The sequence below is a fragment of the Brassica napus genome, chromosome C3 (genome assembly GCF_020379485.1).
Source record: "Brassica napus cultivar Da-Ae chromosome C3, Da-Ae, whole genome shotgun sequence".
NCBI classification, from domain to species: Eukaryota; Viridiplantae; Streptophyta; class Magnoliopsida; order Brassicales; family Brassicaceae; genus Brassica; species Brassica napus.
In genome coordinates, this window is record NC_063446.1 from 40810554 (window position 1) to 40912509 (window position 101956).

Here is a 101956-nt window from a genome sequence, read left to right on the forward strand (position 1 = left end):
GAGACACGACGGCGGCTCCGCTTGCGCGAGGATGACCCAGAAGAGAGGTCAAGTGGGTTCATCGGAGTAGTCTCGACATTCTTCAGTTTCATGAGCCGCGAGCTTCTCCTTGTTGGTTGCATGTTGCTAGTGAGAGAGATCGAGTGCGTCGGCGAGAGTGATAGATAGAGAGAGATGTGACACTTGAAGACAGCTGCATCATACAATCCTCAAAAATAACCCTAATCACACTCACCAAGCCCGTTAGAAACAATAGCACTAGGCCCAAGACATTAGACCCAATATCAACAGCACCTCAGTTTGTGAGAAAGAGAATTTGTGAGATTGATAATCATGTCCTTGCACGCAATGCAGCACACAAAAGAAACAGCAACTAAAGCACCTCGCCAGAAGACATACTCCAGAATGTCTTTTAGCGTCCAGAGGAGAGAGACACAGATTGCTTCCCACTCGTACTCATCCACCAAGAAGTTTTTGATAAAGAATCAGTGAGACCAACCCACATCTGTAGCTGTTTCTCAGCCGAGTAGCTGTCACAGACATGATCCTATCATGCAGCTCACTCACACCTGAACTTCTGCAGCATAGCCATTTGTATGGTCTGGAAACACAGTGTAGACCTCTTGTGTATCTGTCTCTCCAACTCGACAGTTATTGTAACCTTGATCTGTAGCTATTTCTCAGCCGAGTAGCTGTCACAGAAAACATTTTTTTTTTATTTTACCAATCGGAGTTGACATCAACCCTGCCCCATCCAGACAGTGATCGAAATTAGAGTCTGAAAGTTGTGTCCTCCAGCTCCATTACGAGTGTCCATCATTCAGGGCCTTTTGTTTTTCTTTTCTGTTTAGTAATCCAGGGCACTCTTCTTACCCAAATTTCACTCAGTCTCTGCTGTGTTTCCTCATTCAATCCAGACAGTGATCAATGCTCAGATCGAAAATGTTGTAGCATCTTGATCCAAGATGAGTGTCTTTCACCAGTGAATCAAATGACTTTACTGTAAAGGAGACATGTGAAATAAGCTGCACAATCGAACTTGTTGACTCAGAGTTTTGTGATTGTGGTGGCATATCGACAAGCAGTAACACATATACACAACTGTCATGCTCTCCTCTTCTGACATGACTTATTCAGAGATTCACAATTCCCAAAGCCTTTCGAAGGCCGAGGAACGTGTTGTAGTCCAGAGGTTTGGTGAATAGATCAGCCAGTTGTCTTTCAGTAGATACATGCTCCAAAATCACGATTTTCATCTCAACTAACTCTCTCACAAAGTGATGTCGAATGTCGACATGTTTGGTGCGTGAATGTTGAACCGGATTTTTAGACAAGTTTATGGCACTCATATTATCACAGTGAACAAGCATAGGGTTAGAGATGATACCATAATCAACGAGCATTTGGCGCATCCAAAGTAATTGAGTGCAACAGCTTCCTAGAGCAATATACTCAGCTTCAGCAGTTGAGAGAGAGACGCAATTTTGTTTCTTGCTGTGCCATGCCACCAAGTTGTTCCCAAGAAAAAAACATCCGCCAGAAGTACTATGGCGATCATCCAGACAACCTGCCCAGTCAGCATCACAAAATCCTGCAAGATTCACGTTAGTTTCAAAGGTGTAATGAAGACCAAAATCCAATGTACCTTTCACATATTTGATAACCCGTTTTACTGCATTCATATGTGACTCTTTTGGATTAGCCTGGTATCGAGCACAGATGCCGACACTTAGACACAAGTCAGGTCGACTCGCGGTAAGATACAGCAAGCTCCCTATCATGGCTCTATACAGTTTCTCATCAACAGGTTTCCCATCCTCATCTCGCGACAGCTTTGTAGTTGTGCTCATCGGAGTATTGGTTGTCTTGCTCGTATGCATACCGAATCTTTTGATGAGATTCTTTGCATATGTGCTTTGTGAGACTGTGATTCCATCGTCTAACTGCTTGACTTGTAGTCCAAGAAAGTAACTCAGTTCTCCCACCATGCTCATTTCGAATTCAGAAGTCATCGTCTTAACGAACTCATCAACCATTGACTGAGATGTTCCTCCAAATATTATATCATCGACATATACTTGAATGATGAGGATATCTCTCCCATTCTCTCCAATGAACAGGGTTTTATCAACTCCTCCTCTTTGAAATCCAGTCTGAGTAAGGAACACTGTCAGACGATCATACCATGCTCGAGGGGCCTGTTTCAGTCCATACAATGCCTTCTTGAGTTTGTATACATGATCTGGAAAGTGAGGATCCTCGAAACCTTTAGGCTGTGTGACGTAGACTTCTTCTTGTAGTACACCATTCAGAAATGCACTTTTCACATCCATCTGATAAAGTTTGATCTTCAGATTGCAAGCCATTCCAAACAGCAGTCTGATTGACTCAAGTCGAGCAACTGGCGCGAAAGTCTCGTCAAAATCCACAGCATCGATTTGTGTGTAACCTTGTCCCACAAGTCTGGATTTGTTTCTGATCACGTTTCCTTTCTCATCGGTCTTATTCTTGTGAATCCACTTAGTGCCAATGATATTCACACCATCAGGTCGTGGTACCAGTTCCCAGACTTGTAATCGATCAAACTGTTCAAGCTCCAAGTGCATAGATTCTGTCCAAAACTCATCGTTCAGAGCTTCTTGAAGCGTCTTTGGTTCAATCAATGAGACAAAACACTCCAGTTCGTTCATCTCAGTTGTGAAACACGCAAGCTTGACCATTTGCTGAAAATCAATATGTTTCTTGCGTGTGACTCTTTCACCAAACACTTCACCAATCACATCAGCTGAAGAATGATTCTTATGCACTTTAGTTTGATTCAGATCCACTTTCTGATCCTCAGACTGTTCATCCTCTTCTTCTGATTCTTCTTTGACCCTTACGTCAGAGGAAGCTTCAGCTGGTGGTGTAACTCTCTCAATTTTATGAGTGACTCGGGCTTGATAGAAACCAATACTGTCGTCGAACACGACATTTACTTTGTCTCCAATGAATTTGGTACGCTGATTGAACACTCTATATGCTGAACTGTTAGTTGAATATCCGAGGAACATACCTACATCACTTTTTGCATCAAACTTACCAAGATGGTCTTTATCATTGAGTATGTAGACCAGGCAACCGAAAACATGCATATGACTAAGGTTCGGAGTCTTCCCTCTGAAAACTTCATACGGAGTAGTCTTTGTGTTAGGTTTGACATACACTCGGTTTATGACATAGCATGCAGTGGCTATAGCTTCTGCCCAAAACCCGGATGGCACACTGTTTCCACATAGCATAGCTCTTGCCATCTCCTGTAGAGTTCTGTTCTTCCTTTCAACTACTCCATTTTGCTGTGGGGTTCTAGGAGCTGCATATAGATGCTTGATTCCTTGACTGTGACAGAATTTATCAAACTCCTCATTCTGAAATTCACCTCCGTGATCACTCTTGATCTGCACGATGCCACCCTTTTCTTGTTTAAGTTGCAAGGCCAAGATACGGAAGCTCTCCAACGCGTCAGACTTATTTCTCAGGAAGTCCACCCATGTATATCTGGAAAAATCATCTACTAGGACAAAGATGTATTTTTTTCCCTGCAATGCTGTATGGAGTAATAGGTCCCATAAGATCCATGTGTACTAGCTCGAGTATTCCCTTGGATCTAATCTCTGAAATCTGTTTGTGCTGGACCTTCACTTGTTTACCTTGACAGCACCCTCCACACACTGTATCGGTTTGTTTTTCAAGTTCTGGAATTCCCCTAACAACTTCAGCGTTAATTAGTCGGGTCAGTCTATTAGTATTCATATGTCCGAGCTTCATGTGCCACAGATCCAATTTAGACTCCTTAGCTGAGTAGCATAAATGTGACGGCTTCCACATGTAACAGTTGTTTCCTGACCTTACTCCACATAGAACAACGTTCCCTTTAGCATCAACAGCTCGACATTCTTTGCTGTTGAAGATTACTTCTAACCCCTCATCACACAATTGACTGACGCTGATGAGATTTTCTTTAAGACCATCCACATAGAAGACATTAACAAGCTTAGGTAAGACAGACCTGTCCAGTTCCCCAACTCCTCGTATCTTTCCTTGTCCTCCATCACCAAAGGTCACTTTGCCTCCTTTGATAAACTCAAGTTTCTCAAAGAAATCCTGATTTCCAATCATATGTTTTGAGCAGCCACTGTCGAAGTACCAGGGGGTATCAAACTGTGAGTTAGAGTCAGAACTTGTGTAAGCAACGTTGCTTACCAGCTTAGTTTCAGTGGATAGTGTTGCGAAGTTGCAGATGATGGGTTGCTTTGCATCGGTGCGTGTTTCTGACTTCTCACTGTGTGCAACAGTCAAGGCTCTCTGCTTGTAGTTTGGGTACAGATCCTTCTTAGCTATCCACACATGACCATACAGTGATGGTTCCATAAAACAAAGATTCATCCTCCATGCACGTTGATACTGACTTTTTCGAAAGAAACAAAATCTGACATTATGACCACGCTTTCCACAGAAGTGGCATCCGTTTCCTCGTCGTGTAGTAGCAGTCTTCTTTAGGTTCTCTCCTTTCTGATTATTAATCTGCACCTTCGTCGTGGTTTGAATTTCTTTTTCATTCGAACTCCCTTTCACAAACACTGTTTCTTCCGCAGATTTGGAAGTGCCTCCTTGAAAACCTAATCCCCAGTTACTGCTAGGACACTGACCAAAGGTGAGAAGTTGATCTAGAGTTGTTGTACCAGTCGTGAGCATTCTTACTTTCTTGAGATTGTCAGCGAGTTGATTCTCAAGTAATTTGCTCTTGTCCATCTCCTTGGTTAGTAGCTCATTCAGACAATTCATCTTCAGCTCAATCTGCTTTTGAACCCTCTCTTGTTCAGTCATCGCTCGTTTCAACGATAGCAGTTCTTGGTCTGAGTTCTTGAGGATAGACAACTCAGTAGCTTGTTCAGAAGGTTTCTCCAATTCCAGAATATTCATCTGAGCTTTCAGCATTGCCTTATCTTTGAGTAGTTGTAGATTCTCATGACTGAGTTCAGCAAACTTGTCGAACAGAGACTTGTATTCTGATTCAAGATCGTTGTTGAGATCATCTTCATCCTCTTCCACGCCTGAATCTAGTTTTGGTTCTTCTTCTTTGCTGACAAGTGCCATAAAGTTTAGATGAAGCTCATCTCTGTCGCTGTCACTCTCCGACTCTGTATCACTGAAACACATAAGTGAATTGTCCTTTTTCAGATTATTGGGACATTCACTTCGAGTGTGTCCAAATCCCTTGCAGTCAATACACTTGAGCTCTTTGCGTTTAGCTAGTGGACACTCATTGCGAAAGTGTCCATACCCTTCACACTCATGACATTGCAACTCCTTCTTCTTAGAGTTCTTCGAGTCTTGCCTGGTGTTTTGAGAGTTGCTTCGATCTGAGTCGTTCCTCTGAAATCGTGAGTTTGATCTGTTCCCTCCTTTATCCATTCGCTTAATGAATTTGTTGAAGTTTCGAGCCATAAGTCCCAAGTTTTCTTCTATCTTTGTGACTCGGTCCTGTTCGTTTGAGTCAGATACAAAGGCGATGCTCTTTTGAGAATTTGAAGTTCGATTGGATTTCTCCAGGTCATGAACCTTCAAGATACCAGATAATTGATCAAATTTCATTTCATCTGTATTGACAGCTATATCCAGTACTGCCTTGTAAGCTTCAAACCGTGGAGGCAGACATCTTAACAGTTTTTTCACCAAATCCTTCTCATCATATTTCTTTCCAAGAACCGACGCTTCACTGGCAAGTTCACTGATCTTGGATATGAATCCATCAATTGGTTCATCATCAGTCATGCGGAGATTTTCAAACTTTGAAGCTAAGTGATCGATCCTTGTTCTTCGCACGCTAGTATTTCCTTCAAAGTGGTTGGTCAAAATATCCCAAGCTTCCTTAGCAGACTCACATCCCTGGATTATTTTGAACTGATCCAGATCTACTGAAGAGAAGATTGTAGTAAGAGCTTTGGAGTTGAATTTGGATGCTGCCTTTTCAGGATCAGTCCACTGATTCTTTGGTTTTGGAGCAAGAGTTTTGTCATCAGTCATCATCGTAGGCACATACCACCCTTCTTCTACTGCAGTCCACGCATCCTCGTCAATTCCTCTGATCAACTGTCGCATCCTTGCCTTCCAATGACCAAAGTTGCAGCTGTCCAGCATAATGGGTTTATGAATTCCGAATAGTTCCTTCATGGTGTCCATGAAATCCGCAGGATCTCAACCTGTTAGTAGTGTATGATACCACAGAGGTTTCCCGCTCTGATACCAAATGAAAGTTCAGGGACTACCAGATATAAGAACTAAAACACAAGATACCAAGAACACTTTCTTGTATATTAGAAATCTGTTAAACAATCTTCCTAGATCTGTTTAATCCGAATTACTCTCAGTCACACACGACTAGAGACGGACCAATTCCTAATCTATCAAAACAGAAAGCACGAGCTACACCTTCAAGTACTCGTATTTCTTAAGCTCTCAAGAACAAACCTCTTGCTCTAGCTTTTCAATCAATAAACGGCTGACAACGATATCCACAAAGTAATCAGGTTATATACCCTTAACACAATACCCTAGTTGCCTAAATATTGTGATAAGCCCAAATCTTCCAAATCTTCTTTGCTTCACGCCAAAGTAACATCTTGGAACCAATGAGATATTGACACGTCATCATCTCATAACCGACTTGTAACAACAAGTCACACTTCCTATATTGTGCATAACACATCCTCTGTTTCTCAATCCGACAAGCTGCTTTTCTTGAGCTTACACCATGAACATACATATAAGGGCATGATTAACCTCGGTATTTTAATCGGGGTTCTTAACTCATGATTTGACATTTTTTTAATTTTTTTTAATTTTTTTTTTACACTTTTCGGCTAAGAGATGAACTCTTATATCTCTTATTTAAGAGACGGTTCTTAGTTTTTCTTAGTTAAAATCAAATAAAATCTAAGAAACGTCTCTTATCCGAAGCTAAGAAGCACAGTTAAGAGAGTGAGGTTAATCATAGTCTATAATACTGTATATGAAGAAAAATGTCAAAAATGAAACCTATTACTAATAGGGTTTAATGCGTTAAGAAAAAGAAAAAGAAAAACTAAGAGCATCAGCAATAGTGTCATCTCTCACAAAAGTTTTTTCTCTGTATCCCCTAGACTATATTTGAGAAGTGATTTGTATATGTGTCATCACTACATTAACTTTCACAAAAAAAATGATGACATTGATTAAAAGAAATATGACATGACATAAATCTAATTGTGACATGTAAAATTTACTATATTTAGATTTATGTTTTTGGTAAGATTTCTTAAATATGATAATGATGATTTTCTATATACGGATTTATATTTTTGGAAAAGTTTCATAATATAATAATAACTAATAAATTTTATATCAAAAATATTTTTTCTCAGTAAATATTCATTTTGATAAGATTTTATGATACCTAATAACTTTTCTATATCAATTAAAATAATATGTTTTTATATATAAATAATAATAACGAATATTAAAATTTTACATCAATATATGAATCATATTTTTATTATTAAAATAAGTGTAGTTTAAAATATATTTTATCAACGTATATAAGTTAAATTATATATTATTAGAAATAATTTATATATTTACAAATAGACATATTTAAAAATGATAATTAAATCCCCTAGACTATATTTGAGAAGTGATTTGTATATGTGTCATCACTACATTAATTTTCACAAAAAAATGATGACATTGATTAAAAGAAATATGACATAGCATAAATCTAATTGTAACATGTAAAATTTACTATATTTAGATTTATGTTTTTGGTAAGATTTCTTAAATATAATAATGATGATTTTCAATATACGGATTTATATTTTTGGAAAAGTTTCATAATATAATAATAACTAATAAATTTTATATCAAAAATATTTTTTCTCAGTAAATATTTATTTTGGTAAGATTTTATGATACCTAATAACTTTTCTATATCAATTAAAATAATATGTTTTTATATATAAATAATAATTACGAATATTAAAATTTTACATCAATATATGCATCATAATTTTATTATTAAAATAAGTGTAGTTTAAAATATATTTTATCAACCTATATAAGTTATTTTTATTTAATGTATATATTATTAGAAATAATTTATATATTTACAAATAGACATATTTAAAAATGATAATTAAATAAATAATAATATAATAAAGTAACTTTATAAATTTCAATTATTTTTATCAAAAGTTAAATAATGCAAAATTAAAAGGTCAAAGTACACTTGAATAAATCAATGTAAAAACAATTACGTTATGGTTTTATTTTTTAAACTAATAAAACTAAAATATAAAAATAGAAAATTTTATTTATATATAGCCTTTTTAAATATTTTATATCTGCGCATGGCGCAGGAAAACTCCTAGTTATATTTATATAATTTACATTTTTAATTAACATTTACATATAAAAGCTCAAGACCAATTATAAATGGAGAAAATTGGAAAAATGAGTCGTGGCTGAGTTATCAAATTGGGCTTTGGGTCGCTAGAAGTTTTTATTTGCGGAGTGGCTCGCGACACATTTTAACCCTATGTAAAAGTGCCGTTAAAGTCTATGAACACCCTACTCCAATTGCATATTCACAGAATTGCCACTGAGTTGTTTACACGCTTGAGAGACTCTCTCTCTTACAAAGAAAAATGACCCTTTAGAGCATGCCCATTAGAGGATCAAAAGGGGTTCATGGGCTCGGTTTTTGAGGCCCGTAATAATTTTAAAAATTAGAAAAAGCCATAATTTTGGTGAACCGGTTCGTCTGAGTGAACCCGTATGAGATGGGTTCAAGCCACATGTCAACACTTCATTGGAAGGTTGTTTTCGGGTTGACAAAGGCGAAACACGGGTTGCGCGATAGATCTTTCATTTTCTCTTCTGTCTAGGGTTTTTTTCTCTCCGAGGCGATTTTCATGCGACGCTGACGCCAGAGCTTTTCTCCATCAAATCGCCGACGGACTGTCTCCTCCACGAGCTCAGGTGAGTATCGAGTACATTGACGGTTTAATAGGGTCGATTCTGGGCTCGAAAGCGATCTCGGGAAATCGAAATCGATTTGGGGGTTTGGAGTTAGGGTTCTAAATCGAAAAGGGGGTTTCGATTTATGGTTTTAAATTGTCTTGCGGGTTCGATTAAGGGTTCCTTTATCGGGGATTCGAAATCGGTTTGGGAGTTTCGAGTTAGGGTTCTTAATCGATTTGGGGGTTTCGAGCTAGGGTTCTAAATCGATCTGGGGGTTTCGGTTTAGGGTTGTAAATCGTCTTGAGGGTTCTATATAGAGTTCATTTCATAATATTGTTTCGTCATTGTATGTTCTAATAATTTTGAATTTTGGTTCAGATGGATCCCGCAGAAGAGAGAAGAGAGATGAAGAGGCAAAAGGAGTACTACAAGATGGTAGGATACGTTTGTGATTCAGAATACGGGATTCCGAGAAGGTGTCCGTGTGGTTCGACGATCATTGACGAGGTTCGAGGGAAGGAGGACTACGACACCCTTCCTGGGAAGCGTTTCTTCACCTGTAAAAACTACGAGGTAAACGAAATTCTGATTTCTGTTAATCTCTATTAATTATGTTGCACAAACGCAATTATGAATTGTGTTTATTATGTTGTAAACAAGGATGATGGGTTGCATTATCGTCATCCTTGGGTGTTTGGTGTCCAGGAGGAGATCGAAAGGCTTACTACGCGGGTGGAGGAAGCTGAGCAAGTGATCAAGTTGGTGGCGAATCTCAATAAACAGATTGAGACACCGGAGGTTAGTATTTGTGTCCTTTAACGTAGCTAATATTTGTGTCCTTTAACGTAGCCAATTATTATGTCACTAACACAGTTTAATTGATGTTTCCATGTCCAGGAACATGTTCAAATCCTCACTGTCAAGGTTGCTGACCTGGAGAAGGTGTGCTTCGAATGAAAACCAAAGGTCAGATTCAATCTCAATAACTGTTTGAGTGATTGTTATCTGAACTAGAACTAAAAGTTAAACTGAACTAGAACTTAAATTGAACTAGAACTTAGACTGAACTAGAACTTAAACTGAAATAGAAGTACACTGAACTAGATCATAATTTATGATGTGATGAATGTTCGAGTTTGTCCTCTAATGTGTAATGAATGCTATCTGTGTTGGTTGGTTGTTGTGATGATTTGCTGTGATGAACTAGAACTAGTTTTTCTTTTAAAAATTATCCGGTTTGAAGTAGAACTTAAACTGAACTAGAAGTACACTGATTTGATGTGTAATGAATGCTATCTGTGTTGGTTGGTTGCTGTGATGATTTGTTGTGATGAAGTAGATTCATTAATTCTTTCATTAACTATAATGAATGTTTGGTAGTTAGAGTTACTTTAATTGTTCTCTACTATCGAAGCTAAAACTAGTTTATAAACATAGGAAATCCACTAAAGAAAACGCAGACCAACTTAAAAGAACAAAGAAAAACAAATCTGAAAACACAAAATGAATCATTTTTCCCTAAACTCTCCCGGGTTCGTTAACCTGTTAGCTTCCCAGAGCAGTAAAACAATAGACTTAGAGTCTTCTGAGGTTCTTAGGTTTAGTAGCCAGAGCTCTGAAGATCCTAAACCAGTGGAAAGGAGAAAGTGGACACCAAAAGAAGACTTGGTGCTCATCAGTGCTTGGTTGAACACCAACAAGGATCCCATAGTCAGTAATGAGCAGAAGGCAGGGGCGTTTTGGAAGAGAATAGAGGAGTATTTCAACTCAAGCCCTCAGCTAAGTGGCTTTGCTCCTAGAGAGGCAAGTCAATGTAAGCAGAGGTGGGGAAGAGTGAACGAGCAGGTGTGCAAGTTTGTGGGAAGCTATGAGGCCGCTTTGAAGGAGCAAGCTAGTGGCCAAAACGAGAATGATGTCATGAAGGCAGCCCTTGACATCTTCTTAAATGACTACCAGGTCAAGTTCAGCCTTGAACATGCCTGGAGGGAACTTAGGTTTGATCAGAAATGGAGATCAAACTCTGTGTCCAGAGATGGTGGAAAGGAGAAAAGGAAGGAAGCTGCGGAGGTGGTGCCTGACTTGGAAGAGGTTAGGCCTCCTGGTGTTAAGGCTTGCAAAGCAGCCAAACGAAAGAAGCACGGGAGTGAAGCAGCTTTTGATCAAATACAGAGCATGCTTGTTGTGAAACAGAACATATCCAAACAGAAACTCCTTGATCGTCTCCTTGCCAAAAATGAAAATGATCTATCTGATACCGAAGTGTCTCTGAAGAACAAACTGATATCTGAAATGCTTTGATCTGGTCTGTTTAACTCGTTAGAGACAATGTTTGCTTGATAGATAGATTTGTTTGTTAAGAACCGTTAGGGTTAATTGAAAACTTGTTTTTGAAGCAAGCATATTTAATTTACTTCCTTGTTCTGTTTTGTTTTGCAGGTCACGGGTTGTACTTCTCTACTGGCTACGTTTTGTATTTGCAGGACACGGGAATCTACTGGTTTGTTTCACGGGAAAGTGTAGAATTTTGTTCTTTCTACACTTATTTTTTTCATTCACGGATGTAATGTACTGTCTAATGCACTCACGGGTGTATGTATTGTCTTGGTTTATCTGATCTACTCTACTTGTTTCTCTAATGCACTCACGGGTGTAATGCACTCTCTATATATAAACTATGTGTCTCTTTATTTCCCAATTATGCAACATCTTCTCTCTTTTTATGCCTCTCTTTATATGTATCTCTTTATTTGTCTCTCTACTTCTTCTATAATCTGATGTTCTACCTCTACCTTTCTTTCCAAAACACTTAACCAAATTTACAAAAAATAAAAAAAACAATGTCTGCCTCATCAAGTGATGAAGTAGATGAAATGTTAAATGAAGCTTTTGAAGAAATGTTCGACCAACAAGTTGATAATTTCATCGACTCAATTGTTGATATTCAAGCCAACAAGCCGAAGAGACGAGCTTATATCGAAAGAGATCGGGAACAAGGACACAATCAACTATGGAACGACTATTTCAGTGAACATCCTACATATCCACCAGATATGTTTAGGCGGAGTTTTTGAATGAACAAGCCATTGTTCCTTCGCATTGTCGATCGCTTAAGTAATGAAGTTCCATACTTTGAGCAAAGAAGAAATGCTCACGGAAGGTACGGGCTATCTGCACTTCAAAAGTGTACAGCAGCTATACGTATGCTGGCATATGGTCAATCGGGAGATGCGTATGACGAATATCTCTGACTTGGTGAAAGTACTGCACTTTTATGTTTGGAAAATTTCACTAATGGGATAATACAATTGTTTGGAGATGAGTATCTAAGAAGACCTACACCGGAAGATCTTCAACGATTACTCGATTTTGGAGAGGTACGCGGGTTTCCAGAGATGATAGGCAGCATCGACTGTATGCATTGGGAGTGGAAAAACTGCCCAACGGCTTGGAGAGGGCAGTACACACGTGGTTCAGCAAAGCCGACAATTGTCTTAGAGGCTGTGGCATCACATGATCTTTGGATATGGCACGCATGTTTTGGATTACCAGGTACTCTCAACGATATTAATGTTCTTGATCGGTCACCAGTTTTTGATGATATTTTACAAGGTCGAGCTCCTAAAGTTAAATTCAAGGTCAACGGCCACAATTATCGTATCCCGTACTACCTTACCGACGGAATCTATCCGAAATGGTCAACATTTATCCAATCCATCCCACTTTCTCAAGGTCCTAAAGCAAAGCTATTTGCTGAACGTCAAGAATCCGTCAGAAAAGATGTCGAACGTGCTTTTGGAGTATTGCAATCGAGGTTTGCAATAGTTAAAAACCCAGCTCGACTATGGGACAAGGAAAAGATAGTTAGGATTATGAGAACTTGTGTCATACTGCACAATATGATAGTAGAGAACGAACGAGACGGATACACTCTGTTTGATACATCTGACTTCGTAGCAGGAGACTCAAGCAGAAGTTCCCAGGTTGATTTCTCGTACTCTACGGACACCCCATCCTATATCAGTAATATGCTTCCCATTCGCAATCAAATTCGGGATCAACAGATACATGATCGTTTGAAAGCTGATTTAGCTGAAAATATATGGCAAAAGTTTGGTAATCTAGATGAATAATATTTGTATGTTCATGAATTTTCATTGTGTTGAATAAAAAATTTTAAAAAATATTAAAAATATTTTTTATAATTCTTAAGAACCTCATCTTCAGGTTCACCAATGGAAGAGCAAAATAAATACAGGTTCATCACTATTCATGACCCCACCAGAAATATATTTAAAAATTTCTATGAACCCCAAGAGGGGTTCACTAATGGGGATGCTATTAGTATCCCACGATCCAAAGATGGTATGTCACTCTCTGCTCACCCTCTTCACTCCTCTTCATCTCACAAGCTCAGACTCGTTGTGCCCTTGTCTCAATTCATCTCTTCGTAGTGTGCGAGCTTGAACCAAAGGCTGTAGCCGCTGTGCTATGTCGTCGCCTCAGTTCCTCCTCCGTTGCGGATGCAGTCGGGGAGCTCGTCCCACGGTGGTCATCAAGTTGTCACGCCTCCTTCTCTATCAAGTTGTCAGACAATTCTTCTCTCCGCTGCATTTCTTCCATCTCTCGAAGACTCTTAACTCTTTTTCGAGCTCTCAGATCTCCTCCACAACCTCCGGTGAGCCTCGTCAACAGCTCGTCCCATGGTGTTCATCAAGTCGTCGCCTCTCCTGATCAGTGCCTCTGAGACGCAAGCTTCTCTCCGCCGCATAACCGTGAACCCACGCCATCGTCGACTCCAAACTCAGATCTGTGTCGAGTCTCTCATTATTTATGTCTAGGTCCCTTCACTTTTATCATTTTTAATGTGTCCCTCAAATTTCTTATTTTGCAAAATTGCTTTTCAAGTTAGCTCCAAATTTTTAATTGTGCAACCAACCCCTGTTACTAGGCCTGGGATTTTTGTCCGAACCGAATGGGCCGAACCGGACCGAACCAGTTTTTTCGGTTTTCGGTTCGGTTCAATTCGGTATGGTTTTGAAAATTGATTCGGTTTTCGGTTCAGTTCGGTTTTTGATTTTCAAAAAAAAAACAAAAATTTTAAAAACCGAAAATAACCCAAAATACCCGAAAATAACCGAAAACCCGAACCGAAAATAACCAAATAACTCAAAAATAACCGAATTTAACCGAAAATATCCGAATATTTTGGAAAAATTATACCAAAATAACCGAAAATTTAAAACTTCGGTTATTTTTGAAAATAAAATTGAAAACCGAAATAAACCGATAACTGAACCGAACCGAACCGAAATTTCATTCGGTTTATTTCGGAATTGTTTTTAAAAACTTTGGTTAACCGAAAACCGACGGTTCGGTTCGGTTCGGTTTCGGAAAACCGAAGTCGTAGGCCTACCTGTTACATACAAATATCTATGTAAATGCGATACAAATACATAACTAATATCATTTATTTTTTATTTATTTAACCAAGTTTGACCATTTCAGAATTTGTTGACATTTTGTATTGTATGTTCATATAAACAATATAATTGATATTATATTATAAAAATTACATAAACAAAATAGTTTTTGTATTTTCATATAAACAATATAACCGATGAATATTAATAAGGTGTTAAACTATGATATTATAACATTTACACATAAACAAAATATTTTTTGTTATTTATAAAAATATAAAAAAATTATTTCCAATATCTAACTATAAAAAATGTTATCTTAACGTTATTAATTTATAGAGTATATTGTTGATATTTGAATGAAATATGCAATTTTCAACAAAAAAGCTTACACCAAACACTAAGTAAAATTGGTAAGTTTTAACTCAACATTAAGTAATATATGCAAGTCTTAACTAAAAGCTTTAAATAAAATCTTAATCGAAAATAGCTAATTATAAATCCCAAACCTTGCATAACAGAACCATTAAACCCTAAACATTAAGTATAACCCTAAATGAAATATAGTCAAAACACTACACCAAACGTTAAGTCAAATATGCAAGTCTTAACTAGAAATAGTTAAATATAAACCTTCAACCTTGATAATGGAAACATTAAACCCGAAACCTGATAACGGAACCTTAAATCATAAACTCAAAACTTAGATGAAAAAATATAATCTTTTTTTTATAAAGTTAACTGATAAAATGTTTATTTTATGTAATTTTTAACTAGCAAATTCTATAGTGTACAATAAAATATATTTTATTGTACAGCTAGTTGTATGTACATTAGGGTGTACACCGTAGTGTAGCGTGCAGCGGGGTATACATAGTTAAGGGTATATCATTTAGGTATAAGGTGTATGTTCGATGTGTATATTACAGTGTATGTTTGATGCGTATATTACTGTGTACTGCTTATACTACGGTGTAAACTCGATGCATATGGTGTACGCTCGATCGTAGTATACACTCTTTGTATATACTAGAGTGTAAACTCGATGATTCATTACATATGTGGGTGTACGCTCGATGCGTATACTTTGGTGTGCAACTACTCAAACGTCAAACACTGAACCTGGTGTCAACATAATTATTATCAGATAATGAACCTACACCAGAACATGTACACAATAACGTACACCGGAGAATGTACACTGAGAAGTGTACACCAAGAAATGTACACCGCAAATGTACTCCGCAAATGTACATATGAGTGTGTACACTGTAGCGTATAATCAAGTGAAGTCCGTAACTTTAATTTTGTTTGATTTATCTCAATTAATTTAATCTAATTTTATTTAAGCTTAAATGAAACACTAAACCCTACTTACGTAATTCTGTTTAATTTTTCTCATATAGTTTAGATATCAATAAAATATAGCAAATTAACTAATTTTCTTGATACAGTTTATATGGGTTTTTTGTATTGGTTTAATTTTAAATAACATAAAGCAAAATAATGAATGTTATCTATTTAGACACATTGTATATTTTATTTTAAAACTTAAGATTTCTATAAGAATTTTTATATTTCAATTGAAAGGAAATTTGTATTCATATATACTATTAAAGCTGAATCCTTACTAGGATTTTATTTCATTTTAATCATTTTGGATGCATTTAAATATCATTATTGTATATATATGTTCATTCATATGGGTTAGATGACACATTTAAGAGCTTGAATCAAAAATCTAAAGAAATATGAAAGTTATAAGACTCTGGGGCCAAAACGAAAAGAAGCAAAACAAATAAAGACCAAATATGCAATTATGAGAAATTTGGCCATTGTTGTTGTTGAGCCTTCGATATGAGGCACGGCGATGAGAGCTGAGGACAGCGACGTTGTCGCCCTCCTATGTACACCAATGTACGCTCTGATATGCACTAGTGTACACTTCTGGTGTACGCTTCCGGTGTACGATGTACGCTTCTAGGTATATGCTTCCGGTGTACGCTTTTAGGTGTACTTTTTCGGTGTATGCTTCTAGGTGTACGCTTCTGGTATACATTTCTAGGTGTACACTTCTTCTAGGTGTACACTTTTGGTTAATTAATGATATTCACAATCCTTATAAAAAACAAAATTTTTGGCATAAGAGTAAAATAATGTGATTGCACATACTATATGATTAAAGCATAAATGTTTAATATTAAAGAAAAAACATCGGCTTCTCAGCTCTCAAACAACAAAACCTTTCTCAAAAAACAAAAACCTCGGTATAAATGTTTATTTTGTTTAATTTTTTCATTCATCTAGTGGTCACCAATCCGAGCATTATTTCTATTTCAGTTGAAAGGAAATTTATATTAATATATACTATTAAAACTGAATCTTTACTAGGATTTTGTCTTTCATTTTCTTAGGTAATTACAATACCATACCATTAGCTTTTCCTTTACTTTAATATAATAAATAAGTAAGGAAATATTCCTAAATAAAATTCAAACTAAATAATCCTAGGCGCATATAAAATTCAAACTACATTGGAGTTATGTGATAGCCTCAAAGTATCACTTTGATTTTAGAATATAGAGTCTATTGTTTAGGGGTCTGGATATAAAATGTTTAATTTAGGGTTTTGGAGAGTAATAAAACAATAAAGGTGACTGAATAACATTAATAGTGTGGTTTTGGTTTCCAATGTGTATACTTAATAACAATAAGAGTGTGACAGTATAATAAATTAATACTAACTCTGAAAAATATCGTATCACAAGGTGTATATTGATCGTAGACATAATATCTTACGATAAATCGATAAGAGTCATATGCATTATGTAAAGAGTCGTAGCTATTATTGTTTTATTTTTTTTCTCATATTTTTTAATTATTCTTTTGATTTAAAGTTTACGGTTTTGGGTTTTAGTGTTTAGGATTTACTTTGATTTACTTTGAATTACATTAGGTTTTGAGTTTAGGGTCTTAAATATATGAGTTAGGGCTAAAGGTTTCGAGTTTTTTTCAGGATCATGGTTTAGGGTTTAGGGTTAGGCGTCTTATATACAATATAAGATATATAAATAATATGTATAAAGTGATATTCATTTTTATTAATAGAAAATACCAACAATATACTTTGTAAATTAATAATATAAAAATATAAAATGTAACTTAAAGAAACATTTTAGATTTCTTTAAACAATAACAATAAATCATTCCTTTTATGTAAATTTATAAAATTTATATATAATAAAACTGTAAAATAATGTTTAAGATAATCATTCTTAAATAATATATCAACATCCAAGATGTTCAAAAAAAAATTATAAATCAACATTCAAGGAACTTAAATTGCAATAAGGATTTATAAAATTCATTATTCATAATACATTTATGAAAAAAATTATAAAATTTATAAGTTTATCATGAGTTCTGCACATTCTAATAAAATTTATGAAATCAAATCAAATTCATAATATTCGATTGGGATAAATTGTAAGATTAAAAATGTTTGGGGCTGAATCAAGGGGACGTTTCTGCACATTGTAAAGGTTTAGGGCAAAAACAAATATTTACAAAGGATGAAGGACAAGACTTGCAAAAAAGCCAAGAATGGCCATTGGAGCTCACGAGCTTTCTCTTCGCCGGATTCCGGAGCTTTCACGACGGATCATGTCAATTTGTTTCAATTTAATTAGGAAAAACCCAAATTCAGAGCTATATAAGGTAATAGGTAAAATTGAATTCATATTAATGTCGTTCTTCAGTTAATTCACAACATTTAACAAGACGAGGTTGGGAAGAATAATACTTCGACGGTAAAGTGAGATCTCGTGGTGGATTTGAGTTTGGGAAGTACAAGACAGATTTCACAAAAACTAAAATTATATGGGAAATAACAAGACATATTCCATCACAGATTTCAAATCCCATGGTGGATTTGAGCTTTGATTTCACGGGAAAGAGGTATCAAGCGTCTGATTTCACGGGAAGAAGGCATGGAACGAGCAGAGGACCAGTATTGAGGTAAGGTCACGGGAAGAAGTTTTTGAGTTGTTTATAGAATAAAAAACTAAAGTTATATGGGTTAAAAACTTAAAGTTTATGGGTCAAAAGGATAAAAATGTCATCGATTATTTATCTCTCCACTAGGCATGCAATTTTCCAATAAAATCTTGGAGTGACCTACTTCAAAAATTAAAAACTATTCGAGACTCATTCCTAAAACGGACTCATTATAAATGAACACCTTTCAGTTGAGTACCTCCGCTTTTCTTTTACGTTTCTCTGCGAACATTCGACTCTCTATCTCTCCTCTTACTTTTCATTCTCTTACCTACTTTTACCTTTGTTTTATTAATTAACTTAAGAGAGACCTACGAAGAAATGTGACCGATGCGGATGCTCTAAGGCCAGCATTATCCCTGAAACCACATTGTGGTTTTTTATTTTTATTTTTATTTTTTTCTAATTAAAAAAAAAAATTTTAAATGCACCAATCGTGGACCATCACGTGTCGGTGGGATCCGCGGACAGTGAAAAAACCAACAACAAACTATCCTTATCTCAAGCCTTTTATTACCGGCTTTTGTGTTTTCTGTGGGGCCCAAGAGTTGAAAACCCCTTTTGTAACCTGCGTTGTTGATGCTACGAGAGTCTACTAGTATGTCAGTTTTGTGGACCAAATTTACAGTAAAAGGAAGATAACCAAACAATAATGGGATTTTCGAGTAGTAAATAGTCTGAATATTATATGTTCAATCAACAGAAATGCCTTGTGTTTTTTTTTTTTTGAACAAATTTCTTTTTTTTTTTCATTTTTTTTGGATCAAATTTTTGAACAAATTTCTAAAATGCGAAAATGCCTTGTGTTTATGATATGGCGCTACGTTTGAGAAAAGAGAAAGAAGGTGTGTGAATGCGAATGAGGAGCCGGATGTTTCTCATGCATGGGGTGGGGTACGAGCGGAGTCGACAACTTCATGGTTCTTACCTTAACCACGTCTCACGCATGTGTTACACTACCCAGATTCTACTGACTCACAGACTCGTTCGTTATTAAACTCGTAACTTTTTTATTTTGTTGGTAAAACAAACACCAAAATAAACCAAATACTACTAAAAAACAAAAAGAAACTGAACCCAGAGCTGTTTCACTTTCATCAAACAAAAAACAAGATACTAAAGAAAATATATATAAAGAAGATCAAATTATTGTCGAAAGAAGAATCGAATTAATCTTAAGTAGTTTTTTTTGTTCGTCCTCTAAAAAAAATTATTTAGATCTTTGTGAACATCTGTAGATAACAAGAATTCTACTAGATACATACCAAAATGACGGACGCCCACACTCAGGGCCGGGCTTGTACGCAATCTCGCGAAACATCCGTATGGGGCCCCCACCTCATGGGGCCCCCACTTCCAATTTTTTCCTTTGTATATAATGTTAATATATGAATCTTAGGTGCAAAGTCAAATTAAAAAGTAAAATTTTGGTTTCTAGTGACAGAATAAAATACATGTCACGAACATTATTAGTACGTAAGTCTGAAGATATCTCTATTTTTTTTATTTAAAGAATTGTAAATATTATAATAAATTTAAATAAGTAAAAAGCATCATATTTTAACTCAGCAAAGGAAACTTACGAGCTACGAGACCGTCTTTTCAGCTTCTTCCCTTCTCTGTAAAAGCAAGTTCATAAGAAAACCAGAGATTTTGTCTTTTGATTCTTAGGTAAAATCAAATTTTATTTTCGTTTAACAAATCTTATATTGTTTATTCATCTCTAATTCAATTGATTTACTCGTTTTGGTTTGAAAGTTTTTAATAGTCAAATTTTATAATGTCAAAACTGAATTACAATCTTTAAATTTTATATCTTCATCCTGCAGAAAAAAATGAGTGCATCAAGAATATACCTTTCTGGAGCTAAAAAAAGAGCAAAAAAAAGAAGAGTAGAAGAACTAGTGAAGTCTCAGTCAGGTTCTCTGTTAAAGTATTTAAAGAAACCAGCATTGCTTGGAACTGATGAGGACCATGAGGTTGATGGAACTAGTGAGGATAGTAGTGAAACTGGTGAGGTTGATGGATCTGAACCAGATGATGAGGTTGATGGGGTTAGAACTGGATATGGAAACCATGATCAAGAAGAGAATAGGGATAGAGCTGAGATAGATGATGAAGATGTCAACTCAAATGCAGCGGACGAGCATTTTAAAGAAGATGATTCAGCCTTTGATCTTATGGATCCTGGAAATTGGAGAAAAATTGACCAGAAGTTAAGAGATTATTTGGTTGAGAAAGGTCCTCTCCCACCACCATCTGAAGATTATATTTTCCCCAAAAATGAAAGTGGTAGACACTTTTCACATAGAAATTACAAAAGGATCATGAAGAATGGAGATATGCAGCACCGGCGTTGGTTAGTTTATTCAACAACATTCGACAAGATCTATTGTTTTTGTTGCAAGTTGTTCACCCGTTACAAGGAAACTACTCAACTAGCAGGCATTGGATTTCTGGATTGGAATAATACTGGAATAAGGCTGAGCCAACATGAAACCAGTCATGATCACATTATGTGTATGAGCCAGTGGATGGAACTAGAGATGAGGCTGCAAAAGAATCAGACAATTGATAAGTGTGTCCAAGAGGAAATCGAAAAAGAGAAGAATCATTGGAGGGAGCTTTTACTGAGATTATTTTCAGTGGTGGAGTATTTGGCTAAGAGTAATATAGCATTTCGGGGATCTAATGACAAAATTGGCCAAGAGAACAATGGAAATTTTCTGGGGAATATTGAGATGATTGGTAAATTTGATCCTGTAATGAGGGAGCACATCAGGCAAATCACCAAAGGAGAAACCCGATACCATTATCTCAGCTACAAAATTCAGAATGAGTTGATTGGAATGTTGAGTTCTGAAATCAAGTTAATAATCATTAAGAAGATTAAAGAGGCAAAATTCTTCTCGGTTATTCTTGATTGTACTCCAGATATCAGCCACAAAGAGCAAATGTCTCTCATTATTCGATGTGTGGATATATCAGTGAGTCCAGTTCAGATTGAAGAATTTTTTCTTACCTTTCTCGAAGTTGAAGATAAATCAGGAAAAGGGCTTTTTGAGCTATTATGTGATACACTGGTTGGTTTGAAGCTGGATATTAATGATGCCAGGGGACAAGGTTATGACAATGGATCCAACATGAAAGGAAAAAACAAAGGAGTGCAGAAGAGGTTGTTGGATATCAATCCGAGAGCATTTTATACACCATGTGGTTGTCATAATCTGAACTTGGCTATTTGTGATATTGCTAAATCTTCTGATAAAGCGATGTCTTTCTTTGGGATTATCCAGCGTTTATATAACTTTTTCCACCCTTCTACGACTAGGTGGGAGATGTACAGAAAAATGGTGGCAGGTTTCACGCTTAAACCGCTATCAGATACGCGATGGGAAAGTCACCTCGAAAGCGTTAAGGCTATACGTTTTAAAGCTCCAGAAATCAGAGATGTCTTACTTTACTTTGCAGAAAACAGTGAGGATCCAGGAGCACGGAGTGATGCTGAATGTCTTGCGATAAGTGAAACACATGGAATTGGAGGGTTTGAGTTCTTGTTTGGTCTGGTTATATGGTATGATGTTCTGTTTGCTGTTAATACTGTGAGCAAGACGCTACAGTCTGAAGATATTGATATCGATGATGCCATTGCTCAGCTAAAGGGGTTAGTTTCTTTTTTCCAAAAGTATAGAGAAATGGGATTTCAAGAAGCAAAAGCTGAAGCTTCAAAAATTGCCATTGCTATGGATATTGAACCCATGTTTAACAAGAGGAACAAGCGCCTTATTAAAAGGAAAACTCATTTTGATGAAGAGCGAGACAAAGGTGATGATGTTTGTCAGGTTCTAAGTGTGGAGGATGATTTCAGAATCAATTATTTTTTCAAAATGATGGACCAAGCTATTGTTTCTTTCCAAACAAGGTTAGAACAATTTAAAGAGTATGAAAATATTTTTGGGTTTTTGTTCAGTCTACGAAAGCTCAACTCAACAAGCGATGATATTTTGAAGAGTAAATGTTCTAACCTTGAAGCTTTTCTTAAGCATGGAGCAGATTCTGATATTGATGGGAATGATTTGTTCATGGAAATCAAAATTTTCAGAGAAGTTTTGCCAAAGACTTTCAAGAAGAATGTAGAAGTGCTGGATTATTTGAAGAGAATGAAGGATAGCTATCCGAGTATATGGATTGCTTACAGGATAATGCTCACCATTCCTGTTTCAGTTGCTTCAGCTGAAAGAAGTTTTTCTAAGTTGAAGTTGATAAAGTCTTATCTACGATCTACTATGTCACAGGAAAGGTTAAACGGATTGGCTATGTTATCGATTGAGAAAGCTTTAATTCAAAATCTCAATTATGAAAGTTTGATGAATGATTTTGCTGAAAAAACTGCAAGAAGAGTTATTTTTCAAAATCGGTAGAACTGTTGTTGTGTGTTTTTAGAACTATTGTACTGTATTTTGAAGATTAATTATGTTTAGACTGTTCTTTTTTTCTTTTTGTTCTATAATTTTTTCGATGCTGTTTTTTATTATCAAAACTACGATAAGTTCATCTATATTTTGAATAGGGCCCCGAAAAACTCAGGGAGGATCTAAGACTCGGAAGCTGAAGAAGCTTAAACCGAGATATATGGGACCATATCCCATTTTGGAGCGAATTGGAGCAATTGCTTACCGATTGGATTTATCCGAAGAGTTATCAGATTTCCATGACGTGTTTCATGTTTCAGTTTTGAGGAAAGTCGTGAGAGAACCAGAGCTCATTTTGCAGCAGCCGCCCAGTGACCTTGGTAGGAATTTGCGTGCGCCGTGTCATCCAGTAGAGCTACTGGATCGCCAAGTGAGAGCAGATGATGGTATGATGACTATGTTGGTCAAAGTTCGATGGGAGAGAGATGGTATTCAGGAAGAGACTTGGGAGTCCGAGCCCCAAATGAGGATTGATTATCCAGAGCTGTTTCGGGGTGTCATTGGAGAGCTTGGTGATGTGAATTCGGGGTCGAATTCCTTGTTAGTGGGGGAGAATTGCAATGACCCACCATCTCTATTATCTCCACCATCTCCACTATCTCCACCATCTCCACCATCTCCACCATCCCCAACTTCTTTAAAGAGAGAGAGAGAGAGAGAGAGAGAGAGAGAGAGAGAAGAGGAAGGGAGAAAGCTTACCTGAGTTGCCACCGGAGCCACCGCGCCTCGAGACCACGTTGAGCTCGTCACCACCGTTCGCTGCAGCTTAGAATCGCCGGAAACCGCCATGCAGTTAAGCTTAGTTTCGTCCGTTTAGTAATTCGCCGATAACTCTCTAACCGTTGCGAATCTAGTGCGTTCAAGACCATCATCGTGTTCCTCTCGACGCGACGAATCCGTAGCCGCCGACCGCGCCTCAATCGGAGTCCGGACGAAGCCGTACGCGCCCCCGCAAGTTTCGTCGACTTCGCGCATGAGTTCCACGCGCCGCCGCCGGACCACCGTCCTCCGCCGCAGCGCCGCCGCCGGACCACCGTTCTCCGCCGCAGCTCCGCCGTCGCCGCCGGCCAACTTACCGGTAAGCCACCGCCGCAGCTCCGCCGGTGACCGACACCGGTGACCGACACCGGTGACTCGCCGGCGACTCGCCAACTCGGCCGAGTCGACCCGGTGAGTCAACTCGGTTGACTCGGTTAACCGGTTGGTTAGCCGGTTTAAATTGATTTCAATTCGGTTAGGCTAAACCGGTCGGCTTAAATCAATTAGAAATCGGTTAGGATAAACCGGATTAATTAATTAATTAATTAATTAAATAATTAATTTTTGTCCAGCAGGTTGACTTTTCCGTAAATATCCGTTTTAAACCGTTCGAAAGGCGTTCTGACTCGAAATTTCGATCTGATTTCAGATATGGAGTCCATTTGAGCAGCTGAAGTTCATATATACCACTTCTCTTCATTGCTAAGGTGAGGACTACTCCGTTAAATCTCGAGCTAGTTTAGTACTACCGTTATGGAAAGTTTAGTTTCGAAACATGATCTGTCTCTGTGAATTGAGTGTGTTTGAGAGTCTTGTTTGTTTATTATTATTATTGATTGTTAAACCGGAAATAGGATAATAGAGGATTCAACGGTTGATTGAAATGATTGATGTTAAGAATTGTTATATATATGTATATATATACGAGTCCATGTTTTGGAGATTTGCGGGGTGCAGAGACGTTTGCACTGGCTGCCTATGTTTGAGGAGTTTTGCGGGGTGCAGAGACGTTTGCACTGGCTGCCATGTTTGTGGAGATTTGCGGGGGTACAGAGACGTTTGTACTTACGACGCCTTAGAGATTTGCGGGGTGCAGTGTGGACTACTGTGCTAGTGACGCCTGTAAAGTATATATATTTATATCCTTATGAGGAAATGTGATATGCTATTATCGCATTGGTTGTATCATGTCTAGTCCACTAGACATATGTGATTGTTCTGTGTGGTGTAATAGGCACCGTGATTGTCTCATGCTAGAGCTAGGCCTACATAGTAGTAGTGCTATGAACTGAGTCAGTGGTTTGCGGTTTAGCATCCCATACCTCACTGGGCAATTTGTAGCGACCGTGTTCCAAAGATCGATGTTAGGATGATCTGAGGACTGACTGGTCGAACTGTCAGAACGTTCTGAATGGATTGGATGATGCTAGAAAGAGCTGATCAGAGTTCGAAGGACTTTCCGTGGGTGGATGGGAGAACTTGGATCGGCGCCTGATTAGTAGAGACTAGAGCGGAACCATGAACCCGATTAAAGCTAGGAACGGATCTGTTTTTGAGCCGGACAAAGCTCCATCAGTCGGTCTTACGCTCGGGTTATTGGACCAGCCGTTCGGTTTGTTGAAACTCAGGATGTTCGGACAACTCGATGAAAATCCAGGCAAAGCGGAATTTTCGGGCAGCGATGGTCGGATCCGGACAAGTGTTGTTGGATTCGGACAAGACGGTTGAACTGGTCGGCTAGACAGCGATCGTCTGAAATCAGGCAAGGCGGTTAAGACTGTCGGCTAAGCTGAGATGAGCTGATTCAGTAGAATCAGTCTGATTCGGACAAGCCGGTTAGAGTTGTTGACTGGATCAGTCGGCTCTAGCTCGATTTTTGCCTAAGTGAAACTGGCGGGAACAGTTAAAGTCCGAATAGTGGAAAAACTCGCGCTGGAACGGCTTATAGCGCGGGGTGTCGGTAACGGTTTAAGAGCCGCGCGTGGAATCTGCGCGTGGAATACACGGAGTGTCGGTGACGGTTTAAGAACCGCAGTTTCTCGGGCCTAAACCGCCCAACTGCCTTTTTAATCGTCTCCTTCGTCTTATTTCGACATTCTGTACGAAAACTAGAAGAAAGAACCAGAGAGAAAACACACAGAGAGAAAGGTCTGATTAAGAGAGAACTTTCGATATTTGGCTGGATCGAACAGATCCGAGTCAAGAACGATCGTCTGTTGGGTAAATCCGACTGTCTGGAAGTTTAAAGATCCGACGTAAACCGCTCAAGAGGTGTCAGAAGAGACCGAATCAAACAGAACATACAGACTCTAAGACAAAAGTGAGTGCGTGACCATAGCCTATCGTACTGAATCGTAGTCTGACTGACCGGAATGTTCTATGTACTGATTGCTTGTCTAATTCGAATTATCTGCTAAGATCTGGCTTAGTCCGAACAGTTGATTCCTTCCATCGACGCATCTGGACCAGATCATGCGCCTAGAGCCGTATTGGCCTGCTAGGGCTTGACTGGATCAGATAGCGCCTTGGCTTGGAATGATTGGGTCGGCTAAGTAACTGACTGATGATAAGCATGTCCGTTTATTGACTGATTGACTCGATTGCTTTACTTGGCTGAGTGAGACGGAATGACCGCTCTCACTAAGCATATTGTTGCTTATGCCTCCTTATTTGGATGCAGATCAGGACCAGACCCGAAAGGGTAAAGACACAGTCTGAACGCGAGACGAAGGCAGGAAGGAAGGATGGTGGGTTTGGGTAGATATAGGACGAGTTTAACATGTAATAGCTTATAGCGAACTGACTTGTTAACTCGAACCTCGGACTATCTATTCAAATCGTATTATGCTTTACTTGACTGTCTGAAAAAGAACTAACACTCTGAAATAATACTAAGTAAGAAAAAAATGAAAACGGCCCAAGTCTGATCGAGGAAGTCGAGTCAGACTCGTACTGATGTTACGAAAAAAATTGGTCGGGGCGTTTCACGATTCCCCTGTCGCTCACCCCTCCTTCTTTCCCCCTTTCAGGTGAGACCGACGAGCAGGAGTGATTATACCGGACCAGTGCTTTTGGGCTTTTACTACTATTGGGCTTTTGGGCTTCTATCGTTTTATGGCTTTTATCGTTATCGGGCCTCTAGGCCTTTGGACTTTTATCGTTTATGGTATTTTGGATTCTCGGTTTATGTCGCACCTTATGTTCGGATTTTATTTTATATTATGGAATTCATGCGTGGATGTGGACTTTCAAATATTTATATATGGATATTTCAGATATTTGTATTTATCGAAGTATTTTTACTATTTCGAAAGTGACGGGTGTCACATTAAAGTATTTTTACTATTTCGAAAGTGCGGGTGTCACATTTTGGTATCAGAGCGGGTTCCGTCTCGGCTCCGACCCAGGATGGCGATTTTTGGAGACCTGGTTTTATTCGGTTTTGACGGTTTTAAACGATTTCAAAATATTTTCAGGGATTTGGGAATTTTGAAAATAAAAATAAATAGCACTTTTCCGTTCGGTATCACTCCTTCTTAAATGTTGGTATCCACAGATCGGCATAAGTTAACTTTTTTGCTTTTCTTTCAGATGGCGCCCAGGAAGAGAGTTGTTCGTACTCAGACTGCCAGAGTTGCTAGAGAGGTTGAGGATGAGCATGTCCAGCCCGCAGTTCAGCAGCAGGCGGCTCCACCTATTGATCAGGATGCTTTGAGACAGATGGTTCAGGATGCCGCTAGGCAGGCTGCACAGGAGGCAGTCCAGCAAGCTGCCCAGGAGGCTGCCCGAGTAGCTACTCAGGAGATTGCCAGACAGATGGCTGCAGTGCAGCAGGGTCCGCAGATTCGCATGCAGCAGGCTCCACCAGTTCAGGTTCAGCATTATCATCAGGTTCCACATCAGCCGGCTCCAGTCCAGCAGTACCCTCAGGTTCCTGTTCAGCCGGTTCCAGGAGTTTTTCAGGTTCCACCGCCGCCACCTGCTTTCCCAGTTCAGGTGCCCGAGGTTGATGAGACATTTATCAGGGTGTTGGGACAGATGAAGTATGTGAGTTTGGAGCATTTCACTGGAATGACGGAACCTACAGTTGCTCACGATTGGAAGCACAGTTTGGATAAGTGTTTGAAGATGATCTCGTGCCCACCAAGGCTCAAGCTAAACATCACTGAGTTGTATTTGCGCGGAGATGCATCAATCTGGTGGGATGGAGTGAGATTGATGCACCGTGGCGAGCTGACATATGATGATTTTCTTTATGCGTTCAACAAGAAGTATTTTCCGAGGGAAGCTTTGCATGAGAAGAAGAATGATTTCGAGCATTTGAGGCAGGGTGCAAAGTCTGTCAGGGAGTATGAGCGGGAGTTTAACCAACTCCGCAGATTTGTGGGTAACAACATAGATGAGGAGGATCTGATCAGGAGGTTCTTAGATGGGATGCGAGTAGAGCTTCGTGGTAGGTGCAGTGTGGTTACCTACACCAGTTTGGAGGATCTGGTAGAGAAGGCGGCTGTGCAGGAGAAATGTATGGGTGAGGAGCAGAAGTTCTCCAAAGCAGTTCAGCCTAAGGCAGGAGGGGCTTCGGGGTCGCAGAAGAGGCCTTGGGAGCAGACTGGAGCACCCCGTTGTGGGCGTTGTCGTCGCCACCATTTTGGGGAATGTTTCCAGTGCTATAATTGCGATCAGTTTGGGCATCTTGCGAAGAACTGTAGGAAGCCACCACGAACTCAGGTTGCAACACCAGCAGCCGCAGTAGCACCAGCAGTGGCAGCGAGGAACTGTTACGGCTGCAACCAGCCGGGTCACATCTACAGAGATTGTCCGAGGAGAGGCCTTGCAGCGCTTCCACCACCACCGAAGCGTCCAGCCATCGCTCCACGGGTCTTTGCAGTTGGAGATCCCCAGGGAGCTGAGCCGATAGCGAGTATGTGACTTTTTCATACTTGTTGTGTTTGAGTAATTTGGTTTGTGGATGCCATGTGTAGTTAGCAAAATCTTGTGTAGGATCGGTTTCGGTTGGAGGAAAGTCAGCTCACACCTTATTCGACACGGGAGCCTCTCATAGTTTTGTGAGTCCACGCTTAGCCCAGTCTTGGTCTTTTCGGGGAGTCTTTGAACCGAAGGCTAAGCAGATCCAGACTGCCGGCACGGAGAAGTTGGGTGCAGTTGGCATTCATCACGATGTACCAGTTCTACTTGGAGGAGTCGAGTTGCTCGGAGATTTGACGGAGATGGAGATGAGCTCCTACGATGTTATACTTGGGATGGATTGGCTGTCGCGACATCGAGTAGTCTTGGATTGTCCGAAGGCAAGAGTTAATATCCCTAGAGAAGAAGGAAAGATCATTTGCGAGGGAATTCAGACACACCGGGAAATTCCTATCGTCTCCATGTTGCGTGCAGAAGAATTATTGGAAAGTGGAGCAGAGGGATTTTTGGCAACCATTTCGATGGTTAAGGAGGACGGTCAGCAGAAGCTGCACGATATACCAGTGGTCGCCAAGTACGAGGATGTTTTTGAGCCTTTAAAAGGGCCACCACCAGCTAGAGCGGACGTTCTTACAATAGAAGTAGAGCCAGGAGCAGCACCAATTTCACGAGCTCCATACCATCTCGCACCAACTGAGATGGCAGAGTTAAAGAAACAATTGGAGGAGCTATCTGATAAGGGGTTTATCAGGCCGAGTACGTCACCGTGGGGAGCACCAGTGTTGTTTGTGAAGAAGAAAGATGGGAGTTTCAGACTTTGTATAGATTATAGAGGTTTGAACAAAGTGACCATCAAGAATAAGTACCCGCTTCCGCGTATCGACGAGTTGTTGGACCAGTTGCAGGGAGCTTCATGGTTCTCTAAGATTGACTTGGCATCGGGATACCACCAGATTGCGATAGCTGAGGGAGATGTGCGGAAGACGGCATTCCGTACCCGTTATGGACATTACGAGTTTGTCGTGATGCCATTTGGGTTGACGAACGCACCAGCCGCGTTCATGAAGCTTATGAATGATGTATTTCGTGAACACTTGAATAAGTGTGTGATCGTTTTCATAGATGACATCTTGGTTTATTCTCGGAGTAGAGAAGAGCATGCTGAACATTTGCAGATTGTGTTGGGTAAGCTTCGGGAACATCAGTTATTTGCCAAGCTGAGTAAGTGTAGCTTTTGGCAGAAGAAGATTGGATTTTTGGGTCACGTGTTTCAGAAACAGGAGTTGCCGTAGATCAGGAGAAGATTAGCGCCATTTCAGAGTGGCCGACACCTAAGAATGCGACGGAGATCCACAGTTTTCTCGGTTTGGCAGGATACTATAGAAAGTATGTCAAAAATTTTGCTAGCATTGCAAAGCCAATGACACGGCTAACAGGAAAAGACACCGAGTTTGATTGGACAGAGGATTGTTCGGGTAGTTTCACTGAGTTGAAGCGACAGCTGACCCATGCGCCAGTTTTAGTACTCCCGAGGCCAGGGATACCATATGATGTTTACACTGATGCGTCAGGCACCGGATTGGGATGTGTACTAATGCAGGAAGGTCAGGTCATTGCCTATGCATCACGACAGTTGAGGCCTCACGAGGCCAATTATCCTACTCATGATTTGGAATTGGCAGCAGTTGTATTTGCATTAAAGATCTGGAGGTCATACTTGTATGGAGAGAAGGTGAAGATTTTCACGGACCACCAGAGTCTGAAGTACATATTTACGCAAACGGACTTGAATTTGAGGCAGCGTAGATGGATGGAGTTGTTAGCAGACTACAATTTGGAGATCACATATCACCCGGGAAAAGCCAATCATGTGGCGGATGCCTTGAGTAGGCGCAGAAGCGATATATCGGGAACCAAAGAGGTCCAGGAGCTTACTGGGACACTTGCTAGTCTAAGATTATGTGCAGTTACTGTAGAGGGAGAGTCAGTTGGCGCTGAGGCTGTAGAGCGGGCATAATTACTATGGAGGATACGCAAAGCTCAGGATAGTGATGAAGCTTTGCGTAAGCAGATCGAGATGGAGAGTATTGGTTTTCATACAGCCACCAACGGGATGTTCATGTATCGAAACAGGATTTGTGTGCCCAATGATGAGTTGTTAAGAAAGGAGATATTACGGCAAGCACACCACTCGAGTTTCTCTATTCATCCAGGAAATACCAAGATGTATAGGGATCTGAAGCGATATTACCATTGGCCTGGCATGAAGAGGGATGTTGCTTCATTATATCGCAGTGTCAGACGTGTCAGATGGTCAAGGCCGAGCATCAGGTACCTAGCGGGTTATTGCAGAACCTGCCATTGACAGAGTGGAAATGAGACATGGTAACTATGGATTTTGTGACGGGGTTGCCAACCACCTTAGGAGGAAAGAATGCCATCTGGGTAATCGTGGATAGACTTACCAAGTCAGCCCATTTTCTAGCTATTAAGAAGACGGACAGAGCTGATCAGTTAGCACAGACTTACATCAACGAGATTGTGAGATTGCATGGAGTTCCTGTCAGCATTGTATCAGATCGAGATACAAAGTTTACGTCCGACTTTTGGAAAGCCTTCCAGAAGGCGCTTGGGACGAAAGTGCATATGAGTACGGCTTATCATCCACAGACAGACGGTCAGTCAGAGAGGACGATTCAGACTTTGGAGGATATGCTTAGAGCTTGTGTTTTGGATTGGGAAGGGAGTTGGGCAAAGTACCTACCCCTAGCGGAGTTTGCCTACAATAATAGTTATCACTCGAGCATTAAGATGGCGCCATATGAGGCCTTTTATGGTAGGCCTTGTCGCACACCGCTTTGTTGGACCGAAGTGGGGGAGCGACATGAGATAGAACCTGCAATGGTTCAAGAGACAGTTGAACAGGTTGAGATGCTTAAGATACGGCTTAGGGAAGCCCATGACCGTCAGAAGAGTTATGCAGATAAGCGGCGTAAAGATTTGGAGTTCCAGGTTGGCGACCTGGTATACCTGAAAATGAGGACATTTCAGGGAGGATCTAAGACTCGGAAGCTGAAGAAGCTTAAACCGAGATATATGGGACCATATCCCATTTTGGAGCGAATTGGAGCAATTGCTTACCGATTGGATTTATCCGAAGAGTTATCAGATTTCCATGACGTGTTTCATGTTTCGGTTTTGAGGAAAGTCGTGAGAGAACCAGAGCTCATTTTGCAGCAGCCGCCCAGTGACCTTGGTAGGAATTTGCGTGCGCCGTGTCATCCAGTAGAGCTACTGGATCGCCAAGTGAGAGCAGATGATGGTATGATGACTATGTTGGTCAAAGTTCGATGGGAGAGAGATGGTATTCAGGAAGAGACTTGGGAGTCCGAGCCCCAAATGAGGATTGATTATCCAGAGCTGTTTCGGGGTGTCATTGGAGAGCTTGGTGATGTGAATTCGGGATCGAATTCCTTGTTAGTGGGGGAGAATTGCAATGACCCACCATCTCTATTATCTCCACCATCTCCACTATCTCCACCATCTCCACCATCTCCACCATCCCCAACTTCTTTAAAGAGAGAGAGAGAGAGAGAGAGAGAGAGAGAGAGAGAGAGAGAGAGAGAGAGAGAGAGAGAGAAGAGGAAGGGAGAAAGCTTACCTGAGTTGCCACCGGAGCCACCGCGCCTCGAGACCACGTTGAGCTCGTCACCACCGTTCGCTGCAGCTTAGAATCGCCGGAAACCGCCATGCAGTTAAGCTTAGTTTCGTCCGTTTAGTAATTCGCCGATAACTCTCTAACCGTTGCGAATCTAGTGCATCCAAGACCATCATCGTGTTCCTCTCAACGAGACGAAGCTGTAGCCGCCGACCGCGCCTCAATCGGAGTCCGGACGAAGCCGTACGCGCCCCCGCAAGTTTCGTCGACTTCGCGCGTGAGTTCCACGCGCCGCCGCTGGACCACCGTCCTCCGCCGCAGCGCCGCCGCCGGACCACCGTTCTCCGCCGCAGCTCCGCCGTCGCCGCCGGCCAACTTACCGGTAAGCCACCGCCGCAGCTCCGCCGTCGCCGCCGGTGACCGACACCGGTGACTCGCCGGCGACTCGCCAACTCGGCCGAGTCGACCCGGTGACTCGCCGGCGACTCGCCAACTCGGCCGAGTCGACCCGGTGAGTCAACTCGGTTGACTCGGTTAACCGGTTGGTTAACCGGTTTAAATTGATTTCAATTCGGTTAGGCTAAACCGGTCGGTTTAAATCAATTAGAAATCGGTTAGGATAAACCGGATTAATTAATTAAATAATTAAATAATTAATTTTTGACAAGCAGGTTGACTTTTCCGTAAATATTCATTTTAAACCGTTCGAAAGGCGTTCTGACTCGAAATTTCGATCTGATTTCAGATATGGAGTCCATTTGAGCAGCTGAAGTTCATATATACCACTTCTCTTCATTGCTAAGGTGAGGGCTACTCCGTTAAATCCCGAGCTAGTTTAGTACTACCGTTATGGAAAGTTTAGTTTCGAAACATGATCTGTCTCTGTGAATTGAGTGTGTTTGAGAGTCTTGCTTGTTTATTATTATTATTGATTGTTAAACCGGAAATAGGATAATAGAGGATTCAACGGTTGATTGAAATGATTGATGTTAAGAATTGTTATATATATGTATATATATACGAGTCCATGTTTTGGAGATTTGCGGGGTGCAGAGACGTTTGCACTGGCTGCCTATGTTTGAGGAGTTTTTCGGGGTGCAGAGACGTTTGCACTGGCTGCCATGTTTGTGGAGATTTGCGGGGGTACAGAGACGTTTGTACTTACGACGCCTTAGAGATTTGCGGGGTGCAGTGTGGACTACTGTGCTAGCGACGCCTGTAAAGTATATATATTTATATCCTTATGAGGAAATGTGATATGCTATTATCGCATTGGTTGTATCATGTCTAGTCCACTAGACATATGTGATTGTTCTGTGTGGTGTAATAGGCACCGTGATTGTCTCATGCTAGAGCTAGGCCTACATAGTTGTAGTGCTATGAACTGAGTCAGTGGTTTGCGGTTTAGCATCCCATACCTCACTGGGCGTTTCCCCTGTCGCTCACCCCTCCTTCTTTCCCCCTTTCAGGTGAGACCGACGAGCAGGAGTGATTATACCGGACCGGTGCTTTTGGGCTTTTACTACTATTGGGCTTTTGGGCTTCTATCGTTTTATGGCTTTTATCGTTATCGGGCCTCTAGGCCTTTGGACTTTTATCGTTTATGGTATTTCGTATTTTGGATTCTCGGTTTATGTCGCACCTTATGTTTCGGATTTTATTTTATATTATGGAATTCATGCGTGGATGTGGACTTTCAAATATTTATATATGGATATTTCAGATATTTGTATTTATCGAAGTATTTTTACTATTTCGAAAGTGACGGGTGTCACATTAAAATATTTTTACTATTTCGAAAGTGACGGGTGTCACACCGACAGTCTCCTCGTCATTACCATTAATGGAACTGGTCTTTTCATGGAACTCGTTTATGTCACCATCTTCTTCATCTTCGCTACCTCGCCTATCCGCGTAAGTTTCTAATCCCTCAAACGTGAACACTCGCCCATGAGCGCATGCACGATTAGGCGTTCGTTTTTAATAACCATGAAGATCTCTAGAAAGATCTGGGAGGGTGTCTTATATACCTATTAGATGAAGTTTTGATTTGTATACAGAGAAAGATCACAATAGCGATGATGATTGAGGTGATATTCATGGCGGTGGTGATCTTCTGCACATTGTACTTTTTGCCTACAACAAAACAGAGATCTATGCTTATTGGGATCTTGTGCATTGTTTTCAATGTTATCATGTATGCTTCTCCTTTAACCGTCATGGTATGCCATTCTACTTTCTCGTTTCTCTATGATACTAATTTAACTTGGGGTAGTGATTCAAATCATCTTTGAAACTATATAATGAGATGATATAAAAGGTTTAAACCAACATATTGCTAAAACTAGCATACATGATGGAAAGTTAATTTAGCTAAGATAATCATGGTTTATGAGAGTTGAATTTATCTCAAAGAATTTGTAACCGGTTTCACGAACAAGACTACAAGAGTCTAGACTAAATCACGGATACAAGAGTTCTTATTTCTTGTTGTCTTGTTAACTAACATTTAATGGGTTTAATTAATGTGGGAACAGAAACTTGTGATAAAGACAAAGAGCGTGAGGTACATGCCGCTCTTCCTGTCATTAGCCAGCTTAATGAACGGAATCGTTTGGGTCATTTATGCTTGTCTTAAATTCGACCCCTATATTTTGGTAAGCTTCAGTTTTCACCCCTGTAACCTTCAACTCAATCGATATCATTCCTTTAGAATAAAAAGACGCTAACATATTGATTTTTTATCATGAAAACAGATTCCAAATGGTCTTGGATCAATATCAGGAATAGTACAACTTATACTATACGCAACTTACTATAAAACAACGAACTGGAACGGGGAAGATGATGATAAAGAAAAGGGCTACTCAAATGCTGAAATAGAGCTTGGCCGAGCTTGACAATTGCACTGATGTGTCGCACATTTACAATTGTTCTCTGACAACATCTAGTTGATAATGACCAGCTTCATCGTTAGGTTAAGGTAGAATCAGAAGAGATGCCAAAGAATGAAGAAGAGCAACCACAGAAGCTACAAACTTTACTTGAGTTGGAAGAAAGAAAGGGGTTTTACTTCATTGGCTGAAAAGTGAAATGGTTATAACTTTGGCAAGTTGAATCTATGTGATTTGTTACATTTATATTCTTTTATGGGATTATTTTGTAATATTTTTTTTGCAAGCTGTAAAAGAAGAAAAAAAACAAATTCCCCATTACGAATTTACGACTGATGTTTAAGAACAGAGTGATAAAACATGGGTTACAAATTCCCCATTTGCTCACCAAGTCTAATATGATTGGCGTAGGGGTTAAAAGCGTAATTCACTCTCAGTGGTCTATCCGGTTCGTTATGAATTCGATTTTAGAAACGAACCAATCATCTAAACCGGAATGTGCGATAACGATTGTGGGTTTTGTGTGGCTTTAAAACACGGAGGACCAGATATTCCCGACAACGATTTAATTATGTTGTCATCATCATCACCGGCCTCCACCACCGCACATCCTCCTCCGTCGCCGGAAACATACCAAACTCCTCTGAGTTTACTTTCCTTGCCGCAGATTACCCGTAGATACGTTTTCAAGACTCTCTCCTTATGTCTCGCCGCACCATCACTCTCCATCGCACCAGTCCACGCACGTGGCCTCTTTCAAATGCCCCCTCTCCGTCTCTCTAATCGGTACGAATGCTCTTGCTATAAAACTGTCATGTTATTGGTGAGATTTCAGTTCACACTGAACAGTGAAGAGTTGGTTTCATTACCGTACACCTGACTCCCAAGCCTCTGGTTCTTGTTCTTGATTCTTGATGTGTTTTGGTTTCTGCTTGAAACAAGTTACTACCTGGTGAGAGCTGGTGAATCTGATTACGAAAGCTTGGGGGTCATCAACACAAACCCGGTGGCCAAAACATCGGTAGATAGCGGATTGTCGGAGAAAGGTAAGAAGCAGACGGTGAGAGCTGCGTTACAGTTAAAGGAAATGGGGGCATGTGACAGAAACTGTTGGCTCTGGCCTTCCATTACACAGAGAGCTTATCAGGCTGCTGAAATCATCGCTTCCATCAATGGGATTAGTCGCAGGTAGTTGTTACATAATACAACTCTAGAATCTAATCTTTGTGGTGGTTAAGCGTGTTTAATTGTTATTTTATTGCAGCTATATAGTTCCGGAATATAGCTTCCTTGATGCTCGCGGTTTAGGAGCTTACGAAGGCAAGAAGCTTGATTCCATATCAGAAGTAAGATTTTGACATTTGCACATGTTGAAGTAGGCTACGACACATTTATCCGAAAACTGAAGAATCAAACTGAACCAAAGAAGAGTGCCCAAATTTCTATATCTCTAGAATCAAGAAAAACCTAAAGAGTATCCAAATTTCTATAATACAATTTACATACTTATAAATATTAACTATATTTAGTTTTCAAATAATCGAGTATTTCTAAAACTATTATTTATAAACCGAAAATCTTATAAATTATCCGAATTATCCAACTTTTTATCTGAAACCCCAAAATTCTAATATTTAATCCAAAAATCTATATTTCTAACTTTAGCCCGACTTAACCAAAAATTCAGAATCGAACCAGAACCGGATTGGATCCAAAATTATTTCGGATATTAACCAGTTTCCAACTTTGTTGCCTAAACTGAACTGAAAACCAAAATGACTGAATCGTGACTGAATCAGTTTTCCTAAATACCTGAATGAGTACTATATTCTAGAACCGAAAAACTGGAAACTGGAAACTGAAACAAACCAAACCGGTACGAATTTCTATGCCTAGGTTGAAGTATTGTACTATTGTGTTTTTGGCCAGGTGTATGCATTAGACTCAATATCGATGAAGACAAAACCTCCTCCTATAACCGATGGTACGCCTAATGAGAGTGTGTCAGATGTATTCGTGCGTGTGACGCAGCTCATGTCCATTCTCGAGACTCAATACTCAGAGGATACGGTCGTCATTGTATCGCCTGATTCAGACAACTTATCTATCTTACAAGCTGGTGTTCAAGGCCTCGACCTGCGAAGGCATTCAGAGTTGTATTTTGGACCAGGAGAAGTAAGATTGTTAGATGCAGACAGCATCCCTGTCTATAAGCAACCTGCATCTGCTGTATATAAATGCACAAACCCACCAAACTGTGACTAATCTCAGTTCTGTTAGTTTATTAAGTTCAGATACAGTTATGATTAAAGACACATAATGTTGAAGTTCAAGTTTAGATTGCAATGCAGGTGTTAGTAAATTCTACAAAAAAATGGAGTCGTAATTTTGTTATATAATCTTTAAATCATCATAGTTTTGTAATCGTAAGTTAGATATATGGATGTGAAATCAATGATGAAGTAAGAAACGATCTTGGGTTTTACTTTTCTGTTATAAACAAGGATTGTCCGATGTCATGATCATCAACATGAGTCTTGAATTATAAGAAAATGCCTTTTAGAAATTAATATATCGGAACTAATTCTCATCTTATGATTTTTTTTTTTAGTGTTAGTACTACACATTTGAGGTTTTTTTTTTAACACTGGGTTTGTATATCAAAATAAAAGAGTTACATAATGGTCGAGATGTTCTCCACATACGGAAAAGTCCAATGAGGAACCGATTCTGTAAAAAAAAACTGAAAACACACATAAAAAGTAAAGTCTAGAAAGTAACATCAATAGATGCCATATAATAATTTCACAATACAGAACAAGAATACAAAGACTACTCCTAACCAAGAACCAGCTGAGCGTAGAAACGCAGCACTGCCAGGCCATAGTTTGAGACTGCTTCCTTCCTGAGACCAAACACCAACATAGAATCCTGAGAAGACTTGCGTTTACGGTCATAACCGAAGTTGAAATCATCTCTATACTAAGAAACAACACTAAGAACCATTCGCTTCCATTTTGATATTAGTACCAAGCTATCGAAGTCCACTTGCGACTTCCCAAGATATAAGTAAACATGAACACTCCAAACTGTTGGGCTAGAGCCGGAGAAACTCAGCCAATAATTTGCCATTAGCGACGATTAACACCATGACTGAACCGTTGCCACCAAGACCAAAATAATACACTTCATAAGCACAATTTATTCACCAGCTTACCACTGTCCACCATGCTACCACACTGAGGAAACATGAGTGCAACGGAGAAACGAACATAATGAACCATAACACTAATAAACACCGAGTTCTCCCGTAAGCAGAGACATATGCCGGAGAAACCAGCCCACACCACCCGCGTTCAAGAGAGAACCACCACAACACGAGATAACGACCAGAGAACCAAGACGACCAGGAAGTGAACATGAGAGAAGGAGGACACCTTCTTCATGCCCGCCAAACCACCGAAAACCCACGAGATCTAACACAAAGACTCATAGATCTGAGCATAGCAAAATCTCTCTTCTGCCGAGAAAGAAACAAGGATCACCAGATGGAGAACAGAGACGGTAAGGAGTAGGAAAGAGGACCTCCGATGACCGCAAGAGGACGATGCGGCCGCCAGAGCAAAACGAAGTTAACAGCTGCGGACGAAATGAAGTTAGTGAAAGAATGACACATTTGAGGTTTGCATGAATAAGTATTGGTTTGTAGTATAGTAAATCTTATATGATATGGTTGTTTATGTTTTGTTTTCAAGAAGATGTTTGTTAATTTTTGTTAGTGTTTTCCACATTTTAATAGTCAATTTCATCTTTTTAATTATGTTTTTTTTTTGTTTCTTCTTTCTTGTAGGTATAACTAAAAAAACTTCTCACTAGTGTTTGGTGAGACTATGAAAATGCTGAAATTCCTATAAGTTGAAGCACAAGTTAGTGAGTCATAGGATCATGAACAAGCTGAGAGATTATGGATTTTGGTAGACCATTAGAATTTCGGGTAATAGTAGCTATTTAGACTCTTGTAAGCCAAACATGAACAACATTAAAATCATCCATGCCAACGAATGTGCCTAAATTTTTCACTTTTTTGTGAATTATTAATTGAAATACAATTGTGATTAAAAAGACACATGATATTGAGGTTTAAGTTTAGATATTAATAAGCTAAAGTGAAGTCGTAGATTTGTTATATGATCTTCAAAATCATAGTTTTGTCAGAGTAATAATAGTGATGTTTGATATATTGATGTGAACTCAATGAGGTAAGAAACTAGCTTGTGTTTTACCTTTCTGTCAGCAACAAGAATTGTTCATGTCAATATCATCAACATAAGTCTTAAGTTATAACTTATAAGAAATTACCTTTTAGAGATTAAATATACCAGAACCAATCCTTATAATCACTTTTGATAATGTTATATTCTTACACGCTTTCGTATCATTTGATTGAAACTAACTGTTCAAGAACAGCCTCTGTGGTTGATTATTCCAAACAAAAAAAAGAAGTAATTATTATAAGAAGAAAAAAGAAAGTGTAATATAAATTTTGAAAGATTCATATGGAAAGACAAACAAATAAATAAATAGGAGTGGGTGGGTTGCTTTGTGCTTTAAACAAAGAACAAAAGGCAAAACAATGCTTTTGATATTTTTTTTACTTTTTATTATTATCTATTGATTTTGATTCAAAAGGGAAAGCTCAAAAAACTACAAAAGATTTGACAAGAAACAAAAAATAATTGATAGAGATCAATGATGCTTTACTTTAGCTTAGCCTTGGTCTTGGTGTATGTATATTCTTTATGTATTTTTCTTATACTACCTTAACCTTTATGCTGATTTTTTATTCGAAAATTGGCTTATGTCTTTGGTTTGTAATATACAGGAGAAAACGATACATAAATTTTAAAGAATAATTAAATATATGATGTGTATATTTAGTGACGTTTTATATATCTTGAACAGAACACCAAAAACTACAACTGAACTGGAAGTGAATCGAAAACCAAACGCCCATACCTAAACATGTTAGTAAATTTATCAACAAAATATAATTCCGTGTTTTTAAACGTGGGCAGTATCCTAGTTATTTTTAAGATCGGATCTAAAATTTTGAAGGCTATAAATATTTTTTTGTAATTTAAAGGCCTATTTCTGTCGAAATAAAAAGAGGCCAATTTCTAACTAAAATCTTTTACATTTTTGAGGATGATTACTTTAGCAGTATGGAATGGAATCTTCATGATGGTAAAAAGGGAAAAGAAAATCAGAGCGTAACACATGCACGAAAACTTGTACATCTTATGGATTGCGTCATAAGTAACGGGTGCACGCGGCACGCTAGATTATCGAGTTGTAACACGTGGGGAAACGTTATTGGCTAAATTATCCGAGGTGCAGGTGCACACTGATACTGCATCACACTGGATCATCAAAAACGAGTTTAATTCTCCACGAAGAAATATATAAGAGAGTTAAAGTTTATTTTTTCTCCACCACTTTCTCACTGCACATTAACACACAAAAAGCTCCTCAAATCAATCTTCGCCGGAGATACTCTAACCAGTGACGATGAAGCGGACTACCTCATCGAACTCGGAAGGACAGAGCTACATCGAATCACCACACTCTCCTCTTCGATTTCATTCCCCTCTCTCAGATGCCGGAGATCCACCGGAGAGCCGTTACGTTTCCCCCGAGGGATCTCCTTTCAAACTCGACAACCCCAAGGCGATTGTAACCGACGGTAAGTTCCCGCCTCTTCCGCCGCCTCCTCCTCAGTTTCCGCCGCGGCATCAGAGGAGCGCGAGAGGAGCCCCGACGAACTCTTCGTCCGAGAAGTCTCCGTCGTCTATGGTGGTGTTCAATCGCTGGGTGAGGGAGGAAGGTCCACAGACCACGACGAGGAAGGTTGGAGGCGGAGAGACGACGACGACGACGGTGAACAGAGGGAGACGAGATGAATTGGTGAGTATAGCGGCGCTAGGGTTTAGAGTGAGCGAAGTGATTTTGTGCGTGATTTCGTTTTCGATCATGGCGGCTGATAAAACTAAAGGATGGAGCGGCGATTCTTATGATCGTTACAAAGAGTACAGGTCACGTCACCCTCTTCTTCTTCACACGTTTTTAGGGTTTATATATAATTGAAACCCTTCCTTAATCTTTTTTGCAGGTATTGTTTGGCTGTAAACGTTATAGCATTCGTATACTCTGCGTTTGAAGCTTGCGACGCTGCTTGCTACATCGCTAAAGAGACTTATATGTTAAACTGTGGATTTCATGATATCTTCGTCTTCTCCATGGATCAAGTGAGTGCCTTTAGGCTTTAACATTGTTTTGCAATTAAAAAAAAAAAAAAAAAAAAAAAAAAAACATTGTTTTGCATTGGTGATCAAACGTATTGATTCTGATGAGCTTTTTTCTCTCTAGATTATTGCATATCTTCTGATCTCGGCTTCTTCATGCGCTGCTACTCGAGTTGATGATTGGGTATCTAATTGGGGAAAAGATGACTTTACTCAAATGGCAACCGCTTCTATCGCTGTTTCTTTTATAGCGTTTGTGGCGTTTGCGGTCAGCGCTTTGATTTCTTCTTACAGGCTCTTCACTCATGCTTCCTCTTGATTATATCCCCTTTTGTGTTGCCTGAGAACAGATATGACTCTTTTGTCTTTGTATAGTTGCTCTTACAGCTTAGGAACCACCATGGTAATGATCTTTGCTACTCAATATTACAATATATTTTAAAATAAGGCAAGCAATCAAATGACTGAGGTTACTTGTGAATCAAGGCTTTGACTTGTTTCCTTCTAATAACTATTATTAAATTGAGGTAGGTGGCAAATCCCAACACCTAAGTACATGTTCTCTTACAAGCAAACCCCACATAACGTACCATAGGAAATGTATTTTTTTGTATCAAGAAACACAAATATCATTTTAGTTCCCTTCTTGGCTGAATTGTTGCTGCTCTCTTTCTTCTTGGATCTCTGTGATCTGCAAGTTTCCTGATCCATCACCACCAGTTTCAGAGAACTTAGTGATCTTCTGTAACTCGTCGCTCACACCTGACTGATCATCACTGGCAGCTGCTTCTTGGTCTATCTTAGCTTGTGGCTTAGGACGCCGAATGGCCTCGGCTGCTTCTGCCATAACAACTGGAGGTGGTTGTGGAGGAACCCATGATCGCTGCCTCGGGAGAGCTGCTGGTTCCATTGTGTTTGTTTCATTTTGGATCCCAATGGACCTGGAAGCTGTTGTCTCATAGCCGAAATCCATGGATCTAGGATTTTTCGGTTGCCACCATGGACCGTTCGCATTCTCTTCTTGCGGCGCTTGGCCATAGTCCCATGGCTGATAATAGAGATCATAAGTAATCAAATCAGCCAAGATATAAAATTGACGAAGCTACAATACAAAGACTATTGTTTATTATCATTCAGAAACATTGTAGTTTGTACCTTAGTTTTAGGAGCGATGCGAGGATTTGAAAGCTGCTGGTTTGGATTTGGTGGCATGTCGTTAATCTCCTGTATTAGAGTCAAAGTGCGATAATTTTGTCACAATGAACTATAAGGTTGGTCTAAAAATGGTGCAAACAAAAGAAATGGTAGTCAAATTACTCGAATGTTAGAAGGCTTCTCTCCTCTCTGGATCATAGACATTATCTGCAACATCAACAGTTTTCAACTAAATGTTATGAAGCTTAACTGGAATTCAAAGGGTATCTGCATCAAATTTTAGAGATTTCAGTACATCCATGTATGACTTCGGATGAGGGGGCATAGAAGAATCAGCTGGTGGCGCAGGAGGAGGAGAAGCAGACCGTGCTGTATTATTCATTATTTCATTAGTTGGAGAGAACAACCTAATAAATTACAAGAAAACATAATGCACACTGAGCCAGAGAGAGAGAGAGAGAAGTAACCTGAGCGCGTGTCATAATCAATGTTGCTGCCATTTGCATAGGATCTCTGCATCACATATCAACGTTCCTAATGTTACCAAAAGGACTATACTATATCAAGTTCAAGCGTACTTAGTTTTTTAGCTGAGAGCAAGATCATTGTTCATTTTAGGATGTTTTGGTTTCAGATTCTGTTTCTTTCATCCATGTTCAATAATTGGTCCAACCTAAACACACAATGCCTTAAGGAATGACAAAAGACAAGAACAATGATACCGTTATTCCATCATTGGATTTGGTCTTAGAATTTATTCACAATTTTTATTTTATTTATAACAGAGTTTATTTCATCACTGGATTTGGTGTTAGGTTTCTTCTACGATGGATATAATCTTGGTCGTGAGAAACATCCCAGAGACCTTATAGGCTTATTGGAGTAAAACTGTGCTCTCTGAGGTGTTTTGGTTTCAAATTCTATTTCTTTACAGTCAACAAAGTGTTAAGGCTAGTCTCCTGTAACGAAAAGTGCTTGTGGGTTTTTATTTCTGTTTGTGGATCATTTACTCTCTATGCATCAAAGACTATTCCAAAACCCTTGGACCTTAAACTCACCCTTTCTGCAGAAGTTTTGACCAAACCACCACCATAAACCTCTTGGTCAGCTGAATAAACCTTGGGGAGGTTGTTGTAATTCCCTGAAAGTAAGAAGTAGAAATAGAAGATTACTCTTTCGACCGCGGCTCTTAATATCAAGCAAACATTAGACACCTAGAGCCTCTATGGCTCCTGATAAAGAATAAGCTTGTAACTGTTCAAAATAAGATGCAAGTATGAATACTAGATCTTCTGTTTTCGATAAAGCCTGTACACTTACCTTCGAGATTACGGATATTATTGCTCAAAGACTTCATTTCTTGTACTTGGACGCCTAACAGGCGCGTTAAGTCCTCAAAATATTTCCTCTCTGACAAGAAACATTGGCACAAATTTGGTTTCGTTGGAAAAAGATAAAACCACAGAAAAGAAAAGAACAAACATATCTACCTTCACTCTTCGTTATCATCATTTCCTGACTAACCCTGGCTACATCAGAAGCAGCCGCCGAAGCAGCTTTGGCTGCAGCTACAGCTTCTTCAGCTAAGCTAGGTTTTGCATCAGCTTTCTTCAGAGGATCAGTTTCTTCTTCCAACATGATTCTGCGGACCCACGATTTTATTCTGGGGATGAGAGATTTCTGAAACAAGAACAAATCTCACTTCAGTATGATGTTGATTTTGGTAGAAATAAATTTAAACTAGAAACTTGCAATCCACACGGAGGCATTGAAACACATCTAGCAATCCAGATATGAATGTGCTGGTGGTCAAGTCAAAATGGCAGAATGAAACAATGAGTTCCAAAAGTGTTAATCTTCCATATATCAGTTATGGCCTAACCATATTATTTCTTTACATAACGTGCTAAGTATAATCATAATACAATCACGTTAATACTCTGCATAGAAATGAAGATAACAAAGGAGTTTGAGGTCAGTCGGTACCTTGACAAAAACAGCAGTTCCGGCACCAGAAGCAGCTAAAACTCCGACAGCAAGAGCAGCATGGTACCAGCGAAAGCGGGAGAGCAAACTCGGAGGTGGAACCATAACAACGGGAGCAGGCTGCATGGCTTGTACCTGCCCTTGTGGCTGAACATTAGACACTGCTTTCTGTCCATCTGTTTGTAACAAAAATATAAAAAAAAATCATAAAAAGGGCTCCACTGAAACGCCGTGTCATAAAAAAAGAACATAAGTCTCGTTTATTTACCTTGAGTGCTAACCGTTGGCTGCGAACTTGGTGATGGGTCCTATGATTAAGATGTTTACATTACTAAGCCATTGAAGATGGACGAGGAAAAGGAATGGAGAAAAGGTTAAGAAGCTTACAGGGACACGGCGGAAAGCTTCGTCAATCTCTTCCTTGGTGAGGCCTTTCCTCTCGAGAAAGGACCTTCTGTGTATGACAGGGGATCCTCTAACTCTGGGGTGAGAAAGGAACTTGATGGCGTTCTGAATCTGATCCTCCCGTAATGGTTCAGAGTTCTTAAAGACGGAGGGGGGAGAGTCCTGCTGCTTAGGAGTTTCTTGAGCGATGCTGGCTTGCTGAGCCTCAGTTGTAGGAGGAGTAGGCGAAGGCGTTGTAACAACCTCTGTAAACAACCAACACATCAGGTTAACGAACGATACATAAAAGAATTAACAAACGATTGAACATGGTTGAATCAGTAACTAAGTGATCGTAATAGTTTAATCAGGGTAACAGCAAGCATCGAGACAAATAGTGTGAGAATCAATCGGAAAAGATTAGTAGAGAGGCTGTGATCGAAACCTGGAATCGGGGATTTATCATCGGGCGGAGAAAGAGGAAAATCGGAAGGAGTTGCCATCGCACCAGCTCACCCGAGCGGCGAAAGAGAAAGCCGAATCGAAGTCCGAAAACGAGTGATATATAAAAAAAAAAAAAGCGAAGATGAAGACGATGATGATCAGATATTGCCCATATCGAGGCAGAGATTAATAAGCTTCTGAAACCATCCTTTGTTTTTATTCTGCGCTCCCAATTCTTATGATTGTGTGTGTGGTGGTCACAGTCACACCAAGAGAAGAAGATGGGATAATGGCTTGTCGTGTGGTTTTTAGTTCTATTATCTGGCCCATCCACCATAATGGGCCTGGCATTTGGCATTGGTTAAAAGTTTAAACTAAATAGGCTGAGTAATAACACAAATCATGACTAGCAAAAATGCTAACTATCCTAATAATCAAAGATCAAGACACATAACTAAGTTGCTGTTGCTGACTGAAGAAGACGACAGGTATCACGAAACGTAAACCGTTACTTTTGTCATTTTCTTTATATTAAGTATAATAATAATGATGCTTTTAAAACTATATAATTAACACGTTCATAACACAGTATTTTAAAGATATTCTTCCATATTTAATAACCAAAGAAAAATGGGGACAGCATACTTTACCCTTTACAACTTGTTGTCGTTACCTTAATAGAAATTGCTTTGACTAAAAAGTAAAAACCCCAAAAAGTCGGATCTTAGCAATAACAATGTTAAAAACACGATATTAAATAAATTGAGAAAATGTCGTGAACCATTCAAATTGCGATCCTACCACTAATCCATTAATATTCTTCTTATCATCTCTCTCTCTCACTGTTGAATGCTTGTTCTTCTCTCTATCATCGAACTGAATCAAAACACTGAGTAGTGGGTTCTCTCTGGAAAAAGATTCGATTTGTTTGAAAAGACAGACGGATGATGACACTTAACTCACTCTCTCCATCGGCTGAATCCATATCTCTTTGCTTCTTGGATACCTCCAGGTTCACCCAAACCCCCAAACTTCCAGGTTTCTCTCCAAAATCTCTTTTAGATTAGAAAAGCTTTAATCTTTCAATAGTTTTTCGTATGCTCTTATGAATTTCGACATCTGGGTATCTTCAAACTGTGACATATGATCTGATTCTTTGTAAATTCTTCGAATTGAGACACTAATCGGGTGGTTCAACTCTCAAAGTAGGATGGATACTTTTGGGTTAATTGAGAGTTTAAAGTTTACATCTTTGGAGTTGTCACAGGTGGGTGTAGTTTGAGGAAGAGGAATCAAGGGAGAAGTTTTGGAAAAGGAGTCGTCAAGTGTTCCGTGAAAGTGCAGCAGCAGCAACCTCCTCCGGCATGGCCTGGGAGAGCTATTCCCGAGCCGCCTCGTCAATCTTGGGATGGACCTAAACCCATCTCCATCGTTGGATCTACTGGTTCTATTGGCACTCAGGTTCTCTATCACTACTCTAGCTCCATAGCTTGGATTATACGGACATTGTTTTGCTTCTTTGCTTACTCGTACCTGACTGTAAATTATGTTTAAGATGACTAGGCAGGCACAAAGAAAGAGAGAGTTTTTTTCTTTTTTACCATATCATTATTAATGCCTAGTGATTTCCTAGTAGAAGTGTTTGGATGAGACTAATCATTCTTATTGATTACAGAGTCTTGTGTTTTTTTTTTTTTTTGGGCAGACATTGGATATTGTGGCTGAGAATCCTGACAAATTTAGAGTCGTGGCTCTAGCTGCTGGTTCGAATGTTGCTCTCCTTGCTGATCAGGTAAAATTAGGCATTATGTGTTAGTTTACAGTAATTACTGTCTCCAATTCATTGTTTAAGACCTCCCGGAATTAGTTGTATCTCCCTCTTAAGTGGTAGTGTCATTAGCAAGATACTCTAAACTAGTTGTGCAGCCAGGTCAAACCGTGAAATCAGCTTCTTGTTTAGATTTTTTTTTCAACCATCCTTTAGACTATCCTGGCATCAATTTTACTCGCCAGTTTCAGTGGCACAACCATTAAAAAGATATTGTAAACTAGTTACTTAGTTTCTACACCTTCAGTGATCTCGAGAAACCTCTATATTATGGTTGCAGGTAAAGAGATTTAAACCTGCATTGGTTGCTGTTAGAAAAGAGTCATTGGTCGATGAGCTTAAAGATGCTTTAGCCGGTTTGGACTATAAACCTGAGATCATTCCTGGGGAGCAAGGAGTCATTGAGGTTGCCCGTCACCCTGACGCTGTAACTGTTGTTACAGGTATAGTAGGTTGCGCAGGTCTAAAGGTATAATAAACTCTAATGTATTTTGTTACCAAGTAAAAAACCTTATTTAGAGAATATGAACTTGAAAGTTGCTTTTTTTTGCATGCAGCCTACGGTTGCTGCAATTGAAGCGGGGAAGGACATTGCCCTTGCAAACAAAGAGACACTAATAGCAGGTGGTCCCTTCGTGCTTCCACTTGCCAACAAACATAATGTTAAGATCCTTCCAGCTGATTCAGAACATTCAGCTATATTTCAGGTATTAGACTTATACATCTTCGCCTTAAACAACTTTTCTATCTCTGGCTAATTGAGTGATTCCTGTTTTCTTCTTTTATAGTGTATTCAAGGTTTGCCTGAAGGCGCTTTGCGCAAGATAATCTTGACTGCATCTGGTGGAGCTTTTAGGTTTGCTTCAACATCTGTGTGCTATTCTTCTCGCTCTCTATAACTCTTTTGGTTAAATAAGAAAACTGGATGTTGGTTATAGAGATTGGCCAGTTGAAAAGCTCAAGGAAGTTAAAGTAGCAGATGCGTTGAAGCATCCTAACTGGAGCATGGGAAAGAAAATCACAGTCGACTCAGCTACGCTTTTCAACAAGGTTCTTTTTTCTCGAACTAAACTTTTGATTTAAAAAAGTAACATTTGATCAAGGTGGTAAGATGTGAGTTCTTGACTTTCTTGAAACCAGGGTCTTGAGGTCATTGAAGCTCATTATTTGTTTGGAGCTGAGTATGACGATATAGAGATTGTCATTCATCCTCAGAGTATCATACACTCCATGATTGAAACTCAGGTCTTGCTTCTGAAAACAAAACTTCATTTCCATCTTATGGTTTTCAGAAACAGGGTTTTAACGTTTTTTGTTCGATAGGATTCATCTGTGCTTGCTCAACTGGGATGGCCTGATATGCGTTTGCCGATTCTCTACACCATGTCATGGCCCGATAGGGTTCCTTGTTCTGAAGTAACTTGGCCAAGACTTGACCTTTGCAAGTAAGCTAACCACAGCTATATATTTTGGTTCGGTTTATATATATAAAAACCAAACGGTGGTTTAAGATTGTGTGATTGTGGGCAGACTGGGTTCGTTGACATTCAAGAAACCAGATAATGTGAAATATCCATCAATGGATCTTGCTTATGCTGCGGGACGAGCTGGAGGTACTATGACTGGAGTTCTCAGTGCAGCTAACGAGAAAGCTGTTGAAATGTTCATTGATGAAAAGTAAGTTTTTTTAAAAGTGGGTTCATCTCGGGTGTTCTTGAAACCGTATAACGTTGTTTTTGTTTACAGGATAAGTTATTTGGATATCTTCAAGGTGGTGGAATTAACATGTGATAAGCATCGAAGTGAGTTGGTAACATCGCCGTCTCTTGAAGAGATTGTTCACTATGACTTGTGGGCGCGTGAATACGCTGCGAATGTACAGCTTTCTTCTGGTGCGAGGCCAGTTCCTGCATGATGATTAAATACTTGTTGGAGCCAAGTGAATAATAAGAAATGATGGAAAGAAGATTAGTGCAGCGACTGTGTTACTTTAAACACCGTTTTTGGCAAGGATTACTGATTCTAAGTTGTACCTAATTTGTCTGTGATCCGAACAAAGTCAAACCGGTATTTTAAACCCATAAACCAATAAAACTGATAATTTTTCCCCTTGAAATTGATATTTAAAGGCTTTTGCACACAAATTAAAAAAATATATAATTTTAAAAAAATTATACAATTAAAAATCATTTTATCACTTATGGGAACATAATTTAACCAATAATAATACAATTGATCAAACAAAAAAACTATGAAATCGACGTCGACTCATGTATTTTTTTTACTAAAGCATCATTTAGTATGATATGGAGAAAGTAGTTGTCGAGTGCCACCTGTTACAAAAATAACCATAGTTTTCTTCACTGTAGAGGGTGCGGTCTAAGCGACAGCGGCTAAGCGTTATATAGTAATCACAAATTGAAAAATATTAGTTAAAAAAAATAAAATCCTTTTAATTACTTACGTATTTATGTAATTTTATTTAGTTAAATAAAAAATCCTTTTATTACTTACGTAAACATAATTTAACCAATAATAACACAATTGGTCAAACAAAAATAATGAAAACGACATCGACTCATGTAATTTTTTCACTAAAGCATCATTTAATGTGATATGTAGAAAGTGGTTGTTGTTTGCCATCTTTTACAAAAATAACCATAGTTTCTCTCAGAATATCAATGTTAAGACTACTGCAAGATATAAGAGCTTATAAGTTTGTCCTCTACAGTATTCTAAAATACGGTATAAGCTGTCGCTTAGGCGGTGTATAAGCTGTGCCGTTTTTATGTAATACAATATTTTGTGTGAATTTAGTTAGTTCAAATGCTAGCGTTAGTGGATATTATGCGATTTATGCGGACACCTAAGTGGATTTTAAACATCCTTTATATATTAAAGCGTAAGTCACTATACCAATAATATTTTGACATGTGGCATGTTTAAAAATTATTAAAAAATAAAAATAACTAAAGCAAAACTGTTAAGATTTGAGAGAAGATTTGTGAGAATGTGTTGTATATTTATTATTGCTTACACCACTATATATAGTGGTTCATACAAGGTGGAGTCAAAGGGAGAATTGATTACAAAGATACTCTATATAATGACATGGTCAAACTCATAAAGACTAAGGTTGAATGGATCTTCCATGTGGCTGGATGTAAACCCCCAATGGACTCCAGTCTTGAACTTGTATGGTCTAGGTTATGGACCATCCACTTCATGATTCATAACACTCCCCCTTGGATACCATAACCATATAGGGTTTGTAACATGCTAATGTTGCCTCATTAAAACCTCTCCCAGAAAATCCAAAACCCAATGTGGTAAAAAGGAAAACCAGAGAAAGGAAAAAGAGTACAACACACATTACTCCCCTGATTTGGACATCACTGAAGGTCCTTGAGTCTACGCGTGCCAATCTTGTTGCGTGAACTTCCTGAATGTGCAAGAGGGAAATGAATTGGTGAAGAGGTCGGCTGAGTTTTCACTAGACCGGATCTGAAGGACGTTGACCTCTCCAGCTTTCTGCAACTCATGGGTAAAGAAGAACTTGGGTAGAATATGTTTGGTTCAGTCACCTTTGATATACCCGTCTTTGAGTTGAGCAATGCAAGCTGCATTATCTTCATATATGATGGTCAGACCCGTTGGGTCGCATATGGACGCATAATGTGGTCCTATACCTTTTGTTCAAAGATGAACTTTGATCTTATAGCTTATCTTTATGATAGCTTATTCATTCATACCACAGCTTGGTTGGTTCATGCTGAGAATTCGACCAACCATAAGTATTACCAAAATTTGGCTAATTTGTGGTGATGGTCTATAACCTTTTCTAAGGTTTAATGAATAACCATTTAACCTATCTTAGGCTGGTTAGTATAAAACACAAGGAATTTAAAATTCCTCTATGGACTGATTTGAATTGTTCTTATAGAACTCTTCACTTGCTTACATGTAGTAATTTAATTCAGTCCATGAACAACTTTAGGAAAATGCTGTTCAAGAGAACTTCTTTTCTCATCTTTTGATTCTGAGCTCAATATCATTTGGTAAACCTTTTGGTACCAATAATATTATCATCATCATCCAGTGAGTCATATATAGTATACTACATCTTTTGAATTTCTTCCAGACATCATATGTAGTGAATTATGTAGTAGTATCCACCACATTGGATTATATAGACTTTTCCCGGTCTGTCTCACGATTTATCCTTCTTTCAGGATTTATATATTCACTGGACAATACGCCTTTTATATATCACTTTAAACCCCACGTTTCTTTCATTATTCATTATGAGTACTCTTGTGTGGGTTTATGATCCTCGATACATATCTTTGTATTCATGTGCTACATACTTGCGCATTTTCTATGAATGTATGTGTCGACACACTTATATATATATATATATATATAGTTCCAGACATGGTATAAATCAATTTGAGATTTCATTATCTAGGACCTTAATAACCTTATAACTTGGCGTCCCAAGCTATATGGTATGATACCTAGTTGTTCAGCTGGCCAGCCTTATATCTCAATGTCTGGAATGGTTCCCTTTAATAAAACTCGGATTTTATCTCATGCACCTTTCTTTCTTTCCGAGGTTCCTTAGAATTTATGGAACTTTATTTGGAACATTTATTTGGTCTATCTTATATAGACTTTGTAGCAACTTGGTTGTGTCTTTAAAACATCAAAACCGTGTGGTGCTAAGCTGGGATGACATAGTCATTCTTTCTCTCGGGTCAATGTGTCTGGCATTTTATTTTGCTATCATTGTAGCATATGGACGTCTATAAATTATTTTCTAGTCCGAGGATCTTTGCCAAGACATTGATGGTTGATACCAGATGGTAGATACCATTCTTTATCATTCTTTATACCAGCTTATTACTTTTCTCCTTTCATTGTTGGATATTCGGATTCATAAACCTTATGTAATCCTTGTTCCTTGGCCTATAATTAGATCACCCATTTTGGCTCAAGGTTTCTTTTAAACTTATGGAGAAAGTATATTCATAATATATATCCAACATATATTCCCAATCCTCTTTATGAGATTCTAAGATCACATGATCTTAGATGGCACATATATTTGTGGTGGATTCTTTCATAATATCTTAAGATGATATATGTCTGGACTCATGACCCGTATCAGTCTGAGGTGGGAATATCTATGATCACTTATATGGCCTGATATAATTACTATGGCCTGATGCAGGTTCATTCTTTTATAACTCATGGTGTCCCCAAGCATATGGACTTTTAGAATTTGAACCTTATAGGTAATGGTCTTTATATCAAATTCAACCAATATGTAATATGGTTGTGGACCATGTTTCACGGATTTTAGTATGGTCATGTATCATGGGATTTGTCCTCACTCCCCCTCATGAACATACTCAAATTCGTGGTGCTTGGGACAATAAATTCCCTTGTGCATAGATATATTGCACACACGTGAGATCTTATGGGATAACATTTGTGCCCTTTTAAATATTTGCATCATAATCCGAATGGCTAAGTATGGTAATGCCATCTAAGTGATAAATTTCGTGGGTTAATCAAACATGATTGCCCTGGCTATTTGCCTAATATCATATTGATCACTAGATCAATAGAGAATGTAGTCTCGACCACTTAGGCGATTTTAATTTAGGTACTCTTATTCCCTTTTGTCCATTGTTGGAAACCATTTTCTCTACTTAATTCAATGGACCTTATAGGATGAATATAATGCCATTTAGGCAAAGCCTTGGTCGAGCTTCTTTTCTTTCTTTCAAGGAATGTCCAGTTGAGTTCAAGAGTATTTTATAACTGAGCCTGGATGGCAGAGCATGTCGTGCCATTTGTCAAAGGCTTCTTTGAACTCTTTGGAAAAGTGAGTTGGGGTATTAATCCTCAATCATATTTATCTTGGCACAATAAAGGCATATAGATATAGTTTCTTATCAAACAACAGTTTGAATAAGATAATGATGAACTCAAAGTAATTCATTTTATTAATGAAGTTGTGTATAAAGCAAAGTATCAAAGCAATTCATGAAACATAAACTCAGGAAACATGAAAATGAGAATGTCAAAAGACAATTATATAATATGGCCTTCACAATGCATGTGTTGCCATATGGCGCTCAACTTCAGCTTCATCAGCTATAGGAGGCCTCATCTCATTATTTTTTAGCTCAATGTATCTTTTCTGAAGCTTGTCAAATCTGTTGATGGTATCTTTGATTTTCTGCTTTCTTTGTTCAGAAGCCAAAAGATATGACAAAAGGTCATTATGAGTGGTGAACTTCTTAGGCGTGTGTAACAACATCACATCCTTAGGGTGGAATGTGGAGTAGGTCTTATATAATAAAGAATAATGTGTTATCCTTTCACCACATAGTTCAAGACTATAAGCAATATCCATCAGAGCAGAATTATATTTGTCCACGGATTCAAAATCCTGGAATCTGAGGATCTCCCATTCATGGTTGGCCTTTTGCCACGATACCGGTTTGAACCTTTTCCTTAACTGTAACCAAAGGTCACAAGGATCCTCAACATGGAGATACATGTCTCTTAGTTCCTCAGTGAGATGATAACGAATAATCGTTATAGCTCTATGCCTTTCACTGTCAATGATATCATTGTACTCATTGATGCATTGTCCGAGTCCTCAGGATCTCAGGGCAACAAGAGTATTCTTTATCCATTCTAGGTAATTATCTCCAGAAAGATTTAGGGCAGAGTAATCTGAGGGTTCAAATCTCGACATCTGAATATTTAACGAGTAATTCAAGCACTCAGAATTCTATGTAAGCAATAGAATAAATCAATGTATATGATTTCAATAAGGCTTTCCCCCAAATCATATAATCTATTTGCTTAAGCAATCTTAGTATGAGAATGATCAATTGATCATTGCATCTAGTAATCCTTTTAATTATAATTCAAATTGGATTGATTATATATATAGGGTATTAAGGCCCTTTAGAATTTGAATAAGGATCAATCATCATTTCATTAAATGAGATCAAGCAAGATGGATGAAATCAAGCAAATGCATGGATCAAGAAAAAGCTGAATGCATGTTCAAAACTAAGCATTGGACTTAAACAATCTATATGTGTGATTCCTAATGCATGAGAATATTTGGTTTTCAAAGATCATAAAGCAAAAAACGATTCCTTCCCCCTTTTACAGGGTAAACCAAGACAAGAAAATTTTACAATTTTCAGGATATGTCTAGAACAAATTCAATTAGATTTTCAATCAATTTGGTTTCAAGGCAGGTTTATTATTTCAATTAAAGCAAACATGCTTAGTTTAAACAATAATCGATTTAATCTAATTAGATGCAAGCAATATGAATCAATTAGATGCAAGCAATATGAATCAATTAAATTTTAATTTAAATGCACCATGATCAGAATAGTCAATGATATGCAAGCATGCATGATTGGTTTTAACAAAATGACAATCGGATGCATGGAAAAAGGTTGGTTCAAAATAATCCAAGTTTGATCTAATGATTTACTAATCTAATAGATGCTATCAGGTATGCATATAAGATCAGTATATAATTCAATCATCACAAAATCAGTCTTCAAGGATGGTTTTAGATCAAGATTAATTTAACAAGCAACTATGTGATCAATGTTCAGTATATGATTTAATCATCACAAAATCCGGTTTTAAGGTTGGTATTAGATCAAGATAAATTTATATCATTTGTTCAAACTATAATGAACCGATTTCAAGGCCGGTTAAGATATAGATAAATTTTGACAAACAATAATGTGATCAAATGATATCAAACCAGAATTTATTTTATCTTATGACATATTAATTTAAATCAAGACTATAGGTTATAATTTTTAAAATACTACCTAGTCAAAGATATGCATTTATTAAAATCAAATATGCATTTATAAAAATTAAATATGCATTTATAAAATCAGAAAAGTTTTTAAAATTTTATCAGTTACAAAAACAAACATCAATGGTCAAAGATATGCATTGATTAGGATTTATTTCGGTTTATTTGGTTTGACTGATTTTCAAAGAATCTGGCCGAATATGGCTCAGGATGTTTTTGATTGTTTTGAATTTTGGATTTGCTGGTTGAGAAAACCAAGCAAGAAGGATTTAGGGGATTGATATGTATAATGACCATCAAGATACATATTTAGATTTAAGGATTTTGATGGTGAGGTTTTTGATGGCCGGCTTATTCATCCTGCTAGAATAGCTGGTGATGCGGATGCTCAAAGGGTTTGATTATGGGTTTTGATCCTTTAGACAATCCGGATTTAAGGTTGGATCAAATAGGAGAAAAAGGGAGAGCCGATTTAAAGGCTTATGATTTTATGATTTTCTCTAATATTTTTTATGATTCAAATAGTTCTTAGAAACAAGATTCATATAGATCTTAGATTATTAATAAGTTTTATAAGTTTTTAGAGATTCTTAGATCTTTAGAGATTCAAATAATTTTAGAATCAAAATTCATATATATCTTAGATTCAAGATTAACATTTGAGATAATTTTAGATCTATAGATTTTTATAAGTTTTAGGATTCATATAGATCCAAGATTCAGATATATGATGTTCTTAGATCTTTAGGTTTTGATTAGTTTACCTTTTACACCACAAGGATTCTGAATGGACCACCGTGAGAGAGAGGGAGTGATCCGCGGATTGAGGTGGTTGAGAGAGAGGTGGAGGAGCTGGCCGGAAAACCGTGAGAGAGATAGACTTGGCCGGCGGAGCAAGGCTGAGGGCCGGAAGAGATGGCCAGAAAAGAGATGATCGCCGGCGGATGGGATTGCTCAGGTGGAGAGAGTCTCGTGCTGATAACGTGTTAAGATTTGAGAGAAGATTTGTAAGAATGTGTTGTATATTTCTTATTGCTTACACCACTATATATAGTGGTTCATACAAGGTGGAGTCAAAGGGAGAATTGATTACAAAGAGACTCTACATAATGACATGGTCAAACTCATAAAAACTAAGGTTGAATGGTTCTTCCATGTGGCTGGATGTAAACCCCCAATTGACTAGCCTTGAACTTGTATGGTCTGGGTTATGGACCATCCACTTCATGATTCATAACAAAAACAGTTTATTTCTTCTCTGCAAAGAGAAAAATTGTTTTAACCGCCTCAACCGTAACATCCATGATCTCCACCTCTTCCTACATCATCTCAAATAAATGAACGTTAGAATCACTTCTACAACAGATCCATTTATAAAATTATTTAAACAGTTAAAGTTCTTGCACATAGTAAATAATTTTAAATTTATAAATTTATCATTTTTATATACGTAAACATGCTTAATTTATTATAAATTAAAATGATTCATATACTAAACTATATTTTTATACATAAAATTATATTTAAAGTATATTTTATGTTCATTTTTATAAAACTAATATATATATATATATATATATATATAAATTTTATATTGATATTTAATGTAAAATCATATATCCGTCGAAATCCGTTTAGGTGTCGGTGTATATAATTAAGCTTTAGAAATTGAGTGCCTAGCGGTTTTAGAACACCACCTCTAATGATCTTCACCAAGAATAGATTTGGATTAAGAAAACTAATCACGATCATTTTGTCTTAAGAGTAGGAATAAAGACAACAATCCACTCTTCTTAACCTACTCCCACCGCTAAAATCATTAGGAATTATTTAAACTTGCAAGTCATATATGAAACATATTCACATTTAGATTAATAATTCATTTGGTAAAAGCGATGTCGAACAACAAAAATGTTTATTTTGTCGGCTCATTATTTCGAAATGATGATGTTCTTTTACATAAGCTATTATTAATAAACATACTATGAAAACAATTGCCCGATCTATGATCATGTAAGTAATCATTAATCGTAACTTGCAAGTCATACTCTTCATAATCTTATCTTCTTATCATTCGTGTTACCAGTTTATCTGAGGCGCTGCTGCGTTTTCTAAAAGACACATGTATAAACTTGTACGTAGGTTACACTCTATATTGTATTTTGATTATAAATTAAGCAATAAGAGTTGTTATAGTGAGAATCTGAGATACTTAATACTTGCGTATATTTGGTTGGTAAGACGTTCATATTTGCCGCCTTTATATCCCTATATATTATTTGTGAAACATTACAATTTCTTTTTGTAGTCACGTGTCATTACTAGGATGATTCTTAGAATTATTAGAGAAATATGTTGGTCCATCTAATTATACAATAAGCTTTTTATTAAACTAACCATAAATTTATTATTAATATCATTTATTATTTCCTTAAATAAAGATTACGAAATTGCCTAATATGGCTAAAAGATATATGATAATTAATGATTTTGAATAATAAAGATCTGATAAAAAATAATGTATCTTCTATCAAATTTGTTTAATTTTAAACTATTAAAATAATTTTAAAAAATCACAATAACCATATTATAAAAATTTAAATTTTTCTGTATATGTTATATTTTGAATTTTAAAAAAACGACTATAAATTACTAAAACTGTTAAAAGTCTCACATCCAAATTTTAGTGATCTATAGTTTAAAATTTTTGTTATGACAAAATACAAATGATTAAAAAATCATATAAATAAAAGTCTAATTTAATTAATTATTAATATTTAAAATATATATATGTATATATATCATTCTAAATTAAACTATAAATCATATTGAATAAATAAATATTTTAATTTCAAAATTTACTTTGAATAATTTTTTTTTGATAAAAGTTTTGAACTAACATTGATAAATTTTTTTAAATTATAAATTACTAAAATTATTAATCTCACAATGAAAATTTTGTTATCGGTAATTTAAAGTTTTTGCTATTAAAGATACACATGATCAAAAAAATATATGAGTAGAAAGCATCATTTAATAGACATTAATATTAAAAATATACTATGTATGTTAATATCATTTAAATTTTACTACATATCCTATCAAATTTTTAAAAAAAATTGTTTGGATTAATAAAATTGATTTATACGTTCGCACCAATTTAATTATATATGTAATAGTTACTGACTTTTAATTATTCAATATATATTTATTATTTCATAATATGTAAGAACATATAATACATAAAATAATTTATATATATAATGTTTATCTCGCGCAAGGCGCAGATATTAATCTAGTTACAACTTAATTTAGTGATAATCATTAAAGTTACCATTGCTGTAAGAATTACCAATCAAACAAAGTGAAATGTGAAATCCATTGCAGTAAACTAAACCACGTGAAGTCGTGAACCGAAATCTATTCTAGTTTTATATAGTTCCAAAATATTAATTTCATTGTGGATTTCCCACTAAACATAAACTTCAACTATATAATGAAAGAATCAACGACTAGTATTAAATTCATCTAATCTTCCCAATACATTATTTTACTCTGATTTTTATGTTAGTTGGGATGACTCAAGCGACTCAAATCAATAATGTGAACACAAACCTCTTTATAGAAACTTATCTCAAGGCAAACCAAACATTCTTACAATATCCACCGAAATGCTTTATATCCAAATTAACAAATGCATCCATATCTATTTTTATATAATAAAGTAATAAAAAAAGTATATATGCGAAGATTCCACACGTCAAAGGACCACACTCTTTTGTCCAAATAAAGAAACATAAAACATTTATCCAAGTTTTGAATTCTAGAATACACACAAACATCAGGTCATCAAGTAGTCTTGCTTTTGTAATATACCGTGTAGACATTTGAATCTGCCAACCATCATATAATTAGGTGAAATAATTCAACACTATGACGATATATTTACAATAAAATGAATAATAACCATTAGTCTCTTTTCCGATAATCTTACATCTAATCCAAACCGACACATCGAGTTTTTTGATTAAAAATTATTCAAAAAATATGCACTTTCTTTCTTTCTCGCAAACACTCGAGATTTTCCATGAAACCAAAAAGAAAAAGGTTGAGAGAGAGAGGGAAAAGGAAAAGAAACCGAAGCCCACTTAAAGTCCACGTCTTCGATTTTTGTTTCTTCTCTCCTTCACAAGATCCACGTCACCTTTTAAAAAGGACGTAAATGACGACTAAGCCCATTAACATTTTTTATTATCCCCATCATATCCTTTCTATACGGCACAAACGGCTGTCGTTTCGTCTCCTCGCTTTCCTTTTCTTCCTCTCCGACCACAACCTTCGACTTCGACAGCTGTTCTTCTTGATCGGAGCTAGCAGTTTCATCTCCCTTCTTAACCGGCGCCGGAAACACGAGCTTGTCGTTCCCTTCGCTGCTGCTTCTCACGTAGAGAAGATTCCTTAGCTTCCATCGTTTCGAGAATCCCGCGGAGTGGCTTTTGATCTTGCTATGCGATGGAGAAGACGAGAGTCGTTGGAGATCTTCGTCCCTCGAATGTTTCGGTGTCCAAACGCAGTAAGTCTCCGGTGGAACTCCGGATAGATCATCATCGGTCTCCTCAGACGAAGAATTCGACGTCGGATCTCGCTCTTCGCTCATCAACTTTCTAAGCGCAGGACGACGACGTCTCGGTGAAGGCGACGGTTGAGATTCTCCTCCGCTTTTTCCGTCCACCGGAGGATTCTCAGTTCCACCACTGTAAGGATTCGACGGACGGATCTGACCGTTACAGAAAATCTCGTCGGCAGTAGCGACGGGATGAGAGCACCTGCGGCTAGGACAGTCGAAGGCGAACTCGAAATTATTATCATCGTCGTCGTCGTTGTTGTCGCGGTGGGAGTCTGATCGTTGCTCCTGGTCTCTGAACTCCTCCACGACTCGAGCGGCGATTGAGGCGAGGTCTACGGCGGAAGAGAAACTGCCGAAGCTCGGTGAGTTGGAGGAAAGGGAGAGTAAACGGCTCGTCTGCATGTCTACCAAAGTTGTTTCTTTCTGAGTTTTCTCTGAAGCGTTAAACAGAGAAAGATGGTTTAATGCTTCGAAAGTTGGGACCCGTGGTAATATATATACGACGAAAAAATCTTTGTATTTTCTTTTCATTTACGGGGAGAAAACAAAATTAAATTATTACATTAGGAAGATTAATTGCTATTTTTAATTAATCAGGAGCCAAAAATGTTTAAAAAGTTTTATTAAACTAAATACTAGACATCATTGACCTAACAAGGAGCGTAATCAATAATCACCATAAACCACTGACGATGACATATCAAATGAAATATAATAAAACCTATAATCACATACTCGTCTTATATAAGAAGAAGTCTTCCATTTAAAAAACGCGGTATATTTGGTCAAGAATATATTTTTTTCTCCGTAATATTTTGGAAAATGTCATATCTACTTATCTTCTTCGGTGTCACGTTTAATCACTATCGAATCATGAGGTGATAAAAAACTTATCTATTCAGTTATTTAATTTTCTTTCCACATATGAACATTTCAAATGTTTATCATGTCATTGCTATGACGTACTAGACGTAGGTTACGCGTTCTTTATATATTATTATTGGTTCCATGTAGTGATTGAACATATATCATGAGAATATATCTACTGTCCTAGATTCGAAAACATAGCTTGTTATATGACTTTTCTCTCTTTTCTTTCTAAATTAATAATCTAATATACTAATGACATCACATCTTAGTAATAGAAAGAAGTACAAGGTTGTGATTGTGAGATAATATGGATTTTGGCAGGTCGTTTAAGAAAACGTAGTGATTTGTAAAATGAATAGGTGATACTATTAAAGATTTGATGTTTCAGATTTCATTTTTTGATCAATATTTTTGTAAAACTTTACATACAAAACTAGGTTACATGTATAAATAATAATGATACGCATTTCCCTTTCTGTTGTCAGCCTATATATAGATATATATAATCGACAATGATAGTTCGATAGAATTTATATGTGAATGGAAAACATAAATACAGTAGTTTGATGACCACTCTGTTTTATTTGTCTGGCTTCGGTAACCACCACTATAATTATGATAAAATGCGAACCTTAAATAAAAATCTAACCAATCACATAATATTATTCTGAGAACCGAAATTCGCACCGTCGATTTCCGTTTAAATAAGAAAAATTAAAAAAACCCTAATTTCCCAGAGGTCCCGGATATCTGCTAAACCACACGTCAAGCAATCAAAACACGAAATAAAGACGAGAAAAATAAGAAATCGTAATAAAGAGCGAAAGGTGTCTTATTCCGAATTTGCGTATGAACGTTACAACAAGGTAGAAGCCTCGGCTATGAGAGTTGTCGGCGAGATTCCTAGTTCTAACAACCTAAGACTGCAAAACCTAGTTGAGTCGCAGCTCGAAATAACAAAAACGGAAAATTGCCTAAATGTTCTAAGTGCTAAGTTTTCTCCCCGACAAAGTCCTCCAGTGCCTCTCGCCTAGGACTCCTTTATATATTCGTTCCTAGGTTGGTTTACGCTTTTTCCTCTTCTGCCTTTAAGCCGTCATAACTTAAAAATGGAGATATTCCATTTTCCCGATTTTTCTAATTATCTTCGAATACTTCGTACTTATCCGCGGAAACTTGACATTTATCTTTCCTTGCGAACCAAGCATAAACCGTCCTACGGTTAATGGGCTTTTGGTTAAGAAATCGTAAGTGGGTTTCGAGTCACGTCTTAGGTCTCTTTGACCGTTGTTTGACTCGAAACGTTTATTACGGCTTCTTTCGATAAAAACGAATTTTCCGCGGTTTTTATCTAAAAGTTCGATTGATGACTTCAAATGACGAGAAACATGAAATGGGTTGGCTACGGTCTTCGGGAGATAGCATTAAAGAGTAGACGAGAATGCATGAATTCGTGTCGTATTGATTTTTAAGAAAGCACGATCACTACGTAGCGACCGAGCCGTGTATGTGCTCGGTCGCTACGTAGCGACCGAGCTTCGGGGAGAGCTCGGTCGCTACGTAGCGACCCAGCCGTGTACGTGCACGGTCGCTATGTAGCGACCGAGCTTCGGTGAGAGCTCGATCGCTACGTAGCGACCGAGCCATGTAAGTGCTCGGTCGCTACGTAGCAACCGAGCTGTGTACGTGCTCGATCGCTACGTAGCAACCGAGCTTCGGTGAGAGCTCGGTCGCTACGTGCTTGGTCGCTACGTAGCGACCGAGCTTCGGGGAGAGCTCGGTCGCTACGTAACGACCAGCTTTTGTGTGGTTGCTACGCGGCAACCTTGTTCGAGTATTTCTCCGCAAGATTCTTCGTAAAAATAAATCTTTTTCTAAGATTTATTTTTCGTAAAAACGTTCATGCCGATTTTTACGGACTTTCAGACATTGATTCCGTCGTGACCGATTTTGACCCCAACAATTATCAATAGTTTTAAAAATGATACTGAAATCTAAAGCAACTCCAACTTGTAGTTGGGCCTGGGCCTTCTCGTATTAGTAAAAATAGGCCTGACCGAGCTCTCACCGAAGCTCGGTCGCTACGTAGCGACCGAGCCGTGTACGTGCTACGTAGTGACCGAGCTTCGGGCGACCGAGCTTCGGTGAGAGAGCTTCGGTGAGAGAGCGATCGAGCCGTGTACGTGCTCGGTCGCTACGTAGCGACCGAGCTTCGGTGAGAGAGCGACCGATCCGTGTATGTGCTCGGTCGCTACGTAGCGACCAAGCTTTGGTGAGAGCTACATGCTCGATCGCTACGTAGCGACCGAGCTTCGGTGAGAGCTACGTGCTCGATCGCTACGCAGCGACCGAGCTTCGGGGAGAGCTCGGTCGCTACGTAGTGACCGAGCTTTGGTGAGAGCTCGGTCGCTACATAGCGACCGAGCCGTGTACGTGCTTGGTCGCTTCGTAGCGACCGAGCTTCGGGGAGAGCTCAGTCGCTACGTAGCGACCAACTTTTGCGCTGGTTGCTACGCGGCAACCTTGTTCGAGTCTTTCTCCGCAAGATTCTTCGTAAAAATAAATCTTTTTCTAAGATTTATTTTTCGTAAAAACGTTCATGCCTATTTTTACGGACTTTCAGACATTGATTCCGTCGTGACCGATTTTGACCCCAACATTTAGCCCCCCAGCTCGTTAGAACCATGAGCTTCTAGCGCGAGGTTTTAGCGAGTGGCTTGGCAAGTTAGGCGGAATTAATGGTCGAAAAGGTTCATGGTAAGTGATCTTCTCGCTCTTCTAAGAGTAGAACGCGATAAGATTGGGGCTGCGACTTATGACGGCTGCCTACGTACCCTTGTTGAAGGGATCAAGCCTTTCGTAGTTCGTCTTGGAGTTAAGGTTCTTATGACTTGTTTTCCAGCGAAACCTTTACGGTCTAGTTTTCATGTAGCGGTTATCAGGCGTGTTGATGCCGATGGCATTTTATATGGGTGTAGAAGGAAGATTACGAGTTGTCATCTCGTAATCAAACTCTGTGTGAACTGTTATATCCGTGATCTGTTTCGAGAGTTTTCCGCAGTGTGTAAATCTTGCGGGATTTCTGAAGACGCTCGAATATTGGCAAATAGATAAATTTTGGGATCTCGTATCAAGGTTTTTGATACTATGCCTAGAGATGTTAGAGACCAGTGCGCTGGGTTTAGGGCAAGACCTAGGTTTACCCCTGGTTTTAGAGGGTGCAATGACTAATTCGATTTACGTATCCTGTTTCAGTTTCATCATGATTCCATACCGATTTAAAGTCCGCGGTAGGTTCTCGGCTTATACGACTTGTATGGTTGGAACCGAGCATCTCTCCAAGGACAATTTTTAAGCCTCCTGGAAGTGCTGACCAAAAATTTTGGGTTTCTTTTATAACGCTATTATCCTTGTGTCGGATGTACGAGAGTCATCTCCACGAGATGGCTAAGTCTGTTTAGGACGTTAAGAGTTCGTTGTGATCAACAACAAACTTAATGGTAAAAATTACCGTTTCGAGTCTTCGCGAAGGATATGTTTTGAGAAGATGTTAGTGCGTATGACTGTCTGGTCTTCCAAGAAAGTATTTTTATCGAGGAAGGAAATTTCGTCGAAGAACAAATCTTCAGGCGTCTATGACGCCTCGCGAGGCTGAAGATTTGTTATTCTTTTGTATGCCGCGTTTCGTGCTTGAAATGTTTGCGGGCTTGAAGATGTTTTGCGATGTTGCAAGGGTTTAGTCTTAGCCCTGCGTTTGAGAAACGTTCTTGTTTGACTACGGATGTTCGCAGCCAAAATTGTTGTTCCTGTTTGGATGCTAATAATTTGATTTGCGATCGAGGAATTAGGACTGAGGTGTCGCGTAAATTTTTTCATGGGAAGAAGTGTTTTCCTTCATAGTTCTTTGTGAAGTGTTGGCTTTCCGAGATCTATTTCGTGCAATTTTGAGGATGTTTCTTACATTTCTAGAAGCTTTGTTACGAATTTTTCCTTACATGCCGCGTATTATGGGTAAAACGTTGCGGGCTTAAAGTGAATTGTGGAGCGTATTGAACTCGGTCAATTTTTGAAAAGTTTAGATCTTCCTTTAACCATTCGGTTGTTAGGACTGAGTTTCGTTACGAAGGATTTATCATATGACTTCCGACTATAGGCTAAACGATAATTATTCTCTTAATAGTCACACGACGTTTTTAGACAAATCGTAGATTGTCGTTTAGCCGTTAAGTGATGGAGCTATGGTTTCTCAAATAGTTTGGCTTGGCGTGAGGGATGTGTTCACTCAGATAGCCAAGGATGTTGTAGGTCATGGATTAGACCATGGTACTTTAACATTTAAGGTCATGTTAGTTTACGATCGTCCTTAAAGGGGATGGCAAATATTGGTTTCGACCTTTAGTGGAAGGCGTAATTGACCGAGGGCCAAAGAGAGCTTGTTGAGATTGATAGGCCAAGTTTTCCGGGGTTATCCATGCTAATATGGCTGATAGTCGTAGAAAACTATTCTCCGCTCTAGGTTTCAGTTATACGACGAATATTTCGTACAATGTGGCCTATAGTCTTATGAAAATCAAATCTTTTTTGCTTGAGGAAGACGAAGCCCAAGAGGTTTGCTACATAACCAGTGTGGAGTCAGTGGCTGGACGACTGCCATCTCGGATGTGACCGAGGGAAAAGAAAAGAAGAAGCCAGCGAGCCGCGTGGTTCTTCATAAAGCATGTTATGTTAACTTTAGAAGGTTTCTTCGTAAGGCTTGGTCTGATTGTACGAAGGATTTTTCGCGTAAGTAACGGGGACCGGTTTTACGAAGGTTGTAGATCGGTGATATGTAAACATATGTTAAAGTAGCTTTGTTTCTGTGGGTTTCACGAGAAACGTTTCTGCTGTGATTTCGATCCTAGGTGAGAGTTGCTTGGAGTTACTCATGGAGTGTTACCGAAGTTTATTTCATTACGATCTAGTCGCAGAACCTTTTTCATAGGTTTTATGAAAGGATTCTCATGACACACTCGTTTCTGGAACGAATTGGTCGACCAGAGGTGGATATAACCACCATCGGGAGGAAACCATCTTTTGTTCACGATGCTACATCTATTCTCGAGTTTTCTTCGTCACAAATGTTTTCGATGCTTTTTCGTGACTAACTTGGTACAACGGAAACTGAAAGAAATGCTTTGGTGATTGAAGATTTCTCGTAGAAATTTTTAAACGAAACTGACTTTCTAAAATTGGAAAGGGCTTCAATACTTTGACTAATCGTCGAGTTTCAGTTTGATATTGGTATTTTTTTTTGTACGCAGTCTTTGAGATTTATCTTCATGATCGTCTCGATATGTTGCTAGCATTTAGATGAATTTTAGATTGTCGTTTGCCTATTTGAGACAATTTTCTTTGACAAAATCGTTTTCTTGACTATTTGCAAAGGTTTTTAAAGTTTGGGAGTATACGAGTATAGTATACGTACCTACTCCCCCTTTTTTTTTACGAAAGAAAACAATTGAACCGATACTTTGAAGGGTTGTGTACGTTTCTTCTTCTAAGGTTTGAAATGAGCAATAATCCTAGACGATTTAAAGACGACGCTTGGACTATGATTTGGTTTGTTTCCACTTTGACGACTTGGAATATGTCGGTTCTGAGAAAATTTCTAGAAACGAATCGGTTTTAAGACGACGTTCATGTCTCTCGTTTTTTCTCTCTTTAGGAAGCAAGCTTGATATGCGTGGCGATCGTTTCTCGATTTTCAGAGAGTTTAGATCGGTTTACAAGATCTGGCTGAACAGTTATGGAATGATATATCGAGACAAGAAAAATCGCCTAAGACTTAGTTCGCTAGACTAAACACCTAGGTTTTTCGTTCCCTGAAGTTCTATGGCAGTCTCAAAGGCGTTTTTATTTCTTAGTAATTTCCTACGAAAATTCCAAGTCTGATTTCAAATATTTCAAGTCGGAAATACCTTAGTTTTCTCGAAGACGCTGTTTTGTCTCTTCTCAGTTTTGCTTGCTTATTTTCCCTTCCTCTTCTCGTGTATGTTCTCCATTTTCGATATTGGTCTTTTTCCTTTAAACCTTACATTTATCTTCTGAACTTGGCTGTTATCTTCTCCTTAGATACGACGTCAATTTTTATAAAAAGGTTCAACGTAATCGAATAGTTGAGGCAGCTAAGGTGTTAAGTTAACTGTTGCCATTTTATACGATTAATCTGAATCCAAGCGAGAAAACAAGTCTTTGCAGGTTTTTTTTATCGTAAAGTTTCTATGGTAACTCCAATCCAGACGAAACAAGAGACGTTTCGATCGAGATTTGAAGGAGAACACAAAGATGGAGGTAAGGGCGAGTAGGAGCAAGCGAAGGAGTTTAGACTTGTCTTACTTGTTTTTGTCGTAAAATCTCAACGGAAACCTCGATTGAGACGAAACGAAAAACGTTTCGATGAGGATTCAAAAGAGAACCTAAAAGAGGACCTTTCTGAGGCCTGACAGGTCTCTATGTAGCGAGTGAAGGTCTGACAGGTTGCTACGTAGCGAGTGGAAGCAAGCCAAGAAGAGTCCTACTTATTTTCGTCGTAAAATCTCAACGGAAACTCCGATTGAGACGAAACGAAAAGCGTTTCGATGAGGATTCAAAGGAAAACCCAAAGGAGGACCTTTCTAAGGCCTGACAGGTCGCTATGTAGCGAGTGAAGGTCTGACAGGTCGCTACGTAGCGAGTGGAAGCAAGCCAAGAAGAGTCCTACTTGTTTTCGTCGTAAAATCTCAACGGAAACTCCGATTGAGACGAAACGAAAAGCGTTTCATTGAGGATTCAAAAGAGAACCTAAAGGATGACCTTTCTGAGGCCTTACAGGTCGCTATGTAGCGAGTGAAGGTCTGACAGGTCGCTACATAGCGAGTGGAAGCAAGCAAAGAAGAGTCCTACTTGTTTTCGTCGTAAAATCTCAGCAGAAACTCCGATTGAGATGAAACGAAAAGCGTTTCGATGAGGATTCAAAATAGAACCTAAAGGAGGACCTTTATGAGGCCTGACAGGTCGCTATGTAGCGAGTGAAGGTCTGACAGGTCGCTACGTAGCGAGTGGAAGCAAGCCAAGAAGAGTCCTACTTGTTTTCGTCGTAAAATCTCAACGGAAACTCCAATTGAGATGAAACGAAAAGCGTTTCGATGAGGATTCAAACGAGAAAGCAAAGGAGGACCTTTCTGAGGCCTTGCAGGTCGCTACGTAGCGAGCCGTGTGCGTGCTCGGTCGCTACGTAGCGACCGAGCTGTGTGCGTGCTCGGTCGCTACATAGCGATCGAGCTGTATGTGTGCTCAGTCGCTACGTAGCGGCCGAGCTGTGTGCGTGCTCGGTCACTACGTAGCGACCGAGCTGTGTGCTTTCTCGGTCGCTACGTAGCGACCGAGCCTTGTGCGTGCTCATAGCGACCGAGCCTTGTGCGTGCTCATAGCGACCGAGCTTGGCTAGAGCTCGATCGCTACGTAGTGACCGAGCTGTGTAATCGATTTGCTGTGCTTCCTTTTTCCGCGATTAACCTAGGGGTTTTCTGCGGTTTTTGGGAGAACAAGTTTTACCCTTCCAAAACCTTTTCGGAAAACGTGTTTTGGTAAAACTCTTACGCATTGAAACTTGTTTAGCTCGGAAATGAGCCAAACTTACGGGATTTGATAAAATTTCTCAATTTCCTTTATGTTTAGACAGAGAAATCGCAAGCTCGTTTCGTAGCACTTCCTGTTGGCGAAAAGTCGCGTCTAGGTTTTTTTTCGATTTTTTTTTAGGCACTATGGTGTTTGCGTAATCGTTGGCCATAGGCGCAGTGGCGGCTGAGGTTGTCTTACCAGCGTTGTTGCAAACTGTGATTTTGTCTTTTGTGTTTCCAGACATTGTTTTTATCAAGTGGCTGAGAGTTAGATTGATCCGTACCCCTCCCCCCCCCCTCCTTCTAGCGCCAAACTGTGGGAACCGAAATTCGCATTCTCGATTTCCGTTTAAATAAGGAAAGTTAGGAAAATCCTAATTTCCCAGAGGTCTCGGATATCTGCTAAACCACACGTCAAGCAATCAAAACACGAGATAAAGACGAGAAAAATAAGAAATCGTAATAAAGAGCGAAAGGTGTCTTATTCCGAATTTGCGTATGAGCGTTACAACAAGGTAGAAGCCTCAGCTATGAGAGCTCTCGGCGAGATTCCTAGTTTTAACAATCTAAGACTGCAAAACCTAGTTGAGTCGCAGCTCGAAATAACAAAAAACGGAAAGTTGCCTAAATGCTCTAAATGCTAAGTTTTCTCCCCGAAAAAGTCCTCCAGTGCCTCTCGCCTAGGACTCCTTTATATACTCGCTCCTAGGTCGGTTTACGCTTTTTCCTCTTCTGCCCTTAAGCCGTCATAACTTAAAAATGGAGATATTCCGTTTTCCCGATTTTTCTAATTATCTTCGAATACTTCGTACTTATCCGCGAAAAATTGACATTTATCTTTCCTTGCGAACCAAGCATAAACCGTCCTACAGTTAATGGGCTTTTGGTTAAGAAATCGTAAGTGGGTTTCGAGTCACGTCTTAGGTCTCTTTGGGCCGTTGTTTGACTCGAAACGTTTATTACGGCTTCTTTCGATAAAAACGAACTTTCCGCGATTTTTATCGTAAATTTCGATTGATGACTTCAAATGACGAGAAACTTGAAATGGGTTGGCTACGGTCTTCGGGAGATAGCATTAAAGAGTAGACGAGAATGCATGGATTCGTGTCGTATCGATTTTTAAGAAAGCTCGGTCGCAACGTAGCTACTGAGCCGTGTACGTGCTTGGTCGCTACGTAGCGACCGAGCTTCGGGGAGAGCTCGGTCGCTACGTAGGGACCAGCTTTTGCGCTGGTTGCTACGCGGAACCTTGTTCGAGTCTTTCTCCGCAAGATTCTTCGTAAAAATAAATCTTTTTCTAAGATTTATTTTTCGTAAAAACGTTCATGCCGATTTTTACGGACTTTCAGACATTGATTCCGTCGTGACTGATTTTGACCCCAACAATTATCAATAGTTTTAAAAATGATACTGAAATCTAAAGCAACTCCAACTTGTAGTTGGGCCTGGGCTTTCTCGTATTAGTAAAAATAGGCCTGACCGATGCATCTTCTTATTTTTGGGCCGCTCTATTCCATACTGTTCAATATGATTCGTCGTCACTTCAAAAGTTGGTTATTCAGATCACAAAGTTGAAGCTACAGTTCCAAGTTCTCACCTTCTCCCTTCCTCTGTTCCGCGACTCTCAATCAATTTCATCAACGTAAACCCTAATTTAGATTTAGTGTTCCTCTGGTTACCTTAAAATTAATCCAGAATGGATAATAACTTCCACAACTATCATCAATGGCGTCAAGGACCAACACAGCCAAACATGTGCCCCGTTTGCACGGCGCCGCACTTCCCTTTCTGCCAACCCTCTTCTTTCCCGCACAACCCTAACTTCCCTCCTCACTTCAATCCGCCACGTCCTGGGTTCGACTCGTTCGCGGGACCGCCGGCTCGACCGCAAAATCACTATCCGCTCGGTGATCCAAGGCCGTGGCAAGGTCACCACGGAAATCAATGGAGGCCGGTTTCTGATCATCGTGGTGCTGCTGATTGCGACAGGGAAGCTGATCGGAGCTATAAGAGAGCTCGGATTGATGCGATCGGAGGCGGTTCTCCTGGTTATCAGATCTCCTGGGAGAACGAGCGGCGGTTGAAGATGGTAAGGGATCATGGTTACGGTTTAACCGCCGCGCCGTATCCGGGAAACCTAGATGTTTCCAGTGTTGAGATGAATCATCAGTATAGGAATGGAGGTCAATTTAACGGTGTAGCTCCTCCTCCGCCGCCGTACGGAGGCTATTTCGGTGGTCCTAATGGTCAGCCTCCGCTTCCTGCTTCGCCACCACCGCCTTTGCCTCCATCTCATCCTTCTTCCATGTTTGCTACTTCGTCTGCGATGGCCCCTCCGTCTGCATCGTATCCTCAGATGCCAAACGCTTCGGTAATGCTACTTTTCTTTGTTACCTCTAAATATCTTGTTTGTTTCTCTGTACTTATGATATGTTATTGTTTGGTAGCCTTCTTTAGCACCAACTCAGTCTAAAGTGATTGATGTGTCTTATTTGCTGAAGCCTCCTCATCGATCCACACGTCCTGATCATTTTGTAATTATCCTCCGAGGACTACCAGGTTGTTTTCCGAGCCTTCTCTTTGCTTTTAGCGTGAACTTGTTAATGATATTTAGTTTCTAGCGTAGAATCTTGCTTCTTTGTTTCTCCTTTTTACACGCTTTTGAAATACTAGATCATTCTTCTTTATCCGTGCATGCTGAGATAAGTGATATAATTCTTCACTTGTTTTTGGCATTTGCATGATTTGGAAAGGTGTTTGTGTTTACGTGTAGGTGTTTCTGAATAATAAATTCATTTGTATATATATTCAGGTAGTGGGAAGAGTTATTTAGCCAAGTTGTTGCGTGACATCGAGGTAGAAAATGGCGGTAGTGCTCCACGAATCCATTCTATGGATGATTACTTCATGACTGAAGTTGACAAGGTTCTTAAGACGTTCTTTAAAGAATTGAATTTTTACCCCTGACCATCGGAATATTCTAATATTTGTGTTGCTTTGTCACTCTACAAGGTTGAGGAGAGTGATTCGGCTTCTTCAAACTCTGGTAGAAGCAAGAGACCTATTGTAAAGAAGGTCATGGAATACTGCTACGAACCTGAGATGGAAGAGGTATCTTGAGATAAATGAAAAATGACTATCAACCACGATAGATACTTTTCTTTTGCTAAGTTTCTTGGCACACTTGAATTTTCAGGCGTATCGTTCAAGCATGCTGAAAGCTTTTAAGAAGACTCTTGAAGATGGGGCTTTCAGCTTTGTGATCGGTAAGGATTTTCCCCGTAACAGCTTACTAGAATGTATGAATATCAGTTTTGAGTGCAAAAGGTAATAGGTATCTGTGACCTGATCACATTTTTCTCTTTTGGTTTGATGATGTTGACATGATAGCTACTATTATTTTTGAGAAAGCATTTCGTCTTATATGGTTTCTTTAGTTTCATAGATTAAAGAACTTAATATCCTTCCCAGCCCTCTTATTTCTCATGGCATAGGGACTAGGGAGTAGTATATATTTAAGATCTTTATTTAGGGATATTCATTAGTTTAGCTGGGAACTGAGTGGTGCACTGTCCAAGCACTACTTTCATTTTGCTAACCACGGATGCAGTTTATTTTCTGGAATTGACCGTTTCTTGATGGTATATGTCGCTCATATTAGTGGATGACCGTAATCTGCGGGTACCTGATTTTGCTCAGTTTTGGGCAACAGCAAAGGTATATACTCACTTCTTACTGTATTACCTTGTGGAGATTGGATTTTGTTTGCGGAATTTTATAGAAGACTCATAATGATTTGTGCTAGCTTCTTAAGTGCTTAGTTATCCACTTATCCTTGATTTTTCAAGTGCCTAGATAATTTCATGTCTGATATTGTTCTTATTTAATGTCTTTACTTTTTAGTAAGTTGACGTTTCTGACATCATTTAAACCTTAGAATTAGCATAACGAGTCTTCTTTTCTCAGCTTCTTCACTATGCTTGTTGAAAACAGTTTTCCGTTCTCCATGATTACCCCTGTATATCGGTTGCAGTCTTACATCCTCTTTAGCTGAAATAAAGGAAACAAGCCATTCCTCCTTTATCATTGCTTATCCATCTTTTATAAGATGAGAGCAATTAGTTTTGTTAGTGTCTGTATGTACTATTTATAGTGGCATTTCACCTGCAAGTTGGAGTTGTTGGTCATTTTCTGATTGCTTCATGTTGTTTGCTAAACATCACGCGATCAACTTTGCTTGAGGTTGCAATATTTTTCGTATCTGCATTTAGTGACCAAGACACCCTGGACTGTGTCAGTTTCCGTTTGTTTATAAATGGATAGTTTTACTGTTTGCTTGTGGCAGTACTTCTCTTCCTCTTTTTGTCATTTTGCCGCTGTGCTCCATCGTTTTTTGGCTGGTCTTTGATTACGCGAAAATAAATTGATAAGATTTCCTTTGAAATGCGAGAGTTCACATCATCTTTATTTTTCTTTTCTGAAATACAGTTTGATTAAATCTTCCTTTGCTTCGCTTTTGCACAGCGACCAGTGGCCTCACATTATCTACCATAAATGTAGATGATGTCTTGTTTTATGTGTATGATTGGATATTTGGATGCTTGTTGTAAATGTTGAACCTTGGATTATTACTTTCTTGTACTGTTTATAAAGAGTTCGACTAAAACATGTTCGCCGTCATAATAGAAAATGAAATCTTTTATCTTAATCGTACTATATGACGTTCCTTGACATTCTTTTTTTTTTACTGCAGAGATCTGGATATGAGGCTTACATATTGGAAGCAACATACAAGGACCCAACTGTGAGTTCTCGATATACTACATATCAAATCTTAATAGAATCTCTCACATATCTTGTTGTGCTAAGCGGTTTCAAACATAATTACAGGGATGCGCAGCAAGAAACGTACATGGTATCACACTGGATCAAGTACAGCAGATGGCAGAACGGTGGGAAGAAGCTCCATCGTTGTACATGCAACTGGATATCAAGGTTCTAATGCCAATCTTTTCTTTCCAACATTGACCTTCCGTCTTGATAAATGGGATGACGATGCCAAAATAATGCCCATGTATTATTTTGCGGCGATCTGAAGAAAGCTGATCATAAGATTAGCTTCATGCAGCATATATGGGGACTCTAAACAATACTAGTCTTATTTTTTTCTGTAATACAATATCTCATAATTTTCTTTTTCTGTGATAGTCTTTGAAGCGATGGGATGACCTTAAGGAGAGTGGAATAGAGGAGGTAATAGAATAAGTTTTTTATATACCTCTCTGTCCTTTAGTTGACAAGTATATTACAAATTCCCTTGTTTTGACCGTCATTATATGATATTCCTCGTAACTTCTCTTACAATTGCTCCAGGTGGACATGGACATGGAAGATGACTTTGCACTGCCAGAAAGAAAATCCGATAACCACACCCAGTCAGAAAGAAAGGGTGCAACAGAAGGTAAACTTTGAATGCTGCCTCTGCCTTCTTAACTTTTCACCAAGACAAACCGAAAAGACTTAGCTGAGTCTTTCTACTCTGGTATTTTCTCAGTGTCTTACATAAACGAGAGGAAATGGGAAGAAGAACCCAGCTCCCATGCAGAAGTAAAAGAACTAAGTAAAAGTAAATGGTCAAATGTGGAGGAAGACGATGAAACAGAGAAATCTCAAAGTACAAGAAGAAACTCAAAATCACTTTCCAAGTCAAGCCAAGAACGCTTGACGAAAGGTAAAACTGTTTGGTGGGGTGATAAGGTATAAACATACACATCTTTGCTTCGTACATTTCGCTTCTAGAAGATCTGTTAGGTTTAAAAGGATGTTTATCTTTTTGAAAAATCTCTGGCTCATACATGCAATCATTTATGCGGGATAGGGAGGAGATGCAGGGTTTTCAATTGGTGCAAGGAATATGAACATGCCTTCTTTAGTGATAGGTCCCGGATCAGGATATAACTTGGTAAGCAAAACAAATATGGCTGTGTTCTTTTTCTTCTTATATATATATACACACTCACTTTGTGTTTCACAGCATATTAAGTTCTTTGTCATGGATTAACGCAGAAATCGAATCCGCTATCGGAAGCAGAGAGCCGTGCACTCGCTGATGCAATTGGAAAAGCAAAGGTAAGAGGAATCTTCCAAGATCAGCTAAGAGCAGAGCGCGAGTCTTTCAAAGCTGTTTTTGACAAGAGACATGGTACATCTTACAATTCAAAGGACGAGTAAGTGTATGCATATGATTAAAAACTAAAATGTATCACTAGTTATGTACGTTCATATGAATTTTTAATGTTTTCCTTGTTATTTGTGTTTAATAAAATATTGATATTATTTCGAGAAAGACAATAATAAACATCTTTCAGATTAATATTTTAGCGAAATGCATTTCATATCTATAAAAACCACCAATGGTCTCAGAGAATCGTAGCGTTGTGAAAACTAAATGAGGTTGGAACTCTCTATGGATGGATGAGCTTAAAGGATTCATCATTCCCTCAAATCCAAAAATCTAAAGATAGAAAAACTTGGAAGCTTACGAGAATCCATAATTCTCGTTATTGAAGTAAATGTCTACGGATGTGGTTATCATGTCTAAAATTAGCTGAGCATCGATATGTAATAAAAGGGTGATTCTTGGTTCCACAAGAAATATGTAAGAATACGTTTTTAAGCACTATCTAAGAGTAAACAAAATCAAACCCAAGTTTCATAAAGAATAATGGGAGAAACAGAAGAGAAAGAAGTCAAGAAGAATCATGGTGATAAAGAAGAGGAACACAACAAGGCTGAGAAGGCAGATAAGAAGGAGAAGAAGAAGGATAAAGATAAGAAGGATAAGAACGAGGACGATAAAAAAGGTGGAGGAGAAGAAGGTGAAGATCAAGAGAAGAAGAGCAAGAAGAAAGATAAGAAGACGAAGAAAGAGAAGAACCCTGAAGATAAGAAAGATCCAGAGAAGTTGAAGATGAAACTTCAGAAGATTGAAGAAAAGATTCAAGCTATGGTCTTAAAAAAAGATGAGATCGTGAAGCTTATTCATGATGCTGAGCAAGCTAAAGCTAGTGCAGTGGCAACAGATGCACCACCACCAACTAATTAACTCAATTTCCAAACACAAATTGATATATACTACAATATATGATTTTATATTTTGGTTTTCTTGGGGATCTCAATAAGAAATGCTGATGAATGTTGTTTTCATCGTTATTTTGGTAGGAATTTCTCATTTCTGTTTTTCGTTTGTTTAATTTATATGTTTGTATATATTGTACAAAAAACCATCTGTTTTTTAATATAATACTTATCAGCTTGGTGATTCTGATTTATACCTCCTTTGAATGACTATATAAAGTTTATGGTTTGATAGTGTAAGACCAGGACAAAGCATTCGTGTGGGTCAACTGATAATAATTAAAATCTAATGAACTTCATCTCTAAGATGCTATCATTACTTATTTTTTTGTTACAACGAAATGATCGATAGTATGATAATTTGGTACGTTAACACAAGTATTTAGACTCACCATGCAAGATGGAAAAAGAACTAATTATGAGATATATTGGGTTGAAATATCGAATAATACTGAGTGAAGGACAAGCTGTCAAGACGGTAAATTTAATTCTTCCATCATGAAAGTGGAAACAAGAACCCTCATGCTTTGCTATGTCTGATCGGATATCCAAAAAAACTGAATATTCTTCTTCTAGCATAGCAACTATAATCGTTTTTTTTTTTTTTTTGTCATAATGTTGATGATCATAAGAGTATCACCAGCCAAACGACTGGGAGAAATCAAACAAAAGAAATCCTAAAACTATAATCGTTTGTTATCGAGTTGGTATCATCGTGTGCAACCGTACCAAGTTGCATACATCACCATCTCTACGACTATTAAAGTCTCAAAATTATTTCATATTACATAACGCACACCCTGCATGTGAAAGCTTTTTCCTTTGATAGCTGTATTATTTGATCCTATTTACAAGGCCCTGCATAACCTATGTCAATGTCAATATCTTGTTGCCAATAAAAGGAAATGGCACTAATGACGTGCGTATGAGCGCATCTCTGATCTGAAAGTGGCCACATCGTTTATATACTAATGTTTTTGACGAAATGTTCAAACTATAATATACGAATATTTTTTTGCCAGGAATGTAAATATCATATAAATATGAGAAGGTTCAGATATACAAGATAACCGCAAGATATTACCTTGGCAAAAAAAGATAAAAAAAACAAGGGGATACATAATTGGGAAACAAATGATCAAGAGAAGATTAAGAGAGCCATCGAACCATAAGACCTTCAAAGCGCTTTTTTCCCCTTCTTCTTGTGATTACGTTTCGGACCTCGCGATCAATGAACCTGACGACGGTCTGAGGAGGTAGACAGACTCCATTGTGTAGACTGTTATTCCTCTGCTTCCATAAATGATACACTGTCGCCTGGACCGCCACCATTTTTAGTGTTGAAGGCGTTGCCGAAGAGGGTTTTCTGATCCATGACATAAGCTCTGTTCAAGAGTAGAAGAGGTGAGACCTGTTGAGCTTCTGTAGGATATGGTGCCAAACAAGTTCCGCATAACCACAAGTGATTAATAGATGGTTCCTAGATTCAGCAGCAATGGTACACAGACAGCAGGACAGTTGGATATTCAGACCCCATCTGATCAGCCTATCCTTTGTTGGGAGACGATTCAGATTTGCAACCCACATAGTGAAAGCATGCTTCGGTATGTGTCCTTTAAACCAGATAGTCTGAGCCCATTGTTTAATAGTTGAGCGAGGTCTAAGCATGTCCCAAGTTTTGCCTGACGAGAAGCCAAGACAGTCGGTTCCGTTTACAGTCCACATACTAGAGTCCGGTTCAGCAGAGGCGTGAGGAGGCATGACAGTTGTTAGATGGATATGAAGAGCAAGAGCACTGTCTGACCTAGGTTGTGGCAGCGTCCAGTTCACGCCGTCTGAGGCTTTGTACACCGTGGCTGTTAGTGGTATTCTCAAATTACAAGGACCAGTTGGTCCAATGTGCTCCAGCAGCCGTCCAAAAGGGGTCCAACAGTCGTACCAGAAGATTGCACTCTCACCATTTCCAACTCGACACTTTAGAAACTGTTGCGCGATAGGTCTTAGTGATAGTAACACATTCCAAGTCCAAGCATCTGTAGGCCTTGGTTGTGCAGCCCAGAAGCTGACTCCCTGGAGGTGATGAGACCTGTGCCATTGAGACCAGAGAGAGCCGTTGTTTTCGATCAGTAGCCATATATAGGGCAGACAGAGGACCTCATTCCAGACTGTAAACCTGCGAAGCCCAAGACCGCCTTCTTGCTTTGGGAGGCATACGATAGACCACGCAACTTTAGCTCCTGAGCTTTTTTCAATATCGCCTGTAGAAACCCATTAAAAAAAAGAAAAAAAAAGAGAATGGTAGAGTATCTTTTGGGTGGTCTAGTCGCGGACGATCAAATTGTTTTTGTCTGAACCATGAGTCAAGTATCCCACTAGACAATAGTTAGACAATGTGGTATATTTACTCAAAGGACGTTTGAAGCATGACACTTTTGGAAGCACAACAGGAAGACCGGAAATTGGGCGAAAAATCCTAATTTCGGTATTATGGAATTTTTCGAAGAAGCCGGAAACTCGGGAAATATTTTCCATCAAGTCAGGATTCATTTGGAGCTTATTAAAAATAATCAGATCATCAGAAAGGGCGTCGGAAAATATTGGGAATGATCGCGGGACGAAAAATTCACTGGAAGGCCAATATCGGACAATTGACCGAGAAGCTCGAGGTGGCTAGATGTGTGTGTGTTCAGGACGTGGTGGAAAGCTCCTGGCAGTGTGTGTGTCAAGGGAAGCAGGAGGTGTTGCAGTACATGAAACCTGTACATGCAAGTAGACATGTGGAGCACGAGGTGGAACGGCCAAGCACGAGGTGTTGCGATGCATGCAACCGAAGCATGCGGCCAGCCATGTGTGAGATGGTGTGTCGACCTGCATGCACTTCAGTCATGCATCTGGCCATCTGGACGTGGGTGTGTCATCCTGCATGAGACTGAGACATTCAGCCAGCCATGTGGAGCACGAGGTGTCGCTGCGCATGCGTCCGGAGCCATGCGAAGTGACACACGGGCTGCCACACGGCTTGTTCCTGATTGGTTTCTGTTTCTTATAAATAGCCCACGACCCCCTCTCATTTTAACACATTCAGAACACTTGAAATTCAGTTCAAAACGTGAGATAGAAATCAAAGAAAGAAAGATCGAGTTTCGATAGTTTTCGAGCGATTTAGGCAGTTTTCGAGAACAGTTACTCTGGCGATTTTGAGTCAGCACCTGGAGAAGGTTCTGTTCAAGTGAAGAGAGATCAGTTCTAGTGGAGACCAGTTCAAGACCAGTCTGGACGTGGGTATACTTGAGAAGGTCAAGAAAGGGTTCAGATCGCAGAAGTCGGGTTTGGGGTCAAGGCCACGGTTAACCAAAAACTGTGAGTTATAATCGATTGATTGCTGAGTTGTTTTCATGCAGGGTCCCGTTACTTGGAAGTTGGATCATGGCAGGAGGCCGGGTCTAACTGAGTAACGGTTTGAATAATTGAGGTTATGTTGATTGAGTTGATGGCATGCTTGTTATTGTTTGAGAACCGTAGTAGCATGCTAATGGTTAGGTTGATTGGTTAGTTAGCGAATGGGGAATGCTTAGATGATATCACTAAGTTGTGGATAGTTAGGTATTCTGGAATATGATTGGTTGTGTTAATTTGCGATTAATACTAGGAACCTTGTGTTATTTTTACCGGGTTTAGTATTAATCATATTTTGGCCATATAACATTTGTGTAACCCACACTGCTAGGCATGTTTGAGGTGAAATGTGTTGATTGTGTGGAGATTAATACTAGGAACCTTGTGTTATTTTTACCGGGTTTAGTATTAATCATATATTGGCCGACAGCATTTGTGTAACCCACAATGCTAGGCATATTGGGGTGAGTTAGTGTTCCTTCAGACCTCGTACCCGGCGATTTCAACGAAACTCCTTATTCGCTGGATCGGGAAGACTCAGATAGACGGGGTCATGGCCTATGGCTGAGTGATTACACGACGGTGTAATGTGGCAGTGACCCGAAGGACTGTGGGCTGTCGCGCGGTGACCCGAAGGACTGTGGGCCGCGGTCGGTTGAAAGTTCCTTCTTCTGGCCTTTGTGGTAGGAAGATAGGATATTGCCGATAGTGAAAGAGGAACATAACGTCACCAGGGCCCGAGTTTTTTATATATATTATATCGTGTTTCGGGTTGTTAAACCCTGGTTTAAGTCGAGTTTGAGTTTGGTGATGAGCTTGTAATTAGCATAATGCTAGTTATCTTGCTATCGTTTACCGCTGCGTATTTCTGATATTTCTTATTGTTATTGAATTGTGTTGTTAGGTGAACCTCTCGCTTTAGATTGTTTGGGGTGGGATAGCGAGGGGTTGTATTTGTTAGTTGGGGATTGTAACTCGCTGAGTAATGCTAGATTACTCACTCCCCACTCGTTGTTGTTTCAGGTGACCAGTAGCGAGCTTGTAGAGGTCGCGGGAGGCTAGGCTGGCTGGTGTAGATTTGCATCTTTTTGGTTAAAGCGTTTCAGACTATAAGTATGTACTTTCGCTTTCTTGGCATGCCACCGCTTGTATATTATGTTGTGTGTTTTGAACCATACAATATATAAAATAAATAAAGCGAATGTTTTGTGTAAATGCCTTGTTGTTCTGATATTAGCTTGTCCAAGCTAACACAACGTCAGATCGGAGTACGGGTTGAGAAGCCTTAGGCTTTGGTCTGACGGGACGTGTTAGCGGACGGACTGGCCTAATCACGAATTGCACTTTTCGTGACCATGGCCGGATTGGCCGTTAACCTGTCATGTAGCGCTCCCGATCCTTGGTAGACGGTCAATCCGCCGGTCATGTTCTTGTTTGATTGTTGGCCGGTGGTTTGACCTATGCCTTGAACGGTTTGGGGGTGTTACATCGCCTGTCCAAAGGAATCTTGCACAAAGGGTTTCTATTTTCCGTATACAGCCTTTGGGTAGGAGAAACGTTGAGATCCAGAAGTTCACTGTCCCTGCAATAACTGAGACAATCAGTTGCACCCTTCCAGAAAATGAAAGATTTTTTACACTCCAAGCTTTGAATCTGGCAGTTATTGCAGCAAGTAGAGAGTCGTATTCAGATATCCTTAGCTTCCTAGACATCAAAGGAAGTCCCAAGTAGCGGATGGGTAAGGAGCCAATTGGGAATCCATATGCTAGAATCTCTATGGTTTCAGTTTGAGTGAGACACGCATGGAAGAGTTGAGACTTCACTAGATTCGTTCTCAAACCAGACCAGGAGGCGAAATCTTCAAGAGCCTCGGTAATTCCATGAAGTGAGGACCCCCACCATAAAAAAATATCATTATATCGTCGGCGAACATAAGGTGGGAAATTTTAAGCTCTGCTGCCTGAGGGTGATATAAGATATAACCCGACTCAAATCTAGATGCTAGAAGCTGAGAGAAAACCTCCATTGCAAGGACAAAGAGGTAGGGGGAGAGGGGATCTCCTGCCTTAACCCCCTCTCACTCTTGAAGAACCCGCTGGACTGACCATTAACTGCAATGGAAAACGTAGGCGTGGTGATGCATTGTGCTATCCAGCCAACAAATTTTTCAGGTATGCCAATGGTGTGAAGTGAAGCAAGTATAAATTCCCAGCTCACCGAGTCGAAAGCTTTTTTGATATCAACTTTGAGCATAGCACGGCGAGAGATGTTTCTGTGGTTGTAGCCATGAACAATTTCTATTGCAAGAAGCACATTTTCTCCCAATAGGCGGCCAGGGATGAACGCGGACTGCGATGGAGAGATCATCTTTGAAATCACCTTCACCAACCTGTTGGTTAGTAGCTTTGCTATGACTTTGTACACTGTATTTAAGCAAGAGATGGGTCTAAAGTTAGTCATAGTCTCCGCATTAGGGACCTTCGGTATGAGGACCAGCGTAGTAGCGTTCCACTGCTTCAAGAGCGTGCATGTTCTGAAAAATTCTGCAACCGCAGCGGTGACCTCACCTCCCACCACTGACCAGCAAGAGTTGAAAAATTCAGATGAAAACCCGTCAGGGCCACTGGTCTTGTTCCTGGGAAGACTGAGAAAAGTGTTCTTTATTTCCTCATCCGTAAACATTAAGTCTAACGCTGTCCTTTCCTCAACCGAGCATCTGTAGGTCAAATACAAGCTCAAGTATTCTTCCTCGAATCGAGGAACTTCCTCTTGTTCCCCCAACAACTGGGAAAAGAACTCGACACAATGCTCTTGGATCTCTCTCTGTGACTCAGTCCGGTGACCCTGAGGATGTAGTAAGTAGTGAATGTGATTGATTGATCTCCTGGTCGCAATCATTTTGTGGTAAAAATTTGTGCTCCCATCACCATATGCAAGCCAATTTACATGAGACATCTGCATAAAAAAAGATTCCTCAGCGTCAGATAGGAGCTTTCATTTTCGCTCAGCTTCAATGGCCACACAAGCAGTCGCAGTTGAAGGTGAATCAAGTGCTCTAGCTTGTGCTTTCAGCATTTTTTCATGGGCCTGAGTCACTCTTTTTTCTATTCCAGAGTATTTCTGCTTACTAAACGCTCTGATGATGGGTTTTAGTTTTTTTAGTTTCGAAGAGACTCTAAACATAGCAGAACCAGTGACTGTAATCGAGAACCAAGCGTCAGCAATGATAGGCAGGAAAGCCGCGTTTTGCAGTAGCAGGTTGAAGAACTTGAATGGTTTCTTAGTTCGCTGCACTTGGGGGTTCAGAATGACAGTGCAGGGAGAATGGTCAGAAAAATCAGGTTCACCAAAGAATCCCATGGAAGCTCCGAAATATGCCAGCCACTGATCATTCACTAGGATTCTATCAAGTTTTTCTGCAACCGGATTTGATTTTCTCTTGTTCCACCATGTGAAGGTAGAGCCTCGGAAATTTAAGTCGGATAAATCAGCTTGAAGGAGGCAGTCCCTGAATATTCTCATTTTTCTGTCTGTGTTCAGAGTAAGCGGTGATGAATGCTCAGTTGGAGAGAGGATCTGGTTAAAATCTCCCAGAACCAGCCAGGGCTTTCCATCAATACTCGAGCTTTGACTCATTGCACCAATCTCTTTCCACAGCTCCCTCCGAACCTCATCATCATTAGAGGCATAAACTAAAGATACAATGATCGTCTCCGTGTAGTTAGGAAGAAAAACTTCAGAGGTGATCATTTGCAGAGATGTTTCCAAAATTGTAATCCTTACACTCGAATGCCAGACGACCCAGATCTTGCCTAGGTCTGAGTAATCATAGTTATCCGCAAAATTCCAGCCAGGAAGGACCTTGTTTATGAACTTATTCGCCTTTGGCTTCTTAACATGAGTCTCGATGAGACCCCCGAAAATAGGTCTATTGACCTTTATTTATTTTTTAAATCCGCTACGGTGGTTGTATATGTTAAAGCCTCGTACATTCTACCCAAAATAGTCTGTACACATAATAAATGAACAGAGGGGCGCTTGCCCCTGATCCCTTTACGGCGTCGCTTTGACACCACTTCTGTAAACTCAGCGAGAGTACGCTGAAGCTCCGGGTCTGAAGTATCCTCACTGGATGAGATGTCTGAGGAGTCGTGTTCAACTTCCGCGAAGTGGGAGCTGACATCACTCTGCTCATGACTTGCCTTTTTAGGACTAGTGATTTGTATTTCAGTATTGCTTGTACTCCTTTTCTCAAGCGCCTTTGTTCCGAGAGCGGTATCAGTAACAACTTCAAGCTTTGAGAAGCTGTTGGAAACCCTTGGAATAGTTTCTTTCGGCAAAGTAGTATCTGTTTTATCCTTTACCTTATATTGCTTCTTATTAGAATGGGCAAACTTTGGCTTCCTAGGGCAGTCTGTTGACTGATGCACTGTGGAGTTGCATGTTGAGCAGTTCTTCGGAGCAGCTTTACATCGCTTTAAGCTAAGTCCCATCTATTTGCAGTGGGAACATACCGGTGGCATCCAAGGACTCGATACACCGATACGTTTTATCTAACCAGAGTCAAACTGCACGTTGACAGCTTCAGGGAGGGGCTTCCTAGGATCAATAAGGGTTAGAACCTTCGCCACTTCCAAGTTTTTTTTATTAGTAGTTGAGGGATGGAGAACTTTCGAATCACCAACCAGACCTTCAATTCTTTCCAAACCATCTTCATGAAATAATTGTAAGGGGACATCTCTCAGCTCCAACCAGATAGGAGCAGAGGTCAGCTCAGGCTTTTCTGGTATTATACCGGGTTCCCGCTTGGAAACAAACATGGTTTGGCCTTCAATCTACGAGTCGCAGCATTTGGTATTCTGAAGAGAAAGGAAAACCCTTCCATCTTTGTCACCGTAATGTCCCTATGATGACGACTCCAGATGCCATTTGCAACACTATGAACCAGACCTTGTGGTGGTGGGTCGGAATAAAATTGGCCTAGGATGAAGCAATCCCAAGCTTTGCGATTCTTCTCAATAATCTGGTTGGGGATTTTAACGCAAGCTTCTCCCGATGGTAGGGTGAAAGCTTTGCCCTTCTTCTGAAGGAGTTTCGTTGTTCCCTTGACCATACTAGTCCATACATCAGCCGCCGAGGGTTTGGAGGCTAGCGTTTCTATTCGAGCCACCAAAGGAGTTTTGGGAGCTAGGGTTTCTGGGTCAGCCATAGTTGGGGCCTTCACAGAGAGAATCACAGGTTCGCCGTTCTGGTTTGCTAGGATTTGCTGGGTACCTGGCGAGGCAGAGGCCGAAGCCTCCTCAGGTGGAGCCAACGGGGTAGACGGCTCTGCAGGTTGTTTCCTGGCCAGATCAACTTGCGACGAAAGTGATTGGGCAGACAATGATTCCGAGGAACCTGTAGCAACGGGAGAGACGGTCTTCATAAGATCTAGGTCACGGGGGAAACATGAGGAGCAGAAAGGGATTTTGTGGTGGAGGTCGATAAATTGCGGGATTTTTTTGGAGAAGTGTTTTTGGGGGGTTTTTTCTTCCCCATGAAAAGGAGAGAACCTGAAGAAAGAAGCGAAGCAGGATTCCGACGCCGTGAGAGACGCCGACAGACAAGAGAAAAAGAAATCACTTTGTTGCCTGAAAAATCACTAGGAAAGAGAAAAAAAATCGTTCCTTCTTTTCCCTTAATATACGAATATACTATGATAATATGAATGATCAACAACTTGACATCGAATCATTAAAAGACTGTTTAGCATGTACCACAATTCTGAGCCTTCGTATTTGACTTCTCTTCGTGAAAAGTTTGATTTGTCTAAAAAAATTGAATTAGGGCCCGTTTGTTTCTCCATCTGGATGGACCATCTCGATGAAGATGAGAGTTTTGTTTGTTTAGGCACTAAAAGTGCAACTCATTCAGATGGATCATCCGGATGACTTTTGGAAATTTAGGCTTAATTTTAAAATCCATTCAGCTGAACCAATTTGGATCATTTGAATGGAGATGATTCATTCAAAATGGTATAATGTCTATTATACCCCTAATGTAATTCACAAATTACAAACCTAAACATAATATCATTTTTGTCACAAACGAAAACTGACAAAACTATAAAAACACTTTTTTCCAGTGCGAAAAACTACTTTTTCACGCCAAAACCCCAAAACGCATTTTCCCGCTAAAATTACAAAAAAAAATGTTTTTCCGTCAAAATTGCAAAAACATGTTTTTCCGCAAAAACCAAAAACATGTTTTCATGCCAAAATCACAAAAAAAATATTTTCACGCCAACACCCCAAAATACATTTTTCCGACAAAACACAAAAAAAAACACGTTTTCCCGCCAAAGTCGCAAACCGTGTTTTCCAGCCAAAATTGCAAAAACGTGTTTTCCCGCCAAAACCAAAAAATGTGTTTTCCCGCCAAAACCAAAAAACGTGTTTTCTTGCCAAAACCGAAAATTTGTATTTTCCCGCCAAAACCGAAAAATCTCGTTTTCTCGCAAAAACTGTAAAAATGTGTTCCCGCCGAAAACGCGTTTTCCCGCCAAAACCGCAAAAACGCATTTTCCCGCCAAAACCGCAGAAACGCGTTTTCCCGCCAAAACCACAAAAACGCGTTTTCCCGCCAAAACCGCAAAAAAAACGGTTTCCCGCCAAAACCGCAAAAACGCGTTTTCCCGCCAAAACCGCAGAAAAGCGTTTTCCCGCCAAAACCGCAAAAACGCGTTTTCCCGCCAAAACCGCAAAAAAACGGTTTCCCGCGAAAACCGCAAAAACGCGATTTCCCGCCAAAACCGCAAAAACGCGATTTCCCGCCAAAACCGCAAAAATGCGGTTTCCCGCCAAAACCGCCAAAACGCGGTTTCCCGTCAAAACCGCAAAAGCATGTTTTCCCGCCAAAATCGTAAAAAATGTGTTTTCCTCCAAAAACGCAAAAAATGCGTTTTCCCGCCAAAAACGTGTTTTCCCGACAAAACCGCAAAAACGCATTTTCCCGCCAAAATTGCAAAAAATGAGTTTTTCCGCCAAAATCGCAAAAACGTGGTTCCCTCCAAAACCGCAAAAATGTATTTTCTCGCCAAAAACGTGTTTTCCCGCCAAAACCGCAAAAACCTGTTTTCTCGCCAACACCAAAAATTTGTATTTTCCCGCCAAAACCGAAAAATATCGTTTTCCCGCTAGAACCGAAAAATCTTGTTTTCCGCCAAAACATAAAAATTGAGTTTTCTCGCTAAAACCGAAAAACTTGTTTTCCCGCCCAAACCGCAAAAAGAAAACTCGTTAATTTTGAAATAATTCTAATGTAAATATATTAAACTAAATAATTAAATGTAATATAGTTAAAATTAATATTAAACATATGATTAAATCAACACAAGGATATTTTGGTAATTTCTTTACTAAACTCATTTGAATGGAAATGAAAATAAAGAAACAAACATAAAATCCATTTAGATGATTCATCTAGATGAGCTATGTGGATGGACAAACAAACAATCACAAAAATCTGAATGGATCATTTGAATAGATCATACAAATGAATCATCTGGATGGAGATGACAAATGGTGAAACAAACAACCCCTTAGTAAAATAGAAATTGACAGAAGAAGAAAAAACTATATATTTTACTAGCATCTGTTTTCATTCCCCAACTCCATGCAAGTAAGTTGAATTGATTTTATGTAGCATCTAATGTAACCCACTTGAACTGATGAATAATCGCAAATTTGAATATGATCAACATATAATCCATGTAGATTAATTGATTACTAATTGCGATTTTTGGTCGTACACCCAAATACGTCATACGCGAAATATATTAACGAAAAATATAAGAACCTAAAAGCATGAGAGTTTCTCAGCACAAGATCATATGATCTTAACACACAGCAAGCTTAGTAGATAACATATAATGATCAGTCCATCTAATTCAAGACTGGTCTGCGAAGGAGCCTTGAAGGAGCCCATCTCTGATCTGAGTAGCCACATCGCGTACTGCTCCTGGTCCGTGGGGAATGAACACAGCAGAGGATTTGGAACTGGCACCAATCTCCTTCATGGTGTCGAAGTACTGCGTAACAAGTACCATGTCCATCACATCTTTAGCAGTTGTCCCGGGAACATTCACAGAGAAGCCCAAGACACTGTCGCGTAACCCGTCAACGATGGCTTGCCTCTGACGGGCGATACCAAGACCAGAAAGGTACTTGGCCTCGGCTTCACCTTCAGCTCGCTTGATCTGCAGGATTTTCTCAGCCTCAGCCTTTTCGTTTGCAGCCAACCTCATCCTTGCAGCTGTAAAGGAGAAGTCATGATTTACAAGAAAGAAGAATTAAGTCTATAGATGAAGACTAGTGACGGGAAGGTTTTTGTTACCAGCGTTGATTTCGTTCATGGCTCGTTTGACATGCTCGTCAGGCTCGATGTCAACAATGAGAGTTTGGACAATCTCAAAACCGTAAGCAGACATCGCCTACAAGTGACGGAGAGAGATACGAAGTGAACAACCATCCATAAGCGCAGCCAAAAAAAAACACAAAAGAACGATTATTATATATATACCTTCTCGAGCTCCTCTTCAACAGCTTTGGCAATTTCATTCTTCTGCTCAAAGACGTCATCCAGAATCAGCTTGGGGACACTTGCTCTGATAACTGCAAACAAGAACAAAAAAAGAAGTCAGTTTCTTTAACACAATCATTCATCTAAATCATGGGCCCTTTACAGTGAGACTAACCATCAAAGACGTAAGCTTGGATCTGGCTCCTTGTGTTACTGAGCTTGTAGAAGGCATCATTAGCATTATTAGCCAATGCACGGTATTGAATCGATGCAACAACGTTAACAAACACATTGTCCTGCAATAACACAAAACACACACCAAGGAAGAAACTAGATTAGTACTAAGCACATACGAAGAAACTTTCAAGAGATGAAGACCTTTGTCTTGGTCTCGCAGCGAACATCCAACTGCTGAAGCCTGAGAGAGAGGTAACCAGCGACTTGCTGACCAAGACACCAAGGGAGAAAATGGCAACCAGGCTCAAGAACATCTTCGAACTTCCCAAACGTTTCTTTGATCGCCACCGTTGATTGGTCCACTTGTACACAGCAACATAAGTTCCCCATCTTTCTTCACTAATTCTCTAATCGAAACAAACAAACAAACAAACACACAACTTTTTATTGACAAACAAACAAAAAAAAAAACTGAAACTTGATTATACCCAGAACCTAAGATCGCTCCCGATTTTGGTTCTATCTACGATCCGAGAAAAATCCGAGACACAAAGTACAATAAGCACAGAGAATTACGAGGATTTTCATGTTATATATATAGTCAGAGATTACAGACGAACTTGGGAAGAATCGCGAGAGAAAGTTAGAATCTTGAAGACGAAAACCGAAAGAAGATGATCAAAGGAGAATTTTAGGGTTTTACCGAAAGTTGTCTTCTTTTTTATTTGCTGGCTATGATTTCGATGTAACGCTTCTGGTAGCTCTGTGAATAACAAACAGCCTGTGATCGAATATATATTTCACTGGGCAGTTAAGACTAAAAGCTAGTATTTTTAACTATTTCTATTTCTTACCCCTTATCTTTTATTATATCACACTAAATGTCCGTTTAAGTTCTATTCTATAGGAAAACCCAGGGGCTCTTGACAAAATAATTGGCAATTTGTTCCTAGGCCTGAGACGGATCGGATATCCGGACAACTTTAAAGTATCCGGATCCTTATCCGGCGGATCCATAATTTTACTATCTTTATCCGGATCTGGGGTTCTCGGATATCCGGGTGGCGGATATCCTTCTAAAAATTGTAATATCCGGCGGATATCCGGATCCGGATTTCGATCTTAAAATAAATAAATAAATCATATTAATATATATAAAAATATTAAAAATAAAAAATATATAATTTTTTTAATGATTTCAACGTATAATATTACAAAATTTACATAAAAATTTACATATACTATTATAAAAATAAAAATATATTAAAAAGTTAGTTTTTATATATAAATATTAATATTTCTAAAATAGTTATTAATAAAACTTACGGATCCGGATATCCGGACTAAAAAAATCAAGATATCCGGATCCGGATCCGGCTTTGACGGATCCAACATTTTACTATCCGGATCCGGATTCTGCCCCTCCGGATATCCGGATTTTCGGATCGAATATCCGGATTTTCGGATCGGATCCGGATCGAATCCCGGATCGAATCCGGATCTCGGATAAAAGTTCTAGGCCTAATTGTTGTAGTTCAAATCTGTTTTCCAAAGACATTGTTTTCAATTTTTACATTTATAAACTTTTTCTGTTATATTACTCATATCTATCTAATACTAAAAGGGTTATACAAGGAGTAGAGAGGGTGTCCACGTCAGCTCAAATAATCAACCAATTAAAAACAGCTATGTTAATGAATAATTCCACGTCACCCGAAGCACTTCTCTCACCGTCTTACCGACGACGAAAGAAACCGACCTAATTTGTCGTTACAGTTCAATCGTAAATTTTGCATTCAATTATTATTAAACAAATATGAAACTCTTCAAATTCATCCTGCATTCCACATCACTATATTAATCGATGGCGAGTTTTAGATTCGAAGATTCTAATTACGCGAAGAAGTTGTTTCGTCTCTCTTCTTTGTTCTACGGCGCAAGGAGACGCCTGAGCTTTTTCCTGATCAGAGTCGACAATGATTCAAGGTTCTGATCTGATCTTTGCTACTAATTGCTTTCTCCAGTAAACTAATCTTATATGTTGTCAGTTGAATCATTTTTTCTTCTCATGATTCTTAGTTTTTTTTAAAAAGACTTCGATGTCCATTTGTTTTTACTAAAAACTTTGATGTCCATTAAAATACTTTTGATTATAATTTTGCTTCTGCGCTTTTTTGGTTTTCTATGAACTGAACAATTTGTTTTGATTTGTTTTTTTTTTGTGTAGAGCTTTTGTAAACTCGGAAAACACTGAAATATTTCGATAAAAAAAGTTGACCTTCCACCCCAAAAGACCATGGAGTCTCTCCAAATTACACAGAGGTGACATCCAGCTCTCGGATTATAGAATGGGCGCTTTGATCGATACAGTTGACAATCACGAAGGCCCTGTTTGTTCTCACTCCATAGCCTTTCGTCTTCTGAAGAGGTAAGATAGGAAATCTATGTACATGATAAAAACTGCACACTACAGAAGTATACTGGATTTTTTCATTACCCATATGAAATCTATGTACATGAATAGTCTTCTAGATTGAGATACATAAGCAACTCACATATACATTTTAGTTTTGTTCATGATCTCTGTTATGTTCTTGATAAACATATACACATATGATAATGCTGGTGAAAAATGTAGATTAGTACCTATTTAAAATCTCAGAATAGTGTAAGCAAACACATATAAATATAATTTTGAAGATTGTACATAGAGTTGCTTGCATCTCTTTGTTTTCTTTTGCTTCTTTTGTTATATTGTACACAGAGTTGCTTGCATCTCTTTGTTTTCTTTTGCTTCTTTTGTTTTTCTGTTTCTCTATATTCTATTTTTGTGGTCAACCCTCTATATTATGTGTAATTATAAGTTTTAAATCTCAGAGAAACCATATTGTCTGCATCCAAGAGTTTTATTGCAGATTATGTATATCCTATTTAATTTAAAGCTTGGTGATGCATACTTTTCTTTACGATATCCCTTGATTTCCAAATCGGGCCTTTAGATAAGATAATTATTGGTATCTATTTTACACCACACAGTGATCTGTAGAAAGTAATGAAGAGGAAGGTGGTGCTTACAATCCACTGAAGCTGCCAATGGGTTAGGACGAGAAGCCAATACCATACTGGCTCTACAAGCTTCATGGACTTGGCCAGGTTTTTTGAAGTTCTTAGACCATCGTCAATATTAAAGTAGACAGTGAAAACCACTATGTTAACTAATCAAATTTGGTGTTGTTATGTCGTGTAGAAGTTTGAATGCGAGATACGTGGGAACAGTGTCTACATGGGTAGAAGGGCTTTTGAGAGACATTTCAAAAAGAGTTTCACCACCAAATGGAGGCCAGAACTTGAAGAAGACTTACTCTGATCTCCAACGTCAAGGTTGCGTTCCACCTTTTTCCATCGAACGGAGCCGTTGCAAGACCTTGACAAAGAGTGGCACATCTCATTAACTCAACTTCGTAATTGATAGATGTGGGACCTGAAAAGCTTAAGGAGGTAATGACCATACTTCATGTTTATATGATCCCTGAAGCATTTTTCCTCTAATTATCTGTCTTTAGTGTCATTCAGGCGCTGGGGGCACTGGGGCTGAAAGTTGGTGGTACTTTGCAGCAACGTGCCGAGAGACTTTTCCTTACAAAGGTTCGTACACTTCCATTTTGATTTCAAATTTCTTTATATAAATAGATTAGAGCAATATGATGATTTTTCATGTTTACTTTTCTGAGGTTTTAAGACCAAGAGCCTAAAGTGCTCCAATTTTTATTTCAGAACTACAACTGTTCGTCTCAGTGCTTTGGATGTTCAGGCCAGCCAACTTCACCAGAACTTATTTAGGGTACGTGTTGAACTTACGGTCATTGTTGCCACCAGAATTAGTCCAAAGTTTGTTGGAGGTCAAAACCATCTCTCTACCATCCCTGTTTGTAATGTTTTCCTGTAGAAATATTCTGATACTAACTACACTAAAATTTGCAGGTCACCTATTCATGATGATTCAAGTTTATATATTTTGGAACTTGCAAATAAAGAGATGTTGACTTGACCAACCGCTGGTTTGGGCGAGTCTGGAGCTAGCTGCTCCACAAGTTCTACTAAATATGGTGGTGTAAAGAAAATTGTGTCTGTTACGGTGTCCGAGCTAAATGCATACGCTCTCAATGCTTCTAGCAGTGTGACATATTGTAATGCGTGTTGACAAGGCGGAAATAACCACCCCAGTGGTAATTCTATGCCTGGCGCAGTGGCGCTATATGTGTGTCCTGCATCTGCTCAGATGGTTAGAAGTTAAAAGAAACTGACATAGCTATAGGCAGTGGTGAAATCCCTGTGAACCCAACGCCTCTGCTGAATGAAACCACAACAGCTGCTCAAACAACTCTGATGAAAGCTTAGCTGCATAAGTTACCCATATATAGTTTCCTGCATTTTCTGAAACTTCATTTGCATTGTCTTTTTCAAGACATCGTTTGGTCTCAATTTCATGTTTCCAACTTATTTATCAATAAAAGCATATTTCAATATTGGACCGGATACACATCAATTTCTTATAGTTCATTGATGTGAATAGATCACTAACCATTTGTTTTCTTTTTACCTGACGAAGTACATATTTACTGTGTAAGTTAGAATTACCTTTGACAATTTTTACGAAAATTTGAATGAAAATTATTTTTAACATGATCTTCTAAATTATTTTTTAAATGAAATTTCAGTAAGTTTAGTTTTGAAAATGCAAATATTTAATTTAATTAAAGATAGTTATATTTGTTTGTAAAAAAGAAAATAAAATAAAGCATCTATGCGTTGGAAATCTGCACTTTATGCCACACACCTAAGTGGTCCATGTCTATTTTGTGTGAGCTTAAAAATTTAATCGATGTTAAAACAGACCAAAGCAAAAAATTACTAATAGCCAAAAAGTTCATATACTCATAACCAAACAAATTAAAACTAAACCAAAACCGTAACAAAAACAAATTAGATACCGGAATATCTAAAATATAGCTTATATATCTAAAAATATTAGCTTTACAGTATTTAGTTTTAAATAACAAAATATCCTTAAACACTATAATAAACCATTATTTGAATATCTCTTCTTTTATTTGATGTTTTTATCCGAACAACATGAATTATTAAATATTTAATCCAAATATCCAAATTATCTACCTTTTTAAACGAATTATTAAAATTTACTTAAAAAGTCAGAACTAAACCAAATTGGATCCAATATTAATAATTTATAGAACTTTTATAATAAATTAATAAATTTCGTCGGTCCTAAATTAGACTCAAAATATCACATAACAATAAAATAATAAGATAATATGTATCAAATAAAATCAACTATTTTCTCATTTAAATCATATAGAAAATATTTTCTGTATACTAAATAGTATAAAAGCAATATGAAAGTCAAATTTAATTTTTTTAAATAATACGTATAAAATCAACTATTTTCTTATTTTATACAAAATATATTCCAAAATATAAAAAATCTAAGAAATAAATCTTTACATAAATTAATTACTCTATAAACTAATAAAATATTTGTCCCAACATTAGTAATTTATATAACTTTTATAATAAATTCAATTTAAAATAAAATTTTTATCATTTATTTTCAAAACCTAATTATGAATTCAAATAACATGATTTATCTGATTTTAAAAATAATCACAAATAAAATTCAAACAAGCATATATATAGTTACAATTTGTATAGGTTTTCCTTTACTTACCTATTTTAAGTAATTTTTATCATAGTAAATAACATATTTCCTCATTGTATGACTTAATAATTTAAAGAAATAGAAAATCAATAAGTGTTGCCAAATTCAAAAAACTAACAAATAAAATTAATTCATGTTTTATGTGTTTAACATAATTGAGTACAGTTTTAAAATAATTTTACTTATTAAAAAGTTAAAATTGAACATATATTGAGGACAAAGTAAAATAATAATATAAATAATAAAAATGCAATGAAAATAGAGAAAGTTTTTAATTGATAATAAATTAGGAATTTTAAATATTTTATTAAAAACTAATGCAGACTTTTTTTCCATTCAAGAATTAATATTAGGAAAAACAAACAATTTTGACAATAAAACAAAGCTGTAACAAGGCTAAACATTTTTGCATAATGGAAAACAATGACTATGGTAGAGGTAACTATCTTGGTAAGTATCTCTATGCCATAATTTTACTATGCATAGCATAACATGAGGAATGTATGAAATTTATGGATCGTCATGAACGACAAACCGACATGTCTGAAGCTGACAAATGATGGAGTCGACTAAGCATTGCTTATGTAATATCTCTATATTAAAAAATAAGTGTTATAGAACTAATATAATATTTATAATGCCACCAAGAAAGCTCCATATCAATAATCTGGAAAATTGTTGCATTGATTGTTATTACTATAAAAAATGGTAAAGTTCTTGGAGTTGGTTTTATGGTGACTAACAAGTGTCTACACTCATCGACCGCTACTCAATTTTCAAATTTTCTGTTTTCAATGTTTTTTAATTTTGATTAGGTTTACTTTACGTTCTTCGCATTCAATATAACATTCTACTTTAAATAAGAAATGTAGTTTTAAATAATCACCACTTCCACTCGAATACCATATCGAAAAATTATGATTTCAACATAAATTACTCACAACTCAATCCTTCTAAACCCAAAATATTACAAATCACCTGAATATTGGATCAAATTTTTGTTAGAGGAAACAACATGAAGACCATTCGAAGTCTTCACAACATATCAACGCCACAATTCTTTAATATAGAAACAACTATTTAATTTTAAATATATCTTATCACATATAATCTCTCTATACTTCAAATTTTCTGGAAAACAAAAATCATTATCATATACTTCTCTTCCAAATGCAAATTTAAAACACAAATCCCAAAATCACACAAAAAATAATACCATAAATCACATATAAAGAATATCCCGCCCGTACCCCCTAGTATGTGATAAACAAACAGAAAAGATTTTAGAGATTTTTTTTAAAAAAGTTAAAGAATTAGGCTGTTTTTTGTTTGTTAAGAGATGGGTTGTTGAGTCGGTTAGATTGATGTGTCAAAGACAAAATATTCCAAAATTACATCATAGCAATTGATTTCCATTTTCTTAAGTAATTATCCAGATTATATGAAAAGGTTCATCACAACTTATCCATCCTTTACCTTAAGTGGCATGGCTTGGTTTGGACCAGTACGCACTGGGGTGGAGCTACTTGAGGACTTGCCCAATCTAACATGTATAAAACTCTTTTATTCGCAGACCGTTGTTGCTTACGTAATCGATTTAATTGGATAAAGAACAATATAGAATTTTTATACGCACGTTGTGTGGTTTGTTTAACTATTACCTTTCAAAAAAAAAACCCAAACGCTCTCTAAAAACCCTAGCCGCCAGAGGCCGTTGTGGCCTTCTTCCCCTCCTCCGCCATGGAGTCCGGTCAGTTGCTGGAACCTGAACTTCCAGAACCACCCGACTTTCTATCTTCCCCCATTAGAGCCTTTCTCTCCAAAGATCTTCTGCAACCGTCGAAGTTTTCATCTCAAGCAATTCCTTTTACTTTGCCGGAGTCTCCATCTCAAACAGACCGTTCACCTCTGAAAAAGTTTCCATCGTCTCCTTTCATCTCCCCGCTCTGGCCCCTTCAACAGAATCGTTTTTGAATCTAGATCTAGATCTGGGATTTTTTCAAGTTCCAGTATACTTTGATTCAAGGATTCTTAGGCCTTCCATCTCTTCTATGACCTCGACCTCCTGGATTCTGGAGCTGGGCTCCTTTAATTCAATCTTGGAGGCTGGTTTGTTGGTGTTTGTTATTGGGTCCTTCAGTGACTTTTTTTACTGCAGTACGCAGTCTCATTACCGGGTTTTCTCCGGTTCGTTATACCGACGTCATGTCGTCTCCATGTCAGCACGTGGACTGGGCTTCCAGCAGGTCCTATTCCGTCCTAGCTCTCCCCTCTCCTTTTATTGTGTTTCAGGTTCACCTTAGCTCGTTATTTTCCCCTTATTCCTCTTCTGATGAATGGGATAGAAAGCTATTTTTCTGGGTGACATTGGAATTGAGGAACATGGGTTTATTTGGTGATGTACTGATGGACATAGCTTATTTTGTCTCCACCTTTGGTGTTCCTTGTGTCGTTTCGGTGCGATTTATTAGTGGTGTGCAGTCTTACTGTTGTGTGCAGTCTTACTGTTGTATGCAGTCATGTTGACTTGTCTTCATTTGAGTTCTTGGTGCTGTGTATTTGTTCTCTTTTGGTGGTAGTTGAAAGAGAAGTTCATTGGTATACTTAACCGGATGAATATGATTATGGTGGGTATAGATTACCCGTTTGTCTCCTTGTTGGAGCAGTCTTTTTTCCCAATATTTCTTCATGCATGGAGTGAATTGGATGAACAAGCATTGTTGGTATTGCAAGGATCTTCCTCCCAGCGAATGCTCTCTGCGTATGGTGTAGTATGTGTAGTCTTATGGGTTACACTAGATGCGATCTTTCAGAATGTCTATGAAACTATTGTGATGCAATTTCTTATGGCTTCTTTTTATGATTTGTATCGCCATTCTATTGTTTCCTTTACCAGTGTTTGGTTTGTTTGGCTCAATGCAGTCTTGTTGTATTCTCCTTTAATGGAGTTTAAACTCTTCTAAATTAAATGCAAGTATGGTTTGATCCAAAAAAAAGAATTTTTATACGCACGCCTAGTTGCTTACACCATGATCGATTTGAATCAAAGAATTCTTGTTACATATTTTGCAATCACCTTCCAATAATCCATCTGGATCCTTTATCCCAAATTGATTGTACACTACAAGAAAACACCGGGATTCCGACGACAAATATCGTCGGTATGTCTTTCGAATAACGGTATTCCGAGGACATACCGACGAGAATGGTCGTCGGAAATTTCTCGTCGGAAATTTCTCGTCGGAAAGTAAAATTTCCTCGGAATTTCCTCGGAAAATTCCGAGGGAATACCGAGAATTAAAGATTCCGAGGACATTCCGAAGAAAAATTTCCTAGGACTGTTCGTTGGTATCTCCTCTGATATTTCCGATGGAACGGTCCTCGGATATTTCCGATGGAACGGTCCTCGGAAACATTCTGAGAGAAAAAAGGTATCGGAATATTCTGACGAACTTCGGCCGTCGGAATATTCCGAGAAACCTTTGCCGTCAGAATATTCCGAGGAAGTGTATCCGTCGGGATATTCTGAGGAGATATGCCCTCGGAATTCCTCGGAATATTCCGAGGAAGTTGTCGTCGGAATATCCCGAGGGATACACTTCCTCGGAATATTCCCAAAAATAATTTTTTTAAAAAAATTAAAAATTTATTTATTTTAATTGAAATTTGAAAATATAAAATTAAAATTGAAATAGAAAACATATTAGATACTATTTAAAGTTGTACATACCAAAATAAAACATTCAGAGTTTTTGAAAAAAAAAAGAAAGAAACTACGGGAACTGCTTGTTCGGGTACATCCTCTTCATCATCTCCATCATTTGCTCGTTCTGCTTCCTCGTTGCCTCCCATCCCGCCTCTTGATCCGCCATCTTTTGCTCCAACGCAGCTATGCGGACATCTTTGTCCTTCAACTGGTCCATAAGCACTTTTGGATCAACATAGGGCTGTGGTGCAAAAAGAGTAACCGACCGGGCTCGACGACCCAAACCGACCAAACGTCTCTTTTTCTTTGGAACCGACTGAAATAGAAAATAAACAAATTTAAATAATAGAAAAGATGATAAAATAAAAATAAAGAAATAAATGAATTGAACTTTTTTATAAAGAACATACCGATTCAACGATTTCGTTGATTCGAATCCGGGACAAATTGGTCGAAGCCGTCGAAGTGGCGTCCAGGTCGGTTTGAAGCTGAGATAGACGGGTCTCTTCGTTTTTCTTCTGAGTTTCGATCAGGCTGAGCACATCCCTCACAACACCATCATCAATCTCCCCGGTGTGCTTGTGGGTATGCGCCGTCTTCATTAGGACGAAATCATCAACCGGCTCGCCATCATTTTCATCCGCCTTGAAAAAAACAAAAGCTAAACAAACATTAGAAATTAGAAGAAATGCATAAAAAATAAAATAAAAATACTTAAATAATTAAAAAAAGAGAGATTGAACTTACCAAGCGATCCCCCAGAGTGGCAATAGTCTGGGCACCCAAATTGTGCTTGTACATGCCTTTCCCGCCACGATCGCTCTTGCGATTGGCGGAGTTGGTCACGGAGGTAGCTTTCGTCTCGTCCTTATCCCAATGCACACACAACTCCTCCCAGACCGTGTTGTTGATCGACTTTGGGACCTTTTAATAAAAAAAATATAAAATAGTTTAATAAATCCAAAAATAGTTTAATAAATTCAAAAAATTGTTTAATAAATTAAAAAAAAACCTGGTTGATGAGCCACTTCTGCTTCCACTCGTAGATCTGCTTCCCATAGTTGTCCATAACTTTATGGACGAAGGCGTCACGGATAAAGTTCGTGTGATCGGGATTCCAGGTGAACTCTTGCTGAAAAAAAAAACACAATTTGTAGAAATTTTATATTAAAGATTAAAAATATAAGTAAAAAAATTAGAATACTTACCGCAAACTGACGAAACCACATTTCCTGGTCCTCGGCAGGGAAGTGAGTGAAAGTCGGATATCCCTTGCTGAGGTTCGAGTACATCATATTGTTGATCCATGCGCTGATCTCGTTCCCGGATCAGTTGAACCTAATATAAGAAACAAATTATTAATAATGAATCAAATTTTAATGAAAGGAAAAAAAAAAGACTTTTAATTACCATGTTTGACGTCGTCCCTTTGGACACGGACTGAGATAGGGAAGATGCTCACGACCGGGCTGTTGAACCAACTGGGCAACAGTCATCACTCCCGGAACGACTGGAGGAGCGGGAGGGGGTGCAGCAGTGGGAGGGGGTGCAGCAGCGGGAGCAAAAACCGGAGTGGGAAATGAAGAATTCCGAGAGTGCCTGCTCGACCCCCGAGAGTGGCTGGACGAACCCCAAGAGTGGCTGGACGAACCCTGAGAATGGCTCTCCGTACCACTACGACCTTGTGGTGAGGCACGACGAGATCGAGACCGGGTCTGATCACCAGTAGACCTGTAAATTAAAAAAACATATTTAAAAATAGTTTTAATAAATATTAATTGAAAAAATATTTAAAATTAGTCGATTTTATAAATACAAAAATAATAAAAAAATTATAAAAAAGTTATTAATCAATTCAACACAACAAATTATCCAACCAAATCACAATTCTAAACCTATTACACAACCAAATCACAATCCTAACCAATCACCCTAACAAAAATCTATCAAAAACTTATAAAATCATCAACTCTACTTAAAACCCTAACAAATAGAACCTAAGAGAGTGGGATATGGTCCTTACATGATTTGTGTAAGAATAGAGAGAATTCACCGGAGAGATCGTCGCGAGAGAAGGGGGAGATCGCCGGAAGAAGAGAGAGATCACCGGAGGAAGAAGAGAGAAATGGGGAAGAAGAAGTGTCTCGTGTTTATAAAACCTAGGGTCCGACGGAAACTATCTGTCGGAATTTCTTCGGTATTTTCAATTTCAATTTTCGCGAAATATTTGGCGGCTGGTTTGCCCGGTTAAATGAAAATATTCCGAAGAAATTCTGACGGACACTTAAATATCCGTCGAAATTTCCTCGGACTATTCCGAGAAAATTCCGAGGAACACATGTTTGGGGTTTCAAAACATCAAATTTTTGGTCCCTATATCATTTCTTATACAAATGCAATGCATACCAGTGAGGAATCTTTGTATAGATGATCATAAACTTTGAAATAACAAAATTTCAAAACGAATTGTAAGTATTCCCTTTACCGTTCATTAAAGTGTATAAGTGTTTCTCTTATGTTGTGGGGATTCGTTCATACAATCGGAAGGTGTTTATTATAGGGTAAGGAACAAATTTTGACTTCATAATCAGTCTAAGGCACTTAATAAGGGTTATATAAGTGTTATTCAAACCGCAAAACGTTGTTTTCGGTTTAAAAACCCTACTTCCTCGGAAAAGCCTCAGAATATTCCGAGGAAATTCGGAGGAACACTAGTTTTTCCTCGGAATTTCCTCGGTATTCTTATATTAAAAAAAAAGGCGATGCTACTCTGTTTCCGAGTCATCATCACCAGATGAATCTGAATCTGGATCTTGGTGAAACTCTCCAATCTCTGGTTCATCCTCTACGTGAGCGACGACTTCCTCTCCAAAGTCGGTTAAACCGACTACAAGGCCAACTGCAGCTAGATCTTCTGCTGCACTTAAGTTACCGGATGTGATTGGTTGTAGTGGGTCTTCCAGCTCAGAACTTCCCTGAACTCGGTCTCTCGGGTTGAGTGATGTAACAGTGACCCATGGATCATCTATGTTCCTAACCCGGGGTACTTTATATAACAAACCTGTAACATTTAAAAAATTATTTAATTTGTAAATAGGTGTTATTAATACACATGATGATGAATCATTATGAATAATTGATATATGTATATTTAATTACCTGATCGACCTGAGAAGCAAGAATGAAAGGATCATAATATTGCAACTTTCGCCTCGAATGTACTGATGTAACACCAAATGCATCTGTTCTCACACCTCGATCTGGAGTGTTGTCTTACCAATCACAATAGAAAACAGTACAGCGCAATCCAACCATACCCGGATACTTGATTTCCATAATCTCCCGTATGTTTCCGTAGTATACATCATCTCCAGATGCAGAACAAACGCCATCATCATAAGTCGTACTCGAACGTCTCCTCTTTTGAGTTGTGAATGCATATCCTCGAGTGCAAAATCTCGGATATGACTTCACAACATACTCTGGTCCACGCACCATCTCGCGTATCCAATCGTCAAATGTTTCACCTCTGGTCATACCAGCAGACACCTATTAATAGCACATATATATGTTATATCAATATATGTGAATTAGTATAAATATGTGATTAATAATATTTTAATTTGTTTAAAGCACTCACATAAGTAAGCATCCATCCAGAAAATTCTCTCTGCTTCAGTTCTTTAAGTTCCTCCTCTGTGACGTATCTATATTCGAACCGCTTTTCTGCCATGAAAATCTTGTACATATGTTGACAATAATATAATTAATTAAGATTTAAATTTCAACTAATTAAAATAAAAATTTGTAAGCTAATTTATTTACCTCTCATACTGAAGAACATCTTCGCAGTTGGTGAGCAAATATATTTGCAAATGACTGCGCTCCTGCTCAGTAAGTTGACGGTCCTTTGGGTTTCCGCTAAGTCGTCCAACATCTGTGAAGATGTCTGGAACCGTAACATGATATGTTGCCCGTTCGCCTCTATCATCATGCCGAGCAGGTCTTCTGTTTTTGGTGTGCACTTCTGCTGGAAAGTAGAACTCGGCAAAGTTTGAAGTTTCTGAATTTATCATCTGTGCGATTATAGAACCTTCCACCCTACTATAATTTTTCACCATCTTCTTCAAATGGTACATATACCGCTCATACAAATACATCCATCTATACTGCACAGGACCACCAAGTTCCAATTCTCTTGCCAGGTGAATAACAAGATGCTCCATAACATCAAAAAATGATGGAGGAAATATCTTCTCAAGGTTGCACTGAATCACGACTATGTTAGTCTTCAAATTTTCAATACCTTCAAGAGTCACTGATCTCGTGCATAAATCGCGGAAGAAAGAACTAATCCCTGCAATTGCTTCATGAACATTCCATGGTAATAGTTCCTTGAAGGCAAACGGAAGGAGGTGTTGCATCATTACATGGCAATCGTGACTCTTCAAGCCGATAAACTTTCTTTCCTTTATGTCGACACAGTTACACAAATTAGATGCGTAACCGTCTGGAAATTTCACATCGTTTGAAATCCAATCAAAGAACGCATCTTTTCCCTCTGCATCAAGTCGGTATATGGGAAAAGGAGCCCTACCATTCTCATCAACATGAAGTTCAGAACGAGCACATATATAAACTAAATCCAGTCTTGACTTCAAATTATCCTTTGTTTTACCTTGAACGTTAAGGATCATGTTCATGAGATTGTCAAAAAAGTTCTTCTCAATATGCATGACATCTAAATTATGCCTCAGCAGATGATCCTTCCAGTATGGCAGATCCCAGAAAATACTCTTTTTGTGCCAGTTATGTAGTTCTCCAACAGCATCTACCGGATAATGCACATGTCCACCTAGGTCTTGCGTCCTTTCTGCACCAAAATTTTTTAGTTGTGTTGACAAATCTGCC

At 38.7% G+C, this 101956-nt stretch overlaps 12 protein-coding genes across 18 annotated transcripts; 8 read left to right on the forward strand and 4 right to left on the reverse strand.

Moving 5' to 3' along the window:
• The first annotated feature begins 9694 nt into the window (after positions 1-9694).
• Positions 9695-11334, forward strand: LOC125583080 (glutathione S-transferase T3-like). Its single transcript, XM_048749633.1, has 2 exons — positions 9695-9834; positions 9934-11334. The coding sequence occupies exon 2, from the start codon at positions 10540-10542 to the stop codon at positions 11332-11334; it is 795 nt and encodes a 264-aa protein (XP_048605590.1). The 5' UTR covers positions 9695-9834; positions 9934-10539.
• A 4182-nt stretch (positions 11335-15516) lies between these two features.
• Positions 15517-22951, forward strand: LOC106424860 (zinc finger MYM-type protein 1-like). The gene has a single exon (XM_048750729.1). It carries the CDS (start codon positions 20348-20350, stop codon positions 22931-22933), a length of 2586 nt encoding a protein of 861 aa, XP_048606686.1. The 5' UTR covers positions 15517-20347; the 3' UTR covers positions 22934-22951.
• A 10930-nt stretch (positions 22952-33881) lies between these two features.
• Positions 33882-35542, forward strand: LOC106424878 (bidirectional sugar transporter SWEET5-like). Its single transcript, XM_013865622.3, has 4 exons — positions 33882-34241; positions 34388-34549; positions 34865-34984; positions 35084-35542. Exons 1-4 carry the CDS (start codon positions 33882-33884, stop codon positions 35225-35227), a joined length of 786 nt encoding a protein of 261 aa, XP_013721076.2. The 3' UTR covers positions 35228-35542.
• A 159-nt stretch (positions 35543-35701) lies between these two features.
• On the forward strand, positions 35702-37567 carry LOC106424815. The gene is made up of 4 exons (XM_013865561.3): positions 35702-36007; positions 36164-36409; positions 36486-36567; positions 37151-37567. Exons 1-4 carry the CDS (start codon positions 35718-35720, stop codon positions 37484-37486), a joined length of 954 nt encoding a protein of 317 aa, XP_013721015.3. The 5' UTR covers positions 35702-35717; the 3' UTR covers positions 37487-37567.
• Positions 37568-40694: 3127 nt separating this feature from the next.
• On the forward strand, positions 40695-42008 carry LOC106424893 (CASP-like protein 4A2). The gene is made up of 3 exons (XM_013865635.3): positions 40695-41313; positions 41391-41526; positions 41648-42008. Exons 1-3 carry the CDS (start codon positions 40790-40792, stop codon positions 41840-41842), a joined length of 855 nt encoding a protein of 284 aa, XP_013721089.2. The 5' UTR covers positions 40695-40789; the 3' UTR covers positions 41843-42008.
• Positions 42009-42017: 9 nt separating this feature from the next.
• Positions 42018-45778, reverse strand: LOC106424892 (peroxisomal membrane protein PEX14). Its single transcript, XM_013865634.3, has 12 exons — positions 45494-45778; positions 45052-45314; positions 44933-44972; positions 44665-44840; positions 44169-44358; positions 43999-44088; positions 43737-43819; positions 43146-43191; positions 42974-43047; positions 42841-42885; positions 42679-42747; positions 42018-42571 (listed from the first exon to the last, which is right to left on the reverse strand). The coding sequence occupies exons 1-12, from the start codon at positions 45549-45551 to the stop codon at positions 42158-42160; spliced, it is 1548 nt and encodes a 515-aa protein (XP_013721088.1). The 5' UTR covers positions 45552-45778; the 3' UTR covers positions 42018-42157.
• Positions 45779-46177: 399 nt separating this feature from the next.
• On the forward strand, positions 46178-49436 carry LOC106424859 (1-deoxy-D-xylulose 5-phosphate reductoisomerase, chloroplastic-like). The gene is made up of 11 exons (XM_048750730.1): positions 46178-46530; positions 46760-46953; positions 47198-47284; positions 47601-47789; positions 47878-48027; positions 48109-48176; positions 48259-48370; positions 48461-48565; positions 48644-48765; positions 48851-48997; positions 49067-49436. Exons 1-11 carry the CDS (start codon positions 46437-46439, stop codon positions 49233-49235), a joined length of 1437 nt encoding a protein of 478 aa, XP_048606687.1. The 5' UTR covers positions 46178-46436; the 3' UTR covers positions 49236-49436.
• A 9655-nt stretch (positions 49437-59091) lies between these two features.
• On the reverse strand, positions 59092-60512 carry BNACNNG70900D. Its single transcript, XM_013865580.3, has one exon. The coding sequence runs from the start codon at positions 60355-60357 to the stop codon at positions 59407-59409; it is 951 nt and encodes a 316-aa protein (XP_013721034.2). The 5' UTR covers positions 60358-60512; the 3' UTR covers positions 59092-59406.
• A 9353-nt stretch (positions 60513-69865) lies between these two features.
• On the forward strand, positions 69866-74706 carry LOC106424904. Of its 4 annotated transcripts, none has more exons than XM_048750733.1 (13): positions 69870-70704; positions 70781-70892; positions 71146-71258; positions 71346-71444; positions 71530-71599; positions 71995-72050; positions 73087-73137; positions 73224-73328; positions 73542-73586; positions 73707-73794; positions 73888-74064; positions 74212-74295; positions 74400-74706. In XM_048750733.1, the coding sequence occupies exons 1-12, from the start codon at positions 70030-70032 to the stop codon at positions 74289-74291; spliced, it is 1671 nt and encodes a 556-aa protein (XP_048606690.1). In that variant the 5' UTR covers positions 69870-70029; the 3' UTR covers positions 74292-74295; positions 74400-74706. The 4 variants fall into 4 exon arrangements, 3 of the variants coding, with proteins under 3 accessions (XP_048606690.1, XP_013721103.3, XP_048606689.1); XM_013865649.3 differs by having other exon boundaries at positions 69872-70704; positions 73888-74090; XM_048750732.1 differs by having other exon boundaries at positions 69872-70704; positions 70835-70892; positions 73888-74090.
• Positions 74707-74972: 266 nt separating this feature from the next.
• On the forward strand, positions 74973-75660 carry LOC106424880 (protein PXR1-like). Its single transcript, XM_013865623.3, has one exon. It carries the CDS (start codon positions 75058-75060, stop codon positions 75436-75438), a length of 381 nt encoding a protein of 126 aa, XP_013721077.1. The 5' UTR covers positions 74973-75057; the 3' UTR covers positions 75439-75660.
• An 11002-nt stretch (positions 75661-86662) lies between these two features.
• On the reverse strand, positions 86663-88463 carry LOC106424903 (hypersensitive-induced response protein 1). Of its 3 annotated transcripts, none has more exons than XM_013865646.3 (6): positions 88306-88463; positions 87804-88009; positions 87601-87721; positions 87426-87517; positions 87240-87336; positions 86663-87158 (listed from the first exon to the last, which is right to left on the reverse strand). In XM_013865646.3, the coding sequence occupies exons 2-6, from the start codon at positions 87990-87992 to the stop codon at positions 86794-86796; spliced, it is 864 nt and encodes a 287-aa protein (XP_013721100.2). In that variant the 5' UTR covers positions 87993-88009; positions 88306-88463; the 3' UTR covers positions 86663-86793. The 3 variants fall into 3 exon arrangements, with proteins under 3 accessions (XP_013721100.2, XP_013721101.2, XP_022555519.2); XM_013865647.3 differs by having other exon boundaries at positions 88223-88362; XM_022699798.2 differs by lacking the exon at positions 88306-88463 and adding an exon at positions 88091-88163.
• A 7614-nt stretch (positions 88464-96077) lies between these two features.
• LOC125583573 lies at positions 96078-98892 on the reverse strand. Of its 2 annotated transcripts, XM_048750734.1 has the most exons (6): positions 98456-98892; positions 98254-98383; positions 98058-98177; positions 97793-97969; positions 97456-97689; positions 96078-97361 (listed from the first exon to the last, which is right to left on the reverse strand). In XM_048750734.1, the coding sequence occupies exons 2-6, from the start codon at positions 98338-98340 to the stop codon at positions 97113-97115; spliced, it is 867 nt and encodes a 288-aa protein (XP_048606691.1). In that variant the 5' UTR covers positions 98341-98383; positions 98456-98892; the 3' UTR covers positions 96078-97112. The 2 variants fall into 2 exon arrangements, with proteins under 2 accessions (XP_048606691.1, XP_048606692.1); XM_048750735.1 differs by having other exon boundaries at positions 98254-98892.
• Positions 98893-101956: the final 3064 nt, after the last annotated feature.

Bases quoted from the DNA above. Each gene is read 5' to 3' on its own strand.
- LOC125583080 (XM_048749633.1), top strand. From the start codon at position 10,540: ATGAATCATTTTTCCCTAAACTCTCCCGGGTTCGTTAACCTGTTAGCT.
- LOC106424860 (XM_048750729.1), top strand. From the start codon at position 20,348: ATGAGTGCATCAAGAATATACCTTTCTGGAGCTAAAAAAAGAGCAAAA.
- LOC106424878 (XM_013865622.3), top strand. From the start codon at position 33,882: ATGGCTTTTATCGTTATCGGGCCTCTAGGCCTTTGGACTTTTATCGTT. The intron at 34,242-34,387 runs GTAAGTTTCTAA...ATTTGTATACAG, and splicing joins TCGCTACCTCGCCTATCCGC to AGAAAGATCACAATAGCGAT. The intron at 34,550-34,864 runs GTATGCCATTCT...ATGTGGGAACAG, and splicing joins CTTCTCCTTTAACCGTCATG to AAACTTGTGATAAAGACAAA.
- LOC106424815 (XM_013865561.3), top strand. From the start codon at position 35,718: ATGTGCGATAACGATTGTGGGTTTTGTGTGGCTTTAAAACACGGAGGA. The intron at 36,410-36,485 runs GTAGTTGTTACA...ATTTTATTGCAG, and splicing joins ATCAATGGGATTAGTCGCAG to CTATATAGTTCCGGAATATA. The intron at 36,568-37,150 runs GTAAGATTTTGA...GTTTTTGGCCAG, and splicing joins AGCTTGATTCCATATCAGAA to GTGTATGCATTAGACTCAAT.
- LOC106424893 (XM_013865635.3), top strand. From the start codon at position 40,790: ATGAAGCGGACTACCTCATCGAACTCGGAAGGACAGAGCTACATCGAA. The intron at 41,314-41,390 runs GTCACGTCACCC...TCTTTTTTGCAG, and splicing joins GATCGTTACAAAGAGTACAG to GTATTGTTTGGCTGTAAACG. The intron at 41,527-41,647 runs GTGAGTGCCTTT...TTTTCTCTCTAG, and splicing joins TCGTCTTCTCCATGGATCAA to ATTATTGCATATCTTCTGAT.
- LOC106424892 (XM_013865634.3), bottom strand. From the start codon at position 45,551: ATGGCAACTCCTTCCGATTTTCCTCTTTCTCCGCCCGATGATAAATCC. The intron at 44,973-45,051 runs GTAAGCTTCTTA...TCTTAATCATAG, and splicing joins AAGCTTTCCGCCGTGTCCCT to GACCCATCACCAAGTTCGCA. The intron at 43,192-43,736 runs GTGAGTTTAAGG...TATGTGATGCAG, and splicing joins TCAAAACTTCTGCAGAAAGG to AGATCCTATGCAAATGGCAG.
- LOC106424859 (XM_048750730.1), top strand. From the start codon at position 46,437: ATGATGACACTTAACTCACTCTCTCCATCGGCTGAATCCATATCTCTT. The intron at 47,790-47,877 runs GTATAATAAACT...TTTTGCATGCAG, and splicing joins TAGGTTGCGCAGGTCTAAAG to CCTACGGTTGCTGCAATTGA. The intron at 48,177-48,258 runs GTTTGCTTCAAC...TGTTGGTTATAG, and splicing joins GCATCTGGTGGAGCTTTTAG to AGATTGGCCAGTTGAAAAGC.
- BNACNNG70900D (XM_013865580.3), bottom strand. From the start codon at position 60,357: ATGAAAAGAAAATACAAAGATTTTTTCGTCGTATATATATTACCACGG.
- LOC106424904 (XM_013865649.3), top strand. From the start codon at position 70,030: ATGGATAATAACTTCCACAACTATCATCAATGGCGTCAAGGACCAACA. The intron at 71,259-71,345 runs GTTCTTAAGACG...TCACTCTACAAG, and splicing joins TCATGACTGAAGTTGACAAG to GTTGAGGAGAGTGATTCGGC. The intron at 73,587-73,706 runs GTAATAGAATAA...CAATTGCTCCAG, and splicing joins AGGAGAGTGGAATAGAGGAG to GTGGACATGGACATGGAAGA.
- LOC106424880 (XM_013865623.3), top strand. From the start codon at position 75,058: ATGGGAGAAACAGAAGAGAAAGAAGTCAAGAAGAATCATGGTGATAAA.
- LOC106424903 (XM_013865646.3), bottom strand. From the start codon at position 87,992: ATGGGGAACTTATGTTGCTGTGTACAAGTGGACCAATCAACGGTGGCG. The intron at 87,518-87,600 runs GTTAGTCTCACT...TCTTGTTTGCAG, and splicing joins CCAAGCTTACGTCTTTGATG to TTATCAGAGCAAGTGTCCCC. The intron at 87,159-87,239 runs GTAACAAAAACC...TCTCCTTTACAG, and splicing joins CATGAACGAAATCAACGCTG to CTGCAAGGATGAGGTTGGCT.
- LOC125583573 (XM_048750734.1), bottom strand. From the start codon at position 98,340: ATGATGTACTCGAACCTCAGCAAGGGATATCCGACTTTCACTCACTTC. The intron at 98,178-98,253 runs GTAAGTATTCTA...TTTTTTTTTCAG, and splicing joins TGTGGTTTCGTCAGTTTGCG to CAAGAGTTCACCTGGAATCC. The intron at 97,690-97,792 runs GTAAGTTCAATC...GTTTTTTTCAAG, and splicing joins CCACTCTGGGGGATCGCTTG to GCGGATGAAAATGATGGCGA.